Source organism: Maniola jurtina, chromosome 17 (assembly GCF_905333055.1).
Source record: "Maniola jurtina chromosome 17, ilManJurt1.1, whole genome shotgun sequence".
NCBI classification, from domain to species: domain Eukaryota; kingdom Metazoa; phylum Arthropoda; class Insecta; order Lepidoptera; family Nymphalidae; genus Maniola; species Maniola jurtina.
The window spans coordinates 1,104,325-1,216,376 of record NC_060045.1 but is presented as its reverse complement, the minus strand read 5'-3'; the positions used below and the strand labels follow the sequence as shown (position 1 = coordinate 1,216,376).

Here is a 112,052-nt window from a genome sequence, read left to right as displayed (position 1 = left end):
AGCGGTCCGCGTGCTGTGAGCACGGCGCAGCGTCTGCTTGCTTGAAACCACCCGCTAGCTGGCTGCTAGATGTAGGCGCGGGGGCAGCGAGTAGTCTGCCAGCTGTACAGGTGGTGCGGTGCAGGAGCTGTGTTGCAGCGGTGTCGTGTAAGTGGGTTACGGCCTTAATGGGACAGGAAGTTAACGGGCACAGCGACGCTACAGAAGCTTCACTTCAAAAAAAACTACAACACAGAGTTTGATCCCGATATTCTGCGTAATATCTTCATCTAATGTGTAATTTTATTAAAATATTCAGAAATGCAGAATAACATAATTCGTAGGTTATTGATATTAAAAATAGATATTTTTACTGTACCAAATATTTTATTATTTAAATAAATCAAAATTCAAATTGATATTGAGTTTTATTTATGCCTGATTACGTAGGATCCTAGATATGGTTTCACCGCTTGACTGAGATGGCTTGTGAAGTAGGGTGGACAGTACTGTCCGATCGAACCTTCGGCTTCGGCCAAAATGGGCCGAAGTTTTGGCTGTTGTCAAAGGTTTCTAACAAGCGCCAAATTTCGTAACAATGCACAAGAGCGCAATGGAACGGATATGGAACCATCTAAGGATCTACGTAAAAAATATCCGAAAGTTTTATAAGTAGGTACTTATGTATTTTTGCCTACGAGAGGTGTAAACAATAAATATTAGCTTTCGATTAAATAATTTTTCAGAAAGTGATAACGTTTGTTATTTCTTCATTATTTCTTGTAGGAATAACCTAACCTAACATTATTTTGGCATTAGACAAAAACTCCAAACCCAACATCGGGGGAAGCTAGAAAAAAAACATTAGGTGTTTTGGCAGATAAAAAGTCATAGCCAGATAGTTAGTGGCTAGATACAGCAAGCCGAACGTCGAGCGTATCTGAAATTTGAGCCTCTAGGTCAAGGATCATCATCATCATCATCAAGATCAATCCAGTGCCGGCTCACTTCTGAGCATGGGTCTCCTCCAGAATGAGAAGTGTTTGGCCATAGTCCACCACGCTGGCCAAGTGCGGATCAGACTTCACACACCTTAAAGAACTTACTTAATTATGGAGAACTCTCAGGCATGCAGGTTTCCTCACGATGTTTTCCTTCACCGTTAACGTTGCTTAGCGGCCGATTTTTCAATCGTCAAATAACTTTTATCTGAGGTATTGGTAATAGTTATCTTACTCTTAAAAATTGAAACACATTTTTTTTTAATGATGTAACCACGAATTCGCAGTTTTCAGATTTATTCCTGTACGTGTGCTATAAGACCTACCTACCTGCCTTTCATGATTCTAGGTCAATGGGAAGTACCCTATAGGTTTTCTTGACAGACATGACGGACGGACGGACAGACAGACAGACGGACAGACGGACAGACAGACAACAAAGTGATCCTGTAAAGGTTCCGTATTTCCATTTTAGGTACGGAACCCTAAAGAGTTAAAGGTGCGTGTCTAGGATCGAACTCTCGAATAGAAAGCCGACGTCTGACCACTAGGATGACTATCACTGCAACAAAGTAACAGCCTGTATTTCCCGGAGCACCTGGGATAAAGGCAGTTTATTAAGTTGGGCGTCTCTTTGAGTGGACAGTGGTCGAGGCACAAAGCTTCCCCCACACTGGCGAGTAATTAAATTTCGCCGGACAGACTTTAATCAATCGCACACCAAAGGGAAGTGCAGACTTGCGATTGCCTTATAATTAGCTAACTCCAGATAATTACTTACGAAAAACCAATAACCACTAAGTAATAATCATCTCCACCTATCGCCGACTACTAAGAGCCCATAAGGATTTCAAGAAATCTAGTCCTATTTCTTGTTAATATTATAAAAAAGCATGTGTACAAAATTTCAGCTTTCATCGTCCAAGAATTTAGACTGGATGTTGACGAGTCAGTCAGAGAGTACGTTTTTTCTTTTTATAAGTATAACTTTTCTTTTTATAAGTAGGTATGCATTGATGCTTTTAGCTCGTAGCTTCAGTTTTAAGTTAACGTAATTAGTTTAATTCACACTACATCATTGTTTGACAGTCAGAAAGTGTACAATAGCATCGAATTTGAATAATACTTTGACTTTTGACTTTTTTGGAGCTGTTGTTTGTTGCGACAAAATAGTCGCATATGTGCGCCATCTAATCAATTGCGCAGTAAATATTGACCGTCACCGGAAACTGGGCAATAAAGCGGCCCCAGAAGGAAATATTGTAGGACAATATTGACTCGGAGATGGATGGATGTATCCGGCCGGTTGACTTGAGATGGGATTTTTAAACGAGGTCATGTGATTTGTGACTTTCATTTTTATTGAAAAATCGGTTCATTAGAAACTCAATTTTTATGAAAAAAAAAAACTGTCGCTTATATTCGCTTTCGGGCGCTTTTGTGTAATTTTTTTAGCTTAGAAAAATTACATGTGAGTTAAAAGGCTTACCTTTAACCTGCCTACCTTTGAAAGTTTATTGTGATAGGACGAATTTCGACGAATCGTAATTATAAGTGGTTTTTGTGGAGCTGAATGTAACATAAACTTTCTGTAAGTATATTTTTTAAGTTAGTAAATATACTTTAATATATTTTTTTTAATATTTATATTATAATAAGTATATAATACACATAGGCAGGCTCTGTCTAGGCGAAATTATTTTAATTAAAAGTTTTGAGTTGTCGAGAACCTTTAAGACGTAATATGGTGAATGTTTAAGTACGTACCTAAAAGTTCACTATTTCTTATTCTTTTTTTTTGCTAAATTAAAACTTTTTGAAAATTGATTTAGTTCACCGTTTACCCAAAAGAAATACTTACAGAATTTTTGGTTTGCTGGTTTGCCCTTCATTTACGCAGGAACATAGCAACGTATCGACATGACTTTTCTCGTGAATAACTATAGTTTTTTGCGTCTGGAAAGATAGGCTACTCCTTACAGCAAAGGTTGCCTGGTAGAAATTGCTCTAAGCAATAAGGCCGCCTTTGCACACAATTGTTTTTCTGTTTTCTTCTTTCTGTGTTGTGTTCCTTTACAAGTGTTTTTTGTGTGCAATATCTATCTATCTATCTACTTAGGATTGACATAGGCTACTTTTATATACCGGAAAACACGTTCATGAATTCGCAAGCATCTTGTAGTCTAAATAGCTCTGCGAAACAGATGAAATTACAAGAATTTCTTGAAAAGAAAAACCGTAAAAAGTGTCGTAATAAGGTTCGTTGTTTTATTGTAGAGCGCAAACAGTTTCAACATGGTTTGAACAGTTTTCAACAAAGTGCTTCTATTTCTATAATGAAGCCCAAGAACCCTTGTAATTAGGGTTCTTTGCGTCTTTCATTAGTTGTTTCCAGTTCGCGGCTCAGCAAACTTAGGCTGCGTTCACAATATATTTTAAAACGACTGTAAAATAATATAACAGGGGGTTCTCCGCCTTCCTCATCCACTCGCTTCTCACCACTTCGTTTAGATCATCGCTCCATCGCGTTGGAGGTCGTCCTACACCGTTCTTACCGGCACGCGGCCTTTCAGAACACCCAGCCCACCGGCCGTGGTTCTGCGACATACATGACCTGCCCCCTATCACTTGCTACACTTTGAAGGAATGAAGTTTTCGATAAAAATATCCTATTATAAACGTGTATCCAATCCAGTTCGACCTATATGCATCAGATTACATGCGACACTAAGCGGCTGGCGGGAAGTGGCTGGATGAGGAAGGTGTGGTGGCGCTCTGTTGGGAAGGCCTATGTCCAGCAGTGGACGTCCACAGGCTGAAGATGATGATGACGATGATGACATGCGACATAGGTAAACCTTTTCGTGAGTGGGTTACCAAACTCAGTCCTCCGCCTTTCTCATCCACTCGTTTCGTTTAGACTAGGTACATCATTGCTCGATTGCGTTGGAGGTCGTCCTACACCGTTCTTACTGTTATGCAACCCTTCAGAACACCAAGCCACTGGCTCTGGTTCTGCGACAGACATGGCCTACCCCCTACCACTTCCTACACTTAAGAATGTCGGTTTTGCTTTTCTACGAATTTCCCAACTATATCGTTTAGTAAGTCTTGTAATTTGCAGTGGCATTATGAATACACCCTTGCCTACCTTATTATGCATTGCATCGTCAAAACAAGGTTCCATTTCAGAGAACCGGAGTGTGGGTGAATGTGGGTGGGATATTCTGTTTGTAAAATAGCCCGTCGTCTCGCGTCAGTTTCGCTATTAGCAAATAATGGTTTGTTTAATGTTATATAATGGCATCCATTTTGTGGATAGTAAGTTGATGATGAAGTTAGTACAAGTAGTAACTATCGCGGGGTTTTTTGTGTACTCAGGCAGCGTTAAAACTACGCAATTCTACATAAAATACTACATCATAAGTTGATAGCTGATGCCCGCGACTTTGTTCGCGTGAATTTAGGTTTTTGAAAATCTTATGGTAACTCTTTTATTATAGGGGATGAAAAGTAGCCCATGTCACTCTCCCCTGTTACTTTTAAATTTTTAGGGCCTCTGGCAATCCCTGCCAGAGGCCCTTAAAGTTTAAAAGTTTAAGGGTGTCTGGCGAGGGGCTTGCCACGACACTAAAGCTGAAATCTATAGAGCGGACTTTGACTTTGCTTAGACTTAAGTTTCAGTTAAAACGAGACAGATTCATGCAAGCGGTATAGCGCTGTCTCGTTTTAATAGTGTCTTAAGTCTGAGTAAAGTCAAAGTGCGATCTATAGATTTCAACCTAAGTGTATGGCAATGCATGACGTGATAATTCTATTCCGAAGAAAACATGAAAAAATTAGAATTTCTACTTTGATGTAAGCTTTGTTACACCTTTGTTACCTGTTATCTCCCAAAGCCACCATGATCAAAAGTTCATAGTCCCTGATTGTTCCTTCCTGTTTTGGGGACAATTATGCGCAGATTATTAATATTATAAAGGTGAAAGTTTGTATGTGTGTGTGTGTGTGTGTGTGTGTGTGTGTGTGTGTATGTTTGTTACTTCTTCACGCAAAAACTTCTGGACGGATTTGGCTGAAATTTGGAATGGAGATAGATAATATCCTGAATTAGCACATAGGCTACTTTTTATCCCGGAAAATCAAAGAGTTCCCACGGGATTTCAAAAAAACCTACATCCACGCGGGCGAAGTCGCGGGCATCGGCTAGTCTTTCATCACACTATAATATTATAAAGGAGAAAATTTGTGTGTGTGTGTGTGTGTGTGTATGTTTGTGACTCCTTCACGCGAAAACTACTGGACGGATTGGGCTGAAATTTAGAATGGAGATAGGTTATACCCTGGATTAGCACATAGGCTACTTTTTATCCCGGAAAATCAAAGAGTTCCCACGGGAATTTTAAAAAACCTACATCCACGCGAACGAAGTCGCGGGTATCAGCTAGTCTTTTATAAAATAACGAAGGTCTGGTCACTGGTACTCGCTGCCTCTTAGGTAGTCCATTACGAAATTTCATGGAGTTTTCTGGATCTTCTGGATCAGAATTATTGATTGACTAGCCGATGCCCGCGACTTCGCCCGCGTGGATTTAGGTTTTCCGAAATCCCGTGGGAACTCTTTGATTTTCCGGGATAAAAAGTAGCCTATGTGCTAATCCAGGATATTATCTATCTCCATTCTAAATTTCAGCCAAATCTGTCCGGTAGTTTTTGCGTGAAGGAGTAACAAACATACACACACACACACACACACACACACACACACACACACACACACATACATACAAACTTTCGCCTTTATAATATTAGTGTGATAGACCAATAGGTCCCAAGGTGCTAGAATGAAATCTCGCACCGGAAACGCAACGTCCGAAGACCCCCCCCCCCCCCCCCCCCCATGGGTGGATAAACATAATCAAACGAGCCGCAGGGAGCCGCTAAAATCTACTTACATTCAGGCCGCGGCGTGTGGAAGTCGGAAGCCCCCTACGAGAATCCTATGTCCAGCTGTGGACGGCTATTGGTTGATAATCACAATTATTAATATTCAAATGGGAACCAAACTACGTTGGTATGGGAAGCGCTGGGGAGCGAGCTAGGGTTCCTTCTCTTAGGTGAATACACGAATGAAAACAACTCTTTCATTATTATATTCATCAACGGTTTACAACTTTGTTTTACTACCTTTGATGCGTCGTTCATTTATACAAAGGAAGGTAAAGAGGTGGAATAATGTTTGAGGATTAAGTTCTGTTTACAATGTTGTTGCCACACATTACACTTTGTAGTTGGCAAAATTGTAATAACCACAGAAATTTAAATATTGTAATAGAAACGGTATATGGAAAAGGTAATTGGAAAAATTTAAATAAGTATATAAAAGGAAAAGGTGAATGTCTAACTGATTTAACAACGCACATCTCAAACTACTGGACAAATCAGGCTGCAGATGGCTATCCGACATCCTAAGTCTCTGCTTACTCGATCTCTATCGATTAAGAAAGCATTTTTGAAAATTCCATCGACGAAATCGCGGGCATAAGCGAGTCTGTAAATACGACCTTTCACAATAATATGATGGGAGAGAAATTTTCAAACAACATAACTATTCTCCCCTTTGACGCGAGGAGTTAGCTGGTTGTTTGAAAATAGTTTCAACTTGCAAGCATTAGCAACTAGCTAATTAATGCCCGTAGTAAAATAATAAATAACTATTTCATTCTGATGAAGATGTGACCTATATAATATTGCAAAAAAGCTATAAGTGAAGTATTAATTAAAATCGTTGAAGTAATATCATCGCCCGGATAAAGGTATAAAGGGTAATAAAATAACGAGATTGGCTAATAAACGAGGTCGCAACTACCAGCTCTCTCCATAATAAATTCCGTTGATATTATTATAAGGATTGCTATACACATGGTTGGCTCATCTGAAATATCATTAACACATTGAGGGTTCACTACTGAGCATGGGTCTCTTCTCAGAGTAAGAAAGTTCTGCCTTTATATCTATGGTTCTGCCACGCTGGCTCACGGCGGATTAACAGACTTCCCACACCTTTCAAAACATTATATGGAGGAACAACTATGAGGCATGCAGGGTTCCTCATGACATTTTCTTTCACCGTTAAGAGGGGTCTCTCCGTCACTCGCTCCATACAAACGTAGTTCCAATTTCATTTGAATATTAAGCAACCAAAGTCCATGAAATTTTGCAGATATATTGTAGAAACTAATATCTATGCCTGTGGTTTTCCAGATTTCTGTTAAAATATTCGGTTTCAAAGTTACGCGGTCTTAAAAATTCACATACAAAATCTTTGAGCTCCTGTAATTTTGAAAATACAAATTTTAGAAAAATCTAAAACACCACAGGCACAGATTCCTAGAATATGTTTGCAAAATTTGATGGACTTTGGTTGCTTAATATTCGAAAATGAAATTAGAACTACGATTGTATGGAGTAGGTCACGGAGAGAGCCCTGTTAAAGCAAGTAATATTTAAATAAATAAGAATAAACCTTGAACGGGAAGCTGGAAAAAATCTCATATAAGCATTTCCAATGTTAATTGATTTATTATTACTTTGTAACTACAATATAAATAATAGGACGCTTTCGGAAACACTTAAAAGCGGCGCGAGAAATCAACTATTATTCCCCGGGTGGAATGAAAGTAAAACATTAGATAAATACTTGTATGTAAGAAACACTGGGTCGGTTTAGTTTTGTTCAATAAAACAACCGAATCGGATGTGCGGGCTCGACCATGTGTATAGCACCCCAATAAGTTAGTTACGTAATAACTTTTGAAATTAAACACTTAATGTTGCTTTTATGCAAATGCATCCAGCGTTTATAATAGCGTGGGTTATTGCAAATAATATTGTGATATCGGCTTAGTACGGACGATCTCATTGGCGCGATGGTGTGTGCTGTGGCCTCATAATATTATGTGGGAAGGTTCGATTCCCAACTGGCGTAATTTCACCATCATTATCATAATCCTCTTAACCCATCGTCAATCTACTACGGAAATCGGATCTTTTTTTAATAACCCCCGACCCAAAAAGAGGGTTGTTATAAGTTTGACGTGTGTATCTGTGTATCTGTCTGTGGCATCGCAGCACCTAAAGAAATGAACCGCTTCTAATATAGATTTTTTGTTTTAAAGGTGGCTTGATCGAGAGTGTTCTTAGCTATAATCCAAAAAAATCGGTGCAGCCGTTTGAAAGTTATCAGCTCTTTTCTAGTTACTGTAACCTTTACTTGTCGGGGGTGTTATTTAATTTTTTAATTTCTTACACTTGTATAATAACGTTGGCCAAGTGTGGATTATCAGATTTCACCCATCTTTGATTCTTTGACAACATTAAGAAGAAATCTTGGTGCTAACCACTAAGCCAAAGAGGAAGTTGGTACTCGTAGAAGGAGTTATACAATACAGATAGTTATTTTTTTTTTTTTTTCTTTCTTTATTTATTTAAGGGCTTTGATACATTTAAAAGTACATGTCAGCCCTATTATAATCTAATTGAATACAACAATACAACAAAATTCTTAATCTAACAAAATAAGCCTTCCTCACTATCCATAATTTGATTTAGAAAGCAGCCATGTGCAGATGTCATTATCCCCAAACCAAACCGAAATATACTTCATAATCTCCTCAATAACAAAACCAATAAATGCTTTAATCTTTTCTTCGAAAGTGCAGTCCGACAAATATATCTCTATAGTCAAATATATATATAGTTATTATAACGTGATATACAAGAACTAAGTTCAAAGCATGTTCAAAGAGTTGCAAGAATATGCAATTAGAAAAGAAACTCAAATGCATCAGTTTCCTCCAGTTCCCCCGTTACGTGCCGTAAGCTCTAATTTAGTTATGTACAACCTTGTTAATTCTTCTTTGTACTTAACTTTCTTTCTTTCTTGTCTAATTAACGAACTTGTTATAAAAGCTCAGCCAGCTGCACTATCTTTTTAAAACCTCTTGAAAAACATCACACTTTGTTTTAAGTTTTCTGTTTAAAAGGAAATAGTTTTTCTTATCAGGTAAAATTAATAAAAAACAACGACGTCATTTTTCTGAGAAATAATCTAGAAATATTTCAACTAAGAAAATATGGTTAAAGTCATCATCATTATTACAATTATCAACCCACTCTTAGCCCACTACTGAGCACAAGCCTTCTCTAAAAAACCGGCCAAGTGTGAGTCAGACTCGCGCACCGAGGGTTCCGTACTCGGTTATTTTTCCGACATTTTGCACGATAAATCAAACACATAAAAATTAATAAAAATCTGTTTTAGAATAAACAGGTAAAGCCCTTTCATATGATACCCCACTTGGTATAGTTATCTTATTTTGAAAATTTAAACACATTTTAATTTCTTATGACGTATTCAAAAAAAACTACTTATTAGATCTCGTTCAAACCAATTTTCGTTGGAAGTTTGCATGGTTATGTACATCATATATTTTTTTTAGTTTTATTAACCCCCGACCCAAAAAGAGGGGTGTTATAAGTTTGACGTGTGTATCTGTGTATCTGTGTGTCTGTGTATCTGTGTATCTGTGTGTCTGTGTATCTGTGTATCTGTGTATCTGTCTGTGGCATCGTAGCGCCTAAACGAATGAACCGATTTTAATTTACTTTTTTTTGTTTGAAAGGTGGCTTGATCGAGAGTGTTCTTAGCTATAATCTAAAAAAATTGGTTCAGCCGTTTAAAAGTTATCAGCTATTTTCTAGTTTTCTTGTAGAAAAGAAGGTTAGATAACCCTTAGGTTCATAATATTCAAGTGTCAATTGACAAATGTCAAGCTATCAAGATGGACGTTGCCTAGATATACATAATTATTTATTTGAAAATGATTTGTCGGGGGTGTTGAAAATTTTTAATTTACACTTGTCATTCATAGAGGAGTGTAGGCCATAATCCAAGTAGTCACAAGTGTAAATTAAAAATTTATAACGCCCCCGACAAGTGAAGGTTACAGTAACTGGAAAAGAGCTGATAACTATCAAACGGCTGAACCTATTTTCTTGGATTATATCTAAGATCACTCTCGATCAAGCCACCTTTCAAACAAAAAAACCTAATTTAAAATCGGTTCATTAGTTTAGGAGCTACGATGCCACAGACGGATACACACGTCAAACTTATAACACCGCTCTGTTTGGGTCGGGGGTTAAAAAGTACGGATTGACAGACTTCATAGACCATAAGAATATTATTGAGAACTTTCAGGCATGTAGGTTTTTTCATGTCCCGGCCACATTAACGGCCAAAACGCGATGTCCAATGGCGTTTCCCTTTAAACGTACTTAGATGTAGCCACGATCAATGCACAACGGCATTCACTATGTCGTTCGGTGTTAGACGATTTTAACTCCAATTCAATTGGCATTAGACGTTAACCGTTCAAGTGTGGCCACTCAGTTTAACGCGTTGATTATCGCGATAGTTATGGCGTTGTTGGGCATTGAAGTTAGCCTTAATGTAACTAACTGTGATACCTACATAGTCTTAAATAATAAACATACCTATAAAGTAGGTAGGTATATACGTCCATTTTGGATAATGGACTCAAGTGAGGGTGGCTGGGTGGCCACGTTAATCATTTCTAAGAACGGTCAGAATGTAAACCTTGCGGTGCAGAGCAGTGTGTCTGTAGGGAGCGTGCGATAATTGCATGCATACATTTTAGATAATACACACAGAATAGGTACCTACTAGAATTACGAGATAGGACTTTGACGACTTTCTCTGGTGCAGCGGTAAGCGATGCGGTCTTATTAGTCTCCGTTCCGGGTTCGATTCTTGGTTTGGTTTGGTATTTTATAATGTCTACATCTCTGATCTGGTCTGGTGGCTTCGGCCGTGGCTAGTTACCACCCTAGTGGCAGAGCCGTGCGGCCAAGTGATTCAGCGTTCCGGTGCGATTGCGTGTAGTAACCAAAGTGTTTAATAAAAACTGCCGTACCTCTTCCAGGTTAGCCCCCTTCCATCACCACTTACCACCAGGTGAGATAACAGTCAAGCTAACTTGTATCTGAATAAAAAAAAATAGCTGTTATGTTTTATGTTCCTTCCGACTGAAAATCGGTCACGGCGGCCTATCTCAATGGAGAGTATTCACTACGCAAACGATAGATACTTTATGTTGCGTGTGTGTGCTATACTCAAAGTACCTACCTATTCAAGTATACCAGTATTTACATGCTCAACAATTAGTGTAAATTAAAAATTTATAACACCCCCGACGATCCAAAGTATCTGAGTTTTCCAAAACATCATTTTCAAATAAATAATTATGTATTTAGGCAACGTCCATCTTGACAGCTTGACATTTGTCAATTGACATAATATTAAGAACCTAACGGTTATCTAACCTTCTTTTCTACAAGAAAACTACAAAAGAGCTCATAACTCTTAAACGGCTGAACCAATTTTTTTAGATTATAGCTAAGAACACTCTCGCTCAAGTCACCTTTCAAACAAAAAAAACTAAATTAAAATCGGTTCATTCGTTTAGGCGCTACGATGCCACAGACAGATACACAGATACACAGATACACAGATACACACGTCAAACTTATAACACCCCTCTTTTTGGGTCGGGGGTTAAAAACATAATAACAGGATCTTATTAAATTGGTGAACAATGTTTTACCCACTAATATGCATGCAAATTTTTATAACACAGGTTAAATCTAAACTTATGCTAAAAATAATACTATTTAAGTTATTGCCATACAAAACGTGCAACACTTGTAATATATACTAAAATCACACTAATATTATAAAGGCGAAAGTTTGTATGTGTGTGTGTGTGTGTGTGTATGTTTGTTACTCCTTCACGCAAAAACTACTGGACGGGTTTGGCTGAAATTTGGAAAGGAGATAGATAATATCATGAGCACATAGGCTACTTTTTATCATGGAAAATCAAAGAGTTCCCACGGGATTTCGAAAAACCTAAATCCACGCGGGCGAAGTCGCGGGCATCGGCTTGTGTCAAATAATTTAAATAACAAAATCGGCATCCTAATAAAAACACATTCATTGGAATAATTTTTACCTATATATATTTTTAACCCCCGACCCAAAAAGAGGGGTGTTATAAGTTTGACGTGTATATCTGTGTATCTGTGTATCTGTGGCATCATAACTCCTAAACGAATGAACCGGTTTTAATTTAGTTTTTGTTTTGTTTGAAAGGTGGCTTGATCGAGAGTGTTAAAGTTATCAGCTCTTTTCTAGTTACTGTAACCTTCACTTGTCGGGGGTGTTATAAATTTTTAATTTACACTTGTCATTAGGCGTATGTGTTACACACACAAACAGACGAATTAGTTTTCACTCTTCACTTTTTAAAATACAACTGTATAAGATTTGCCTCTCTGCAAGTTTATAATATCTATGACACGGGCACTAAAGAAATATTTGAAACTTTTACTTTACAAGTAACTTATAATAATCCCACAATTTAGCCCAATTAAAATTTATGTAATTGTAACCAACATCGGACAACATCAACAATTTTCAAGCAACTACCTTTAACTGGGCCGGCGAGGGAAAACAACCCTTATTTTTTAATACTAAAGTAGGTACTAGGGTGGGTGTTTGGTAAGTAGGCTGGTAGACTGTAGAGTTTGTTAAGGTGGATCCACATTGGTGACAATGCGTCAGACCGATAATATGTATGGCATCTCTACAGGACTTTTGAATAGCCAAGCGTTTTTTTATTCGATATTCTTCAATCTCACCTGGTGGTAAGTGATCACTAATCGAACTTGACGAAATTTTGTAGATAGTACTTACGTTCTCGAACAAGTAGGTACCTGTGATTTCCAGATATCCGTTAAAATATCCACTTTCAAAGTAACAAGGTCTCAAAATGTACATACGAATCTTTAAACCAGGCAAGCCACACATAATAGTTAAATTAGTTTTTGAAACGTGTCTACAAAAGCTACAAAATTACATTGAGTTTTATTGGTTAGTATTCAAATGAGAACCAAATTATGAGAAAAAAATTAAAATATAATATATGTATATGAAAGGAAAAGCTAACTGACTGATCTATCAATGCACAGTTCAAACTACTGAACTGATCGAGCTGAAATTTAGCATGCAGATAGCAGATAGCTATTACGACGTAGACATCTGCTAAGAAAGGATTTTTGAAAATTCAATCCCTGAAGGGGTGAAACAGGAGTTTGAAATTCGTGTAGTCCACGCGGATGAAGTCACGGGTATAAATTAGTTAGGTTTATATCAAGGTGATGGAGAGATCGCCCGTTAAGATCACGTACGTGAGATTACAACCGGTGCTGACACGCGTTGCTGACGCGGTCACGGAGTCATGTCACGATGAAATGTCACAAATGTGGATGCACCTTTACGAAATGAAATGTAGGTATCGGTTACGATGCGCATGCGTGGAAAAGCGAATACGTCAGTGAGAATACGGTGGGCATAAGGCGCGCGCGGTTTGCGCCGACCGCGGACGCCAATTCAAAAATGGAATTCTAAAAGTGACAGCATTATCACAGATTATTAATAATAATGTCGATTGATCGCTAAGTTAAGATGTATCGATGTGTAATCAATGTTTGGGTGAATCGATTTTTTTTATGTTGAATTTTTAATATTGCAGTGCCGTGGGCGAGTGTTGGTTTATTATGTGAGTGTATACTGCGTCCGTATAGTTTGGATACAGGTTGGTAAATTAAATTACTTTCTTGCGTGTGTTTTGGGAACTATTCATGTTGGGTGCAAGTAGGGTTGCTACCCGTTATGTATTTTGCAATATCTTGAAGTTACATTTTGACAACGGTTATATTTTATTCGGTTAAATAGTTTTTTTGATAAGCAAATGTAAGTATGACCTTAATACTTCAAAATTAGAGCAAACTAAGTAAAAAGGGGTGATAACTTAATGGTTAAAGCCTTCGGTCTCTTCTCCCGGAGGACCGGGGTCCGATCCCGCGTATGCACCTCATCTTTGCGGTGCTGTAGATACAATATTTAGGATTTATGATAAAATTATAAGAGAAGCATATCTTAATAGTTCAGAATTAAAACGAACTAAGCAAGAAGCGGTGATAGTCTAGTGGTTAAAGTTTCAACCTGTCAGGGGGTCCACGGTTCAATCTAAATTAGTGTTAGAGTACGTTTGAAATAATTAAATATCGCTTGCTTTAACGGTGACGGAAAACATCGTGAGGATACTTGCATGCCTGAAAATATCTATAATGTTCTTAAAGGTTTGTAAAGTCTGCCAATACGCATTTGCCCTTCGTGGTGGACTCAGGCCTTAACTCTTCTCATTCTGAGGTTTCTCATTCTGAGAGGAGACTCTTTTCAGTAGTGGATTGGCAATGGCTTTAGGATTGGCAGATTTCACATATTTTCGAAAAAAATATTAAGAACTCTCAGGCATGTAGGTTCCCTCGCGATGTTTTCCTTCAACGATAACGCAAATGATATTAAACTGATTAAAGCAGATAACTCCAAAAAGCTACAGGTGCGTCCACGGGATCACGCCGCGAACACCTTGAATAATTTTACAATGAATAATTGCTGCAAATTATTTATATTTTGAATTATATTTTAGTTGACAACCCTACGTCCAATGGGGCGAAATTCGGTCAGATCGCTATCGCCTGACTGGGGGTTACGTTGCTTTATAATTCATTATACAATAAACGGTTGTATAATACAATCAACTATTGTATAATTTATAAACTTTATGCGTTTATTCCATTAAAAGCTAAAAGGGCTATTTTTCACAATGTTACTCAGTTAAACTTTAAATTAGAAACCGTATTTAATTTTTTCGATGGATGCTTATTATAATGTTTTGTTAGTTATATACCTACCAAAAGGTTTAGTAATTAAAAAATACAGATGGCATAAACAATAAACCTCTCATCTCATTTTCAATCAAATTGATTTGCAAATCATTATATAAATTAAAAATGAGTAGGTAGGTATAACATTTCCATCCTAATATTGAAGTGTAAACCTAAAAAAATCCTCTCTACGTCGTATTCTTCATGAATCCTTTCAATTAATAAAGAACCGGTCAAGTGCGAGTCAGACCTCGCTTTTTTTGGGTTTCGTACATAATTATGAACATCATAATATAATGTACCGACATTTCATATTCCTTACTAGTTTAGTTTTTGAGAGAGCCCCCGTCACATAAATGGTCTAGAACTGACAATTTTGATGAGCTCTCAATTCCTTATTTTTTAAGATAAAAAAAAATAAAAAATATGTTTTTACTCTAAACAATGATACCTCACATGCTAGGATAAGAAAAATATTTTTTTTCTGACTCTTTCCAGTATGGGAGCCAAAAAAAAATGTTTTTCAGGAGGGCAATCCCCTGAAAAATAATTTAATGAAATTTCTAATTCAAAATTTGTGTTTGGGCCAAGGTCTTACACCAAATACCATTTTTTTTACAAACTGTAGGTTTGTAACTCATTTTGTCTACGAGCTAGAGTCCTGAGACACGTGGACAGATAGACAGACTTACAGACAGACAGCAGAGTGACATTAATAGGGCTCCGTTTTTACTTTTAGGGTACAGAACTCTAAAAAATCGCACAAGTTTTCGCGAGATAGACATGCCGTAGGCTCCAAGAGATCCTTTCGCCTATACATACACCTAAATGCTTCCACAGATAGCTTGCCTATCAATCGCTCCAAAGTAGTAGTACACATCTAACATCTTTATAAAGATGCCATAAAAGCATCTCACCAAAAATTATTTATGTTTGTGTTTTAATTTCTAAAGCATTTGCATTATAGCTCAGATAATAACAATGTTCCGAGACTTGATTATCAGCGCAATTTAATAAACGACCAGCGCCATCTATGTAACATACCTGAAAACAATTTCTCTAAGGTACGGTAAGTAAACGATAAGTAAACCATTTATTCCTTAGAATATTATTTATAACTAGGTGATGCCCGCGACTTCATCCGCGTGGATTTAGGTATTTACAACCTCCATGGGAATTCTTTGATTTTCAAATAAAATTGAAATCAAAGAATTCCCAACTCTTTGATTTTGCCGAATAAAAAGTAGCCTGTGTGACTCTCCAGGTCTTAAACTATACCCATTCAAAAAATCACGTCGATCCATTATGATTGAAGGACAAACCAACAATCCAACTTTCTCATTTATAATAATATGGGTAGTGACATGGGTAGTGAATCTACTTCTCACCCTCCGGTTTCATACTTTGCCGGTCATCCTTTCCTAATATTAATTTTTTCTTGTTCCAATATTACGTTGTACTTACAACTATTTTTCACGAAAACTCTTGAACTTGTAGGTACGTGTGATAGACATTTTGATAAATAGGTTTTAGTTCGTAGGTCTTAGTAAACGTGAGTGTACGAGTAATTTTAGCTATTATATTTTTGTACTGACTGCTTTTAAGCAATTAAATGTCTTGCTTTAATGTTTAAGGAAACTATCGTGAGGAAACATGGATGCATGAGTTCTTCATAATATTTTCAAATGTGTATGATATCTGCCAATCCACCTTTGGCCAGCGTGGTGAACCATGGCCTAAGGTCTTGTCTTTCTGAGAGGAGACTCGAGCCACTATTGCGCACGGGTAGGCCACATTATAAGTTAAAACGACTTTGAAAAGCTTGACTCTGGATAGGTGTATTCATTATGCATTCCACCCACGCCGGGAACGCATTACCTTAACTCATATAAGAGCCCGTAAGATATGTAAGTTTTGCCACGTCTTCCTAATATATTTTAAATAGAACTCGTGCATTACCCTCTTGCAGGATTTTTAGGGTCCCGTAGCCTAAAGGATGCTTAATATTTTAGGGAGCATAAGACCAAACGTCTCTAAGAGGGGTCTCTCCGTCACTCAAAAATTCACGTACAAATCTTTGAGCTCCTGTAATTTTGAAACTATATATTTTTAGAAAAATCTAAAACACTACAGGCACAGATATTAGTTTCTAGAATATGTCTGCAAAATTTCATGGACTTTGGTTGCTTAATATTCAAATGAAATTGGAACTACTCATATATTAAACATTTTTTTTTCTGAAAAATTAAAATAAGAAAAGGAAATGAAATCTTAACCACTGGGCTGTCACCCATTTACCTACCAAGCCAAAAATTGGCTGAAAATTGAAATGCACGTTTTTTGATATACACCGAGGCAGCCTACCTTGACTGGGGGCGGCAAATAAAATACATTTTCATTTACATTCTGGCTCCGTGCCAGCTCCACCTGCATTACCATTTTCAATTGAAGTCAGTTTTGCCTGTGGCTAATTATTTTGTAATTTGGCCTCAAGTATCTTAATTTGGTACCTAAGTGACTTTATTGATGTAAAAATGGAAACAATAGAATTCGTAAGATTTTTAATACTACACTAAGGTTTGCCTGAGAGTTCTATTAATGCACATGCATGCCTGAGAGTTCTCCATGTTCTCAAAGGTGTGTGAAGTCTGCCAATCCGCATTGGGCCAGCGCGCAGCGTGGCAGACTATGGCCTAAACCCTTCTCATTCTGAGAGGAGACCCGTACTCAGTAGTGGGGCGGAAATGGGTTGATCATGATGAAAATGATGACTAAGGTTTGACAGCGATGATTGCGGGTTTCTATTTGGGAAGTTGGGGGTTCAATCCCGGACACGCCCCTCTTACTTTTCAGGGTCATATGCGTTCTAAGCAATTACTTAAAATATATCACTTGCTTTAATGGTGAAGGAAAACATCGCGATAAACCCTGCATGCTGGTAAGTTCTCCATAATATTCTCAATGGTATGTGAAGTCTGCCATCCACACTACGAGTCTGACTCGCATTTGGTTTTTCTCATTTTGGTACGGAACCCTCATAGGCGTTCTTAAACAGAGCGCAGGTAAATAGTCACTCAAGATAAGCACTAGACAAGTGAAATGCATGTAGATACGCGATACTTTGGGCGCGAGCCAAGCTTGCTACTTGGCGCTCGTTGAAACACGTAACTTCTTTCCTACAGTTCCACTATTTACCTTACGTACCTATCTGTTTCATACTATTTATTATCTAGCTTGAATTTGGTTTTTTTAAAGGTTCCGACGGAATTTCCGAAAAAATCCTCATCATTGCTTTTAAGGGGTTCCGTACCTCAGAAGCCTTTTATAGGCTTCGTTCGTCTGTCGTGTCTGTCAAGACAAGAAAATCAAGACCTATAGAATACTTCCCGTTGACCTAGAACCGTGAAATTTAGCTAGTAGCAGTGTCTTACAGTACAAGTAAAGGAAAAAATGAATTTAAAAAATAAATAATGAATGAAGTAAAGGAAGGTGAATTTGTGGGTAGGTCACAAAAAAAAATGTGTTCATTAACAAATAATTAGTTTACCAAATCACATCATAGGTGGCACTGTCCGTAATTAACTTGCAATGTTGCACATAAAAGTGTTATATCTTGTACGGTACGGAACCCTTCGTCTGTGAATCCATCCTGCACTTGACCGGTTTTTAAGTATGATTATCGTTATGCGCAACCCTATCTCGCAGTTAAAAAACCCTTATTTCATAATATCCAGCTATGGCAGATGAAAATCGATAGCACCTATTTTAACCCTCGACCCAAAAAGAGGGGTGTTATAAGTTTGACGTGTGTATCTGTGTATCGGTGTATCTGTGTATCTGTCTGTGGTATCGTAGCTCCTAAAGTAATGAACCGATTTTAATTTAGTTTTTTTTGTTTGAAAGGTGGCTTGATCGAGAGTGTTCTTAGCTATAATTCAAGAAAATCGGTTCTAGTTATTTCTGTAACCTTCGCTTGTCGGGGGTGTTATAAATTTTTAATTTACACTTGTCGTTTGAGCACCTGACTATAATATAAAGGTAGATAAAAGTTGATTGATTTGGCTTTGATTCTCACAACATCGGATATTACGGCAGCACACAAAAATAATTGGAAAAGCAATTTTCCAGTGATTTGTAGGCCAATTAAAATGGCCTGCGAACATTAATATTTTAGACACGTTTACATACTGAATAAGTAATGTTCTATTGCGTCAGCCATTTGAACCAATATTCCATTCGGTGTCGCTCATCATTGGATGGCTTGAAAATAAAATTAATTCCCATTTTTATTTATTAGGACATCCAGAATTTTTTAAAAATTACCTACCTAGGTAAATCTATAATAACACACATGATTAGATGTACATCTATTAAGGTAGTCAAAACAAACACCTGCCATAAACAAGTGTAAATTAAAAATTTATAACAACCCCGACAAGTGAAGGTTACAGTAAGAACTAGAAAAGAGCTGATAACTTTCAAACGGCTGAACCGATTTTCTTGGATTATAGCTAAGAACACTCTCGATCAAGCCACCTTTCAAACAAAAAAAAAAAAAACTAAATTAAAATCGGTTCATTAGTTTAGGGGCTACGATGCCACAGACAGATACACAGATACACACGTCAATTTTATAACACCTTTGGGTCGGGGGTTAAAAAATAAACATACAACAAAATTTTGACATAAAATAAAATAAAAATCACTAACCAAAATTAAACAGAGAATTCAGGTATGGAATATATACTCCATTAGTACTTAGTAGTGCATAGTTATACTATTATTTTAAGACCTTAACAATTTTAATACAATCTTAATGGATAGATGTATAAGACCTACAGACTTGAACTTTTGCAATAAAACCACGATCAAACCAAACTACACCGATCAAAAGCGGTCAACGATTAGACTACAGGCCCATGTTTAAAAATGGGTGGGTCATATGAACCACCAGGTGACGTATACAGGACGATATAAGAGCATAAAATAATAAGTTTCAGCACTGTGCCGTCACTTGTAAGCTGTCCAACAGAGTGCTGGTGAGAATTGAAAAGTGCAGGTAGAGTGAGTACATTTTGGTCATATATTTTTGTACGGCATTTTTACCATCGATAGATCCATGAAAAATAATAAGAAAGCGCGCAGTGCCGTAAAAAAATGGTGCGCCACAAAGTCAGTAAATGTTTTGATTTTCTGACAATTTCCGGGGTAAATTTGGTCATTTAATTCTGTACGGCACTAGTTTCATACTGTTTCAATACAGCCTCTAATCCATTATTCCGCAACGCCGTACAAAAATCATGCGACAAGGGGAAAAAATTGAGGGTAGCAACCCCCTCTCTTTCCGTGGTCCGGGGGGTGATTTGAAACAACATAAAATTAATTTATTTTGAAAGTGTTTTATGCATAGATAATATTTTTTTACATGCCGTACATTTTCGTTGGTCCAAAGGTTTGTAGGGGATGTGGATATTATATACACACCCGTTCACTTCAGTTAGACGGCATAGTGATTTTATCATATTATCAATTGTTCTCTTCAAAAATATGTTAATGCCGTACAGTATCAGATGGCCATAAAGTACTACCCTTAAAATGGTAGCGTCATTTTCATCAGCCTAAAAGATATGGTCTGCATTAAAATGTACGGCATAATTTTTTCCTAATTTATTTATCTTAATACTATTTAAAACAAGGGAAAAGCGTAGAAAATTGCTATATTTTATTAATCTATGAATATTTAAACTTTTGCAATAATTTGAAAAATTTCAGTTTTTGTATTTATCTATAATTTTTTTTAGAACAGTTTCTTTTGAACGGCAATACTATATAACAATAGTATTTTACACTATCATGTTAAAAAAAAAGTTGCCGTACAGAGTCAAATGATTTTACAGCTTTAAAAATTAAGTATACCATGAAATTAAGATAATTATTGATACACATTCAAATGAACACTAATTTTTTTACGGCATTATTTTTAATAGTACTTTTGAGTGCTAGATAATGTTTTGGAACCAAAGCCGTACTTTCTCAAATCACCCCCCGGACCACGGAAAGAGAGGGGGTTGCTACCCTCAATTTTTTCCCCTTGTCGCATGATTTTTGTACGGCGTTGCGGAATAATGGATTAGAGGCTGTATTGAAACAGTATGAAACTAGTGCCGTATAGAATTAAATGACCAAATTTACCTCGGAAATTGTCAGAAAATCAAAACATTTACTGACTTTGTGGCGCACCATTTTTTTACGGCACTGCGCGCTTTCTTATTATTTTTCATGGATCTATCGATGGTAAAAATGCCGTACAAAAATATATGACCAAAATGTACTCACTCTACCTGCACTTTTCAATTCTCACCAGCACTCTGTTGGACAGCTTACAAGTGACGGCATAGTGCTGAAACTTATTATTTTATGCTCTTATATCGTCCTGTATACGTCACCTGGTGGATCATATGACCCACCCATTTTTAAACATGGGCCTGTAGTCTAGATGTTTATGACACCATAAATACACAGGAAAAAAACTAATTTCTACCATCCGTATCGAACATTATAGAGTCGTAAAAGATTTGATTGTATGTCCGCTTGTAACGCTTTGTTTACGTTATTGGCCACATGCGTGTGTTAAACTGAAATCATGAGTTCAGTAGTCTTTCTATTTGGAGATTTTTGTTTTCGTGAAGTCAAGAAAATTAATTTTATTGGGATCATCAGCTAATCAAAACTACATATATATTGCGTACAAAGAGTTATGCATACCTACGGAGTGGAGTGGAACGGAGCTATTTTTGATTACAACTTAAACTTAGCTTTATGTAGGTACGTTAGAATTGATACATTATTGAAAAAAAAAACACGGAGCAGACTCCAAGTAGATATCTATCTATGCGCGCAGCGCTCGTGCGGCATCTCTGTGCGTGTCTCGCGCCATCGACGTTATCCCAAAATAGATAAAGCTTACTTTGAGTGGTTATTAAAATAATTCTGTGCCTCGGCTTTACGTTACTCTGCCGCTGTGCGTTACTCTTCAGGCTGCCTTCCAATTGACGTTTTTTTTTTAAAAAAAAAAAAGAATATTAGACATTTTTAATCATGACTAACATTCCCCTTTTCCCCTCCAACTAAGCGTTAAGTTTGTGCTAGGAGTGGGTACGACAATAGTGCAACGGGTAGGGTTTGAACCTCCGATCTTCCGGTTTTCAGTCCGCTCCTGAAACCGTTGAGCTATTGAGGCTTATTGTATGCCACGGAGACCAAAATAGTATGTTCATCAATCCCTCGAAGGCTCACTGTTCCATTTTTCTCTGGAGATACGGAGCTCTGCGAACCTGAAAACCCAAAAATAATGGGGAGTATTCCTGAATAAAAACTTGTTATAGTAAAAACAATGCAAGTCGTCGGAAGGCGCCGGTTTTGTCACACTCGTCGCCGTCTCAAGACGTTTCCCTGCGACAGAAGCATGCCGTTTTGTGCAGACAATTCTAGAGCCTTTGACTGGCGTTGCTTTACATGTACGTCTTCACAAAGCTGACATACTGTATCTAAGTCTACACCTAGGGGAGTGTAAAACTCTTCCGTTACTGCCATTGCTCAGCTTTCATCTCCAAAGATACATGTTGTGTAGAGTATACATACAACAAGATAAAGTTGAAAACTAAACCCCGACTACGATTGGCTTAATAAACGCTGACATATTATAGTAAAATTGTTTTTCTGTTGCTTAGTATATTTTAATGTTTTAGTTCATTTATATTCATGAACTTAAAATTTTCTCCTCTTTCATTTGACATCCCACTCGATACAATAGCAAACAAACATTTTTGGAGACCCCCTACTTTTTTTATGTAACATCTTAGGTCATTTTTTTCGTATAAAATATAGCCTATGTCACCCGGACCTTTACAACGAATCAATTGCCACCTCATTCATCAAAATCGGCGCAGTAATTTAGGCCCTATACACATGCAATACATACAAGAAACTAGAAGAATGAATACTTAGGCATCTTCTAGACCGGCGCGCTCAACCTTAGGCTGTATCATCACCTACCGTTAGATGCGTCAAGGGTTTGCGTTTAAAAAACGGATCGAATTCATCACCTTCTTTTTTGAAGCTGGCTACAGCAATGCAAGTGGCTTTGAATTACTCGAGATGCTTCGTTGGGACACAAGAAGTCTTTTGCTGAGAAATGCCTTTGACTTTATATTTTCTATAAAAACTAGCTAAGCAATGAAAGCTATGACAAAACAATGCAAGTCAGCAAGCGGCTTTGTTTCACTCCAAACGCTTCGCTGCGACAGAAGCATGTCGTTTTGTGCTGAGAATTCTACAGAAATGCCTTTGACACTTTATATTTTCTACATGAACCCTTGTTTACAAAGGGTGCATTGCTGGGCCGTACATCGCGACAACAACCGTAAATACTTACCAATAAATTAATTAGTAACGAACTTACCTTTGGGGGCAATTTATATTTTTATTTTCAATTTATCTTATTTTATTTTAACTTAAACTTATATTATTTCATTTCATTTTATTGTCTTCAAAAATTTGGTACGTTTGAATTTTATTTTATATTTGAAATGGATGCAAAATTGCCTGAAATAAATGACTATTTTTTATTTATTCATTTTTTTAATGCATATAGCATAGTGTTATATCTTAATCAGCGTTTCATCTAAGATAATTTCTATCTACTTATCTTTTCGAATATTTAATTTAATCATCATCATCAACCGATTGCCGGCACACTACTGAGCACGGATCTGCTTTCAGAAGGTGTTACGCCATGGTCCACCCTGGTCAAATGTGGAGTGCAAATATCAAGTCAAACACTTTAGTGGTCGTTTGATGGCTAATGTCCTATAATAGGGCACAGGACATTAGCCATCAAACGACTAATTTACGAACATTAAATGGGATCGTGACATATTTCCCTGTAACCCTAAAAAATATATATTCTTAGTCAAAAATTCAGTACCACCGATTTTGTTAAAGTCCATTTCACTTTAAATAAGGTCTCTCGACGCTCGAATTTCATCGAATTTCATCAACGTTGGGAGATGTGAACTCATTCTAAACACACTGTACTAAACATTATGATGAGTAAACTTTCAGAACAGTGTTTATCAAACAATAGATTTAATAGTATTATTATATTTTCATGTGGGTGCTCTTATTATTGGCAATAATATCATAAATTCAACCCACGCACTGCATTATTGTATCAGTTACTCTGTTAAGTGGCCAGTGTTTGTTGTTATTTCATATTTATCGTGTACTTAGTATTACAGGAGCCAACAATAATAAAAAAGCTTCGGTTTTCGAGAAATCATCAAACTGAGAAAAGTTAAAAGAAATTCAAATAATGCTTTATTTGTAGAGGCAGTCTTGTTTGTTTATTTATAAAACTGCATTTTAAAACTCGCCGAGATTCTAGCTTCGTATTGGTGGGATGAATGTTATGCTACAAGCGACTTTGCACAGGACATTTTGATTTTTGAACAATCAGGGGGCACGGCAGTGCCCCCGCCAAGACGAGCCAAACGGCGGCCGGGGCGCTACGTACCTTTTTCTCGAAGTGTTTCGCCGTATTTTCGACCCGTCATAACTTCGGTCTGGATGACGCTAGAAAGCTGAAATTTTCAGTATAAGGTGTCCTCAGCAAATTTACCAAATATACTAAGTATCAAATATCTAGCTTTTATGGTTACAGATTTATTGATACCTAAAATACGCCGTTTTCGTCCCTCACTGATGATCATCACAATTCATAGTCTGTAATTCTAGGGTACTTCCCGAAGTCCTAGAAAGCTGAAATTTGGTATGTAGACTAGAATATGCACACAAACTACAGGAAAATTGAGAAATTGGAATTTCCCCCCCTCTACGCCTCTTATGAGAAAAGCGAATCTGTAAATTCTGTCGCTAGAATGCTGATATTTTCAGGATAAGATGTCCTTGGCAGATTTATTAAACGCATTGAGTATCAATTGTCTAGCTTTTATAGTTTCAGATTTATTGACAGTCAAAACTTCTAGTCTGTAATTCTAGGGTACTTCCCGAAGTCCTAGAAGACTGAAATTTGGTATGTAGACTAGAAATTGCATACAAACTACAGGAATATTGAGAAATTGGAATTGCCCCCCCTCTACGCCTCTTATGAGAAAAGCAAATCTGTAAATTCTGTCGCTAGAATGCTGATATTTTCAGGATAAGATGTCCTTGGCAGATTTATTAAACGCACTGAGTATCAATTGTCTAGCTTTTATAGTTTCAGATTTATCGACATTCAAAACCTCTAGTCACAAATTCTAGGGTACTTTCTGAAGTCCTAGAAGACTGAAATTTGGCATTAAGTAGGAATTTCAAGAATTATGAACAACAGATAAATTAAGAAATCGGGTCCCCCTTCATCCTCTCGTATATGAGATGCATATCTGTAAAATCTGTTGCTCGAATTTTAAAGTTTTCAGGATAAGATGTCCGTGGCAGATTTATCAAACGTACCAAGTATCTGTGTTTCCTGAAGTCCTAAAAGACTGAAATTTGGTATATCTGCTTCAAAATTGAGTTGCAAGATTCCACCCGAACAAACATATTTACATACGAGTACATTGCAAGTTGAATAAAAGCTTTTAAAAAAAAGAGGTAACGATAGAGAGTGGGCCATGAAAATGGCTTGAAAAGTACGGCTTGGCCGTTTACAGTTCGTGGATTTTTTATCTGAAATGACATTTAAGCCCGGAATAGCTTCTGCGACCATTACGAAGTACAATACAAATTAGTAATTGTCGAACAAACTATTCCTTAAGGCCTTAAAATATGTTATGTCATGTAATAGTTTTACGAACATTAAACGGCCAAGCCGTCCTTTTTTTACCAAGATGTAGGGTTTGTAGAATCAGAGCTTGTAAGTAGAGTGATTTGTTATTTATTGTTATAAATGTGATACAGTCAAGAACATTTAAGAGCTATATTACTTTGGACTTCGGATAGGTCCCATGGCCAGCACAAATCTAAGCTCAGCTAGGGGCTTGGCTCTATTAGAGATCTCATAACTTTTTAACAGTGAAAACATTATGAACTTGTGAGTCTTGGCCTACCTTTTTACGTGGAATTTTTTTCGGTGGGATTATTTTATCGGATAGAATGTGTCCGAAGTGAAGTTACGGATATGTACGAGTCAATATTATTTTTACAAACCCGACGTCCGAGGCAGCAAAACGTATTTACAGGATGGTCCTTTAATAGTATTTAGATATAGTTTTAGGTATTACAATAATATTGTCTAGACTTAATGCGACCCAGCTCTCTAAATGAGAATAAAAAATAAATAAAAAAGCGTTGGTGTGAAGTAAAATCTCATACTAAGCAGCTTGTACCAACTTTATACTCCCTTCACTCGCATGTTCAGTGGTCGTTACCATTTACCTGATACATACACAAGCAAAGCTGTATATACTGGAGTGTATATTTCCATGATCTATCACTTTCCATAATGTGGATGTGCATGCAACCATAAAGCTGCCTTTTGAATGGATCATTGACTTAGTTAACAGTCAGTTAGTTAGTTAGTTAGCTAAATCGGCTGCGGGTTTTGAGGTTCTGGGTTTAAATCCGGTTTGAACCAAAAAAAAAAACTTTTCTGTTGTAGTAGCTGCAATTTTTAGGCAAGCACGCTCCACGCTGCATCATCACTTGCTAGCAGGTGTGATTGCAGCCAAGGGCTACCACCTCTACCCCTTAAAAATTATATCCCCCGATTATATCCACTGATGTCATAGAAATCAGTGAATATAATCGGGGATATAATTTTTATCTACTGCCTATGCTAGCTGGGCTGGTTGCCATGTCGCGCACTATAGTTGGCTTCCCAGACACTCTCCCAATACTTATTTAACACTATTTCATTTGTCTATTTAGAATTCTGTTGTATTGTAAATAGGTATGTGACGTAGTCCTAGAATAAATTTCCTGGAAAAACGCAGCAACAGAGGATTAATTCCATTTATATCCACAAGCGTGTTTGCCGTGCGTGACCGTGATTAAGCTTCGAACAATGCAGTAGTTTATGTAAATAAAGCTTTTATGTAAGACTAAACGATGGCCGCGACTTTGTTCGCGTGGATATAGGTTTTTAAAAATCCCGTGGGTTTTGATTTCTGGGATTTTCCAGTACGTGGTCTCCATTTCAATAGCAAATGGGTCTATTGGTCATATTTTGTGGACTCACAGACATACCCTGCAGATGTTCATTTTGACATGGACATTCATAAATTATGATCTACATAATCTAAAAAACCGGCCATGTGCGAGTCAGACTCCCGCACTGAGGGTTCCGTACTCGGGTATTTTTTCCAACATTTTGCACGATAAATCAAAAACTGTTAGGCATAAAAATAAATAAAAATCTGTTTTAGAATGTACAGCTAAAGCCCTTTCATATGATACCCCACTTGGTATAGTTATCTTACTTTGAAAATTGAAATATATTTTTTTTTTTTTTTAAATGATGTGACCACAAATTCATGATTTTCAGATTTATTCCTGTACCTGTGCTATAAGACCTACCTACCTGCCAAATTTTAACATTCTAGGTCAACGGGAAGTACCCTATAAGTTTCTTGACAGACACGACGGACGGACGGACAGACAGACAGATAGACAACAAAGTGATCCTAAAAGGGTTCCGTTTTTCCTTTTGAGGTACGGTACCCTAAAAATACATTATTTGGGAAATCAAATAGTTTGTACACGGTATTAGAGTAGAGGTCAAAGAATAGAGCGGTCAATTCCACCCGTTTCCGTTTCCAGTTTGCGTGACCGCGCGCCCTGAGACGTAATACGTTCACGTTCTACGTGAACGAGAGGCTAACGAGAAAAAACAAGCATCTTTTTTATCAAGCTCGAGAAATAGCCAAACATATGCAGTGGAGATACTCATGGACCAAGCGCGGCAAAATATACGTGCGCCAAGGAGATGGTAAATCAGCGCACCTAATAAAATCAGAAGGTGATCTAGTACGGATTTTTGGCGATATCCCAGTTGGGTTGAAGAAAAACTAAGAAAATATGTCTCTAAACTGTTGTTAGCAATTGTAATGACTTTGTATCAACCACTTATTAGTGTTTATTTTTACAACCATGATGGCGTTTCTAAAAATAAGAACTATCTTAAGATAAAAACTTTATTATTTAAGATCTATGTTACTATATTACTATGTTTTAGCTATTTACATTTCCGAGTATATATTCGAACAGTTTTACTATTTTTCTCCCGGAAATTATGTAGAGTACAGATACAAGGTGCTTCTCTGCTGTGCGCACACCTGGTCATGAGCAATCTTTATAAAAATATTACTATAATAGAAATAAAACGCTACACGCAAATACTCATCTATTATAATTTGATTAGTTCGCGAAGTCGACGGGTCGCTGTCTCAGGAAAGATTACTCTGTATGATATTTTTAAGATTTCTAATGTAAATTCCCTAGTAAACAAGTTACGTATTTTATATGTCTATGTATTTTTATATTTTATTTTAAAACTAAAACACCGGCACAAAATTCTAACGTACACAAAAATTCTTTTAATATTAAAAAAAATAAATGTTAAAAAAAGATAAGTCTACATACTTTAAAATTGGATTATTTAATGCCGGTTCTCTAGGAACTAGACATGAGGAGTTTATTGAGGCAATGGCTGAAATAAATGTGGACATAGTTGCAATTAATGAAACTTGGATTCGTGAAGGGGAAGAGGGACTCGCGCCGATAGTTCCGGGATACAAGCTGCGCCATAAGCCTCGCCCAGCTGACGTTCGTGGCGGCCGAGGTGGTGGAGTGGGGTTTTACTTAAAAAAAGACATCAGAATTAAAATATGCGATCACCCCAACCTTCACTCTGTAGAGCAAATGTGGATAGAGACTAAAACGAATGGTAGACGCATTGTCGTGGGCACAGCGTATAGACCGCCATGGCAGGATGTTAATTTGTTTCTAGACGCACTAACGCAATCTGTCACTTGTCTGTCCGATTGTGATAACATGGTTTTATTGGGCGATTTTAATATAAATTTGATAAATCAAATGGACGCTAAATCAAAGCTTTTTAAAGACTTTATTCATTGCATAAACCTGACTCAGTTAGTGACGCAACCTACTCACTTCACCGACCATAGTGAAACTCTCATAGATTTAATCTGTACAGATGCAAAGGTGCGAGAAGTTGCTGTGAAACATATCCCCGATTTAGGAAACCATGCGGTAGTTACAACCACATTAAATACGAAGAAAGAAAAAAGTAAACCCCGCTGGATAATGACTAGACCTCTAAAAGACGTAGACCCTCAACTTTTTAACCAGCATCTGAACGACGTACCCTGGAAGGACATAAATATTGAGAGCGAAGTAAATAGCATGGTAGCTTCATTTAATAACAATATATCAAACATTTTTGATCTCCACGCCCCGCGTAAAAAAACGCTTCTTAAAGAACAGCAGTGTCCATGGATAACTTATACCATAAAATCAATGATTAAATTACGAAATGCAAGCTACAGGAGGTACAAATCAACGCAAAAGGACTCACATAAAATATTTTACAAAGACCTAAAAAAAACTGTACTCGAAGCCATTGAAGCAGAAAAACATGCCTATTATAGATACTTTATAAACATACATATTAAGAACCCAGTAGTGATGTGGAAAAATCTAAAATCATTTTTAATAATTAAAAAAAAGCAAGAACATGAGCTCCCTACGTCTTTAAATAACCCAGAACTTATTAATAAGCACTTTTTAGAAATCCCTTATAAAAATACGACCAAATTGTCCACTTATACTTTCTTTGAATTTAATAGGTTTGGTCCTGACACTTTTGATTTTAAATTAACTAACGAAAATGAAATATTAAAGATTTTTAAAGGGTTGAAATCGAATGCCACTGGCGTTGATAAAATCTCACTGGAAATGTTAGAGTTAACACTCCCACAAAGCCTCACCACTATAACCAACATAGTAAATAGGTCCATAGTAACTTCAACATTCCCAGATGTATGGAAAACAGCCATTGTTAAGCCTCTCCCTAAAATCAACAACCCTACAACCTTAAAAGATCTCAGACCTATTAGTATTCTCCCATGTATTTCAAAAATTTTGGAAAAGGTGATATGCAGTCAAATGACCAAATACATTGAGGACAAAAACATACTTCCTATTTTTCAATCTGGCTTTCGTAAAAGCCATAGCACAACGACAGCACTCATGGATGTAGTAGATAATATACTTACTGCACAAGATCAGCGCATGGGGACCATATTGGTTCTGCTAGACTATTCCAGGGCTTTCGATTCCATTAATACATCCTTACTCCTATCCAAATTATCCTACTATGGTTTCACTAACAAGACGGTTAAGTGGTTTGACAGCTATTTTAAAAATAGGGAACAGTTAGTCCTTACAAGCCAAACGAATGGCAACACGTTAACCTCTTCAACCTTGCCAGTCCGTAGGGGAGTTCCTCAGGGGTCAATATTAAGCCCCATATTGTTCGCATTGTACACTGCAGATATGATTCACACGATCAAACATTGCTCATATCATTTATACGCAGACGACGTCCAACTTTATTACTCCTTCCAGCCATCAGACACAATTGAAGCTGTGATAAAAATTAGTCAGGATCTTGCAAATATAGCAAACTGGTTAGATTCAAACTCTCTCAACCTTAATCCTCAAAAAACTAAACTAATGATTATTGGGACAAAGGGAACTATAGCTAAAATTGAATCATATAACCCTACCATTCAAATAGGAAATGAGGTGGTGGAAAGAGTATATGAAGCACGAAATTTAGGAGTTATTTTTGATTCAAATCTGCGTTTTGAAACACACCTCAAAAATATCGTTAAAAATTGTTTCTATAGACTAAAAGTCATTTACAAAATGCGCCCCTATCTGAGTACTGACGTTAGGATACGTCTATGTGATGCTTTGATCCTATCAAAATTAAACTATGCTGACACTGTTTACGGGCCATGTTTGTTAGCCAGGTCAGCAAAGTTGGTGCAGAGGGTTCAGAACGCTTGTGCCCGATTTTGTTTCTCCATAGCGCCGCGGTCACATGTCAGCCCACATATAAACAACGCAAATATGTTAAACATGGAATCGCGGCGTAAACTACACTTAGCGACAATGCTATTTGGTATAATTTCTACAGGGAAGCCAGCTTATTTGCACGCTAAAATAAAATGGGTCAAAGAAAACAGCAAATACAGCATAAGATCTGCACCCCGAATCGCTATGGCAAGGCACAAAACTGCCGCATTCCGAGGCACTTTTAAACACGCAGCCTGCAAGATCTGGAATGATCTCCCGCCCCCAGCCCGTGTATTAAAATCCGCAATTTCTTTTAAAAAAATTATAAAAAAATATGTTTTAGAAAAACAAAAAGCGTTGGGTTAAGGTTCATTCCAGATCTTCCAGGCACTGCACTATACTTATACCTGCTACCTACACCAGTTTCCCATAATGCTAAGCTGCCTCGTATAACTCCATGAAGTCTACAGTAAAGATAAAAAATAAATAAATCGTACTCCTTGCTGAAGACATGTCGACCCTACTCATGTTTATATTTGCATAATATATATATATATATATATATGTATATACAATAAATGATAATATATATATAATATCTTTTCTACCCTACTAATAATTCTTTTTTCTTTTTTGGTTGCTTTTTATATCTGTGATTAAATCTAATATGCACTGTTTCGTTGTCAGGTCGTGACACCAGGGCTCTGCCTGAAAATCAGCGCTGCAGTAGTCAAATACTGCAGCATCTTGCTGAGGCAGAGCCCTTTTAGCTCACAGACACAGCAATAGGATAATGGTGTTTTCTAGTTTTGAGTTTGATTTATATTCGAGTTTGATTTTATCTTTGTTGTTATTCTTGTTCTTTTTTTTGTTTTTGTGTGTGATTCTGTATATGAGAGCTGAATAAACCTTTATTTATTTATTTTATTTATTATTTAATACAACAATACTCTTCTAGGTAGTGGGTTATTTCATTCCATTTTATTATCATAGTATGACAATTAGAGATGGAGCCAGCGCGTGTCAGACCTTCGTTATTTTATACAAGCTGAAAGTTTCTCTGCGTATTGTCCCCAACACAGGGGGGAACGATCGGCAACTATGAAGTTTGGATCATGGTGGCTTTGCGAGATAGCCGGTAATAAAGGTGTGAAAAATCTTACGTCAAAGTATAAAGTAATTTTCTTTGGAATAGCATTAGAAAATATCACGCATTATACGTAAAGATCATACATTGTATGTATCGTGTAACCCCCAGCCAGACGCCATTAAACTTTTAAACTTTAATGGTGTCTGGCGAGGGGTTGTTCTGTACTGATGATGACAATCATCCCGATCCACCCAATCCTCTGTTTTGTTATCAATGCGATAATATTATAACGGGATCTATTCATAGTTACGGCTTATATTATACAATCTCTGTCATTTAATATGGCACGGCATATCTTCAAAACATTTCTTAGCGCAAGTATATCTACAACACAATTTTTTCCTAGCACGGTATATCTGCAACACTATTTTTTAGGACAGAATATTATCTGCAACACTATTTTTTAGGACAGAATACTATTTGCAACACTATTTCCTAGCACGGTATATCTGCAACACTATTTTTTAGGACAGAATATTATTATCTGCAACACTATTTTTTAGGACAGAATATTATCTGCAACACTATTTTTTAGGACAGAATATTATCTGCAACACTATTTTTTTGGACAGAATATTATCTGCAACACTATTTTTTTGGACAGAATATTATCTGTAACACTATTTTTTAGGACAGAATATTATCTGCAACACTATTTTTTTGCACAGAATACTATCTGCAACACTATTTCCTAGCACGGTATAACTGTATCACTGTCTAAATATTTCACACCCCGTGCTGAGTATCGCCGGTACTCGCGTAACCTAGAAAGATAGCCGTGAACGTAATATTCGAGGAGGGAAAATCTTCGCATATTGAATAGGACAGGTGATATTTATCGCTAGAGTAAGGCTTTTAGGTGCAGCGCTCGTTTGCAACATTATATCCGACTTCCGAGATATTCTAGCTCTGGATAAGTAAAATATAGAGCTCCGGGGGTCTGGATAGCTTGTATATAAAAGACTAGATGATGCCCGCGACTCCGTCCGCGTGGATTTAGGTTTTCATTAAAGTCCCATGGGAACTCTTTGCTTTTTCGGGATAAATAGTTGCCGAAGGCATTATCCGGAGAGCATAAGCTACCTCTGTACCAAATTTCATATAAATCGGTTAAACGGATAGACCCTTACGAATCCCGTAGGAACTCTTTGATTTTTCGGGATAAAAGTAGCCTATGTCCGTATCCGGGATATAAGCTAACTCTGTACCAACCAAATTTCATTAAAATCGGTTCAGCGGTTGAGCCGTGAAAATGTAGCAGACAGACAGACAGACACACTTTTGCATTTATAATATTAAATAAGTATAAAGTTAATTAGTATGGAAGTATGGACTAAATGACAACTTCCCTGGCTCAGTAGTAAACGCTGTAGGCTTATCAGTGGGAGGGCGCAGGTTTGATTCCTGCAGGGGCAATTTGGGAACTTACAATTCCTTAAATATTATTATATAATTTGGCGTTTTAATTTTCCGGGATAAAAGTAGCCTATATGCACACTGTCTCTGACTAAACTTCGTGTGAAAACGTAGCAGAGAGTAAACAAATAGACAGACAGACACACTTTCACATTTGTAATATTTGTATTGATCAGTTGTTTTTGACATAGTTAGGTCCCTGGAGAGAAGATTTTCTCTAAAAACTGTTTTCAGTACAATTTTTCCAACAGGGTGGCGGGAGTGGGGCCACTCAAGATCGCAAACTTGGCATATTCATTAGAACACCGTACTTTGCAAAGCTATCAAATTAGAACTTTCCTTGACCTTTTGTAAGTCAAAGCCATTGCCCGGCCTATATTGACACGTGAACGCAGATATACCAAACTTTAGAACTCGGTATAGAATTGATGCCGGGCTATACATACAGAGTAGGTATAATTAGAACGATAGCGAAAACTTAGCGCTATTATAATTATACTACCTAAACGCAATCCAATACCAATAACCATTTTCCTTATACATACTTGAAGTTTTAGTGATTTAGTATTGTTCAAACCCGCAATGTATATCGTGCAAACTCGGGGTTAATGCCCCGCCTACGACGCGGCGTTGACCCCGCGGCACCTGTCTACGCAACGTTCGTTGATCTCTAGCTTCAACCAGATGTTTTATTTACAATACTTTGCGAACTTTAAAAAATTGCGTTTTTTACGGTTTATTTTGTGGTACCTATCTCATCAGTAATCATCATAGTAGGTATCACCTGTCTACGTTTTTTAACCCCCGACCAAAAAGAGGGGTGTTATAAGTTTGACGTGTGTATCTGTGTATTTGTTTGTGGCATCGTAGCTCCTAAACAAACGAACCGATTTTAATTTATTTATTTTTTGTTTGAAAGGTGGCTTGATCGAGAGTGTTCTTAGCTATAATCCAAGAAAATTGGTTCAGCCGTTTGAAAGTTATCAGCTCTTTTCTAGTTACTGTAACCTTCACTTGTCGAGGGTGTTATAAATTTTTAATTTACACTTGTCTAGGTTTCTGATTATACTCTGTATATATATTATGCCTGCAAGAATATAGCAGGAAACTCCTGGTGAAAGTCATGTTATCTTTGGACCCTGTTTTATTATTAACTATTTGGGGCACAATAGATGCGTGTATCTGTTTGATCAGGCAGGGTTTGTTTGTTAAGCCTGTTTGCTATTTAGTGGTTATAGACCCGCATATTGAATATTATGAATTATGATTATATAGGCACGTACTAATAGCATGTTTATAAATGCTGTACTTTCACTCGCACGCGAAGGCTTCCGTACCATCGTACAAGATTATGTTCTTTTTTATTAACCGACTTCAAAAAAAGGAGGAGGTTATCTATTCGACTGTTTTTTTTTTTAAATTGGTAGGTCAACTTGTGGCCCCACTGTACTAAAATATGCTATACCTGGTAGCATATTTTAGTACAGTGGGGCCACTAAAAATATTATTGTGAAATAAAAAGTAAAAGCGACTTCAATAACCACAAACACTAAACATTAAAAAAATAATTATTTTATTACCGAATACATATATTATGATAGATATATAGAGATAAAGATATTTCATCTGTCAAACGTAATGAATACTTTGAGAGAAGTTTGAATACTTTGGATTAAACTAAAGCACTAAAACAACAACTCTTCTGTGATATGCCTCAAAGTCGGGTAAGATTAAAACGTAACAAATCTTGATAAGAGTTCCTGAGAAATCCGAGATTCAAATTGTTTACGAACTCAAGTCTTTCTTTCAAGTCTGTATGTATAGCTGTAATTCCGTCTGTCTGTATCGAGTTGTTCAAACAGAAACAGTACAGTTTATAGACTTGCTTGTTTCATCTGATTTGTTTACAATTGTTGGCAACAACTCGTTCTCACGTTCGGTGTTGCTTGGTGTTGGTCGTTATGCTGTGGTCGTGACGTCAGAGCCCCCTCCATCGAGACGGAAAAGATGGCGCTAGGGCGAGGACGTGGCGTGGAACGACAGGCTTCAGTTGCTGTTTGCGCTCCGACCGATTTACATTGCATTATACGGGTTGATTTTACTATCTGAGAGTTTAATTGTTAACATCAGAAGTGTGTAGTAACTTACGCTTTGAGGAAAAATCGGTCGAAACGCAAACGTACTTTTCCACCTAGAGGTCTTCAAGTGCCAGGACACCGTCGGCCGCGATGGAAACGTAATAAGGTATCTCGTAAAGATACCGAAACTGTGAGTACTTTGAATAATTATTAAAGATTAAGTGAATATGGTTTAAATTACTAAATCGTATTCTCAAACTTTTGTATAGTCAGGTGAGATAATTCATTACTAAACTAAGTTGAAGGTATCAGCTAAAAGTCTGGCACGATTTAATATTGCGTACAGTCTATAAGTGGTCCTCGTGGGAATAGTGATCGGTAAACGAAATTGTCTTTTAGTTCCAAATTCAAGGGAATATGTTTTTAAAATGGTTAATTTTTAGTTTGTTCGAATTTTATTTTGGAACTTAATGTTAAATTCACGTTTGTCTCAACTTTTTTTTTCGAACAAAATATTATTTAAATTATAGTGGGTCAATTATTATAGTAGCATCAGTAATATACGTCCTTAGAAGATAATAATTTAAAAACGTGTGACGATTGAGCTAGTTATTTACATAGAAGTTTTTTATAATAAAAATATTAAACATGTGGGTAGTATACGTGACGAACAAGTTAAAATGTTATAGTGGTAGTGGTAAAAGTAATCGAAGAATGTCTTAGGTTAGTCAAACTTTACAAGTGAAATGTTAGCTCAGATATAAATCATGATAACCAATCCCGAACTCGTATACTGAAATGAAATGAAATTTATTTATTTGCTGAATATCAGTTGTTGAGTTCAAAATTATAACTAAGTAGCGACCTTCATATTCTACTTCATAAGCATGCAAATATTTAATACTCATCAGGAATAATCCGTACAAATAATCCTGATGAGACCAAAAAGTGAATTAATTTCTATGGTAACATGTCTCTTAATTAAATGTCAATATTAATATTATAATAATAAGTTATTATATTAATTATAAGTAAATGTTACATAATATATGGGGTTAAAAAGTGTATATTTTTGATACATGTCACGAGGCGTTTATAGATATCGGAAGTAGTTGTCCGCGCATATCAAAATCGTTAGTAAAGGGATTTCAGTTTAAAAACATTTATTTATCAATAAAGAGCATAACAGTCCTTTTAGATATCAGGAATTACAGCTATTTACATTTACAATGGTAGGTACTTACGCACATGATATCAAGTATCCATTTTAGTACTTCATATTATCTACATTGAATAATTGTGTGGGTAAGTAATAACATCCATACGTTTATAATACTAGTTTTTAGGGAAGTTTTCGTAATTGTTCTTCTTTTAAAGCATAATTGGGAGTGTATATATCCTGTTATTATTTTCCTGATAGGAATACAAGTTTGAAGCGCGTACGAGTGACTTATATTTAGAATTTTCGTATCTTTATAGAGGTAATTCTTTATTCTTTCTTTATTTGCATTCATGTCTTACATCATAAATAAAAAAAATATCATAATATTACAACATGAAGCCCCGTTGGGGCGTTGCAAAGTAAAACATATGTAAATAATCAAAGGTAATATTACAATTCTTATGAAATATGAAATATGAATAGCAAAAATTATGAATTAATTATATGGTCATTAAATAAAAATAAAATAAAAAGGTCACATATAAATAAAGATTATGGGAGTTTTCAAATTATGTCCTATTATAACTAATCAGACTTTAAAAAAAAAAGTACTTACAAATAAAAAGTGGTTAACAAAGTTATTACAATCTTCTTATATCGTATTATCATATTATTGAGGTATATTCATTCAATAGTTCATGCACACTGTAGTAACATTTTTGGATTAGCCATTTTTTAGTTTTGTTTAAATATTGTTTCTTTTGTTTCATCTATTATTATTGCTATACAGGTTATTTAAATCAGTAAATATTTAAAAAAGAGCCTTTGTTGCAATTTTAAATAAGTACTGTACAGGTTTACCTTAGTGCTACCTAAGTAAATAATTAATTAGATAGATAATAACTTTAAATTATTACAGTAAAGATTATTTACATATGAAGTTTTAGTTTTATTTTTTATATTCTGCGTGCTCATCGACATAGGCATCCCCTTTTCGATATACTATTCAATATACAATAGAATAGAATAGACTAGACTAGAATAGAATATGATATAATAATTCAAGTAAACTTTTACAAATGCTTTGAATCGTCAAAATAATTTACCATGCATTACAATATGATGTTTGACTAGATCGTTATAATATTAGGGCGTACTTTTGGCATACAAGATGAATAATTTTACGTAAGGTTTCTATTTAAAGATAAAGCTGAATTTTTTTTGTTGATACAAGGGTTTTTAGCAGAATTACAAAAAGGTAATAAAAAAAAAAATGTGTTAACATTCCTTTTGATTCAATTGCGTTCAGCGAATTTATTTTTACGTTATAGGTATGTACCTATTGGGTACTAGGGAGTAATAACTTGCTTGGACGGAATGTAACAGAGTGATCCGATTTGGTTTATCCCCGGGAAAAGTAATGTAATAGTAGTAGACTCGTATACACATTGACCTCTGAAAGCATTTTAGCTATTTTTTGTCCATCCAAACAGAGAACCGTTTTGTATACATGTACAAGTCGATTAGATTGAACTAGAACGAAGGTAAAAGGATTGTACATTATATTTTAATAAAATAGACACAGACAGACTAGTAACGATGAAAGTAATATTTCTCTTCAGAGTTAGAACTATTGCCTGTAGTCTGTTCAATTCAAAAGTTTTGTTGCATTTGTTGGGTACCTGCTTCAAAAACAAATAATAATTACGGATTGTGGTGTGTATAATATGATAATGAAGCTTTATTTAGTTTGTAAAGTCATAGTATATCATTAATAATGCAAATTAGAATAATATTAAAAAAAAAATAACTATGATTTATGTTGGTAGTTAATACCTAATATTACAAATTTGGGTAAAAGCTTCACATTTGCGTTGAACAAAGAAATATTCTTGTTCGGATAGCTAAGTGGGTATTATTAACTTGAGAAATTCTCATTTAAAAGATTACAATAAGAGGGTAGACAAATGCAACATTTTTATGCTCTCAGTTGCAATTCTGTGCTATAATCAGGACAGGCCGAAAATAATAAAGAGTGACAGTAAGAGTATATTGTGCGAATAGAAATATTAGATAGCATACAGTGGCAGTAGATGAATTCCCTGCGTGAATGGACAGATGAATGAGTTAAAAATAAAGTCTTGGTTTTGGCAGTGGCATGCATCGGTGTCGCTCATAATCCATGACTCTCTGTTTATCATTTTTAATTAGACTAATAATTATTTGAGATAGCGTAATTAATATTTGCATATATGGAATATGAAATACCAATTATTATTATTGTTTGATACTACAGTAATTCATGAATTAAAATAGTTTGTGGGTTATAAGATTATATTTGGTGACCAACCCTCGTAATTAATAATGCAGTGAACTAGTGAAATCATTAATATAACTGCAGTTAAGATATTGATTAGTTTAAAAAGTGATAGTTTTAGTATGATAATAATTATTTAAAGTTAACTTTGATAGCACCAGCTTTACAATCAAATGATCCGTTTATAATAATAAAGCCTTGATAGTTAAAATAAAATGGATGAGATCTAATATGATTCTTATGAGATCAAATACCTTGTATTATGGTGAACTAGGCACCGGTGATCCCTTGCGTGGATGCGCGGTAGATAAAGATAGTGTGGTGATTGCATACGTGGATGAATAGTGTCGGAGCACTGTGTGGGTGCACGATGCTATGGCATTGAGTATGTGTTCAGAATTTAGTAAAGAATTTTGAGATTTAGTAAAGAGGTATGATCTGATTTTAATCGTGAGTGCTAATGCATTCTTCTTTAAAGAATATTCATGGAGTATTAAAAACCGTGTTGGCAAGGCTACCTTGTGTATTATGTTGAGTAATCTATTTAAAATTAAGTATGTATAGCAACATAATTGATACAGCGAGCCGTGATAAAATTTTGGAAGATTAATTAGTTGGAATATTGCACCATGGATATAAGATATCACACTGGGATACGAAGCTTGAACTTTGATAAAATATTCGAAAGATAATTGGGAATGTTGTACCATGAATATAAAATATCACATTGGAATACGATGCTTAAACTTGAAGGCGAACTTGGTACGCTTAAGTGAGTGAAATGCTCTTTAAGTGCAAGTGGTCTTCAAGTGATCTTCTACGATACTTGACCTTGATGGCGAACTTGGTACGCTTAAGTGAGTGAAATGCTCTTTAAGTGCAAGTAGTCTTCAAGTGGTCTTCTATAATGCTTAGAACTTGATGGCGAACTTGGTAAGCTTAAGTGAGTGAAATGCTCTTTAAGTGCAAGTGGTCTTCAAGTGGTCTTCTATGATGCTTGGAACTTGAAGGTGAACTTGGTACACTTAAGTGAGCGAAATGTTCTTTAAGTGCAAGTGATCTTCAAGTGGTCTTCACCAACTTGGTACGCTTAAGTGAGCGAAATGTTCTTTAAGTGCAAGTGGTCTTGACCAACTTGCTGCATTTAAGTGAGCGAAACGCTCTTTAAGTGCAGTTGGTTTTCAACTACGACAAATCTGGTCCCCTAAGTGTGGCAAAGTCCCTTTAGATGCGGTTGTTTTGTTCTTTAAATTGAAAGCTGTTGTTGTGATGAGTGATAACGAATGGACAATATTCCTGGATCTTACGAGTACATAGTGGAGGTATCTTAAGTTGCGAGCGTCGTATGATTGTTAAGTGATAAGTGACAATGAATGGGCAATATTCCTTAGGAAGTTAGGAAGGATCCTTACAAGTAGGTAATGGGAATCAGGTGTTAACGGTTGTTTATTTTGCAGTAATTTTATCCCGACTCGTGGGGTGCCCGGGGCGGGCACCATGCAGCATGGCCGTGTTGGCAACAACTCGTTCTCACGTTCGGTGTTGCTTGGTGTTGGTCGTTATGCTGTGGTCGTGACGTCAGAGCCCCCTCCATCGAGACGGAAAAGATGGCGCTAGGGCGAGGACGTGGCGTGGAACGACAGGCTTCAGTTGCTGTTTGCGCTCCGACCGATTTACATTGCATTATACGGGTTGATTTTACTATCTGAGAGTTTAATTGTTAACACAATTCAGTAGTAGTTGCTGCGGAACCGAATGTTTATTGTTTATATTAAACTTGGGCCACGGCTTTTGGTGTAGGACGAGTGGTGCGGCACGCATATTACCCCGTTCACACGGCGTGAATTTTCATCGGATTCTCCAAAACCGGATACTGTGTTCACACGGCCGTCCGGTGCCGTCGGCGACGGTAATCTCCCATCCAACCCACCGGTTCTGGTTTTTTCCGGATCTTGCAATCATATGCTTGTACAAACACAATACAATATTTATTTAAATACTCTTACTAATAAATCGGATCCTACATTTTTTAATACTACCGGACCGATTTTTGGTCGCAAAGTAGGGTAACTAACCGGATCAATTTTTTTTTTCGGATCTTACGAGTAGAATCATAATAATATGCTTGTGTGAACGCGTGCATTGGAATACTGTTGCCAATAAACGGGATGCTACAAAAAATAATTCCCGCTCAGAATCGGATGTTTCAGTGTAAACGGACCGTAAGGCTGCCTTTCCACCATAGAACTGCTTCGTTGCTAAGATACAGATATTGCGTGTTAAACGCACCAATAGAATCGCTTGATTTTCATAGGATAACTTAGCTCTGGAAAGGGGTTCAGCGAAGCAAAGTTTTTTACTGAAGCTGAAGTGGCAATTGGCAAGGCACATCACACTAATATTATAAAGGAGAAAGTTTGTATGTGTGTGTGTGTGTGTGTGTGTATGTTTGTTACTCCTTCACGCAAAAACTACTGGACGGATTGGGCTGTTTAGAATGGAGATAGATGGACCCTGGATAGGCTACTTTTTATCCCGGAAAATCAAAGAGTTCCCACGGGAATTTTAAAAAACCTACATCCACGCGAACGAAGTCGCGGGTATCAGCTAGTATTTCAAAAACCGATAGAGTATGGGATCCCAAGGTGCTGAAATGTGGACCTCGCATGGAAGACTCGTGGTAAACGCCCCAGTACGTGGACTGACGACATCAAACAAGTCGCAGGGAACCGCTAGATTCAGGCGGCGCAAGACCGTGGTATGTAGGAATCTTTACAAGAGACCGTAGTCCAGTAGTGGGAATACAGATGAAACATCGGTTGTCGACAAATACAAATACAAATACAAATACAAAAATATTTATTTGGGTATAAAACAAGTTTACATATAACATAGAAATTGGGACCGTCCCAGTAAGTGACTAGTATTAAACTAGTACTTGTGGCGGGCGGCCCCGCTCTTCCATAGCATATTCTGTTACAATGGAAATAAATAAGTAGTTTAATGATGAAGGTTTTTACATACTAGTTGAAGCGAGTAATACGAGCTAAGAATGCTTGGAGAAAGTTCCTTACTGTAGTACTAAGGAACTCTAAAATATGGCCTTTATTTTATGTTTAAAGTTATTTTCCCTACTTACTTACACTTGAATAAAAAATCAATCATGAGTAGAAAAATAAATAAACTCAATTCGTATGCATTGCTCATCGAACGAGGGCTTTAGGAGCGAACGCAATCCTCTCACACAAGTGCAATATCCGTTTGCGTGGGTAGTTATGAAAAATATAGTGCGGCATTAGTATTATTAAAACTACAAGCTTTAGATTGCTACTCATGGAGTTATGATGCTAAACTGATAATGATAACGTGAATGTTAAAGTTATCGCGCAAGTTTAATTATTACAAACTATAAGCGTTACTCAAAAAAACAGGAATTATCGGAATGTCCTCCCAAAACCTACGCGAAGAAAATAGATCCAATGCGTAGAGATTATCCTAGACTTTTAATCTCAGAGTGAGACTAAAATAAAAACCTTCAAAACACCTAATTCTATAACTCACCTAATTCTATATATGCGAGTTCACTCTTGTTGGCCTCCTAGCAACAGATCGTATGACATCGAATGAGCCAAATATCGATTTTACTAAACTACCTTCATAAGATAAATTAATAATTTTATATCATTTCTTATAATTCCAATCAATTTAAAAAAAATAACCTTACACTATCTATATATCTACTTACAGCTCGATCTGGGTCTAGGAATTTAAGATTTTGTATTATATTGTAAGCACATTCCTTTGTAAGTAAGATTTGGAAAAATTTCATTCGAGCTAGTCTAGGGCGGCACAACTAGATTTATCTACTACTATAAACAAACGTCAAAGCTTTTTTATTTCACATTAAGTAATTTTATTTATTTTTCCTCGTGAATATAAACCAATTATATTTATTTATCTTGGCTAATTCTGATGCATGGTTCTTGTCAGCTTACGCACGTATCATTCCTAATTACATTTCAAGGGATGATGTAAAGTTTGTATTATTAATGCCGGAGGAGCTTCTTCTATAATCCTACGCTCCGTCTCAGGAAATGGGGAAAGTCATTTATGAAAGTGAATAGAATATTTTATTTCAAAAAAACCACAGTCGATTTTAAAACATTAAAGTTAAAAAACACAGACAAGTTTCAAAATCTTACTTAGTTTCATATTGTACCTATATACAATACTAGCTGATGCCCGCAGCTTCGCCCGCGTGGATTGGTCAGATCCCCTGCAGCATCAGGATTGAGGAGTTGGACTCCAAATTTTTTATGAAACAATGTCGCAAAGTTCCTCTATCGATTAAAAAAGAAATGACGCAAATCGGTTCAGAAATCTTGGAGATTTCGGTGTACATAGGTAGAAAAACACAACTCCCTTTTTGAAAGTCGGTTAAAAAAGTAGCCTATGTTACTCCCTGGTCAATTCTCTACTTGTCTGTGAAAATCCCGTCAAAATCGGTTCAGCCGTTCCCAAGATTAGCCTTTTCAAACAAACAGACAGACAGACAGACAGACAGACAGACAAAAATTTTAAAAACGTGTGATTCAGTTATAGAATCGTTCAAATAACCATATGACCTTAATATGCGGTAGTTATTTCGAAATTACAGACAGACACTCCAATTTTATTTATTAGTATAGATGAAGGCATCTCATATTACGTAGACGTCTGTTAAGAAAGGATTTTTGAAAATTCAACCCCTAAGGGGGTAAGATAGGGGTTCCAAATTTGTGTAACCCACGCGGACGAAGTCGCGGGTATTAAAAAATTTCAGGTAGAGCTACAATTTATAAGGTATTTTAATAGTTATTATGTAATTTATTTTAGTCTACCAATCCACATTGGGCCAGCGTGGCAGACTAGGGCCTAAACCTTCTCACTCTGAGAAGTGACCCGTGCTCAGTAGTGAGCCGACAAATGGTTGATCATGACGATGAATAAGCTACGAACTTTTATTTACTTAGGCAGATAAAGAACTACATTTCTATATTTAGAAATCACAAGTATTAAAGCAAAGAAATAAAACCCTAGTGTACTAACTTTAATTAGATGCTATTTGAGAGTAAATAATTTAATTATTTTAGGCAAAACTAGCAAAGAGAAGGAATGAAACGATGTACAAAATTAACACTCTTTATATTTTTCAATGATTCATTGGATTGGTTTATCAACGAGTTAAAATGGGTACACAACAATTACACAGTTAAGATGAGTTTCCACGGAAATTATTAGGTACATTATTAGGTATACATAACACAATTTATAACAATCAAATACAGAGAGATACAGTAAGAATACTTATCTTTATTCGAGGAGGCTCGTTGCACAAAAACTAACTACTCTCACCCCAACAGTGGTTTATATAGGTTACTATCTTTCTTTGTTCCCTCTACATTTTCCTTATACCAAGCTGACAACATAACACAATATTCTGTTCATAGTAAACAATTAGGCTGAATTACTAACAATTATATGTTTCCAGGCACTAGTTAACATTAATATTAATAATTGAAACCATTATCAAGTTAATACAATATTTAGTTTAAAGTTATTTATCAAAAGTACACACAAGTCATAAGTCAATTGAGGTATTTTAATTCACAATTATAGTACAGCATTACACAAAATTATTCTTAAAGATCATAAGATATTATTCTAATAATTAACAAATAGTTTTCTCTATTTAAAACATTATTATAATTTAATTAAGTAGCAATGACGTGTAACTTGAAAGTTTCTGTCGGAACTCTATAATAGTCAACTGTTCTATTCTTGAATCACATTATTTTCTTGAAACATAAATTAACTACACATTACATCACAAAATTAATAATTATTTATTCTAATAATGTCTACACTTTTCTCTGTTTTTCAATTATACATATTTTAGTAACAAAAATAAAAGAGTATAGCTAATCTTGATAATCAGCCTATTACCATCATAATAAGTACGAATACAAGATAAACAAGTGTTGCCACCCCTTTTTACAATTATTGCTACCTAATTTAATAGTAAACAGTGTTTACATACTTCAATAATTAACTATTCCTCATAAATCACAGAATAAATTTCTTATTTTAAAATAATAATCTATCACGGCCAAACTGACCGTGCTTCGCTCTCGAAGCATAACGACAAAAAAAAAAACAACTTTTCACATAAGGACAATAATAACTCATGACACAGTGAAAAATCAACATGTCTGTGGCTACCATTTACTCCTTACTTTCAATGTGTGTGAAATCCAAAATCACTCCACCATTAATTCCAATAAAAAAAATTGACAAGTTTTTATTTCTTACCACAGTACATATGTGATACTCCATGGCCTTAAACACCATTGGTTTTCAAGCAGCACCAGAAAATAGCCATGAATACCATTGGTTTTTGAAGCACCACTAAATAATAAACTTCCTTTAAAAATCCTTTAACACCATTCGTTTTATAGCAACATTTTATAATATCCTTTTAACACGAGTGGTTTTAAAGCTATAGCATTTATTTTTTTACTAAAAATTACAATCTATCACTGGTCATCGACATACTTTTTTATTCACTACTTTCAATATAATCTTCAACCAAGACATTTTGATCTATCCATTCACCAGGCCAACGTCTTAACTTTTCCTTGGCAATTATAATATCCTTTAAACTTCCTTTCCCTTTTAAAGAAAATCGATCATTTTCCAAAATATTGATAATTTCATATGGACCTTTGAATTTGGCTCTTAATTTATCATGCCGTCTGTGATCCTGATTAACATAGACTACGTCCCCAATGTTATATACTATATTATCTCGCCTGGATAAATCAAAACGCTTTTTAAAATCACTAGCTACATTGACTAGTCGTTGGTGAGCTAGTAAACGCTCAGCACGAACATCTACTAATTCTTTTTGTACATCATTACCATTATCAGTCACATCATTCAATCGAGCCTGTATGCAAGGTATATTACCATTAAGCCCAACCAATAAACGAATAGGAGCAAAACCAGTAGATTTTTGTATAGTTGAATTGAGTGATAATTGAACTTTCCATAAACCGTTTGGCCAATCTGACGTATTACATGACGTAGTTAACATATCTATTATAGTTTTGACATACCTCTCTATTTGACCGTTAGCACGTGGAGTGCCAGTAGTTATCATATGATGTTCAACTTGCCAACTTCTAAACAATGTTTGTAATAGTTTACATGAAAAGTTTGTACCGCGATCTGTAATGACTAGTGAAGGGGTGCTAAATAGAGTTAATGATTCTCGCACATTATTGACCATTTCATCACCACCCATTGACTTCAATGGTTTTAAAATACAATACTTTGTGAAACCATCTATAATCATAAGAATGTATTTATAGCCGGCACTAGATTGTTGAAAAGGACCCGTACAATCTAAATGTACCGTATGGAAAGGTATAGGAGTTTTTTTCTATTGGGTATAACATGCCTTGTTTGGGCCCTGTATGTGATTTACGCTCTGTGCAAACTAAACAATGAGAAAGATACTTTTTAATAAAACTTGTTAGTCCTGGAAACCAAAAAGACTCAGAAAGTTTTTGAAAGGTTTTATCATAACCTACATGACAATTTTCATCGTGAAATAAACGTAAAATGCTTAATCTGCTGCCTTTGGGAACATACAACCTTGCCCTACCATCGGAGTTAGTTTTGTAGTATAATAAATTATTTTTAACTAAGTATTGGTTAGTATCCAATTCGCCCGCCTGTACTTTTTCAATCAATGACTGAGTTTCATCATCCTTTTGTTGTGCGATTTCTAACCATGAGTTAGTTGGTATTAATACATTAATGATCTCCTTAGATTCTGGATTGAAAATCTCAGTTGTTGATGTAGATAATTTAAGTCGGAACCCCGTAACCTTATCTGATCCTATCGTACCAATTACTACTAAAAAAGAACCTAAATTATCTACATAAACAAGTAAAAATTTAAGATGTCGTACAGCTTTAGTTATGGCTCTTTGAAAGACAGATGGGCCATTGCAAATTCCAAAAGGCATTTTCACAAATTCGAAATGCCCATCTGGCGTGACAAATCCAGTATACTTAACAGAGTCTGGTGCAATAGGTATTTGGTAGAACCCGTTTTTCATATCGATTGAAATAAAATATTTTGATTTACCTAGCTTATCTATCTGATCCTCGATAAGGGGCAAAGGAAATTATTTTATTTAGGGCTCTATAATCTACGCACATTCTATCATTTCCGTCCTTTTTTTTCACTAATAATATGGGACTCGCATAGTCCGATGTACTCTCCTGAATTATATTGTTATTTAACAAATCCTTTATTATTTCTTTAACCTTTTCTCGTTCCACTGCAGCTAACCGATACGGGCGGTAATTGATTACTTCATCTTTTTTTTATCTAATTTTTAATTCTCCCGTTCTGACGGTACTCAAATTACCGTTAGACGGTATAATGGACGGATATTTCGTAAAAATTTTTAAAATACTTTCCCTTAGATTAGAATCAAGATGTTGGATCCTATCAGATAATTGGGATGAACTGTTATTACCGCATTGATATTCTAGTAAATTAACTTCTTGTTGAATTACACGAATCTCTGTATTTCGAATTAATCTACTTCCATTTGAATCTGTAACAATGGCTACGTCCGGATGTAACATCGCATTGCGCCTTATTATACAATCATATTTGAAATCATTATTTTTTACGACGTAAATATCTAACTCGAGACAAATTTCCTCAAATTTAACAGGAACTGTTATTTTCCCCTCTACGTTTATTTTTCCGTTACCTATACCATCAATAGTAAAAAAACAAGGCGATATATTACAATCAAGGCACTTGGCAATTGAATATTTAATGATACTACAACTAGCCCCCGTGTCAAGTAAACAGTTAATCGTGTAGTTATTGATCGTAATCTCAGTTAATTGTCATAGTTGTTTAGCAGCAGTTTCCTTATCGATCCGTTTTTTGTGAAAGCAAAAATCAATGGAATGACCCTCCTTGCTACAAAATACACAGTAAAGATTTTTAGTCTTTTTTACAACTTCTTTACCGTCTGAAGAAGAAGAAAGATTTTTATTTCCTTGTAAACATTGAGAGGAAATATGGCCTAATTTTCCACAAGAAAAACAAGTACGGTCCTTATCAGTTTTAACTCGCTTTGGAATACTAGGCCCGGCACTATTATCGGCATTATTTTCTAATGGGCGTTTTCTTGTTTGTTTCGAAAATGTAGAAAACAAAGTTATTAATTCCGACGTGTTAGTAACGGAAGTATTATGGCAAGTTATTTTAATATTTGGTTCCCGAATTCCCCCACACACAAGCTCAATTAATTGATTTTCAGAAAAATTAATCTTACAACTCTGTAAAAGTCTTAACTTTTCTCTTGCATAATCACAATACGAATCACTTGAATCCGACGAATACAATACAGCCTTTGATAATTTTTCCGAAAGATTTTTCTTTTCAGGATATAATGCAATAATATCTTTGCTAAAATTCTCCCAATTTCTACCTTGTTCGGGCTCCCATGACTCAAACCAAGATAAAGCAGACCCTCGGAGGGCCTTACCTGCTTTAGCTGCTTTTTGAATACTGCTCCATCCAAGCTCGGTGCCGAGTAACTCGATGCTTTTGCACCAGGTCTCAGCTCCGTTGTCGCTTTTCTCAGGATCAAAAATAGGCAGCGCGATGTCATCGCTGCGTTGATTGGATGTTAACGAGTCACGTATACTCTTCAAGATTTCTTGCAGCTGCTCGTGGTTGAGATTCATTGTCCCTCGTTTTTTCAAGACCTGTGTAACAAAAATGCTATTAGGTTTCCATTGCCATAAATAATTCGTATCCCACTTCTGATATTAAAAAATTTCAGGTAGAGCTACAATTTATAAGGTATTTTAATAGTTATTATGTAATTTATTTTAGTCTACCAATCCACATTGGGCCAGCGTGGCAGACTAGGGCCTAAACCTTCTCACTCTGAGAAGTGACCCGTGCTCAGTAGTGAGCCGACAAATGGTTGATCATGACGATGAATAAGCTACGAACTTTTATTTACTTAGGCAGATAAAGAACTACATTTCTATATTTAGAAATCACAAGTATTAAAGCAAAGAAATAAAACCCTAGTGTACTAACTTTAATTAGATGCTATTTGAGAGTAAATAATTTAATTATTTTAGGCAAAACTAGCAAAGAGAAGGAATGAAACGATGTACAAAATTAACACTCTTTATATTTTTCAATGATTCATTGGATTGGTTTATCAACGAGTTAAAATGGGTACACAACAATTACACAGTTAAGATGAGTTTCCACGGAAATTATTAGGTACATTATTAGGTATACATAACACAATTTATAACAATCAAATACAGAGAGATACAGTAAGAATACTTATCTTTATTCGAGGAGGCTCGTTGCACAAAAACTAACTACTCTCACCCCAACAGTGGTTTATATAGGTTACTATCTTTCTTTGTTCCCTCTACATTTTCCTTATACCAAGCTGACAACATAACACAATATTCTGTTCATAGTAAACAATTAGGCTGAATTACTAACAATTATATGTTTCCAGGCACTAGTTAACATTAATATTAATAATTGAAACCATTATCAAGTTAATACAATATTTAGTTTAAAGTTATTTATCAAAAGTACACACAAGTCATAAGTCAATTGAGGTATTTTAATTCACAATTATAGTACAGCATTACACAAAATTATTCTTAAAGATCATAAGATATTATTCTAATAATTAACAAATAGTTTTCTCTATTTAAAACATTATTATAATTTAATTAAGTAGCAATGACGTGTAACTTGAAAGTTTCTGTCGGAACTCTATAATAGTCAACTGTTCTATTCTTGAATCACATTATTTTCTTGAAACATAAATTAACTACACATTACATCACAAAATTAATAATTATTTATTCTAATAATGTCTACACTTTTCTCTGTTTTTCAATTATACATATTTTAGTAACAAAAATAAAAGAGTATAGCTAATCTTGATAATCAGCCTATTACCATCATAATAAGTACGAATACAAGATAAACAAGTGTTGCCACCCCTTTTTACAATTATTGCTACCTAATTTAATAGTAAACAGTGTTTACATACTTCAATAATTAACTATTCCTCATAAATCACAGAATAAATTTCTTATTTTAAAATAATAATCTATCACGGGCATAAGCTAGTTATCCATAATCTTGACGTTATTACACAGATCGTTTTGCCATCTTAAGGCATTAGAAGATTTTCAAAAGGTATCAGATGAAGACAATGGAGGAGGAAAGTGTCTTATTGTCCGATAAGACTGCAGCTGACAGCTCTCTCCCAGCGGCCAGGTGTTCGCGATAATGCTCATTTTACAGTTATTGAGTTACTCTTTATATTTTTTCTATTGATTTTGATTGACTTAGTTTACAACAAAATTAATGAAAATGTACAGTCGGCCTTAGAATTCGAGTAGCAATCCCTATTACACTATTACATCAAAAACCAGTCGCACTTATGACCTTTTTCTATAAACACGCCACACGCACCTAACGCATGTGCATAATCGTGCCACGCGAATAATGATCATTAAGGTGCATCTATGATAAAAATAAAATATAAAGATGAAGGTTCGGAATATTGGTATATAAAATTGGTTCCTTAGTTTAGGAGCGACGATGCCACAGACAGATACACAGATACACACGTCAAACACCTACTCACCTCATGATATAACACCTCTCTTTTGGGGTCGGAGGTTAAAAATAAAAAAAATTAATTATCCAAATAAACATTTAATACTGAAATCAATAGGTCAATAAAGTCGTTAAGACGTGTTCAGAGTGGTTTCGATGTAAGATAAGATAAGATGAGATTAAGAGAATAAATGTTGGAGAAAGCTTCACCCGGATCGGGGTGCTAGCTAATTGGCACTAAATGTTTGCACTTTACGAGATATTGGATATCTTATACTCTTTCGTATCCCGATTTTACTGCACTCCTAATTCGAAACTTACTTTGCGTCAATAAAATATATCTGTTCATCGCTCTATTTGTTCAGTACAGTATTTATGCCGGAAACAGACTATTAAATTCGACTTTTACAGTAATATATTTTGCACATAACATGCCTTATTGTATTTTGAATTCTCGAAATCCGAATCAGTGAAGTATTAGTAAGTAAATACCTATCTTGTCTGCATTTCTCGTTTTAGTAATGAACGATAAAATTATTAAAAGTATTCTCATTTATTCATAAATATTTTGATATCGCTAACTAAATTTATCTTTTTATCAAATCATTTCGATATCAACAGGTCAATAAAGTCGCTAAGTGTTAAGAGAGGTTTCGATGTTAAGATAAGATGGAGAGAATGAAATGTTAGGGAGAGTTTTATCCGGGTTGGGGTGCTAATTGGCCGATATGTTTGCTCTTTATGAGATCCTTCTACTCTGATTCTTGCTCTGATTTCATCGGCTCTACACTCCTAATTTATGACATCACTCGAAAAAGGAAAACATCCCTTGATTACATGACTACCCAAAAAATGTAAGTTTTAAGGTTTAAATGTAAGGTTTCAGGGTTAGTATTATAACATGTAATGTATGTATGAATAATTGTGAGTTTCTTTATTCTACCATAATTTCTAAAATGCTTAAACAGATCACGATGCATGGGATATCGTAAGAATTTTTGACATCATACCGAGCGATACTGGATTTTTGAAAAAAAAAGCAAAGTGGCCCATACGACATTAACAAACTGACTAGTCATAATAGCCATCCAGTAGTTTAAGCTGTGCGTTGATAGATAAGTTAGTCAGTCGCCTTTTCCTTTTTAACTCCCGACCCAAAAAGAGGGGTGTTATAGGTTTGACGTGTGTATCTGTGTATCTGTCTGTGGCATCGTAGCTCTTAAACTAATGAACCGATTTTAATTTAGTTTTTTTTTGTTTGAAAGGTGGCTTGATCGAGTGTTCTTAGCTATAATCCAAGAAAATCGGTCCAGCCGTTTGAAAGTTATCGGCTCTTTTCTAGTTACCTACTCTAACCTTCACTTGTCAGGGGTGTTATAAATTTTTGATTTACACTTGTATATATTTAGGAGAAGTATGGAACGAATAAAATCAATGTTATTAGTTATGTTTCTTAGTAATGTTACGTCTTTTTACAAAAATAAGAATGGGCAAAAGTCAATATAACAGCTTCAAAGTGGGCGGAGTGGTTTCAATGGCCAGTGAGGTAGGTAGGTATAGCCTCCTCCATCAGAGTGCTCTCGAATCTCGACCCAGACCGTTGTTAATTGGATAATATGTTTGCTACACGACGGAGAGTTTTTTAGGATTCCGTACCTCAAAAGGAAAAACACTTATAGGATCACTTTGTTGTCTGTCTGTCTGTCTGTTCGTCGTGTCTGTCAAGAAACCTATAGGTTACTTCCCGTTGACCTAGAATCATGGGCAACAATCAATCAATCAATCATCATCATAGGTAGGTAGGTCTTATAGGTACAGGAATAAATCTGAAAACCGCGAATTTGCAGTTACATCATTAAAAAAAATTAAAACGTGTTTCAATTTTCAAAGTAAGTTAACTATACCAAGTGGAGTATCAAATGAAAGGGCTTTACGTACCTATACGTTCTAAAACAGATTTTTATTTATTTTTATGTATGATAGTTTTTGATTTATCGTGAAAAATGTTGGGAAAAATACCCGAGTACGGAACCCTCAGTGCGCGAGTCTGACTCGCACTTGGCGGGTTTTTTTTACGTGAAAAAATATCGGAGGGAAGAATTGTTTTTACCGATTTATCAATAAAATCATTGTTTTCGAATGGTAAATTAACATTGTTAGTATAATTAATATTGGAAGTGTTATTTTGTAGTCTGTGTAGTTAAGTATAAGTTGGTAATATAGATCCATGTCGTCACCCGGTTTAGGGTATTGACTGAAAATCAGCGCTGTATGCTCTTGTAAAAATCAACCTTGTCAGCAATTTTCTTTACAATGTCTTTATCTTTTAGATTCTTCTTCCGTAGATTTAAGATAGGCCGAATATTTAACTAAAGACAGCTTTATGTCTATAGATAAAGCCCATAAAGGTCGATAGTTAAAGACAAGCCCGGCCTTTCCGTTCAATAGGCTTTATGTGAAAATAAATTCAGATATCTAGACTGCGTAATCTAATCTGCCCGGCATAAAACCGGCGCGGCTTTAGTCAGGAAATTGGATCGCTTTTATCTATCTTTATCTGTTTATCACAGGGTGTAACCAGAATACTAGCAAAAACGAAGACTGATGATTACTGATAAGATACCATACGAAAAAAAATCCTGTATTTTTAAAAGTTCACAGTATATTGCAAATAAAACATCTGATTGACGCTAGAGGTTAACGAACGTTCCGTAAATAGGTCACTCGAAGTCAAGGTCTCGTCGTAGGTGGGGGATTTAACCGCGTTTTGCACGCTACACATTACGGGTTTGTAAAATACTAAATCACTAAAACTACAAGATAAGGCAAATGGTTATTGGCATTGGATTGTGTTAAGGTAGCAGAATAATAACGCTAAGTTTTTGCTAGCGTTCTGTTTACACCCTGTAACTGTACTGTTGTGGAAGCCTAGTATTTAGACCCTGGCAGGACAAATTGCGACGGAAATGATATGCAGAAAAATCGACCAAGTGTGAGTCGGGCTCGCCCACGAAAGATTCCGTACAAGAGAAAATTCTTTATAATTTTTTAAAATTGTCATAGCGGCCATTTTAAAATTTTTATTATTTACTATTATAGCGGCAACAGAAATACACATTCTGTGGAAATTTGAACTCTGTAGGTATGCACCTATTACAGTTAACGAGATACAGCTCACTGACAGACAGATGGACGGACAGACAGCGGAAGCTTAGTAATAGTTATTGGTACCCAAGTTATTATCTTTTATCGCACTTTTTGGAAATTGCTTGTGATCTAGGCTACACGGGATATTTAAGAACCTAATTCCACGCGGACAAAGTCGCGGACATCAAGCATGTTGAAAGTATCGGGCCAATGTGTACTGGAGCCTTCAGACTTAATGTAACAATATAAGATTCTCTTCCTTTGGTCAAACCCAAAGGATGTTGCATTCATATTACAGTAGAGCATAATTGTATAGATATAACGAATAAGGCTCGTTTCAGACGGCGGAAACTGGCTGGAAAATCTCATTTTCCAGATTTTCATCAAGTTAAATCGGATCACCGTGCTCATTCGAGTTTAAACCGTAACTATCAAATAATAGGAGTGAATTTCGCTTGTGTGTTGTTAAATACGTGCTCATTCCCCGTTATGTTATTTGAAAATGATTTAAAATATGATTTGCGGTAATGACACTGGATTCAACGTTATTTTCGAATAAAATTAATAAAATAAAATATTTATCCTAATATTACAAATGCAAGAGTCTGTTTGTCTGTTATTTTTTCACGGTTTATCTATTAAACTGATATAGTCGTTTAGTACCTTTTTTTTCTCTTTTCAAAAAGGCACCGCACGCGCGCCAGCAAACGCCAACACAGACGAAGTCCGTTTAGTACCTACAGAGATACCTTGCATCCCGGAGACGGGCATAGACAACTTTTTATCCCGGAAAATCAAAGAGTTGCCTCGGGATTTAAAAAAAAACATGAATCCACGTGAACGATGTCACAGACATCGTCTAACTTTCAAAGTTAGTTTAAAGTCGCTTACACTGGCGGGTGCAAATTTTTTTTTTGCAGTGCTAGTTTTGCACTGGCGGGTGCAAAACTAGCTTTGTTGCTGTTTGTACAAAGACGTGGCTAAACTCATACATCATGAGCTCTTATGAGGTGACGGGAATTGACGGTGAAGGAAAACATCGTGAGGAAACCTGCATGCCTGAGAGTTCTCCATAATGCTCTCAAAGGTGTGTGTAGTCTGCCAATGGCTGCGTGACAGACTATGGCCTAAACTATTCTCATTCTGAGAAATAGTGGGCCAGCGATGGGTTGATGATGATGATGGTGATGATGATAAACTTACTGCTACTTACTATTTATGGGTTTTTTTAACCCCCGACCCAAAAAGAGGGGTGTTATAAGTTTGACGTGTGTATCTGTGTATCTGTCTTTAATTTAGTTTTTTTTTGTTTGAAAGGTGGCTTGATCGAGAGTGTTCTTAGCTATAATCCAAGAAAATCGGTTCAGCCGTTTGAAAGTTATCAGCTCTTTTCTAGTTACTGTAATCTTCACTTGTCGGGGGTGTTATAAATTTTTAATTTACACTTATTAATGTAAATAAGCAACATGTTTCAACATCCCAAAAGGCTTTCTAAAAAGGTTTCAAAGATATAGAAAAGTAGAAGTTATTTGTACCTTTACACAAGTTTGTAACGTTAACCCTAAGGGTCAGCTCAGTCAGGGTGTTCTATCTAAAGATACAAGGACCTTTTTATGTTAGAACTTCCTTTACAAACAGACTATATTATAGAAGGTTCAATAAAATGAAATAAAGTGGTTTCTAATAGCACCTAAGGGAACTAACTACACATTGGACGTGCGTCCTTTGACGGCCTCCCTGGTGCAGTGGTAAGTGCTGTGGTCTTTTTAGTGGGAGGTCCCGGGTTCGATTCCCAGCAGGGGTTCGGAATTTAATAATATTTTCTTATATAAATTTCTGATGTGGTCTAGTGGGAGGCTTCGGTAGTGGCTAGTTGCCACCCTACCGGCAAAGCCTGCCGCCAAGCGATTTAGCGTTTCGTAACGATACCGTGCAGAAACCAGAGGGGTATGGGTGCCAAATCCCTCCCAGGTTAGCCCGCTTCTATTTAGACTGCATCATCACTTACCACCAGGTGAGATTGCAGTCAAGGGCTAACTTGAATCAGATTTTTTTTTAAAGTTTGAAGTTCGAGCCTGGGATTGAACCTCGGGCCCCAAAATCTAACCCACTAGGCTTATCACCTATCGTCGCTTCTCGCTTTTTATCATAGATACTCTAATAATATTATGAGGGTTGCATTTCCATATCAAAGCCCTGCTTTCATGTCCAACAGATTAGATACCACAGGAACTGTAAATTTATATTCCCATAAAAGCTATTGAATAGAAGGGTGGGATAGTTCGGACTATCTGCCCCTATTTATCTACATGTGGGCAATAAACCTCCATTCTATTCCAAAGTAGGTCAAGAGCCAAGTACCATTTTGATAGGGTGAAGGGAACTTTTTCATTATCACCTAATTTTTGAAACGGGTTTTGGGCGGGGACCTAACTCGCAAAAACCGATATGTCATGAGCGTGGCGCGATGAAATGGCGAAGGGGCTAGAATACCTACTAATAGACTACCTAATCTAGAAACATGAAATATTACACTTAGGTTATCTCTATTAAAATTGCACAAGCAAGACCGAGAACTGCGCAGTCATATACCGTCTTGCCGTCCACACGCACGCACTTAACAGGGCTCTCTCCGTCACTTACTCCATACAATCGTAGTCCCAATTTCATTTGAATATTAAGCAACCAAAGTCCACGAAATTTTGCAGACATGTTCTAGAAACTATCTGTGCCTATGGTGTTTTAGATTTTTCTAAAAATATGTAGTTTTAAAATTACAGGGGCTCAAAGATTTGTATGTGAATTTTTAAGACCGCGTAACTTTGAAACTGAATATTTTAACGGAAACCTGGAAAACCACAGGCATAGATATTAATTTCTAGAATAGGTCTGCAAAATTTCATGCACTTTGGTAGCTTAATATTCAAATGAAATTGGAACTACGTTTGTATGGAGCGAGTGAGGGAGAGACCCCTCTTAACTGCGCAGGTAAGCTCTCAGGTACTAGCTCTTCGACTAGTAAGCTGTAGCGAGTTAAATTCAATATAGAAACTGGATTTTCATCAAAAATCGGATCACATGGGATATCAAGATGAACGGGCCTAAAATATATATTAGATAATATTATATATACAAATACATATTGTATTCGACAGTGATTTTTGTTTCAAAATGTAACCAAGCCTTTTCAGTAACTCTATATTTCTACATGAAAGGATTTAAAAATCAAATGTAGGTAAATATATAGATTTTTTTAATTGGATAGCTCTGTTTGATGTTGGAATTTACGTAGATACCTATCGGATTTTAAAACGGCAAAGCGGTGTCGCCAAGCAATTTAGCGTTCCTAACTACTACAGCCCAAGACCCTATTGTAACAATATGATTACCACAGCTACGCGCGGGAGGCAGACATTTTCTATTCAGGACTCTTTCCATTATTCGAATATAATGATAGTGAAGTGTTCAGATGCTGGTAATACATCTTCCGGACACTTAATAAAAGTTATCTCTTTTGGCCCTCATCCAACCTTGTTTGATGCTCATTGGGTTTCATGGTTATATTAACATTCGTAGTGGTGCTTGAAATGAATACCAGAAAATTAACCAGATTTTCGTACTTAATTTTTCACTGTGCGTTTTTAGGGATCCGTTCCCAAAAGGTAAAAACGGAGCTCTATTAATGTCAGGCTCGGTCTGTCTGTCCGCATATCACAGGTGTCTAGCCTAGGAAATATATGAAATGGTCAACGATAGATTGCATATTTTATACTTTGCCAAAACAAACCCGGTATTCCATGGAATTACTAGGTATTTTATAGAATCACTGAATTGTACTTTCCGGTAACATACACAAAAATAATGAAAAACCTTTGATATAAAATTCAAAGATACAATAATAACGTTGTCTACATTTTTCATTTGCATTTCGCTTTTATCTCTTGTAAAGCAAAAAGTTATCCGATATAAATTAAGTTAGCGACTCCATTCCATCTCTGTTCCGCGTACAATAATTTAAAGTTTCCACAATGAAAAGTATTGGTATCTAGGTTACTGGGAAATGGGATGGAGACGAACGTATTCGTAAGTTGCGCGAACAACTGGGGCGAAGACCGTTCAACCGTGACTGTTCCGAGAGGGTGACAATGTGACGCGCTTATCTATGCATTTTATATAGTAATCTTTTTTATCTATAACTAGACACTTACTCTATCTACGGAGAGAAGTTAGTATAGAGTTCTCTTTTATTTGACATCCCACTCGATACAATAAAAAAAATATATTTTAGAGACCGCGACTTTTTTTCTTGTAATATCCGTTAGGTAATTTTTTTCGTAAAAAATGTAATTTATGTCACCTGGACCTTTACGACGAATCGATTGACACCTCATTCATCAAAATCGGCCCAGTAGTTTAGGCAGAACGGTAGAACACACAGAATCTGGATACAAACATACATAGTACATACATACATAGACTGCTAAAATCATAACCCTTCCTTTTGGTTTTGCCGCAGTCGGGTGAAAAAAACACAGATTACATTAGAACATTGGAACCTCGTCCAATTTTTGAGTTAGTATGTAGATTGTAGATACCTACCTATCTTAAAAAGTCACTGTTTTTTGTAACTAGGTCACATCGACACCTCCCACGTAAGTTGTTGTAAGCCACAAAATTGCCATTTTGCGTTTTTTACATAACAATGTCTATTTTTATCTATTTTATATGTTCAATTAAAAAAAATCCTAAAAATGTTGTTTTTTAAGGTACTTATGAGGCGTATAATGTTGTATTTTTCAAACGAGGACGACGTAAAATATCATATCGACCTTTACAACGTTTTATGTGGGGTGAAGTCGCACGTTTGCGCCTCGTATGTATCAGATACAACAGATCACGCCGGACTTTAAATGAAATGTTTGTAACTCAAGACACTGATATGTCACGGTTGTGTTTGCATTTTTTTATTTCATTATCGTATTTTAGTAATTTAATAGTGATGCCAAGCTAAACTATTGTAAAGATTACATACAACAATTTACGTCGTTGAGGACACCCAAAAACAGTATTGTATGATGACATACAACCGTTTACGTTGCAGAATTATAATAAATTTTGTGTTAAGTGATACATACAACATTTTACTTCGGCATTTATTTCTCAAAATTTTGTTGTATGATTACATGCTATATTTTACGTTGCTATGACTTTGTTTTTTTTTCTTACATACGACATTGTATACAGTAAAACTATGTTAAAATTTAGTTTGATGGCGATGTAAACCTATGATAGTCAATGAAATAACTAATCGGCTCATCATACCACTAGGTTACCATATAATTAACAAAAAAATCACTACTACAATATATTATTTCAGAGCCTACCTTTCCAATAAATAGGTAGGTAGAATCTGCCAGGTGGTGGAGTCCAATTTCTTTACGACCTATCGTCCAAAAATAACAAATATTTTTTTATGATTTTAAAGCTCATTTCCAGAAAAAGGCCAGAAATGATACTGTAGTCTTCAGCAGATGCACCTACCTACTGGCAGATCTCTATTGTACAAACACGTGACTTATGGATCTTTAATTTCGTTTTAAAGATAACATAGAGCGAAACAGGAACTCAAAAGTATTCACGAAAAATCTGTCTACTAAACAGGGCCTGCTGATACGACAAAAAACTGACAACACCTCATTTCAGCTAAACTTGAGCTCTTGAAATAAGTGGAGAAGTTCTATGGACAGTTATACACCACAATACAAAGACTTGTTGAAGATTTGGCTAAAGATCCCAGAGCTAAATTGATGGGACACTATACCCAAGATATCCCAGATGGCAGTTTATACGAGATAAGTATGGCTCTCAAACAATTCAAGGATAAAAATTCGCTCGGTGATATCAGAATCACAGTAGAATTCCTGAAAGCGGGTGGCAAACCAGTACTTAAGGTCTTTCAGCGATTTTCCAATCGCTATGAGGGGATTTTCAATCCCGTCATGGCGATAATGCCGTAATAAATAATAAGTAATGGTTTATTTGTTGCAATGTGGGCACAAAAGTTTAGTGAATCTTATATTCAAATTAATCTAGTTCATTGCATAACGAAATTACAAAGTTATAAACATTACTTAAGAAGAGTCATAGACTCATCTCACTGCTAAGCCATGTCTATAAGCTGTTGTTATCGTAAGTCATTATGAATCGTCACAATAATAAGTTCGATGACTTTCAGCATCCCTAACAAGCTTGATTCTGAAAAAGCTTAAGCACTATAGGTCACATCCATAAGCTGCGACATGTTATGCATAATATAACTGAAGGCTATTATAATAATCTGCCTCTTTGCTAAGCGTTTGTAAACTATGAGAAAGTTTTTGATTTGGTGGAAACTGGGGCTGTATTAAGGTCGCTACTGAGATGCTGAAACAACTGCCTGTTCATACAAATGCTGAAATAGAATCCTGTACGAAAACACCATGTCAGTCGACATATAGGACCAGACTAGGCCAGTCCAATTGCAGTGACAGAGTGCACATTGAGACGTAATTCTCTGAAACTCTTTACCGCTGCTTTGGAAGACGTCCTTATCTTTAAGCTTGGATTGGAATGAACTTGACATTAATATCAAAAGAAATTCACCTTCGATTTGTCGATGACATAGTCACTATCGCAGAAACTCTGGGAAACCTCATTAGGTTTCCCAGAGTTTCTACATTTACAGCTCAATGACCTTTGCAAAGTTTTACAACAGATGGGCCTGAAAATGAACATGAGTAAGACGAAAATTATGTCTAATTCTTATGTCTAGGCCCACCCAGTAATCGTTGAGGGCTCTGCACTCGAAATTATAGAAAAGTGTGTAAGCCTGGAACAGGTACCTGGACCAGGTAGGTAAGTGCAATTTCAAGAAACAGGTCAGCCAACGAATCCGACTCGGCGGCAGCGTATGGAAACTAAATTAGTCTTCGAACAGTGCGTGTACCAGTGATGCCATATTATGGATCCGAGATAATATGGTCACGTATTATAATGGAATTCATAAGAAAGTTCAGAGGCACTAAGCGGGCAATTAAAGAGCTATATTTGAAGTTTCTCTACGTGATCGAATTTGGAATGTGGATATCGGTAAGAAAATCAGAGTAACCGGCATAAATGGGTTGCGAAGCTGAAGTGTAAATGGCCGAGGCACATAATTCAAAGGACCCATAGACGTTGAGGTCCCAAGGTGCTGGAACCTCGCACTGTAAGGCACAGCGTTGACAGACTCCCACTAGGTGCACAGACGACATCAAACGAGTCACAAGGAGCCACTGGATTCAGGTGGTACAAGACCGTGGCATATAGAAGTCCCTACAAGAGACCTATGTCCAGTAGTGGACATCCATTGGTTGGAAATGATGAATGGGACTACACATACTACATTTTTTTTAAATTTTAAACGACGTACACTGTTGCATTTAACACATACGATGACACTCAACCCGTTTTTTCCAGCGTAATTTGTTGTAAGTATCTTATACAACATTTTACAAAGATGAAACACGCCGTAAAATGTTGTATGAACAAAATCTCAGAAATGTGAAGTATTTCTATAAATTATCTTTCAGAATATGTGAAAGTACTGTAAACTATAACCAAATACCGAATTTCACAAAAATATATTAAAAAATGGAGCTTTAATTTCAATTTATATCTTTAAAACGCTCTACTGAAAAGTTGTAGTTTTGGGGATACAACAACTTACGTGGGAGGTGTCGACATGTCCTTTATACCTTATCTACCTCTGAGTTTTGCAAACATTTTGTCACAAATTTTAAAGCATATTTCAAGCCCAAAATTTTAAAATAGAGCACTCTGAAAACGTTAATCAGGCCAGCATGAAAGCAGCTAGTTGGAGGCTGGATAAATAATAATCAGATGTCGCTAACTGCATCAGCGGAGCTGCGTTAGCGGGCCCGCTTTCCTCGCTAACTCGATTAGCCCCTACTGGGGATATAATGAGTCTTTTGTTGTTATGTTTGGGTAAATATAGGGTTTTTAGGGTTCCGTAGCACAAAGGAAAAACGGAACCCTTATAGGATCACTTTGTTTCATCTTTCCGTCGTCTTTCCATCTGTCGTATAGGGTACCTACTTCACATTGACCTAGAATCATGTTTGGCAGGTAGGTAGGTCTTATAGCGCAAATAAAGGAAAAAACCGAAAACCATGAATTTGTGGCTACATCACAAAAAAAAATTAAAATGTGTTCATGAACACATAATTAGTATTTTCAATTTTCAAAGCAAGATGATTATACCAAGTGAGGTACGATATTATGAAAGGGAAAAATACCCGAGTACTAACCCTCGGTGCGCGAGGCTGACTTGCACTTGGCCTGTTTTTTTTAATATTGACTCTTTTCCTAAAAAGAAGTACCTACTCGTATCTACTAAAATACTTTAATGTCTAAAAACGCCCTAAAATTACCATTAATTCGTTGTTCCATCCAAGATCATAAAAAGTAATGACCAATTTGACTCCTAAAGACTTTTTATTATTAAAGAAAACGAAAGGGAATAATAGATAGCACCTCTTCACATCGCTGAATTTTAATTATAATTTTATTGATGGTAGAGCTGTAAAAAAACCGGCCAAGTGCGAGTCAGTCTCGCGTACTGAGGGTTCCGTATTCGGTATTTTTCCAACATTTTGCACGATAAATTAAAAACTATTATACATAAAAATAAATAAAAATCTGTTTTAGAATGTACAGGTAAAGCCCTTTCATAATATGATACTCCACTTAGTATAGTTGTCTTACTTTGAAAATTGAAACACATTTTAATTTTTTTTAATGATGTAGGTAACCACAAATTCACGGTTTTCGGATTATTCCTGTACTTGTGCTATAAGACCCTACCTACCTGCCTTTCGTGATTCTAGGTCAACGGGAAGTACCCCATATGTTTGCTTGACAGATACGACAGACGGACATACAGACAGACAACAAAGTGATCCTATAAGGGTTCCTTTTTTCCGTTTGCGGTACCGAACCCTAAAAAGTATATTATATAGTGTTACAATATCTTGTATGATGGTATGGAATCCTTTCTTGTGCGAAATCGACTCACACTTGACGGTTTTTCTCAAGTCGTATTATTGTTTGTAAACGTATCTTAGTGGCTTACTGTAGGCGTGAAAACTGATAAACTGGGTTCAACTATTTCACCATTACTCATGCGATCGAAATAGCTTATTTACTTTATACTCTGTGATCTGAAGTATTTATGTGGTTAGCGCAATCCACAATCCAAGTGCTGAAATAGTTCTGATCATATTAGGTACCTATAAGCTAATGCCCGCGACTTCATCTGCGTAGATTTCAGTTTTAAACCCCCGACCCAAAAAGAGATTTGTTATAAGTTTGACGTGTGTATCTGTGTATCTGCCTGTGGCATCGTAGCTCCTAAACTAATGAACCGATTTTAATTTAGTTTTTTTTTTGGTTGAAAGGTGGCTTAATCGAAAGTGTTCTTAGCTATATTCCAAGTACTGTAACCTTCACTTGTCGGGGGTGTTATAATTTTTTAATTTACCCTTGTTAAAATTTTGAAACTCCTAACACTGTTAAAAAATTCTAAAAAAAAATCGAAATCTAACACTTGTTAAAAATTTTAAACTATCCGGGACAAAAATATCCTGGTCCTAAAAGTAGTAGGTAAGTCCAGACTAGGACTTTTGCTTTCCTCAAGATTGGTTTAGCGGTTGAGCTGTGAAAAGGTTACCCATAAGAAACACTTTCGCTTATTATGATCCATACTAATATTCGCTATGCAGAATTGTTTCTGTCTGTCTGTCTGCTTCGTTTTAATGGCCAATTTGTGATGGTCATACGGCGGTATCGCTTATTTTACTTGAAACAAAGGATTTTGAGAATTTCCAATAGGTAGATAAATCCAGGCGGATGAAATCGGGATAAGAAAATACAAGTAGTATCAACCTAATGGATAAAAATAATGTATTTCCTATCATTTTAAGCAACATGTCTCAACCCTCGTCAATCCCAGTGCGTAGGTAGGTACCTACCTATACTGCGAAGCTTATGTTACTACATAGTGATAAATTGTCTTCTAGTTGCTAGGGCGCCATCTTTAATGCATCTCCATCTAATTAAGTACGTCATTAGTTCTCCCTAGTTCATATTAAGTTTTTATTATGGTTATTTATTCAATACAAACTTGACTGGGGACAATACACTCAACCTTTGTCTACATCATCTTCACCAATGCGTATCACAGTATGACTCGTTGGGAAGTGGGAACTTATCGATATTTTTCCCATCGAGTCACACTGTTATTAATTGCAACCTTTTAATCCATTAGAACCCAGTTACACTGTACCTACCTATGGGTGTAATTCGATGGGAGAAAAATTTCGATGGATTTCCAACGAGTCACACCCAATCGTGTAACAATGTGGCTCGTTGGGTATCCATCGAAATTTTCAGAGTCACAGTACAGTGTGACTGGATTCTAAGGTTGCAACTAATAACAGTGTGACTCGATGGGAAAAATATCGATAAGTTCCCACTTCCCAACGAGTCACACTACATAAATTATAAAAGGTGTAAAAACGTACTACATACTTTTTTGCGTAGTCGTGTAAAATGGACTAAAAGGGATATAAAATTACACTAAAAGCTTCCCCTAAGCTTTTATCATAATGTCTACATAATCACATTACCATTTCTTTTATAATAATTACACCGGCCCATAATATGTAGGCTTCCGAAGAAGGGGCGGGATATAAATAAGCAATTTTGGCGGAAATTCCGTTATCACTCATGAGATTATGGACTTCTTAAGGCTCCTTTATATGAAAAGAAGTTCTCACAAGATATCACTACCCATCTATCTACTACCCTACCCATATTATAAAATATGGGACAGTTTGTTTGGAAATTGCTTAAAATTGCTTCCATTAGAATAGATCTAGGAAATTATAAATTCTCATAATAATATTTAAATAATACCTGCTTTTCTGACTGACGCTTATTAAGACACAGTCCGCTAGTTCCCTGGATTAAAGTGGATGCGACAGGTCTGCCCGCGAAATTTATATTTAATTTGGTTTTTCGCAATTTACAAACTAATACGACAACGTAGGCTTATGGCATTTAATTGCGCCAATGGCAGTATCGTCCTCACAGGTTTATATAAAAATCTTTACTTGAAAGGGTCCAGTTTAAGAAATTAGCTCTAGTATCGACTAATTTGTGAGTTACAGTCAAGTCAGTGGGTACGTGAGTACCCACAAGCTCAATTCTTCCTTTATTTTCCAAAAAGTTTTGACAGCTAAAGTTTCAGACCAATAAGGCTCAACTCACACCGCCGCGGAATGGAAGCGAATTTCTAAAATATTATAAAGCAATATTGGCTTCACCACGTAAAACACTTTCTCGCCCAAATGTAAAGTTCGCCGGAATGCGCGGGAATTCCCGCGACTTCGCGGGAATTTTCTTTCTCAGTAGAAATTGATGCTTTATAGTGTGGAGATAGAAGGAAGTCAATATGCTATGTAATATTTTAGAAACTCGCTTCCATTCCGCGGCGGTGTGAGTTGAGCCTAATGATGCGGCGGACACGAAAGTTCACGGGAAGTGGCAAACTTACCGACCTCATCATGGAACTAATATAAAAGTAAAGTTGGCGAGTAAATCTTCCACTGGCTTATAACTGCTTCGATAACAATGGCTGCAACTTTTCGAATTGTGAAAAAGATTAATTATGAAATGATTGATTATTTAATTCGTTTTTTATTTATCTCAGGAAAGCATATCGATGTGCCTCTAAAAAAATATTACAATAAAACTTAAAGCTAGCCTTGTCTAATTACTATACAAATCATGCCCGCGTGGAATGGTGCCAAGAATACTGCATTTCCACGCTGGACAGCCAGGCTGATCCGTTGCGCAAAAAATGAGCCAGCCCTTCTGTCACTCGATGAGGCTATTAAGCGCGGTGAAATGTCTCGTAAAAGTATTCGTTTTAGTTTTTTAATTTACTCATTTTTTTTTGTTTTAGTTTTAATTTAGATTTAAATTTATTAAAAGTTGATGAATAAATATTGAAATCATTATGAAAAATGTGTTTGTAATGAATCTGGGAACTGTGAAAGTGTATGTAGGTACTAATTTAGTGAGTTACTTATTATATATGCTGAATGCGCTAAGAATCTAAATAAAATCAATCGTCCAAGTGCGAGTCGGACTCGCACGCAAAGGGTTCCGTACCATATCGTACAAGAAATAACACTTTTTAATTTTTCGAATTGTCATGGTGGTTATATTTAAATATAATTATTATTTGTTGTAAGGATTGAATTACTTATTAATTACACATTCTGTGAAAATTTCAACTCTCTACTTATTATGGTACACGAGATACAGCCCACCCTCAGATAGATGGACGGAGGGGTGATAACACACAGAATATTATTGATAGGGTCCAATGGGTCCGTTAGAATAATGTTAAAAGGGTCCACACTCCACATAATATAGCAAAGCTCTTAGTTTAATGTGGAACCTATTTTGTTTTTCCCTACATTTTATCAAAAAGATATCCACCAAACTCACAAAATGATAACGTGATGTTTATACCAGATTACTAGCGACTTCGTCCGCGAGGGTATATGTTTAAAAATTCTGCGGGAACCATGAATTTTTAAAGGATAAAAAGTAACTCAATGTTAAACCAAGGCATATAATTTATCTCATTTCCGATTTTCAGCCAAATTCGTCCAATAGCTTTTGCGTGAAAGAGTGAAAAACAAACACACACACATACATACATACTCATAGACATACATACAAACTTTCGCTTTTATAATATTAGTGTGATGTGATTATTGCGCGAAATATCAAAACAATTTTCACGCCAAAACATGATTCATCGACCATCTGGGCAAAGATCGGACGCAAAATACATTATAATGAACACCCAGAACGAATGGGGAAACAGGCATTTAGTTTATTAGAGGGTAGAATTCTTTCCCCAACCTCTTTCATTAAACCGCAGGCAATAATCAATCGTATTACAGTGCAATATAGTCCAACTTTGGTTGATGAGATTTCAAGGTTCTAAGAAACTTACGTATTTGGAGTAGATTGGTTGTTAGGCCTTTTTAGGGATCCGTAGTCGGACAAGTAGCATTAATAACTATTTCATGTGACATGTAATTTGTCTGTCATAGACATTCTAGTATTATTAGAAGAAAAGTCCTAACCCTTGAACCTACAAATCTGATTTTACACAGTAGGTCCCTTTACTTACAATGTACTAAGATGTTACCGGCAACTTCTGTCAGCCAAGCACTTCCAGCAAATTCAGTCATTCTATAGAATACTATATTTAGACTGATTTTTTCCAAATTCCCACGGGATAGAGATTTTAAGAGGAATGATATTTTTGCCTAAAAAGACCATAGACGGTGATTAGTTCTGGATAAATTCTAAAATTCATTAAAATCGTAGCATGGGTCCCAAAAGTTCTCTACCACAGTTTTCTACTGAAACATGATTGCGGAACCCAACTCATACGTGAACCGACTCGCACTTGACGAGTTTGCCTTATGTTATACATATTGTGAGCATCTGGTGCTAGCTGCCTAGCGTTCTTGCGTTTTTATAACTTGGTATATTGCTAGGACGTGTGGACGTGTTATTCCAGTTAGAGCTGTATATTTCTAACTCTAACCGAAAAATGTGCTTAAGATTTTCTGGGCTTTGTTCAGAAAAATGTGTTTTCTTTTTTTATTGCGTACTAACTTATTCCTGCGACTTCGTCTACGTGAATTTACCTTTTTAGGTTTCTTAGCCACATATTATGTGCGTTTAAAAAATTATGACTGCCAAAGCATTTTGCAGTTAGCATGGTTACGAAACCTAACTCATGCGTGAAGCCACTCGCACTTGACCAGTTTTCCTTATGTAATATTGTGAACATCTGTTGCTAGCTGCCTAGTGTAGCTTGCGTTTTAATTACTTGGTATATCGCTAGGACGTGTGCTGTAACTCCTAACCGAAAATGAGTCAAATCTGGGCTTTGTTCAAATGAACGTATTTTCTGCTTTTATTGCCTATCTATGTATCTACTTTAATCCCCCGATTTGGTCCGCATGGATTTACATTTTTAGGGTTCCGCAGCCGACGGGTGCCAACGGGACCCTATCACTAGCCTCCGCTGTCCATCTGTCCGTCTGTCTGTCAGCGGGCTGTGTCTCGTGAAACGTGATAGGTAGAGCGTGGAAAATTTCGCGGATTTTTCTTGGAAAGAGCTTAAGAGGGGTCTCTCCGTCACTCGCTACATACAATCGTAGTTCCAATTTCATTTGAATATTAAGCAACCAAAGTCCATGAAATTTTGCAGACATATTCTAGAATCTAATATCTGTGTCTGTGGTGTTTTAGATTTTTCTAAAAATATCTAGTTTTAAAATTACAGGGGCTCAAAGATTTGTATGTAAATTTTTAAGACCGCGTAACTTTGTAATTTAATATTTTAACAGAAATCTGGTAAACCACAAACATAGATATTAGTTTCTAGAATATGTCTGCAAAATTTTATGGACTTTGGTTGCTTAATATTCAAATGAAATCGGAACTACGATTGTATGAAACGAGTGACGGAGAGAGCCCTGTTAACTTGTCATGAAAATAAAAAAAAAAACAACAAAAATATCAAGTACACTCCACACAATCGTATGTAAAACAAGATAAAAAGAAAAGCAAGCTACGCCGTCGTATGATATCCTATTTCCTCTTCGCCCACATACTTGGGACCAAGTAGGGTGGAAAAGGGTCCTCGAAACGAAAAAATAAATAAGGATTTTTATGTTTATCACTCTGTAGGAACTAGGAACGTGTGAACATCTTGTTTTTCTTGTTAGTAGCTTTTGGAGGAGGTTTAGTATTCCGATAGGATAGCGGGCAAAATAGAGAGAGAGCCAGCGCGTGCCACACCTTCGTTATTTTATAAAACCTGAATGTTTCTTGCGTACTGTCCCCTACACTGGGAGGAATGATCAACTAAAAAATCTTAAGTGAAAGTATAAGTCTAATTTTTCTTCTTCTTTGGAAGTATTAGAAATCACGTCATGCATTGCCAGACACTTACGGCCGTATTCACAAACGTTACTATGAGGTCTCACAGTGCGCTCGAACGCATAGTGTAGGTTCCACCAATCAGATCATTGTAAATTGACGTGATACAGTCATCTGATTGGTGGAACAGAAACTGTGCGTTCGAGGGCACTCTGAGACCTCATAGTAACGTTTGTGAATACGGGTGTTAGTATGGTGGCAACCGCCATTATAATACAATTGCACAACCAAATTGAGAAAATGGCAAAATGCTGAGTTTCTATCATGGTTCTTCTCGGTAGGAAAGACATTTAGAATAGAATAGAATAGAATAGATTTTTATTCAAATAAACTTTTACAAGTGCTTTTGAATCGTCAAATAATTTACCACTGGTTCGGAATGCCGTTCCTACCGAGAAGAACCAGCAAGAAACTCGGCGGTTGCTCTTTTCAATTGTGCAATTTACAATAATATTCTATACTATACAAGCAATTGCAGACCCGCGCATTGCTGGAGCGAGTCAAATCCATGCTTTTTTATCATTTACATAATCTTCGATTGTGTAATATGCTTTTGCCAGGAGCATACTTTTAATGGATTTTTTAAACTTTGGTAAAGGCAAGTCTAATATTGACTGTGGAATTTTATTATAAAATATTACACTCATTCCCACAAAAGAATTTCCCACTTTTCTGAGGCGGAGGATTTCAAACCAGCAGTGGTAGATTGACGACTCGAAATCACTAAACTCAATGACTTTCTAAGCAAGGACATCGCACTGGCGCGCATAACAAGGGACCAAGTAAGTGTGCTTATACTCGGTGTAAGCACACTTTCTTCATTAGTCGCATGTTGACTGCAAAGCTGTCAAGACGCCTAAATGCGCGATCAAAAAGTGCCAAAATAATACGTTAACGACGCAGAAAAGAGATGGTGTGACTTACCACCGGTAAGTTAATTTTATTTACGTAAGATAACATGCGAAAAAGTGTAAAATATTTAGTAAAACCATTGAAAACACTAGAAATATCTAAAATTATTTACAATGTTCCCATTCCTTTCTCTCACGCACATCGGAAAGAGACAGATGGAAGGGCGCGTCACGAATGTCGGAAAAACAAAACTGTGGAGTAGCTTTTTTTTGTTCAATGTAAAATCTATTGGCCATTATTGTATCACATTTATTTTATTACTAGCTGTGCCCGCGACTTCGTTCGCGTGGAATAGCTCTCAGCGCGCTTTATATAGCCACGGACGCTCAGGCGTGAGGCGTGTATCTGTACGTTAAAAATGTTCGCCGTGATTCTTTAAATTGACATAACTTTTTTATTTATGAACCGATTGACATGAAATAAACACTAAATCTTAAGTGAAGCTTACTACAATATATTAGTGACAACCGTATCTAAATCGAATTAGCCGTTTCTGATATTAGCGTGCACAAACACACAGACAAACAGACAAAAAAAAATTAATTACAATTTCGGGTTCGGCATCGATAAAAAAAAAGTAGCAGGAGTTGTTATTATTAACAACCCCTGCTACTTTTTTTTATATATTTCCATTGTACAGACACCACTTTTCTACAATTTTATTATATGTATAGATAGATCTTTTGACGACCTCCAGTGCGCAGTGGTAACGCGGTGGAATTGTATGACGAGGGTCCCGGGTTCGATTCCCGGCTGGGCCGATTGAGATTTTCTTAATTGGTTTAGGTTGGCTGGTGGGAGGCCTTTGGCCATCTTGATTCAAGGCCCATCTTGAATCCGCCATTTTGGTTTTATTTTTCAGCTCCCTGTCAATTGGATGAAGTTCTGAGTGACATTTGTTCGAGCACCCCCCACCTATCTTCAATACCCTGGCCGTGCTCCTCACCGAAATCCTCAATCATCAGCTCTATCCATATTTTTCCTCCGAATCATTTTTTGTCCTCTATACGAAACCATCGGTAAAAAAAAACATACAAAATTTTACAGAAGAGGTGATCAAATGAGTCAGTCAGTCAGTCAGTCAGTCAGTCAGTCAGTGAATCAGCACGAGCAGAATAGTATATAGTATAGATATAGTATAATAGTTTCATATTTACAAAAACGAAAAATCTCTCAAAGAAATAACAAAAATTAATAGTGCTACACTACTCCATTCCATTTTTTGTTCAAGTTTGCTTCTAAAATCACCTTATTCAGCTTCGAGTGCAATAATCGATTTACATTGCGGCTTAATCACTGAGGTTAGTTTACAGGACTTGAATGTTAGCGGGAATGTATAAATGGAGCAGTTGAAGCTACATAGGGTGAATTTAGAAACGTGTGCCATGTTTGGGCTCTTGTGTTGTATGCCACGATGTGTCCATGCTTAGAAAGTCATTGACTAAACTTGTAAAAAAATATTTTAATTAAAAAAACCTTTCTATTTCTACATGGTCGCCATTCCACGGACACGTACAAAGTTAGACACTGATAGAATATGGAATACCCTTTGGGCTTCCGGTTTCCCGCTAGCTACAATATTGCTACTTTCAAAAGAAGATTGAATAGGCATGTTTTAGACCTTACTTTTTTCGATCAAAAAATAGCGTCACTACTTGTCCATATTATAAATTGCGAAAATTTGTTTTTTTGTTGGTTTATTGTTAAACGGTTAATAATTTGGAGAGTGACATGGATTATTTTTTATCCCCGAAAAAATAAATAAATCATTGAATTGAATTGAATTGAAAAATAATAAATTCCTATAGGATTTCAAAACCACGCAGACGAAGCTGCGGGTATCGGCTAGTAATTTATAATTGCCCGTACCCATGCATGCAATAGCGAATTTGAGTTACGTACTGAAACATTTGCAGTTGTAAGTTTCTTATTACAATTTTCTTAGTTAAGAGTTACCACGGGATTCTCAAAGGCTTATCCATTTAACTGATTTACATGAAAGGTTGAGAGGTAGCTGGCGTCCCAGAAATTGACATAGGCAACATTTTATACCGGAAAAGCAAAGAGTTCCCACGTGATTTTTAAAAAACCTAAATCCACACGGACAAAGTGGCGGGAATCATCTAGTTTACTGGAACTAGTCCCAAAATAGCAGCAATCAACGCCTATTGTATCTACAATGCAGAAACTACTTATCATAAAATAAACGTAAATAATATAACCAGTACTTAGCCTCTAAGTGGTAATAAATAAGAACACAACCACGTAATTCTCGTCTATATATTATATCACCAAAACCGTGTAACCACAGCCTAAGCTTTAACGCCACATCAGCGACAAGTTGGTCGACAAAAAGTCGCGCTACCACTATATTTAGTAAAATCAAATGAAAGAGAGGCGACGCGACGTCAATATAAATAGGTTCACTGGCGAGTCGACTATGAAAACCTGCATCAATCGTTATAACATCTTAACAGGGCTCTCTCCGTCACTCGCTTCATACAATCGTAGTTCCAATTTCATTTGAATATTAAGCAACCAAAGTCCATGAAATTTTACAGAAATATTCTAGAAACTAATATCTGTGTCTGTGGTGTTTTAGATTTTTCTAAAAATATGCAGTTTTAAAATTACAGGGGTTCAAAGATTCGTATTTAAATTTTTAAGACCGCGTAACTTTGAAACCGAGTGTTTTAACAGAAATCTGGAAAACCACACACACAGATATTAGTTTCTAGAATATGTCTGCAAGATTTCATGGACTTTGGTTGCTTAATATTCAAATGAAATTGGAACTACGTTTGTATGAAGCGAGTGACGGAGAGACCCCTCTTAACTGTTGTAATTGATTAAATAATGAATAGCAAAACAATACCTATCTATATCGGTCAGTCAGAGATGATTCCTATTGTTATACTGTAGCTGTCAACCTAAGGTAGCAAGCCCCAAGGTTATTTAAAAGGGAGTTGATGTATTCCCTTTGAAATACCCTAGCAAAAACATCATTATGAGCATGTTTTAATATGCTCCAATCCTTGAATTATGTAAAAAATGTAATACAAATTGTCAATATCCCTCGACAACGTGAATCAGAAGATTATATTTTCTCAAATTTGGTATTGCGTTGTATTATATATTATATTGTAAGGTATACGCTGAAAGAGAGGGTCTCTATTTATCTTCGATATTATATTTTTATTTAGTGTTTGTAAAAATTTGTAATATAGAGTTTCAGAAATTAAAGATTTCTGAATTAAAGGATAGAGGAAGATTGTAAGATAGGGTTGAGCTAGAAAAAATATCCTCGTCTTGTAGGATTGTTCCAAACATTGCATATTGACGGGTTTAACGTCTGCTTAAGCTTTTTGTAATAAGACAGAAAAGTCTTCAGTGTGCTTCTGAGCTAAGCATTAGGTGAACCCGCTCACATCGGCGCAAACATAAATAAAGAAACCGCAGAAATGTTTTCACGCCGTTCTACGCTTCCCGAACTTTATAGTCTTCCTCCACAGAGTATAAATCATCCCGGCGTATGAAACAATGATTTATATGTTGTCTGTTACACATCACAGATTATATTGGGGGTTTTAGGAATTACAGTCGTGATTTCAGATATTCATTTATTTATTTAAGAGTACAAGCAAAGGCGTGTTAAACTTTTTTTGGGAATCAGGTGGTACTGTACTACCAAGTATAGCATGCAATAGTAGTTAAGAAGACAATAACATAATCTAACATCTAACTACAAGTGTAAATTAAAAATTTATAACACCCCCGACAAGTGAAGGTTACAGTAACTAGAAAAGAGCTGATAACTTTCAAACGGCTTAACCGATTTTCTTGGATAATAGCTAAGAACACTCTCGATCAAGCCACCTTTCAAACAAAATAAAAACTAAATTAAAATCGGTTCATTAGTTTAAGAGCTACGATGCCACAGACAGATACACTGATACACAGCTTACATAGATAGACACGTCAAACTTATAACACCCCTCTTTTTGGGTCGGGGGTAAAAAATAATGGGAAAAAGCAATACAATCATCCCACATCATTATTGATTACCTAATAAATTAGAATTTGATCGGCAGTTTTTTTTCTCTTTATTTGGAAGCTTAGTCACAGTGACCATGTCGCTTCGTTAGTTACACCAAAACAGTTTTTACCAAAATCTTACCCTCTGATCTGAGAAATATTACCACCGAAGAACATAAAATACTAGCTTTTACCCGCAAGTTTACTTCTATTCACCCGCTAATGGTGAAATAATTATTAAAATCGGTTCAGCAGTTTATCACTTGCTTTAACGGTAAAGGAAAACATCGTGAGAAAACCTGCCTGAGAATTTTCCATGATAATGTTCTCAAACGTGTGTGAAGTATGCCAATCCGCATACTAAATCCTTTTCAATGTGAAAGGAGACCAGTGCTTAGTAGTGGACCGGCAGTGATGGGTTGGTCATTATCATGACTACCCAAATTGATTAAGCCTCAATAGCTCAACGGTTGAGGAGCGGACTGAATTCCGAAAGGTCTGCGGTTCAAACCCCACCCGTTGCACTATTATCGTACCCACTCCTGGCACAAGCTTTACGCTTAATTGGAGGGGAAAGTGGAGTATTAGTCATGATTAGCATGGCTAATATTCTTTAAGAAAAAATTATGATGATTTAATGTCACTGTGCTCCCAGAGCAGAAACAACTCAAAACTGAAAATCTCAAAATCAATCAAAGTAAGTACTATTGTACACATTTTGATGGCCAGATTAGTTAGATTTGTAAGATGACATAGTGGTGATAATTAATTACGTAAACTTAAAACTATAGCTACGAGGGTTCCAAACGCGTCCAGGTCTGAGAAGAGCCCACAACAAACTCAGATATTAACGGATAGTAATTCAATTAAGAACAAAACTTCACATTGTTTGACGTAACTCAGGAACGAGAACTCACTACAAATAACTCTGAGACGAATCTCTTTGCTTCGCCACAAACGAGGTAATGCTATTAAGCGAGTCCTACTTCTAACTTCCGTCGTGCTTTGATTGAGTCTTTAATTAAAGTCTTGGTAATGACATTTGGAACTCGAGTTATTTACCCTAAGGCTAGAGACTCCACTCTAAACTAAAAGTAATCAGAATTTAATAGGGGTCTCTCCATCACTCGCTCCATACAAAATGTAGTTTGACTTTCATTTAGATACTAACCAATCAAACTCTATGAATTCTTGTAGATACATTCTAAAAACGTTTTTGGTCTGTGGTGTTCCAAATTTTCGCAAATGTATTCAGTTTCAAAGTTACATGTTCGCAAGAATTTATCCATGTAACTTTAAAATTAGTTATTTTTATGAAAATCTGGAAAACCACGGACATTGATATTGATTTTTAGAACGTGTCTACAAAGTTACATCGACTTTGATTGGTTAATACAAATGAGGACCATAATGTTGTATACATTCCAAAAATAAAGCAAGAATGAGTAGGTATACAATTTGTAATGTTGCAACTACATTGAAGTTAACATCAATGCCCAACAACGCCATAATTATCGCGATAATCAACCCGTTAAACTGAGTGGCCACACTTGAATGGTTAACGTGTAATGCTAATTGAATTGGGGTTAAAATCGTCTAACGCCAAACGGTATTGTGAATGCCGTTGTACGTTGATCATGGCTACATCTACGTTTAACGGGAAACGCCGATGAACATTGCGTTGTCGCTTTAATGTGGCCTTCACATAAGAATGACCTTTATAAAATTAATAACAATATGTAATTTGAATTCGGATAGTATCAGGAACATATTATTTTTTTAAATTAAAATGAATGGTTACTCCATTGAAGAAGCTATTTGTTTTTAAGTTGATTTACTGAAGATTTAAACTTTTGCAATTGATTAAGGCGTGATAGATCTAGCTGTTTCTGTTATTCTTGTTTGTTTCAAGTTGTTTGTCTCTTGTTAAAAGATATTTCACCGCGGATAATTGCCTCTTATGACAGTAGGGCTGACAAATTTTTTGGGCTTTTGGGTACAAACCAGATTTTTGAGTAGGTAAGTACTAAAAAGTATACCAAAAAACCGGTCAAGTGCGAGTCGACGAATTCCATACCACCAAACAAGAAATTTTTTTTTTTTTAATTTCATCGCGGCCATTTTGAATTTTTTTTTGTTATAACAGCAATAGAAATACACATACTGTAAAAATTTTAACTCTCTACCTATTACGGTTCACGAGATACAGTTCGCTGACAGACAGACGGATGGTTGGACAGGGAAGGTCTTTATCTATAAAATTCTATGTTAAAGTTCATATAATTTAGTATTTTACAGTTGACTCGAGTCTAACTAGGTCATGCCACCAAAAGTAGACAAATCGATGACGAGCACGTATAAAGTTGACCTTTTTATATTTAATTTGACGTCGAAATACCTAAATACCGCGAACCTGTATTTTTACACTACTGTTAAAAAAGGGATTAATCATTTGAGGTTTCATAATTTAATTATATGTATGTGAGTTTCTCTATTCCATCATAACGTCTAAATGCCTGAACAGTTTTGGATATGTGGCGTGTTGATAGAATCCTTACATCATTTTGACTTTGGTTACTCATATTTAAAAAAATGGCAGAGCAGCCGTGTTTAGTATAATAAAGATAGATAGATAGAGATAAGGTAGATAGATTCTTATCCTAGTGCTTAAGCCTCCTAGTCAAAAAGTCCGGGATTCGATCCCTGGCACGTATCTCTAACTTTTCTGAAGTATCTAAGTTTTAAACAAAGAAATATCACTTTCTTTAACAGTGAAGGAAATATCGTGAGGTTTTCCTTCACCGTTCAGGCAGGAGCCTGCCTGAGAGTTCTCCATAATGCCCTCAAAGGTGCGTAAAATCTGCCAATCCGCACTTGACCAGCGTGGAAGACTATGGCCATATTCTCATTCTGAGAGGAGACCCGTGCTCTGTAGTTAGCCGGCGATGGTTAGATCATGATGAGATTAATATTTTGTACATAGTACTCGAATCTTATTTTAAAACGTAAGGAAACGTCCTTGTAACAATGGCGAGTGAAAAATAGTAAAAAGAAAGTATTTTTTCTTCCACATAAAACCCTCGCAAAAATATCTTATTCAGCGCAATGCCTCGCATCCCGCGGGACGTACGTTTTGCTTCTATCAAGGTCCCATTGTTCCACTTCTATCCTCCATTTTTAGGCTCCCTTGCAAATTTTATTATTGAAATCAATAGGTACTCCTCAAATAACATTCAAACACTACTACTACTTATAATCATATTAGCTTCGCCCTATTTCTATTACGATATTAAGAGTTTTGTCTACAGAACTGTAAGGGTCAGCGCTAACGTAGTGATTACAATACTTTTTGGTCAGCGCTGACTGAACGCGGCGAGTGGAGTCGAGGCGCGGCGAGAGGTGGCGAGTAACGGTGCGGAGCGCTGATTGGCGGTAATGCACGCCAAGGTGGTAGGTGGTAGTCTCTGTACCCGCGACCCATGAACGATTATGTATATTTTCGTGGCGGCTATTTTGAAATTTTTACTACCTATTGTTGTTGTTATAGTGGCAATAGAAGTACACATTCTGTGAAAATTTCAACTTTTGATATTTTACGGTTCACGAGATACAGCCCGCTGACAGACAGACGAACGGACAGCAGATGCATCTGTGATAGGGTCCCGATGGCACCCATCGGGTTCGGAACTCTGAAAAGCTGAGGTTGATAAAAACCCAGTAGCCGCCCCTTGCCGCACCGCCACTCCACTCCATCAGTGTGCCTTACGCCTAACAAGGTTAGATACAATTCAATTCTTATCATGGAGTGGCTACAAAAACAAAAAGCCTTTACTTTACCTTTTATTTTACTCTTTCGTTTTTAGCTTTCAGCCAACCGCGCTCGTCACGTTTTCAAATTATAATTTACATTGGGATGCCGCCTTAATTAGAATTATACTTTTTCATGAATTCATACGCCGCGGGTGTAATTCTATTTTACCTTTTGGCACATCTGCGCATATTTCGCGTTTTATATGCTAAATAGGATCTGTACTTTTATTACCATTTTTAGTATTCGTACAAGGGTTTTTATGAGTGATGACTTTGGTCGTTTCAATATACAGAATGTAACCAGAACGCTAGCAAATACTTAGCATTATTATTATACTTAGGTACATAAACACAATCCAATGCCAATAACCTGAATAATTAAATTACCTTATTTTTGTAGTCTTAGTGATTTAGCATTTTTCAATCCCGCAATGCATAGCGTGCAAAAAATTAAGTAAATAAAGGTGCCCACGCACTCGAACTGAACTGCAGCTGAACTGCGCGTCGCGTCAGCGCCCCGCACGATATTCTCTCCAGCCGCGACGCGCGTACGTCACTGCCTCGCGGCGCGGCTGGAGAGAATATCGTGCGGGGCGCTGACGCGACGCGCAGTTCAGTTCAAGTGCGTGGGGCACCTTTATTATGCCCCACCTACGACGCGGCATTGACTGCGAGTGGCCTACTTACGCTTGTTGACCTCTAGTGTCAGTCGGATGTTTTATTTGCAATATATTGTGAACTTTGAAAAATACAGGATTTTTTAGGCAATAAATCTTATCAACCGAAAACAGTTCTGAAATGTTTAGAGCGGGCAAAGTTATTAATCAGATTATGCGAAATGTTAGCTTACAAGTTAGATTTCCCATAGCGTAGCAAACCTCTTGGTGGTCCTACTCATTACGGGATAATTTATTGAAGACTTGCTGATGCCCGCAACTTCGTCCGTGTGGATTTAGGTTCTTACAAATCGGGCCAGAAATCTCAGAAAGAAACGGACTGAATTGAGAACAGATAAAAATCTGTCCTTGAAACTCAATATAATATCCCAAAATATCACCCAACAGTGGTGGGATATATCTGGTGTGACACGCACATCAGTGTCAGGCCGGCCGTGTCACGGTTGCCATAGCGACGGGGTGAAAACAATAGTTTCGTTCAAGGTGAAATAATTTAAGCGTTCAATAGTTCAATGCGTTATGCGACACTACTCGGTAAGCGTTGTAATTTTTTTTTCACTCCGTCTAGACTACATGTATCAGACGCCACATCTACCGCCATAATATCAGTAGGCCACATCATCACATTCCATCAAGTGTGATTGTGATCATGGGCTTGGCTGTAATGAATAAAAAAAAAGTATAAACTATACAAGAACCAAAAGGTTAATTTGCTATAATCCGCTAAACCAGACGAATCTGTATGGTACAACATGCAACATGCGATATGCACCGCCCGCCCTCCCACTGCTAAATATGCAGGAAAAGCCAACCAAGCAAGCAATACGCACCACCACCACGCAGCACCACACAAATGCCAAAACCATAAAACGCACGTTTTGCCCCGACACCGGAGTATCCTCAGAAAATGTATGACTTTATTTTCATTTATTTATTTACCCAATTCATTTTTTATTTTTTAATAAGAATATTGGTTAATCATGACTAATACTCCCCTTTCTCCTCTAACTAAGTGTAAAGCTTGTGCCAGGAGTGGGTACGCCAATAGTGCAACAGGTGGGGTTTGAACCGCCGACCTTTCGGAATTCAGTCCGCTCCTCAACCGTTGAGCTATCGAGGCTCTGCAAAGTCAAAATTTATTCAGGGATTTCGCTTATGGTGGAATAAAAACTCACATAATATTATTTTGAACCCTGAAAACGTTACATTCCTTTCTTTCGGCAATATGTAAGAAAATCTCGATTGGCTTATTTTTCAAATCCCAATAATACCTATACTTTTTGCAACATACATTCCATCTAAAGTACCCATAATAAAATGAGAGATACTGTAACAAAAACATATCGCTATTCAAGTTAAAATGATTGCCTCCACGGCCGTTAACTCTGTAATGCGTTTCTGAACCATTCGAGCTTCCATTAAAAAGCAACCCTCTCCAGTAGATGTCACAAAGGGGAGGCGACATACGCAACCTTCTCACCATAAAAAGAATCGGACCATTTGGTCAAAAAAATATTATCAAGAAGATTTAACAGCACAATATAGCTTAGCTACGATAGCATATTCTGATGGTGAACTAGGATTTCTGGAATCTGGAAGTGGAATGGATTTATGTGTTAAAAAACCTGTTTACAAGATGTTAGATAATGCCCGTCACATCCTGGGAAGTTGAGGTTAAGACCGATGCGTAGTTATTTTTATATAGCTGCCCAAAAAAGAAGTGTAATGTTTCAAGGTTTATGTGAGTTATTTATTCTACCTTAACTTCTTAATGCCTTAACAGATGTGGATATATGGAGTAACGTTAAAATCCTTACATCATCCCAAACGTCACTAGCTATAAAGATTGTGAGTAAAATCAATACAGCGGCTGTATGGCACCATTTAGTAATATGAAAAAGTCTTTTTAATTAGTTCTTTTTCAGGGTAGTAATGTTTTTTAATATGTATTGCATTATAACGGTGGGTTGTTCAGATTGTCAAAATGTAAATGATACCTAAGCCTAAGTTAAATTTTTCCTCGAAATAGCAGATTTTTCTCGATTTCATGAGAATGTAGTGCCTACTCCTTGGCTTGTTGCTCCACGTGTTTAAGGTAACGACTCGCGTAAATTATTGTGTGAGGAAGGAAAGCGGGGATTCGCGCGATTTCGTCTGTACTTAAGAACCGTTTTTGGTAAACTTGAAGGTGAAAAGTGGAACAAGATGGACTACTTCACGGAAGTATTATAGTGAATACTTTTGATTTAGAAATTTCCACCTAGTATCCATGTCTATAATACTAGTACAGTAGTTTGATAGCCATCTATATACTAATAAATAAAATTGGAGTGTCTGTCTGTAATTTCGAAATAACTGCCTCATATTAAGCTCATATGGTTATTTGAACGATACCAACACTGAATCACACGTTTTTAAAATTTTTGTCTGTCTGTCTGTCTGTCTGTTTGAAAAGGCTAATCTTCGGAACGGCTGAACCGATTTTGACGGGGTTTTCACAGATAAGTAGAGGATTGACCAGGGAGTAACATAGGCTTCCTTTTTAACCGACTTTCAAAAAGGGAGTTGTGTTTTTCAACTTATGTACAGCGAAATCTCCGAGATTTCTGAACCGATTTGCGTAATTTTTTTTTTAATCGATAGAGGAACTTGGCGACATTATTTCATAAAAAATTTGGAGTCCAACTCCTCAATCCTGATGCTGCAGGGGTTCTGACCAATCCACGCGGGCGAAGCTGCGGGCATCAGCTAGTATATTATAAGCGTTGTCAGAAAAAAGCAAGTATTATTTAAATATTTTTATCGGATTATTGGAATGTCCTCCCAAAACCTATGCGAAGATGACAGGTTCAACGCGTAGAGGTTATCCGAGAGTTTTATTTCAAAAAAAACTAGTGTCAAAATACATAATTTTAGCAACAATTAAAAAACTATAGCTACTAACTAATATTATAAATGCGAAAGTGTATTTGATGGTTGTTGGTTTATCAAATGATGATATCTGGAGGAGTTAAACAGTTCCCACGGGGTTTTTGAAAAACCGAATCCTCCTATCATCTATTGTAAGATAAGTTCTAACGTCCCACACAAACTATTCGGCTTTTGGGGAGGTATTTTTTGCGCGAAAACGTCACCTCGTTTCACGCGTATTCCACAAGGAGCCACAAAGCTCGGAATTGTCACACGCTTTCGCTCAAATGTGCTCTTTGATCAAAGCTTGCTCTAGTGGGGTACTACTCTACTTTTACTGTGAATTCGTAGTTTATTAGGAAAATCAGCACATCACATCACATCACACTAATATTATAAAAGCGAAAGTTTGTATGTGTGTGTGTGTGTGTGTATGTTTGTTACTCTTTCACGCAAAAACTACTGGACGGATTTGGCTGAAATTTGGAATGGAGATAGATAATATCATGGATTAGCACATAGGCTACTTTTTATCCCGGAAAATCAAAGAGTTCCCACGGGATTTCGAAAAACCTAAATCCACGCGGGCGAAGTCGCGGGCATCGGCTAGTAATAGATCACACTAATATTATAAAGGCGAAAGTTTGTATGTGTGTGTGTGCGTATGTGTGTGTGTGTGTGTATGTTTGTTACTCTTTCACGCAAAAACTACTGGACGGATTTAGCTGAAATTTAGAATGGAGATAGATAATATCCTGGATTAGCACATAGGCTACTTTTTATCCCGAAAAATCAAAGAGTTCCCACGGGATTTCGAAAACCCTAAATCCACGCGGACGAAGTCGCGGGCATCGGCTAGTATATAATAGGATGGTTTTGAATTAGCAACTGAAACGAAAGTATCGCATCAGCTATATGTACGGCAATTTAACTCGCCCTGAAATCGCAGCCAGACGGGTTGGTCCATACACATAGATCGTACTTAATACTTACTGGAAGTGGATTCTTAATAGTGGCGCCGAATCTGTTGTCTTTCTCTAAACCAATTTTAGAGTATCGGCATCTTTTTCTTTTTAATATTGCTAAAAAAGGACGGAACATGAATTTTACATTTGAAGACTCTAAATTTTAGAACACGATACAAAAACAATATGCTCGCGACTGGCAGCTAAAGTAAAGGTTTGACACTCTAAATTAAATTTAAAACTGTCAAACTGTGTCTGTTCTTTTCATATTACATTAGTAAGACGAGGATGCGAATACTCTAAAATTAAGTTGTTTTCAGGATCAGTACCATTACCGATTTATTAAATTTTTCTTCGTAATTAGGTATATTTTATCATCAGTAATTCAAACTCAAAATCATTTATTCAAAGTAGGTACTATTGTACACCGTTTGATGGTCAAAATTGTTAGATTTGTACGATGATATTATAGTAAACATAAAATTAAAGATACGAGGGTTCCAACCGCGCCCAATTAGAAGTGGCAGTAGGGCAGGGTGAGCAGGCCATACTCTCACCATCGCCCGCTGAATCTATAGGTATTCAGCTTTAAACAGGACATTTCTAGAAGCTAAACATTCCAGGCTTTCACTTCCATAGTGGCTGTTCGCACAATTTGCGCGGGTCAAGGGCACGCGTATTGTTTACTTTATTACCGCCCGGGCTTATACTCGCCTTTACTCTATATGCTTATATCTTATGCGAGAATATTTGCTTACATATTTTACGCACATAATATTATACCTCCTAGCCTATGGCCGCGACTTCGTCCGCGTGGACGATACAAACCTCAATCCCCTATTTTACCCCCTTAGTACATCCTACTCTATGCGCCACGCTTTTTGGGGTTCCGTAGCCAAATGGCAAAAAACGGAACCCTTATAGATTCGTCATGTCTGTCTGTCCGTCCGTATGTCACAGCCACTTTCCGAAACTATAAGAACTATACTGTTGAAACTTGTTGTATCTTCGGTCCATCGTGCTAGAGGGCACCCCAACATATGCTTACTTGTTCGCCCTCTTTTCTAATTAACAACTTATTTAATGCTCATAAAGTTTTATGACCAATTACGTAAGTAATAACTGACTGCTAATAAAACTTATAAGTAGCTTTCAAAATAAGGACTGAAATGTCAAACAGTGAAAGTCTACGTCTTTCTTTATAATATCGTTAGTTCATTCGCTAGAGGGCGTCCCACATTACGCAGTACTGATTCACGGTCTCCTATTACCAACTAATTGAATAGTCATATAATTTTATTACCAATTAAGTAATTGAATGCTAACAAAACTTTTCTAAATAGCTTTCAAGTGGTTAGATCAAAGGACTGAAACGTCAAAGAGTTTAAGTCTATGCTTGAAAAAGCTAAGTTCTCACAAAGGAATAGAGCTTGAACGGAACAACTTATAAATTATTTCATTCACTCAAATACTGGAACAGATTTGAGTGCTCAATTTATTGAAAGATCTCTTTTGAAATGGAGACTTTTAGTCGCAAACTTTTCTTTTGAAATTAGGAATTCATGTGTAGTTAGATTTTAATTGAGGTTGGAAAGTGTTTAACATTATTATATCAAATCTGCCAATCTGCACTTGGCCAGGGTGGTGGACTAACAGCTCGTTCACACAGGCTGCGTAAGCGTAGACGTAGCGCATACCATTGCGTTGTAATGTATGGAACTGTATGAAACACGGCATACGGCTTGCGTGGCGTGAACGTTCACGTAGACCTAATGCGTGCAGTTATATGTTTCCGGATTCACGCGCGTCAATACGCACGTGTCACGTGTACATGCTGCATACGCAATTGGTGTGAATCGGCCTTTCAGGATAGAAGTAAATTGTTACTTTTCGTCAAGATTGGGTAAGCGGATGGGCCATGGAAATGAGAACAGACAATAGATAAACATACCAACTTTCGAATTTCTAATAAATAGTATTATAGTAGTGGATGTACGCTATACTCATAAAAACTATAGAAGGTAATGTCTATGAGTTTGATAAAAATTCTTGCATAGAGAAAACAATTACTTTATGAGGAGTTTATTCATAATAAGTAATTTTCCTTTCGAAGGCGTTAGGAAATTTTCTCTCAATTTCTTGCGATAGCCATTTTATATGTCACTGTCAACCCAAAATCTCCGCTGCTGGGCACATCTCTTCTAGAACTTAAAGGGGTCATAACCCTCAGTAATGAGGAATATGATGCAAAGAGAGATTCTGTAAACTCATCTAAAAAATAAGTACACCGTTACAGAAAAACTAGACACGAATTAGTTCCAGTCATGCTGTCAGAGAATTCACCTAGATAAACGATCCACGCAAAAATAACTCTAAATATTATTTAATTAAAGTTCAGTTTTCAGTGTTTCACTTGAAATGGTTGAAACATTTTTTTCGCCTTTGGGAGCCACGTGAAATGTGCTATTATGTATTCTGAGGCTACGCAAGAACAAAGGACGAGGTACTGTGAAAACTTCAACAGATAAAATAAAATGTAAAAGAGTAGGCAGGTCCTAGATAAAACTAGAAATTCAAAATGTCAGAAAATCAATGGTAGTGGTGTTTTTGTGAGAGAACCTATACAACATACACACAGAATATTATAGGAACCATACATAGAGTAATATAAACTGCAGAGCGAGGGAATTTAATAGTTGGAGATGAGTAGAGTAAAGAATGAATCAACTGTTAACACAAAGTTGTAAAGCAAACAATGAAAATTACGGCGGAACTTTTCATAAAGTTGCAACGAGACATAATGTGGCTAATTCTGTTCTACACAATCTTTAGTAGACAGAGAGCCAGCGCGTGCAAGACCTTCGTTATTTTATAAAAGCTGAAAGTTTCTCTGCGTATTGTCCCCAACACAGGGAGGAACGATCAGCGACTATGAAGTTAGGATCATGGTGGCTTTAGGAGATAACATGTAACAAAGGTGTAACAAATCTTACGTCAAAGTATAAGGTTCACTTTTTTATGTTTTCTACGGAATAGTATTAGAAATCACGTGAAATATTGCCAGACATTTAACATTTTTACATTTAGGATTGCGAGACACTAAGTGGATGGATGGTTAAAATGTTAAAAATAAATGACTTTATACTTTGACGTAAGATTTTTACACCTTTATTACTTGTTATCTCCCAAAGCCACCATGATCCAAACTTTATAGTCACTGATCGTACATGCCTGTGTTGGGGACGAGTCTGAGGGAGCCGCTTGTTTCAGGAGGGGTAAATCCGTGGTGTGTGGAAACTCCTACAAAAGATCTATGTCCAGTTGTAGACATCTATTAATTAATAACAATGATGATGCAGGCCTTAATATAACTACTATTATTCTACAAAAAGTATTCATAAATAAATGAAAAGTCCATAGCTACACAGGGTGAAACTAAAGATTACTTTTTTCAAAACCTTTTCAAAGCGCTGAATACTGCAGTTCCTAACACGAAGCCACTTCAGGAAAAGATCAACATCGTTAGGGAAGCTGCTTCCTTTAGCTTTAATACAAATTCTAATAGGCACACATCCACCTACTCATACTAAGTATAAGCCAGCTTTTATATAGGATTTTAACTTACTGCGGTATTAAAAACTTTTAATTATTTTCTCCATTAAAGATGGTATACATATAGCGTAATACATAAACATCTATGACCTGCGCAGTGGGTGATTCAAATCTATTTGATTGGTAGATATGTACATATTATTACGAAACGAATTTAGAAACCAATTAAATTGGTAGAATAATACAATATCACTTGAAAAACACTTGCTTAAAAGGTTAAGAATCAATTAGGAAGGGTGCGACGGAATACCACTTGAAAAGAGCAACCGCCGAGGTTCTTGCTGGTTCTTCTCGGTAGGAGCGGCATTCCGAACCAGTGGTAGATTATTTTGACGATTCAAAAGCACTTGTAAAAGTTTATTTTTAGTAAAAATCTATTCTATTCTATCTTATTATTAATGATTTCCATTCATTCCATTATCATCAATTTCCATATTATTTGGTTGTTTTTCAAAATACAATTTTGATGAACCTTTCTTTCGTCTTTTCCAGATCCCACAATTTCCCTTCAGCAATGCCATCGCACCCAAGGTTCAGCCGACTGGAGGACGACTATATAGAAGTGATGTGGCGCCGCGGACAAAGCCGGTCACCATAGCAATATTGTTGTCTACTCGGATTGGGGAGATTCAAGTGAGTCACATTGTCATGCCCATAAGATCTCACAATTTCCCTTCAGAAACGCGTTCCATCTTAGCCCACATCATCACTTTTCATCAGGTGTGAATTGTGATCGTGCTCAAGCGCGCGCCCATAATGAATAAAAAAACCAGCCAAGTGCGAGTCAGACTCGCGCACTGAGAGTTCCGTACTCGGGTATTTTTTCCAACATTTTGCACGATAAATCAAAAACTATTATGTATGAAAATAAATAAAAATCTGTTTTAGAATGTACAGGTAAAGCCCTTTCATATGATACCCCACTTGGTATAGTTATCTTACTTTGAAAATTGAAACATATTTTAATTTTTTTAAATGATGTGACCACAAATTCGCGGATTTCAGATTCATACCTGTACTTGTGCTATAAGACCTACCTACCTGCCAAATTTCATGATTCTAGGTCAACGGGAAGTACCCTATAGGTTTCTTGATAGACACGACGGACAGACAGACAACAACGTGATCCTATAAGGGTTCCGTTTTTCTTTTTGAGGTACGGACCCCTAAAAATATGCTGAGATATTTATACAATGAATAGCAACAATCATATTCAATGAACTGTACCATTTTAATATCAACAGAAATGAATCTCCTCAACATGGACGCGGAGAACCGCGTCGTGCTGAACGTGGGCGGGATCCGGCACGAGACGTACAAGGCTACGCTGAAGAAGATCCCGGCGACCAGGCTCTCCAGGCTGACCGAGGCCTTGGCCAACTACGACCCGGTCCTCAACGAGTACTTCTTCGACAGGCATCCGGGGGTCTTCGCCCAAGTCCTGAACTATTACAGGTAATCTGGCCTCAATAAATGCTTCTTTACCCAGGTCCTAACTTCTGCAAGTATTACATCTTCAGTGAGTACTTCTTCTACAATTACAGCCACCAAGCAATTTAGCGTAACAGTATGATGCCGTTTAGAAACCAAAGGAGGGTGGGATTAATAAAAATTGCCATATCCCTTCCAAGTTAGCTCACTTTCACCTTGGACTGCATCATCACTTACCATCAGGTGACATTGCAGTCAAGGGCTAATTTGTATGTGAATAAAAAAAACTGTTACTGGTTTTTCCGATCAGGTTGGTTTTTTAATCTATTATTTTGAAACGGGTTAGTGGTTTAATTTAATATTCAAAGTTAAAAGTGATTAAAAAAAAGCAAACAAAAGCCTTTCTCTTCAATATTTAAATTCCTTACAATATTGAGAGCGATTGTAATTAAAAACTGTGCCATCAGCTTATCCGGAACAGAATCCAGTGTCTTTTTAATATCGCTTATATTAAAGAATTAAAGAGGATTTTTTGTAAAATATTTGCTTTATAAAGAGGATTTAGTCTTTTCATAGTTGAAGTTTGAAGGTTAATGAAACTAATTAATTATATTTCTGTTTGTTTGTGTGTATATAACGCGGACGAAGTTGTAGGCAAAAGCTAGTAGAATACAAAATTGTACAGACTGATAGAACACATTAGTAAGAAAGAAAAAACATTTAAGTATTTCGAACTTAGAGTTGGTTATCCCACCGCTTCCTGAAACATTCTATATAGATCTGACGTCAGTTAAAATAGTGGATTTTACATAAGTAAAACTGATTGATTGAAAGACTGACTAGATTGATTAAGTAGGAAACGTAATGTGTTATACAAAAAGTAGAAAAATACATCAAGGTCGGACTACATACCTACTTCGGAAATAAAAGCTGAAGTGCTTTTCAATGTAAATACTCGCGATTCATCACTTATTCAAATCGGAGATGACGTGATTTTTCATTCGTCGAAATGTCACATTTAACTCCGTAATCTTGGAAATTTTGCAAAATCTGTAAAAACTAGGTGAATACCGTGACTACATCTGCATGGATTTACTTAGCTATTCTCTAATATCTCGTTCACACAGGCTGCGTAAGCGTTGCGCTAGCGTAGACGTAGCGCGTACCATTACATTGTAATGCATAGAACTATAATATGAAACATGGCATACCGCTTGCGTAAAGTGTGTACGTATGCGTAACCCGGTGTGTTAGGGGTTTACGCGCGTCACTACGCACGTGTCACGTGTACGCAATTGGTGTGAATCGGCCTTTAGTCTATAGAATCTTTAACCCCTCTATTAGTCGACATCGTCTCTACATGCGTCATCCACCGTAGAAGTTGAAAACAATGAGGCTGATTTTATCAAAACTTAATTAGACACATCTAAAATTAATGCTATCCTTTTCCGCAACGACCATTGTGAAAAGGATGACACTACATTTAGACCTGTCAATTGGTTTTTTAGACATTGGATACAACAGAATTAGTCTCACTATCTCATAATTTATTCCTCATTAATAAGCTGTTACAACCCGAAAATCATCTGATAACAATTTGTCAGTTCCTCTGAGTGGATCGAAGATTTTGTAGGCCGCGTGGATTTATGTTTTTTCCCCGTGGGAGCTCTCTGATTTTCAGAAACACTAGTATCCTGTATTTAACTCGAGAATACAAGCTAAGCTATCTTCTTGCCATATTCCATCAAAATCGTTTAGCAATTACGCTCTTGGGAGGGATAAATTTAATGGGAAAAAACATTTTTTCTCTGATATTCGAATACTATTCTCAAAGATTGGAAAGAAAAATTTATAGTCTAATACTTGAATGCTTTAGAAGTCCTATAAATGTTGAAGTTTTTTGTAAAGTGTCTATTCAGACGGACCACATTGTACATAACAAATAAACCACAGCTGTTAAAGTATTGCTAGAAATGGTCGTATGAAAGGCTGCTGCGAGCCGCATGAAGTTTCGTTGTCTTGCTAATGATTGCATTGCTTATGCGTGAGCGTGGCGAGTGGTTGTATCGGGGCTGCGATATGATTAAGTAGTATTGACCACATAATCACGACAGCCGTTGAACAAAAATTGTGGTACATGTAAACTACAGGTCTATCTATCAATTAAGTACTTCTTTTAGTTTATTACCTGCCTTACCTGCCTGCCTGCCTCATGAAAAAATCTACCTCAATCACTGCTTTAATCTTAATAATTGTCGTTATTGGCTGAATTTGTGGTATTATTCCTTTAACAATGCAATAGTGAGATAATTTCGGTCATGATGATTGCGATCATCACATTGTAGCAGTCAAAATATGGCGTTAAGTCTATTGATTGGATGAAACTTTCTCATTACTGGCTACAATGCACTGTTACAACAATGAAAAAAAATTAATTCAGTCAATCACATTAATAGAGATTTTAGCAATGTGTTAGTCATAACACTCATAAGTATTGAACATTACGACTCGACCTCAATTTTGCCGCTGCTGTTGTATAGATAGTTTGATTGTGGCACGTCTAAATGAATCCTTAGTGTAACATAATCTTTCTCCGCAGGAAGTCAATCGGAAAAACACTTGAACCAACTACAATATTTATTTACAAGCTCTTTTTGTAATGCTTGTAAACCCTTAGACAAATAGAGTCTGTAAACAGTAGTCTATTTTCTTTTGTCCCTTATTTGTTTAGGGTTTTGTTAGAGTACTTTGACTTAGGCTAACAAATTGAGGGCTTAGGCTCAATTATAGGCTTCCTAGTGAAGCCTAGTTGGGGCATCGTCGCCTATCGTCGTCGTCGTTAGTCATTTTTTAAGGTTCTGTATCTTCAGAGAAAAAAAAAATACATTAAGGATCGTCGTTGTTGTTTATCAATTCGTGGGAATAAAAAACTTATAGGGTAGGTACTTCCTGTTGACCTAGAATCAGGCAGGTGCCTGAAAGTTTCCTGTAACGTTTTCAAACGTGTGTGAAGTCTGCCAATCCGAACTGGGCCTGCATGGCAGACTAAACCCTTATCATGCTGAGAGGAGAGCCGTGCTAAGTAGTGTGGCAGCGACAGGTTGATCATGATTTATGATTATGATAAAAATTAGTATCAAATAATTTTTTTTCCTGTGACCTAAAATTAAGCTTGAATTTTACCTACATTTTTACCTATAAATTTTTGTTGAAGTCACAGTTTATTATTAAGTCTACAAAATGCTTGGAGAATTCCAATTTTCGTCAAAAATACTACAAATTCTGAATTTCGTTCTACCGTTTAACGCTAGAGTGAATTTGTTGAATCAATATAATCCTGTACAAAAGAATTCACAGTAAAAAATATTTTTTGAGTATTTTATAAAAGTTAAAAACAAAAAGAATAATTATTGTGTGCAAAGGTTTTCGACAAACGTGGAAAATGCGTGGAAAGCAATTGACGTATGGGCAAAATAAAAGGTTTTATTGTAAACGGGTTTCAGACCGAACCGACCGCAAAACGAATATGAAAGAAATCTTTTTAGGTATATTTATTTATATTTCTATGTAGGAATATATTTTAATAATATTGCCAGCAAAGTGATTTCATGGGCTATTACCTAACAGTTTAATAATTATTATTCTGTAAATCAGCTACATTGGATTAGACATGTTTCTAAATACTTAAGTATAACAAGTGTAAATTAAAAATTTATAACACCCTCGACAAGTGAAAGTTACAGTAACTAGAAAAGAGCTGATAACTTTCAAACGGCTGAACCGATTTTCTTGGATTATAGCTAAGAACATTCTCGATCAAGCCACCTTTCAAACAAAAAATACAAAATTAAAATTGTTTCATTAGTTTAGGAGCTACGATGCCACAGACAGATACACAGATACACACGTCAAACTTATAACACCCCTCTTGTGGGTCGAGGGTTAAAAAGGAAAAGCCGGTTGACTGACTGATCTACTCGTATCAACGCATAGCCGGATCGGGCTGAGATAGCTATTAGTTATGACGTAGTCGTTCGGTAAGAAAGTATTTTTGACCCCTAAGGGGGTAAATAAGGGTTTGAAATTCGTAGTGGACGAAGTCGCGAGTATAAACTAGTTGAATAATAAAGCAGGACTCCTTAAAGGCAATTATAAACATTTGTGTTATCCTCTATCTCAAATTGCGGGTCCCAATATCGTCTCTCGGGACCCGGTTTGAGCAAATTAATTCAATTGATAAAGGCACGACAGTTTGGTTGTTTACAACCACCTTTGTTATCGGGGTCAGGTCGTGAACGCCCTTTTGGAATAATAATTTCACGAGTCAAAAACCATAGGACGATTTGATTGTTAAGAAACGGGCCAGCCTTACCGCAACAAACAATGATATCCATATATCCATCCTAATCCATACATATAATATCCATACTAATATTATAAATGCGAAAGTGTGCCTGTCTGTCTGTCTGCTACCAAGTTTCACGTCCCAACAGTTTAACCGATTCTGACGAAATTTGGTACTGAGTTAGCTTATATCCCGGGGACGGACATAGGCTACTGCGGAAAATCAAAGAGTTCCCGCGGGATTCCTAAAGACCCATCCACTTAACCGATTTGTATGAAAGGTACCGAAGTAGCTTGCGTCCCTGTAATTGAAATAGGCAACTTTTTATCCCGGAAAATCAAACAGTTCCCACGGGATCTATAAAAAACTAAATGCACGCGGATGAAGTCGCGGGCATAATCTAGTCAATAATAAAAAAAAAAACTTTGAGATAGCTCTGTCAAGAACCAACTTATTACAAGGGGGATGTGTGACCCGATAGATCGCCGAAATTTTCTTAACAAATATTGTTGTAATAGATGAAATATTGTGACTAGACTATAGAATACAGCATTGTAAAGTCGAAATCTCCTGAGGATGCTCCGGTGTCGGGGCGAAACGTGCGTCGAGAGTAGTGGAAAAGTCTTGTGTGGTGTTGCATGTGAGTGGTGGTGGCAGTGCTTGCTTGGGAACTTGGCTTTATTGCTTGGTTGGGGAGGTAAGCGGTGCTTAGCTTGTAACTGCATGTTTTTTCTGTTGGCAGATTTTTTCTGTTGGCAGATTATAACAAAATAATTTTTAACTGTTTCTTGCTAAATATTGTTGTGGGTGATGGGTGTTTATTATTAAACAAGTTATCTAGGAACAGTTACGCCCAAGTGACGCATCCATAGCTAAGCCGTTGATTTACGCGTAGTTTTCAACTTTACCCGTCGCGTCGCGTCGGTTTAGCGTTGACGGATTTATCGCCCGCCACCGGCGATACTTCAATATAAATCTTGTTTAGATTGTCAGGTTTGTTGGGAATTAGTTACCATTTTTTACCCGACTGCGCCAAAACCAAAAGGAAGGGTTTTGATTTTAGCAGTCTATGTATGTATCTATGTACGTATGTTTGTATCCAGATTCTGTGTTCCACCGTAGTGCCTAAACTACTGGGCCGATTTTGATGACAATTTCTCTAAAAAGAGCCAAAACAATAATCCAGGTACATGCAAAGCTCCCTGTAAGGTCATGCCCGGGAAGGAACGCTCGGTCTCGAGGTCCGTAAAAAGTAAAGTAAGTAAATTTAGTAAAGTAAGTAAGTTTAGTAAAGTAGTAAAGTAAACAAATTCCTGAAAGGCCGGCAAAACACCGGCAGTATCTCTGGTGCTGCAATTGTTCATGGGCGACGGAAATCACTTAACATCAGGTGACCCGTCTGTTCATTTGCTCGCTACTTATTATTAAAAAAAAACAATAATATTTACCAGTAGATACCTAATCTTTTAAGGGAAGCTTTTTTCCAACATTTAAAAGCAGTTAGAATAGATTTGCGTCAGTTTAAATTCAACAATATCGCGCTCGAGGTCAGTGGAAATGAACGGGTTAACGATGTAGATAAAGGCTTTATGGGACATATTAGGCGTCATTAACCCTGCCGGGTACAAATCGACCCAATCAATGAATGTCAGAGTTCGCACTTTTAGATCTGGGTGATTAAACAGATCATTGGGAAAGAGTTGGAATTTAATACCAATATGTAGCTGTTAAGTGGTTAAAACCTTTTTTTTTTATTCGTATAGGTACAAGTTAGCCCTTAACTACTTAGTCTAAGATGGAAGCGGACTAACCTGGTAGGGGTGAGGCAGTTTTTATTAAACCTACACCCCTTTGGTTTCTACACGGCATCGTACCAGAACGCTAAGTCTAAATTTTATGGCTAGTATAGCCATAAATTTTTGAAAAATCAATATGGCGTCTCTATAAAACCACGGCGGCGCTAAAAAAAGTATTTTTAGTTCGTTTTATCGAAAGGCAGACGTGGTTTTGAATTTTTTAATTACGATTTGTTAAGCAATTAAATATCACTTGTTGCGAAAAATCTCTGCTTTCAATTTGAATCTTTAATTCCTCCGTGTATTTCATCTACCTCAACACTTCACATAATTGATGGGGCAAAAACGCCGCAGTTATTTCGCCCTATCGAATTAAGGTGCCCATGCACTGGAACTGAACTGCAGCTGAACTGCGCGTCGCGTCAGCGCCCCGCAGGATATTCTCTCCAGCCGCGACGCGCGTACGTCACTGCCGCGCGTCGCGGCTGGAGAGAATATCGTGCGGGGCGCTGCCGCGACGCGCAGTTCAGCTGCAGTTCAGTTCATGTGCGTGGGCATCTTTAACATCACAGCGAAATACGAGAGTGTGTTTGTCTGTTGGTTCATCCATCACCCAGCAATACGGAGATTTTTGCATGGATATATAAGTGGATATAACTATAGTTATAAAGACCTGGAGACTTACAATTGACACAGGCTACTTTTTAACCCCCGACCCAAAAAGAGGGGTGTTATAAGTTTGACGTGTGTATCTGTCTTATGTGTCTGTGGCATTGTAGCTCCTAATGAACCGATTTTAATTAATTTAGTTTTTTTTTTTTTGTTTGAAAGGTGGCTTAATCAAGAGTGTTCTCAGCTATAATTCAAGAAAATCGATTCTGCCGTTTGAAAGTTATCAGCTGTTTTCTAGTTACTGTAACCTTCACTTGGGGGGTGTTATAAATTTTTAATTTACACTTGTTTGGTTTATTGGTTGTTGATTTGTACATTGATCACGTCACACCACAACGGATCGAGGTGATTTTTGCATGGTTATAGCACAGGCGTACCTGTACATAACCTACGTAGTTACACTACACGGTGAGTGACATACCTACTAATGGGATTTTTAAAAACTTAAATCCGCTAGGACTAAGGTTGAAATCTATAGAGTGCACTTTAACTCTGCTTAGACTTAAGTTTCAGTTAAAACGGGACAGATTTATGCCAGCGGTATAACGCTGTCTCGTTTTAAATGTCTAAAGTCCGAGCAAAGTCAAAGTGCACTCTGTAGATTTCAGCCTAAGTTGCAGGCATCATCCAGTGTCATCATAAATGACAAACTTCCCACTTTTGGCTCCCATAGCTTAAAAGACTATCGCCGAGTTTGCGACCCTTCAAGTTTGGAAGTTTAAAACTTCGTCGAAACTCAAACAAAACTTGTGCGGTGGACTGTGCCTTGGCTTACCTAAGTTTTAAAGCGATTTAACATTCTGGTACCATGCATTATTAATTTAACTGCCTTGATGTCTCGTGGTCCTTGGATAGGTTATTCGTCAAAGATTATAATATGAGTGCAAACGCGCGAGGGATTTTATTTTATATATTTTATCTTATTTGTACCAGAAAGTTGTAACAAGAAAGAAAAATAAAGAAAAAGTAGACAGTACCAGTTTGACCTGTATGTATTTATGTTCGTTCCTAAGGTGAACCGATTCTGATAAATGATGCGTAGATTCGTTTTGATGGCGCAAGTGACACTGGGTTCACTTCCATACCATTCCATTCCATCAGCCTGTATGCGTCCACTACTGGACATAGGCCTTTCCTAGAGTGCGCCACGATACACGGTCCTCCGCCTTCCTCATCCACCCGCTCCCCGCCACCTTATCAGGTCATCGGTCCAGCGGTTTAGAGTTACTGTTATTGGCTAAGAATTTCCGTAGCAGAAAAACACCATTAATTTGAGTAGCAATAAAGACGAAATTATAATAATGTTCTTTTATGTTGTAGAACCGGCAAGCTCCACTACCCTACAGACGTCTGCGGGCCGCTGTTCGAAGAGGAGCTGGAGTTCTGGGGGCTGGACGCCAACCAGGTGGAGCCTTGCTGCTGGATGACGTATACTCAGGTAAATCACCTGTAAAGTAAGTAAACTAAAGTTAAATTCTCTTTATTGTACACCTTAGCAACTAAATAAATTAGGTAGTACTGTGAGCAGGTACCTAGAAGTTTTTTTTTAATTTACAGACTAGCGCTTAGCTGCAATTAGACCTGGTAGCAAGTGATGATGCAGCCTAAGATGGAGCGCGCTTGCCTAGAAGTTGCCTATTCACTCTTGACTTGAAGGTACCCATATTAAAAGTGGATGGGAAAAGTGATGCCGGAAGGGCGTTCCATATTCCATAGCAAGTTGTATAATAGGCAGCCTTATTGGTAAAACATTTTATCATGGAGGAGATCTTTTCGCCATATCATCGAGGGGCATAGAATGGTTGGGTAATAGTTATATTTGGTAATATTTGGTAATCTAGGGTATAGTTGGGTAATAGTCCACTGAGTTTCTCAAATGTGTGCAAAAGACAAAGAGTTAGTTAGTTCTCTTTCTTAGAAATTAGACTTAGTTAACTGAATGTTGATAGAAAAATTAGGTAAAAACCCTAAAAAGAAGATGGGAAATATTAGGTGGAATCAGGAAAGAGAGGTATAACAACCGCAGACATTGTCTATCGGTGTGTGCATAGCACGACAAACATAGATAAAAAACGATCTAACTTATCAAATAGGTATGCCAAGAAAATCCACGCGTACAAGGTTGCGGATAACAGCTAGTAGTACCTACTAGTAAATAATATAAAAGTTTCCTTAATATCAAACGTTATTGTGTCGTTAAAAGGCATCAATAAAGTGTGACGTGCTCGTTTTTATGAGCGCGAACGTTTTTCGATAACATCAGACGAAACGAGAAAAGTTTGCGGACGTGTAATGGAAACTTTCAGACCTAAATGAAAAATCTTATTCGTGGCGCGCTGCAACAGATGTAGTACATTTCAGTATGATCTCAGAATACATAACAGTATAGGTATGATTGGAGACATAATAGAATGACGTGACGTGACGCATTGTGTCTTGTCTCTCCCTAACCATACTAAATGTATGAAACCGAAATGCTTCTGACGCGTCACGACACAGCATGACACGCTAGCATAATGCCTTCGGCCTTATTCGTTTTAGTACTGCATGTTGTAAACATAAGCTTTTTTTAAAGGTTTTAATGTTTGCGTTTTCCTAACGCAAAGAAGTTTTACACCAAAATAATGATATAATATTTTATCTTCATGCCCTTTTAGCAAAACATACCGACATCAAATACCAAATTATTTTACATTTGAATAAATTCATTTGCAGACATAATATAATATTCCACGTTTATTCTACGTCAAAGTATTTCTTCCAAACGAGGCTTATTCATAATATGAAAAATATTTAGGAAATTACGAGAATTAATTCTCGGTTGACATGATATCTGAGTATGAAATGAAATGTAGGTATTTCAAGCTTTTGCAGCGCCAGGGGACGATAAAAGAAGATTACTAGAAAATTAATACCGTGGTTAGACTTGAGTTAACAGTAAAGGAAAACATTGATCGTGAAGAAACCTACGTACCTACCTGAGAATTATCCATAATGTTCTCAAAGGTGTATGAAGTCTGCTAATTCGTACTTGGCCAGTTAACTATGGCCTTCTCATTCTAAGAGAAAGTATAAAATGTTTTTATAAACTATACGGTTTATAATTGTAGTAGCCGATGCCCGCGACTTTTTCAAAATCGATTCAGTAATTCCAGAGATACTAGTATAGATATTAGTATAGTTACCTAATCTACAATAGTACGAAACCGGGACGAAACAACGATTAAAAAATCTTTCTAAGAAAAATATCTAGTTCTCTTTGAATAAAGATCCTTAGAAATAGCTCAGTAAACTTTATTTCTTTTTCTAGGCAAAAAAAAAAACAACATCTAGTAATACAGCCAGGTTAATCACTTAAAGTTCCACGCCCAGACAGCTACCCTCTTAATAATTCACTCCGAAACTGCGTAGGTACTAGGTACTATAGAAATAGTAGCAGGGTCACAGATTAAGGATATACAGAGGTTCAACTAAGCAGTCTAGACAGAGAAATAGTGCGGTAAGTGAGAAAGAGCGACCCCAACTGGCCTACGCAGTTTGGGGCCATGCCCTCTGATGAAAGGTAGTCGTCGTCAATTACCACGAGATCAAAGGTCTTGGACTACTGTGTCTTTCTTTATACTGTGCCACAACTGTGTATAGTACGCGGCAGGTCGAGATTGCAATCAGGGTATGAAGCGGGGGTACGCCCCGCACACTTTCACATCACCCGCGCTTTCCCGCATCGGGACAAGCTGTTTTTTTCTTTTCAATAAGCAGGGATACAAGTGTTCTCGCTCGTGCGCTCTTTAGCTCGGATAACCATGTAGCGCGAAAAAATCAATAAAGCGGGATTTTTCTTTGTGCGATTTTGTTGCGTGAATATTCACAGGTCACAATCACAGGATTAAGGTCAAATAGCAAGTGTTACATATTATGAAAAGGCCTTTTACGTAATTTTTACAAGCTATCTGTGAAACGGTCACCTCTAGGTACTAAGGTAACAATATGGCAGGGTTACACAAATTTTCGCAATTTTCTATTTATATGATCCTCTGGCTTAACTGGAGACAGGCTTAGCCAATGGACTCTATTCTAACAATTCAATTTGGAGACAGGAGACCTTCCAATAAAGAGCATGTCTCAGAAATAGCCTACAGCGTCTTAAGGATTTAAGGCTTGGGCGTACATGACACAAAGGTGTTTCAAACGCGGTTGAAAATTGTTATATCTTTGTTATCTTTTCACGACCTATCATTCGCTGATCCAATTTTGACGAAATTTTGTACAGAGGTGGTTTACATGCTGGAGACGGGTATAGGCTACTCTTTGTTCCAGAAAATCAAAGTTCCCGCGGGATGGGTAAAGTTGTAGGCATTAACAAGTATAAATAATGCATGGGGACAAAATTATTCATTCTGACCTACCCTTTTCATATTTCTATCTCGTTAATTTCATGACATTTAATTTCACGCTGTCCCTTCCCATTGCAAATCGAATCTTCAACCGAATTGGAAACGTAGTAATTCTACGAATTTTCGAATAAAATTGCTTGAAAATTTTATTGAAAAGGTTGTTGAATTTTGATCGTCGTCGCTGAAATTTTTTTTTGCTTAAATCACTTCCGGAATAACTGATTTCGAACGAATACGTGGACGGAATTCTTACGGAAATTTTTGAGACTTTATATTTCGGCCAATAATCTAAATACTATATCAAAGGTAAAAGTGACTGACTGATCGAACAACGCATAGCTCAAACTACTGGACGGAGCGGCCTGAAATTTGGCATGCAGAATAATAGCTATATGACGTTAATATCCGCTAAGAAAGTAATTTTGAAAATTCAACCCCTAAGGTAATAAAATAGGGGTTTGTAATTTGTGTAGTCCATTCGTGGACATACGCTAGTATGGTATAATGACAGACGCCATCCATTAGGGACGTGTGGAATGTAGCTGCAGATCTCAGCAGAAATATAACGTGCTAAAAGGGTTTTTTGTGCTAAAGTCAAAGTCAAAGTCATTTAAATTCAAATTGGGTACTATTGTACTCTTTCTGATTGTCAAACAATGATGTAGAGGCGATATTAAAACTAAAGTTACAAGTGCTTAAATAGTAGGTAATTCTATATCAATAGCTGAAATTTCTAGCATAAATAAAATTAAAATATGAGATAGGTGGTTTTATAAGCATCCTCCGTCTACCATTATCAGAATATTTTATTGATAAATGAATAGGTACTCCACTCCACTTTGTATAGACCCTTATTATATTACTCCGATATTATTACAAGAAAAAATATAGGTATCTGCTCCTTACCAACGAACTAGAATACAGGTCAAATATAAACAAGTAATATTGTATCATTACTTCAAGTATAACCTTATTATCTAGACCCGGATACAAAGATCAATGGCATATCCCTTAGAATCGAAAGGTACTCGTGTTTTGTAACCGAACCCCGCATCAAAGGTTATATTATTATTGATATTACTTGTAACCTACCGACTTGAGATTCAGGAAAAAATATGAATTCTGTACCTTTAACCGAATTGTTTTGAATTTTGTATTACTATCTTATCTTCCTGTTTTTAACCGACTTCAAAAAACGGGAGATTCGCTATTTAACTCTTGGTTTTTTTTTGTATGTTTGTTACGCGATTACTCCGGTAAATATGAACCAATTTTTATATTTGTTTTTATTTGTGGTAGGCTATACTTTCGAGGTGATCCAATTTCAGTAGATCTGGGGGTGACAACTATCAACCCCCCCCCCCCCCCCCCCCCCCTCCCCTCCAGTAACACCCAGTCAAACACACCACACATTACACACCATCACAATACCACCAAATGCACATAACTCCAATAGGTGCGTCGCGTCGTGCGTGTCCGGCATTGAACCCAAATAGGAAGCCAAAGTCGTAACTAACCGCTAGGCTACCACGTTTTTGCACTGATTACCGATTCTCGACAGGGGTTTGGAATTTCATAATTTCTAAATTTATGGTCTAGTCTGGTGGGAGGCTTCGGCCGTGGCTAGTTACCACCCTCCCAGCAGAGCCGTGCCGCTAAGCGATTTAGCGTTCCGGTACGACATCGTGTAGAAACTAAAGGAGTATAGTTTTAATGAAAACTGCCACACCCCTTCCAGGTTAGCCAGCTTCCATCTTAGATTGCATCATCACTTACCACCAGGTGAGATTGCAGTCAAGGGCTAACTTATATCTGAATAAAAAAAATTGTACCAGTGAGGTAACCTAAAAACCCTTGTTCCAGCATCGAGACACGCAGGAGACCCTGGCCGTCCTGGACCGCTTGGACCTGGACACGGAGAAGCCGTCTGATGAGGAGGTGGCTCGCAAGTTCGGCTTTGAGGAGGATTACTACAACGGCACGGTCTCGTGGTGGCAGCAGCTGAAGCCCCAGATGTGGTCACTGTTCGATGAACCTTATAGTTCTAACGCTGCTAAGGTAAGATGGGTGAAATAGGATTAGATAAATAACCCAGTCAGAACAAATAGTAATTTAAATGAAGAAACCGATCTTGAAATTAGGCTTTTCTTTATATTCATGCTTTAATATTTTCTTTTAGGCTATTTAGGCTTTTAGATAGACATGATAAACAAATTTTTGTCTACGAAACATTTCCAAAATTCATGCTTATAAAGACGTTAAAAATCTATACTTAAATTAAAATGTCTTCTGTTTTAACTCTGGAACATGTCTGTCTGCTGTAAAACTGTATGAAAGGAAAAGAAACTAAAACTAACTTAATAAATAAACAGCTAACAAATAAAAAATACTGGTCAACCCACAGCTAAATCCAGTGGATTTAACTGTTGGTTGACCAACAGTAAGTAGATTTTTTTGATAATTAAGATTAAGAGAAGAAGACAATCATTTAATAACATAAATAGAACCGAACCACTATTAGTTTCATTTTAAACATTTTAACAAACTTCTTGGCTCTAACGTATTTCACTTTACCGACTTAAGCTTGACGTTGATAAATTAAGCAGGCTGTGTGTTAGACATCTCCTTTTATACACAAGCTACTTCTACTTTACTACAAGTAGCTTAGATTCCATTGAAAAACTAAGAAATCTTGGAAAAAAATGCATTTTGTCAAAAATTTAGGTTTTTGTTAATCCCGTGAGAACTCTTTCTCATTTAAGAAATAAAAATATTAGTGCCTGACTCCAGGATACAAATTGTCCCTGTACCACCAAAATTCATCAAGTTTGGTTCAGGGTCAACTGTCCAAATGTGAAGTTAGTTCCTCTACCTAGTAATTTAAAAAATCCGCTCTCAAATAATTAACTCCACAGCATTGTCAATATTTTTCTCCTTTCAGATAATCGGCGTAATATCAGTGTTTTTTATTTGCGTATCAATAATATCGTTTTGCTTGAAAACGCATCCGGACATGAGAGTGCCAGTGATACGGAACTATACAGTGACTACCGCGAACCAAAGTCCAGGCTGGGCGTTGGACAAAGTTCAGACCAACGCTCACGTCGCGTTCTTCTACATCGAGTGTGTGTGCAACGCGTGGTTTACCCTCGAGATCCTCGTCAGATTCATATCCTCGCCCAATAAATGCGAATTCGTCAAATCCTCCGTCAATATCATCGACTATATCGCCACCATGAGTTTCTACATCGACTTGATCCTCCAAAAGTACGCGTCCCACGTCGAGAACGCCGACATACTAGAGTTCTTCTCGATAATTAGGATTATGAGACTTTTTAAATTGACCAGGCACTCGTCCGGCCTCAAGATCCTCATTCAGACTTTCAGAGCGTCCGCAAAGGAACTGACGCTATTAGTGTTTTTCTTGGTGCTTGGAATTGTGATTTTCGCAAGTCTGGTGTATTATGCGGAACGGATACAGACGAATCCGCATAATGACTTCAACAGCATACCGCTGGGGTTGTGGTGGGCGCTGGTTACCATGACAACGGTGGGGTATGGTGATATGGCGCCGAAGACTTACGTCGGTATGTTCGTCGGAGCTCTGTGCGCGTTGGCTGGTGTAAGTAGTCCTAATGTTTCTTAAGTACTGACTATTGAATTGAAATTAATGTATTTATGTATCATCTTGTATTATCTTTTGGAATCATGTTAAGAGAGAGTTATTCAGAGTTAATTTGGTAGCTATCTATAAATTTTCTGGATAAATTATTGTCCTTATAACAACAACACAATATCAAAAACAATATCAATAAAATTGTTTTTATAGTCTGATTTATAGTCACAAAGCAATAACCTTTATGTAGATGAGTAAGTAAACTTGGCAATAGACGCTATTAAACCTTAAATATAAAGATCATTGTACCAGTGCACTGGTAAGTACATACTGTACAGTCTACAGCTGGCACTATAATCCAAGTTCCTAAAATGTTTTTTTTTGGTAGTGGATCAGTCTCCTGCAGAAAGACTTTGACCAGATATTGAAATTAGAAACTGTCGAAGAAGATATTCGTCGAAGAACAGAGATAAGAGAGAGAGAGAATTAATCCAGAATGATTGAAGTCCACAATGTACGCCTGTGTAGGGTCCTTTCAGATAAACCGATACGGAGAGCAGGAAAAATTTTGATTGCATTTAAAATTGAGTTTTTGGACAGTGAAATACAAGGTTTATATTTAAACCGGCTAGAGGACGCTCAAGAATGTTGTTATTTTATAATAATAAAGAAAATAAACCTTATTTTTATGTCTAAAAACTCAATGATAAAATAAATATGATCACCTCTGTGAACTCTCCGCTATTTACTATTAACAAAAAAAATCTTAAATTGTTATTAATTTAGAACTACGTACTGAAGAATTTAATAATGATCTATCAATACCAGGTGCTGACGATAGCTCTGCCCGTGCCAGTCATAGTATCAAACTTTGCGATGTACTACTCGCACACGCAGGCGCGGGCGAAGCTGCCCAAGAAGAGACGAAGAGTGATCAACGTCGAGCCCACTAGACCACCACTACGTAAGTTGACTAAGCCCTAGGATGTCTGTCAACTGAAGGGAACGGAACGGAAATGTCATCTCTCTAAAATTTGCCTGGCTGATTAATACAGTCAGGTTTTTCAAATTGACTTATACCGTTTGTTTGTAATGTACCATTCGAGACAATTTTGCTAAAATTCGGCAACACATACTGATTTGTAGCGCGTGTTTGTTATGTATCATTCGAGCTCTTGGCTCAATTAGTGTGCTCCATTTTGACATCTTGCGCTCGCAGTGGCTGACTTGTAATGTAACACTCAAAACAAAATTCGCTCAAAACAAATGGATATAGGTCCTTTGTAAGAACTTCCACATACCGCGTTCCTGCGCCGCCTGAATCCAGCGGCTTGCTGCAACTCGTTTGATGACGTCTGCCCACCTATTGGGGGGGGGGGGGGGGAGAAGCCTTACAACGCTGCGCTTTCCGCTGCGAGATTGCCATTGTAGCACCTTAGGACCCTGACGTCTACAGATTTTTCGAAATATGTACTTTACCCATTGTCACTTCAGCTTCGCAACATGTCTGTTGAGCTATTTCGAAATGCTCAGGCAGTGAAATAACTTTTTCAACGAAAAATAAAATATGTTTTACAATTTAGGAGCACCCGGAGTGCCAGGTGGTCAAGCAGGTCCGATGGCACCAGGCATGGGTCAACAGGCTGCAAACCGAAGAATGAATGCCATAAAGACGAACCATCCAAAAGACATCATAGGACCTAACATGGGTAAGCTTTAGCACCATCTTCTGTAGAAACTTAAAATAAAAAATGATAAATGTATAAAAATTCCTAATACAATATTTTTTTGTACTATTAATAAACATGTATGATAATATTAATAATGTTAAATTAATATGATATGAAATAAAGGATATGAACAATTTAGGATTATTGGCATCTTATTTGGCACAACATTGGCATACAAACAATTTTCATTACAGATTTGACTCAACCAAATTCACCTTTCAAAATTAACAACAAAATTAAAAATTACTAAGATATCACTTGACATATTCAGTAAATATAACATTTATAATTTTATGTTTTGCAATAATAAAATAATTTACATATTATTAAGTATTTTTTAAACTTTAGATACTGAAAATGTCATAGGATACAACTGTATTATACTAACTAGTTATCACGCTAATAAATAAAACTTAAAATCAAGGGATATTATTAGTAACAATTCAATACTGAGTACAGTAATTATTACAAAAGTTACTTCTGCATTAATTGATGTTTTTACGTATGATACAAAGGTCTAACACATAAAAGCTTTAAAAGATAATTAATCTAAACTTTAAAATGGATACATACAACAACCTTATGTACTACGTCTGTATGTACTATTCAATACATAGAGACAGTAACACAGACTAACAAAAATTTAAAAATTGGATTTGGTAATATAGATATAAATATAAATGAGAGCTAAATAAAAAGATAGCAATATAGATATTTTTTCATTGATATAAATGTTCTTTGAAAATACTCCATAGTATCGATGTAATGTATTAATAACAAAATATGAAGGCAATGGATGACAAAGGAAATAGGTTAACCGCGCTCTATTTCAGTTGACCCGAAAACCTTTACACTTTCGTAATAGACAACCACAATACATTTATAACGTAATATTTTATAATACCTTTGTCAGTGTTGAAAACTTAATATTGCCCAATTTTACAAAATATACATTATATTGAACAAAGGGGTTGTTCAATCAACAAAAGAAAGAAAAGGATCAAAATAAGAAATTAATCTAACCATTGAAGTAACTTACCCCCAATGAAACAGCTGAATGAATGAAGAATCTTAAGACCTGACTTCTGTGTAAGAAACATGACATGTTCCAGTCAATTACTTTAGTTATTTTTATCTAAAGGACTTTTTGACCTGGAAATTGAGACTCCTCAATGACAATACAAAGAAAAATATGATATTTTTTCTATTTCACTTAGATTCTCAAGGCATTACTAAAAATATCCCTTTAGAATGTAAAATAGTTTTAGGTGCTCACGTAACTAACAGCTTACGCGGTGTAATCCTCCACAGATGGTGATCGTAGCGAACTAGAGGCTATGATCCAAACAACACCAAACAACTGCAAAAGAAAAAATTTAAATATGCTTTAAAAAGCGAAACACCGGCTGGCTCCGGCAACGGGCTTACTATGTCGCCTGCACAAACGGAAATAGCTTACGGGAATGTTAAAATTAATCTAACACATTAATAATGATCATTTTAATCACCAATTTGCACCAAATCAAGGCATCTTCAAGCAGCACACGGATCCAATGTAGGTCCTATTGCCTCATCGGTGAGAGAGGAAGGTTCGAGAATTGAATGTTCTGTGGAGCTTGTTTAGTTTAGTTTTGCTTTGCCTGTTCCTAAGTTAGCGTTAGATGTCTATGCATCACTGTACAGTGCTAATTCGGATGTTCATCAAACATTAATTTAATACAAACTATAAGCTTGATTGAGTGTATTTAGTTCAGCAGAGATTTTGAAAAATATGCTTGAACCAAAAAAAAATACAATTACTGTTATCAAAGAGACTAAGATCCTTTTCATGTGTTTGTGTAAGTTGATGTTTGATAGCGCTTCGTTTTATGTACAGCCAAATTAGCATTCATTTCATTATTTTTAGTTTATCGTCATGATTTTTAACAGTTTATTTACTTGTCATATGTACAGAAATAAATGTTCATTAGGTAATCTTTCATCTTATTTACTGTGTATATTTGTTTATTTTTAGGAATCACAGCAAAAAAGTAATTTATTAAAAACACATAAGCCCGATTTATAATCGCATGGACTTATAGTTTATTCTTTATCGAAAATGATCGTTTCTAACGTATTGGAAATGATTCCTTGCATATACAGTAGTAGGTATATATGCCACCGACTGCGCCATATATTATTATGTCAAAATATAAATATAGCTATAGGCTTGAACTTTATTAATTTACAGTTACATAGAATACGGCATATTTAGTATCATTTTACTTTTCTTTAGTTATCAGAACAGTGGTCAGAACTATACCATGGCTTCTTTACTTTTCTCTCTCCATGCAATTTTATATCGGACGCCTACTGAATCGATGTTTCAAAAATTTAGCTTTTAGTACTTAAACATTCATACAAGAGTATACTTTCAGGCAACCACGTACAAACAACAACTATTAGTAACTCCACACCTCAAGAAACCCCGGCACTACTCCACAAGGCGGTACTAGTTTAAACAGCTTACACTGTTGTTAAAGTTGATCGCACATCTATTGACACCCACCGCATTTCAGTACGGATTGCAACATTTTTTCCTAATTTAAACTCCTTATAGGTACATGGCAGTACTAATCAAAGAAATCTATGGCCTGCATTTTGGATTTTATTTTTGTTTCAACCCAATATGTCGCGTGGGTTCTTACAAATACGCTTACAAATTTTAATTGCCCGACTATACTATAAAAAGTGGAAGTTTTGGTTCAAACATTTTCACAAAATTGGTTCAATCATAGTGAACTTTACAATCAATCTAAACTCGTCAGTTCAATATCGAGACAGTTATTTTAACGATAAAGTTAAACTTGATCTTGATCACTAATAACTTTATTAACTCCATTGGAACATTGCATAAAATATTTGTTGATCATGAATAATCACAATAATTGGTTAATCAAATGTGACATGGACGAATGCTACTGTACCAACGACATGTAATATCAGACTGTACATACTGTACTACTTCGATTAAATAAAGTAGTTTTAGATTGTTAATACCTTGTCCATGAACGACTTTGTCCTCTGGCAGATCTACATGTCAGAGCTTCAGGTTGAGTTTGAAGTTCCAATCAATAGAGTCTTTAATTATTGTTGCAATCGACGGTGCCATAGTGACGCCGGGTTGCTTAGGTCCTTCAGTTGAAAAGTACAGTGCGTGCGGAGCGTTATAGATGTGTGATCACTTTATCAGCTTTAGAATAGTACTTACTGTGTGGACTGTTTAATACATTATCATACTTAAATATTTAATAGCAAAGATGATAATATTACAATTCACCAAGTGAGTACAGTAACAAATGTGCTAAAATACTAACAAATTCTGTGTCTTCTTAAATATTATCGAAAATCAGTCAGTAAGAGTAGCACTTTTAGACTTGTCTGGCGACGTAGCCAATTTTATAAGCGTAGCCACAACTGACCAGTTCCTACGTGGAGTTTGGATACTCTGGCGACTCTCACTTTTGATAATATGCTCAATATTTTAGAGTGTAGAGCAAGTTTAAGATTAAATAAATAAAATTAAAAATAACAAGAAGGAATTTGACCGCCCTACTTTGTTAGCCGTTTCTAAAGATTCAACTCAATTTAGATAATGACGTAGGCCGAAATTTTTTTTCCTAAAAAATAACGCGATATCGATAAGAGCTCGGATAAAAGACAAAGTTGAACAAAACAGAGTGACGTGAATATCCCATTATAATTGGATGGTGCGTAGAATGTATTGAAATATTTAACGTAATTTGTCAAGGTGTTATCTTCGATAATGATCAGTTTAGCTTTACCTGATGGCTCACGTTATCATGATAAACCCATCGCTGGCGCACTACTGAACACGGGTCTCTTTTCAGAATGAAGTCAAAAGTTCAATGTTCAAATTCGATGTATCTGTTTGATTCGTACTCTTTACTATTACGTATTCTGAGGTCGTGCAAAGATTAGTTGTTTGATCAGCATAAAATATTTTTGTTGATTCTTTTTATTTGAATTATTATACTTACCAAGAGTATCGCATTTACAGTAAAAATATTACTTATTTGTTTGTACAATTTCTGTGTATTTTATGTGTAAATCTGTCCTAATGAGTCTAGAAGAGTGAAATAGTAGAAGTGTAAACGTCTATTGTGTCTATGTGATGTGTCTTTGTCTATGTCTATGTCTATAACCCTGAATACAGAAACGTTCCTTAAAATCTGAGATCCCTTTTTTAATTTATGGATATCCCCAATATTTAAGGCACCTTTAAATATTGAACGTTTCAGTATTCTACCAATAGTGGAGTCATACTCAGCTTTTTGTGTCTGTAAAAAATCAAAAAGCTCATCAGTGGTTTTTATATCAAAAATTAATCTATTTAATCTAAATGTAGCATGCTCACTGAATGAATGTAGATTAATGTTCAAATAATCCAAATTTCATTCAAATTTTGTTATGATGTGTCGTATTTTTCCTAAGTGGTTCTTGAACTCGTCACCGAAGTTGGTGTTTTTCAATTTGTATGGATGGCTGAATTTGAAAACGTGATTTAGAGGCCTTCTTATTATGTATATTCATTACATGGAAATATTAATTTACTCTGTCGTGATTTAACGTTTTCATACTAATTCAGCAAAGCAACGTTACGCCAGGGGTGTATTCTTTAAAAACTTTATCTTAAAACTTGCATTTAGATATTTATTAAAAAATTCGCCAAATTCCGTGACGAGTTTGTTAATTGGAAAACTAATGCTTAAAATTCCTATAAAACAAATTCTTTTAGTGATACAGGTATTGATATTAAAGTTTCTAATCTTCTTCTTATTTCTACAGTTGCAAGCTTAATGCCGGGGATAGATTTATCAGTTGCCACACGTCTCACACCAAGTCCCCGTGACATGAGCCCTGCACTAGCTATCGCCATACCAATGATGAAGTCAGTCAACTTGGTACCAGCACAGTGCTTCGACAACATGGCGTACCATACAGAAAAACGGATAGAGCAACCTTTAGAAGAAAACAAAGCCTCTAGTAGACAAGATTCAGTTGAAAGTGATAACACAGTCAAAGCAAATGATTACAACAACGAACAATACGATAAAATTGAAGAAAAAACAGATGCAAGAACTCCTCTACTCAGAGGTCATAAAAACGAATCGCTTGATGAAAATAAACTTAGAGATGCAAATATCGAAAAGCGAAAATCATCAGCTTCAACATAACGAATAATGCATAACACAAATAGTAATGTATGATATCGAACTAATATTACTGCTAAGTTAGTAAAAGAGACCAATAGTATACTAAGAATTATTTTGAAATTGTAAAAGCACGCTATATTTGTAACATATTAGAATCAAAGCGATTTGGGTAAAATGGCTGAAGCGGTGCCCAATTTGATAAATCTAAAAATTTATATCGAGAAATTAAAAATACGAAATTATTGAAATCACAATTTTGTATTAAATTGAAATAACACTTTCTTTGAGGTTTGATGTATCATACATTCATTAAAAATGTAAATTAAATTTCAATTAGGAGTAAGTACGTTTTTTGCAGAATACAATCATTGAACTTTAAAATTTAAGTATTAAAGGCCGTGATAGTTTTAAGTTGTAATTAAGAAAGATCTAAACTATTTTAAATGTAAAAATAGTCATTTTATTCTGGTAATTTTGGTCTTAGTTTAAAATTAGGGGTTGAGGAGTCATTGAAATCAATTTGTACTAATCCATTTTACCCATCGTTTTCTATTCTCGACGCTTTTTATACCTATTTCTTGAAATATCTCTTGATTAATTTACCATGCAAACCTTTAAAGTTTCCTATAAAGTTAACTATGTTCTTAACTTATTGCCGACTATCAAACATCAAATTCAGATTAATTTATCCTTATCTAGTGCTATTTATGCAACAACTTTAAAACAAACACAACTTTTAAATCTGAAATTTTGAAATGTTTTCAAATCGCTCTAAAGACATAACCCTCATCATCATTAAAAGATGAATGATAAATAATAGTGGTATATCGGTGAAATTAATAATAATTCAATCTATTTGTAATCTGTCGATAAGTTACTTAGCAACGTTGTTATTTGTCAAAAAGTCCATACAATATTTGACAAACAACAACGTTGCTAAGTAATAAACAGATTACATTTAGGATTTATTAAATTAATTTCGGTTGTGAATAATTACGAAAGTTGATAGTATGGACTACCTACTCACTTGTTTTCACTACAAATATTATAGATGAAAGAACAGAACGAAATAATATAAAGACGGTTTGCTACAGAATTTAAAATAAGAAAGGTAGCGTATCTCGAGCCAAACGATAAAAAATAGTAGGTACTCAAGGATTTCAAATATATAGTGCCACCAGTCTATCTGTTCAGGTGACAGCGACGCTAATGGAGAATTCCGTATTGGTGTTTACGAAATTCTGGCATAAAACAACTTTAAACGCAAATTGAAGTTTGCTTCTATTTCCATTTTCAGGTGGCCTAACTCTATCCCTCACCAGTTTAGTTTCAACAGTTTCAACTTTTGTCGTGCAAGGTTAATTGATATGGACGTAAGGTAGTTTATATTTAGAAAAAATATAATCACATATTCTATCCATTTGTCTATCCAATAAACATACAAAATTTAGTAACAATGAAACTTAAATCGACTATTGAATATTGATGCTTATTCAGATGTACACAAAACTGAATTAAAAAAATATGACCCTAAGGTTCTAGTGTAGGTAACAGTCCGTTTTGGCACGGTTTGGAAAGTAGATTCTATTGCGAGAAACCGGCAGAAATCCAGCTTTAATATTATCACTTTTTGATTAAAAAAAAATTTATCAGAAAAATCTCTGGATATTTGTATTTCAAGGAAATTTTTAGCGAGATGTAGGTACGATGCCAAAGAAATTAAGAGACATTTCTATTCTGTTTTGTATAAGACTCGTGTACATCTGAATTAGCTCAAAGTGTAGTGCTTACTAAATATTTAGCTAAATGACTAAACAGAAGGGGTAATTTGAAGCGCAAATTACAAGCACTAAGCATGCACTAGAACTAAGTAAACGAAGCGATTTGCATTCATGAGAAGACGCGAGATGAATCTATGTTAGCTTTCCTCTTAGAAATTAGTAAAGCAGTCGTCTTGCTTATACAAGGATAACCCAGTTTTTGTTAATTTTCAGTAAACGACGAAGCATAGAAATCGAAAAAGGGGCCACAAACTCAGATCAAATTTTATTAATGGCCGACTCAAAATAACAGTTACGAACTACTCGTACAATCGAATTGACGACACCAGCCTTTTTTTTATCTCTCGTTTTACATGTTTAGGTTGAAGTACACTCTGAAAAATACTTATGTTTTTTCAAAATATGTCTTTGTGTAGTAATAACAGATTTCTTTAACTTTTCTAAATGAGAAGCTGGCGAACAAAAAGGTGTGATTACACCTATCAAAATAGTTTTTTTTTTAATTCAACCTGGACATTTTTGACCCATTGAATACAAATGTAAACTAATTTCTCCAAGTAAAATAGTCTAAAACTGTATTAAAAAATCTTTTTTTGACAGATACGACAGACAGACTGACAGGCAGACGATGGAGTGATCAAATATATTATCTGAACATATTCCTGTTTTCTTGCTTTTTGAGGAACGTAACCCTAAAATTAGTCCAAAGATCATTATTTCGACGACTACATACAAACTTGAATTCATTTCCAAGCAAAACGGCCTAAAAAGAGTCCAAAGTAAGTTTTCGATCAAAACGGTGTAGTCAAGTTTCAGAAGCTTTTTCAGTTTTTTGCCAAAATTTTGTTTCGCGCAATTACACCGTTTTGTTCGACAGCTCTTACAGAATGGATGTGACACACATACAGACAGACGAACAGACAGACTTAACAAAATTGTTAGGGTTCTTAGGACTACGGCGGAACCCTAAAAACTGTTTTTAAATTATTGGATAGTGTTTGCTCAATAGTAATGCT

The 112,052-nt window shown here is 36.3% G+C and overlaps 1 protein-coding gene across 4 annotated transcripts; it reads left to right on the top strand.

Annotated features, from left to right (window-relative positions):
- Positions 1-13,477: 13,477 nt before the first annotated feature.
- Positions 13,478-111,530, top strand: LOC123873554 (potassium voltage-gated channel protein Shaw-like). Of its 4 annotated transcripts, none has more exons than XR_006797706.1 (10): positions 13,478-13,720; positions 86,548-86,688; positions 87,300-87,510; positions 95,620-95,737; positions 100,557-100,751; positions 101,635-102,315; positions 103,138-103,273; positions 103,893-104,018; positions 105,351-105,594; positions 108,888-109,011. XR_006797706.1 is itself a non-coding variant. In XM_045918418.1 (10 exons), the coding sequence occupies exons 3-10, from the start codon at positions 87,302-87,304 to the stop codon at positions 108,897-108,899; spliced, it is 1,548 nt and encodes a 515-aa protein (XP_045774374.1). In that variant the 5' UTR covers positions 13,478-13,720; positions 86,548-86,688; positions 87,300-87,301; the 3' UTR covers positions 108,900-109,031. The 4 variants fall into 4 exon arrangements, 2 of the variants coding, with proteins under 2 accessions (XP_045774374.1, XP_045774373.1); XR_006797705.1 differs by having other exon boundaries at positions 105,351-105,628; positions 108,888-109,006; XM_045918418.1 differs by lacking the exon at positions 105,351-105,594 and adding an exon at positions 106,457-106,527 and having other exon boundaries at positions 108,888-109,031.
- The last annotated feature ends 522 nt before the right edge of the window (positions 111,531-112,052 follow it).

Bases quoted from the DNA above. Each gene is read 5' to 3' on its own strand.
- LOC123873554 (XM_045918417.1), top strand. From the start codon at position 87,302: ATGAATCTCCTCAACATGGACGCGGAGAACCGCGTCGTGCTGAACGTG. The intron at 100,752-101,634 runs GTAAGATGGGTG...TTCTCCTTTCAG, and splicing joins ATAGTTCTAACGCTGCTAAG to ATAATCGGCGTAATATCAGT. The intron at 102,316-103,137 runs GTAAGTAGTCCT...TATCAATACCAG, and splicing joins CTCTGTGCGCGTTGGCTGGT to GTGCTGACGATAGCTCTGCC.